General features: G+C 35.7%; 8 protein-coding genes, 2 long non-coding RNA genes and 1 pseudogene across 12 annotated transcripts; 8 read left to right on the top strand and 3 right to left on the bottom strand.

Moving 5' to 3' along the window:
* Positions 1 to 22,383: 22,383 nt before the first annotated feature.
* On the top strand, positions 22,384 to 23,064 carry LOC142616277 (polygalacturonase inhibitor-like; annotated as a pseudogene).
* Positions 23,065 to 31,442: 8,378 nt separating this feature from the next.
* Positions 31,443 to 33,246, top strand: LOC142616276 (uncharacterized). The gene is made up of 3 exons (XM_075789157.1): positions 31,443 to 31,624; positions 31,707 to 32,058; positions 32,875 to 33,246. Exons 1-3 carry the CDS (start codon positions 31,443 to 31,445, stop codon positions 33,244 to 33,246), a joined length of 906 nt encoding a protein of 301 aa, XP_075645272.1.
* A 2,296-nt stretch (positions 33,247 to 35,542) lies between these two features.
* Positions 35,543 to 44,262, top strand: LOC142614834 (glycine cleavage system H protein 2, mitochondrial-like). 2 transcript variants are annotated; one of them, XM_075787473.1, is made up of 4 exons: positions 35,556 to 35,756; positions 39,790 to 40,049; positions 41,612 to 41,740; positions 43,965 to 44,262. In XM_075787473.1, the coding sequence occupies exons 1-3, from the start codon at positions 35,663 to 35,665 to the stop codon at positions 41,738 to 41,740; spliced, it is 483 nt and encodes a 160-aa protein (XP_075643588.1). In that variant the 5' UTR covers positions 35,556 to 35,662; the 3' UTR covers positions 43,965 to 44,262. The 2 variants fall into 2 exon arrangements, with proteins under 2 accessions (XP_075643587.1, XP_075643588.1); XM_075787472.1 differs by lacking the exon at positions 43,965 to 44,262 and having other exon boundaries at positions 35,543 to 35,756; positions 41,612 to 41,892.
* Positions 44,263 to 45,291: 1,029 nt separating this feature from the next.
* LOC142614893 (putative glutathione S-transferase) lies at positions 45,292 to 46,817 on the top strand. The gene is made up of 2 exons (XM_075787534.1): positions 45,292 to 45,839; positions 46,437 to 46,817. Exons 1-2 carry the CDS (start codon positions 45,525 to 45,527, stop codon positions 46,692 to 46,694), a joined length of 573 nt encoding a protein of 190 aa, XP_075643649.1. The 5' UTR covers positions 45,292 to 45,524; the 3' UTR covers positions 46,695 to 46,817.
* Positions 46,580 to 52,527, bottom strand: LOC142614894 (uncharacterized). The gene is made up of 2 exons (XR_012840589.1): positions 52,168 to 52,527; positions 46,580 to 46,807 (listed from the first exon to the last, which is right to left on the bottom strand). It is a non-coding gene; the product is annotated as an uncharacterized LOC142614894 (long non-coding RNA).
* Positions 52,528 to 66,378: 13,851 nt separating this feature from the next.
* LOC142616275 (protein FAR1-RELATED SEQUENCE 5-like) lies at positions 66,379 to 67,457 on the top strand. The gene is made up of 2 exons (XM_075789156.1): positions 66,379 to 67,185; positions 67,401 to 67,457. Exons 1-2 carry the CDS (start codon positions 66,379 to 66,381, stop codon positions 67,455 to 67,457), a joined length of 864 nt encoding a protein of 287 aa, XP_075645271.1.
* Positions 67,458 to 73,948: 6,491 nt separating this feature from the next.
* On the bottom strand, positions 73,949 to 77,709 carry LOC142614593 (uncharacterized). The gene is made up of 3 exons (XR_012840476.1): positions 77,611 to 77,709; positions 74,795 to 76,017; positions 73,949 to 74,459 (listed from the first exon to the last, which is right to left on the bottom strand). It is a non-coding gene; the product is annotated as an uncharacterized LOC142614593 (long non-coding RNA).
* A 1,927-nt stretch (positions 77,710 to 79,636) lies between these two features.
* Positions 79,637 to 88,285, top strand: LOC142615095 (beta-galactosidase 7-like). Its single transcript, XM_075787790.1, has 2 exons — positions 79,637 to 79,658; positions 85,833 to 88,285. The coding sequence occupies exons 1-2, from the start codon at positions 79,637 to 79,639 to the stop codon at positions 88,283 to 88,285; spliced, it is 2,475 nt and encodes an 824-aa protein (XP_075643905.1).
* LOC142615097 (uncharacterized) lies at positions 79,643 to 81,801 on the top strand. 2 transcript variants are annotated; one of them, XR_012840652.1, is made up of 3 exons: positions 79,643 to 79,838; positions 79,917 to 80,977; positions 81,445 to 81,801. XR_012840652.1 is itself a non-coding variant. In XM_075787791.1 (3 exons), exons 1-2 carry the CDS (start codon positions 79,743 to 79,745, stop codon positions 80,025 to 80,027), a joined length of 207 nt encoding a protein of 68 aa, XP_075643906.1. In that variant the 5' UTR covers positions 79,644 to 79,742; the 3' UTR covers positions 80,028 to 80,057; positions 81,445 to 81,801. The 2 variants fall into 2 exon arrangements, 1 of the variants encoding a protein (XP_075643906.1); XM_075787791.1 differs by having other exon boundaries at positions 79,644 to 79,838; positions 79,917 to 80,057.
* A 22,417-nt stretch (positions 88,286 to 110,702) lies between the features above and the next one.
* Positions 110,703 to 113,021, top strand: LOC142618032 (beta-galactosidase 7-like). Its single transcript, XM_075791010.1, has one exon. The coding sequence runs from the start codon at positions 110,718 to 110,720 to the stop codon at positions 113,019 to 113,021; it is 2,304 nt and encodes a 767-aa protein (XP_075647125.1). The 5' UTR covers positions 110,703 to 110,717.
* Positions 113,022 to 122,566: 9,545 nt separating this feature from the next.
* LOC142616274 (uncharacterized) lies at positions 122,567 to 125,544 on the bottom strand. Its single transcript, XM_075789155.1, has 2 exons — positions 124,621 to 125,544; positions 122,567 to 123,727 (listed from the first exon to the last, which is right to left on the bottom strand). Exons 1-2 carry the CDS (start codon positions 125,542 to 125,544, stop codon positions 122,567 to 122,569), a joined length of 2,085 nt encoding a protein of 694 aa, XP_075645270.1.
* Between the last annotated feature and the right edge of the window lie 18,635 nt (positions 125,545 to 144,179).

Raw genomic sequence — 144,179 nt, 5'->3', positions numbered from 1 at the left:
AATTAGGACAGGGCCTAGTTGGATGGATCCAATTGTGACATTTCTCAAAGATGATGTCTTGCCTAAAGAAAAGTCCGAAGCAGATAAAGTTCGCAGGAAAGCACCTCGGTTCTGACTGTCTGAGGATCAGAAATTATATAAACGCTCTTTTTCGGGACCATATCTGTTATGTATTCACCTAGAAGCAACAAATTTACTTTTGGAAGAGTTACATGAAAGGATCTGCGGAAGCCATACTAGAGGAAGGTCTTTAGCTCATAGAGCCCTTACTTAGGGCTATTGGTGGCTCAATATGCAGAGAAAAGCACATGATTATGCGAAGAAGTGTGACCAATGTCAAAGATTTGCTCCTAACATACATCAACCAGGAGGTGTTCTTAATCCTCTGTCCAGCCCTTGACCTTTTGCTCAATGGGGCTTAGACATTGTTGGACCTTTTTCCAAAAGCAACAGGAAATAGGCGGTGGCTCCTCGTCGGAACGGATTATTTCACCAAATGGGTTGAAGCTGAGCCATTGTCAAATATCAGGGACATGGAAGCAAAAAAGTTTGTATGGAAGAACATTGTCACCAGGTTTGGAATCCCCCATACTCTCATTTCAGATAATGGTCTATAATTTGATAGTAAAGCCTTTAGGAAATACTGTGGTGATCTAGGCATCACGAATAGATATTCCACTCCCGCTTACCCTCAAGGGAATGGGCAAGCCGAGGTCATCAATAAAGTGATAGTTAATGGGCTCAAAAAAAGGTTGCGTGATGTTAAAGGAAGATGGGTAGAAGAACTGCCACATGTCTTGTGGACGTATCGAACTACACCACGAAGGTCCATAGGAGAAACACCCTTCTCCATGACTTATGGAGCCGAGGCAGTAATACCTCTAGAAACTGGGTTCCCAACACTAAGGAAGAACTCCTTCAGTCCAGACAGCAACGATAATCTATTGGAGAGAAATCTAGACTTAGTTGAAGAACGACGAGAGAATGCCATGGTTCAACTAGCTTATTATCAACACAAACTCAAGCAGGGGTATGATTCTCATGTCAAACTACGGCCTCCTGCACCTGGGGACTTGGTACTGAGGAAAGTGTTAGGTACAACAAAGAACCCAGCATGGAGAAAATTGGGGCCCAACCGGAAAGGACCTTATCGTATTACCTCAGTCGCAGGCATAGGAGCTTATAATCTTGAAAATCTAGATGAATATGCTGTACAACGTCCCTGAAATGTAAATAACCTACGAAGGTACTATTATTAAATGTAAGGCACTTCGGCCATTTTTATTGACACTATATTGTGTTCATTATATTCGTTTATCTAAATATCAAACTGAAGCTTGGTATGCCTGAATCCTCTGATCACATGCCTCGTTTAAATTAATATTTTTTATCAAGTGTTAAATAGAACTTTAGTTATGTCGGGTCCGTGGATCATCTACTTTGGAAAAATTAACATTTCAATTCTTTCACTAAGTGTCAAACTGAAACTTGGTATGCCTGTGTCCTTGGACCACATACCTCATCTAAATTGATATATTTTTCATCAAGTGTTAAACAGAACCTTAGTTATGTCTGGTCTTCAGATCACCTACTTTGGGAAAATTAACATTTCAATTATTTTTCATTAAGTGTTAAACAGAGTCTTAGTTATGTCTGGTCCTCAGATCATCTACTTTGGAAAAATTAACATTTCAATTATTTTTATCAAGTGTTAAACAGAACATTAGTTATGTCTGGTCCTCAGATCATCTACTTTGGGAAAATTAACATTTCAGTTATTTTTCATTAAGTGTTAAACAGAACCTTAGTTATGTCTAGTCCTCGGATCATCTACTTTGGGAAAATTAACATTTCAATTATTTTTATTAAGTGTTAAACAGAACCTTAGTTATGTCTAATCCTCGGATCATCTACTTTGGGAAAATTAACATTTCAATTATTTTTTACAAGTGTTAAACAGAACCTTAGTTATGTCTAGTCCTCGGATCATCTACTTTGGGAAAATTAACATTTCATTTCTTTTTACTAAGTGTTAAACAGATTCTTAGTTATGTTTGGTCCTCGGATCATCAACTTTGGAGAAATTAACATTCTTTTTCTTTTCATTAAGTTTCAAACCGAAGCTTGGTATGCTTTGATCATTGAACCATATGCCTTATTTAAGTATTTAACAAAACTTATATCTTAAAGTCTCCCTGAGATATTGATAAATGGATAAAAATCCATGAGCATCACTTAATGCATCTACAGACATATTAAACATGTCTATGGTATAAAATTCAATCCAAGTTGTTGCTTTGAATGTAGTAAATTAACAAGGGTAAAAGGATTACTATTCTAAATATATCAAAACTAGTATGAAGTGGTATGATCAAGGCAAAACAAAGGCAAAAAGCATCAAAACAAAGAAAGTAAAACTTGTGCTTTCATTAAAGTAAAAAATCTTTGGAATTACAAAAGTACTTGCAAATTATCAGAATTACACTAAGAAGAAATAAAGAAAATGATGAAGACAAGAGGAGAACAGTCACTGCTTCAACTTTATCTTTAAAGGGCCTTTAGGGTCTTGAGGAAGTTGAGGCTACACTGAAGACTCATCAGCAATTCCTTTGCCTTTTGGATCATCTTTCAAAGTTATCGGATTTGCTTGATCACCCAGCACGTCCTTGGAAGACTCATTAAGGTCACTTGAAGGCTGTGTGTCCTCTAGTGCCTTTCCTTCTATTGGATCAGCTTGCTTGGGGAGTTGACCTTCAGCAAGAGTAGAGTCTTTAGCCAGCTCACCTTCCTTATCCTCAGATGGTAGTTGGGCAGCATCATCATCAGCTTGAGGAATGTCGGAGGCTCGAATGGCTAGAGGATAGTAGACACTCTTTGCTTTCCAAAGAGTAGAAGAAGCATCAACCCCAGCTTAGGAAAGTGCCTCATTCCACACTTGGAGGCAGTAATGTCTGCATACCTCAGGAACCTGAGCCTTGAAGGTTTATGTGATCTCTTTCACTCCGATCTCATAACCTTCCTGTTCAGCTCGGTCTTTTGCATTCTCGGCCTCTTCTCTTGCCTTTTCGGCCTCTTCTTTTTCTTGAAGGGCTTTCTCTTTGCTTTTGATGGCCTCCTCTTTGACCCTCTCAGATTCCTTCAAATCTTTTTTAAGGTCCTCAATGAGCTTTCGTGCTGCAGCAAGATTCTCATCAGTTTGCCTAAGCAGCAATCGTTGGTCCTCGGTATGTTTGGCAGTTGTTTTGAGAGCAGCTTCCAAACCAGACTTCTCACTCTCTGCCTTGATCAGTTTGGCTGAAACCTCCTGCAGTTTTTTCTTCTGTAGGTCCAAGATCCTTTGGGCAGTCTCGCGCCTTGATTCCTTGGCCCTCAAAGATTTGTAGGAATTGATGGCGATCTCCTCTACCCTATGGGCAGATTGAACAACCTATGAACGAGAAGACAACAAATGCAAAAAAGACACAAAGTTATAAAGTTTTATGAAATGACAGGAATAAAAAATGGGCAAGGTTTAGAAAAGATACTTACCATGCCAAGTTCCTTCTTTAGAATCATAAAGACATTGTGGTCTCTTTTTTTTCTGACTTCATCCATGTCCTCGGGGAGCAGCAAAGCTTGCTCTAATGCATCTGCTGCGTATGCAGCAATCCCCTTATCAGAATTTCTAATGGATGCGTCAACAGTAATGGCACGGTCATCCATAGTCATATCAGGGAGCCAAAGTGGAGCATGTACGGCCACGTGAGATTCGGCCCATTTATCTGACCTCATCTGCACGATGCGGGCCTACTTTCCACCTTTTTCAATCTCAGGCTCTTTAGGAAGAGAGCCCTTTCCTACCTCCATCACCTCTTTTCCTTTTTGCTGATCCTGTTTTCTTTTAAGGTCAGCCGGATTGGTACGCTGAGGTTGGGAAGGAGGAGGAGGGAGCCTAGATTCAGGGCCTTTTTCAGCACCTTTATCTTGGACCCTAGGGCGAAGTTCCTTATGAGGATCTTGCGACCCCGCTTGAGCCTCGAGTACATCTTTTAAACTCAGCTTGGCTTTACCCTGGATACCCATATCGTCGGACTGTTGAATAAATTCTTGTAAGACTTGAAAGGATGTGCCGAGGGTAGAAATTTGATCTTCGGGAGAGTGGGGTTGATTAAAAACCTCGAACTCGTCCTCGGAATTAGATACTTCGACAATCTCTTCTTCTTCCTTTATGCTAGGCTGAGAAGAGGTTGCTTCACCAAGTATTTTTTGTGTTGAAATATGGACTAAGGGAATCCCAACCAGAACGGGTTGTGGGGGTTGTATGGGTTGGGTAAACATAGTACCTTGAGGAATAGGGACCCCCTCGGGCAGCAGGAAACCTTCAACGACAACGCTGATCCGGGAAGACGGGGGTCCTTGGCTTTGATCACACACTTCGGCGCCTGGAAAGCTTTGGAAATGGGATCGTAGCCAAGGATGAGATGAGCCACTCGGAGTTGATCGTCTGAATGCACGAAAACTTCGGCTTGTAAAATTCTGTCCAATTGCCCAAAATCGACAAGGAAAGGGTGACGATCCGCTGCGTGTGAATCTGCAAAATTGTCCGAAAGAAAACAAGGTAAGAATAAATAAAAAGATAAAAGGGGTGGTTTTTAAGGGTTTTAAATAAAATCCAAAACTTCACCTGGGGTCCCCTCCCTTGTCGGACAGGGTAAGCCGTCGTGCCAATCTCCTGATATGATCAGGAAGTCATTTTTTAGACCCTTATTGGATTCGGGCAGACACTGAATTAACCTAACTGCTGGATGTCTAGATTTTAGGTAATATTCATTTTTATTTGTTAGGTAATGGAAGTTATAAACCCAGTTCACATCGTGATGAGTGAGCCCTAGGTTCATCTTCTCATTTAAGGCATCTATAGAACCTAGGATCCTAAAGACATTTGGGGCGCACTGGGTAGGAGCTAATTTAAAGGCCCTAAGATAATCTCTAGTCACAGTCCCCATTGGGATTCTCATTCCTCCTTCGATGAATGCAATCATCGGGATTACTACCTCCCCCGTTTTTCTTTTTACAAAATACTCCTCTTCGTTACAGTACCTAATAGATACTCTCGAGCGAATTCGGTATTTAGCCTTAAATTGCTCTATTTTTTCGTTTGAATCCACCAGGGATGCAAATCTACCCATTTTTGAAAAAAAGGGGTGTAAAGAAACTAAATAGACTAAGCCGAGGACAACGGAGTACAGAGAAAAAGAAAAAGAAAGGAAGAAAAACAAAAAGAACAAGAGCTGATAAGAAATGGAGAGAGTATGGGAGAACTTACTTTAAGAAAAAGAAGAAGGCACGGTCACCTCGGACAGGGTATTTGGTAAAAAGAGAAAGCACGTGGAGATGGCAAAATATGGCAGGTACGTTATAGGAGCATTGAAGTGTGTGAGAGGATTTGAAAGAAATTAGTATTTATATATCAATAGGAATTATGAAGCGGGAGAATTCCCGCCTCAGCCCAAGAGCAATTCTCAACCGTTGGATATATGTCACATCGCTGAATGTGGGGAACATAGAGACTCCAAAATTTAATTCAGGGATGCTTCGCATGCCGAAGCATCGGGAACATGCGATGGGTAGTTCAAAGGTCATTGTCCCTATCAGCAATATTACCAGAAATCCGCAGGATAAAAGGAGATTTAAGTCGAGATCCTCTTTTCATCCCGAGTTGAAGAAATAAGAATCTCGAGGGGCTATTGTAGGGACATTGGGCCCAGTAATTTATAAAGGATGGCCCAAAAAATCTCTTGGTCTAAAAACCCAATCCGAGGACATCAAATGAGCTAGGGGTATATGAATGTACCTTGTAAAGAAAAGGCTAGGTGAAGATGTGATAATGTGTGGACAAATTATGTTCGAGGAAAGCTTTGTCCTCAGATAGTAAAGCTGAGGTCATAGGAAGAGAGGTTTAATATCCCCAGAGTATGTTATCAAAATTCCTATGGCTACGGGAAGACACGGTACACGTGGAGGACAATAGGAAGGGCAGTGGGATATCTAAGGTAAAATTGCTACCACTGCCCATACATTAAAGACTCTGCAATTGATATACTGACTACATTAATGGATAAATGAGACCTAAACATAAGGTTTGGAACTTGGTCCTTAATCCTAGAGGACTTTAGGGAAATTGGATAGGACAAGTATCTAAAACCAGCATTATAATCATGAGGTGGAAGATGAGAATATGAGGGAGAAGAAGTATAAATAAGTGAAAAGACCTTCGGAAGAAGGGGGGCTTTTCTTTGAGAAGAGAAAGAATTGTCTCAACCATTGTAATCGACCTTAAGAAGCAAGATTATAAATTATCCTCAGATTGTGTCCGAGGAGGAGCTTTCATTCATATCATTTCATATAACTCTTTATTTGTGCCATTGGGCCCAAAGCCTTTTTCTTTCTTTGTTGTTTAAACCACCTTCAAAATCTAAATATCAAGCCCACTCTCTACAAATTTATTGTAAAAAGGCCTTTTAAGTCCTTTCCCTTTGGATTGTGGATCGGGAGTTCGAACTGTGTCCTTACAGGAGATATTCCACTACAATTTGTTTATAATTTTCAAGCTAATTTAGCCATCATTTCTTAATAAAAGCAAGTCACGTTTATCCAAAAAAAAATTATAGGATTTAAAATATAATTTTATGGATATTTGAATCGTGAAGCTTCCATAGGAAAAAATTATGAAGGGTCGGTTGACTTAAATCCATTTGCAGATGAATAGGTAAACCTTAAGAGTATGTTTAGTACACTGAATATGAATTATGACAAGAATTGTAATATTTTTTACTAGTAATAAAATGTGTTGTAATGTAATAACTAAACTTATTCATTAGTTTGATTGTGAGTTATAACCTTAGAATGACACTTAACATTTATTTTAGAAAACATCTTACTCATACAATTATATCTCCTTAAAAATTGTTTTTTTTTAATTTAAGAGAGATATGTGTTATTTTTTATTATTTTTTATTTTTATAATTGTTAGATGTATATGGAAAGTTTGTTTATTTGGAAATATATTATGTTTTGAAATTATTGTATTAACTAAGAAATAACTAATACAACATTTTTAAAGAGGAATAATTATATATCATTTTAAAGAATAGTTATTCATAAGAATAACTATTATATTACAGCGTCTATTACAATATAATAAACATGCCCTAAGTTTATTTGGTACCAATACTATTTCGGAAATTGAAGACAGGAAGGAGGTTTAATTGGTCTTTTAACAAATATTACAAAAATATTTGGCTTTTTGGTCTCAAAGTGGCGGCCTCTGATGACCGACCAAACCGCCCATTCTATGTGGCCAAACATAAAGACTCTGTCTTTAGCCGATCATGACATTTCTCCTTTCTTTTTTTGGTACTAATTTTTTGGTACGACTTTCAAGAATGAATATATTTTTTTCGCATTTGCCTATCTACCTCCTGGTCCAAAAATATATACAATTGTATCCCTTGTTTAATTAAACCAAACGATGATATACTTCTATGCAGGTCTAAGAATTTGAGTACGCAAATTGGATATATGAATTGTCCAAATGTGTTACATGATGTTTGGTTACATTCTCTGTGTTTTTATTTTATATATATAATTTTTTTTAGAGTCTAATTTATAAGTAGATAAAACAATTTATTTTTATTTTTGTAAAAGTAGATAAAGAAATTTGAAAATTAACATGAAAGTAACCCTATTTTTTAGGTAATGTTTTAGTAAGAGTTAGAGTTGTATTTTTACCGGATTGTCATTTAGTTTTGTCTCCACTTAAACATAGGGGTGTAGAGGTATTTTAGAACCGTGAAAATGAGGAATCCAAATAGGAGAAACCCCTTAAATGATAGTATAGATAAATAGATATAAACATGATTAGAAATAATGACAACAGGTTAGTTTTTGGATGAAAAAACCAAAAATTTCAAATCCAACCTTCTTGATATTTTAAATACCATATACACTCACCAAATCTTATTAAAATTTTAGAAATTCTATCTCAAATCCATTCCATTTATATGTTAAAAATAAAGACTCAAATTCATCTCAAACACATTCATTTATCTTACCATGAGTCAGGCAAAATGAGTTGGATTATGGCAGATTAGTGGAGTTTTTTTTTTTTTGAATAATTCAATATTTACATTAGGGAGGAGATATTTAAATCATTGACCTTTTTGTTAGAAACACTATGAAATGCTAGTTGAGCTAAAACCCACCCTGGCTCAAGTTAACTCAAAATTGAATATTTAAAATATCGTTTGACAAAATCAAAGTATTAATAAGCACTTTTTATTCTAAATCAAACAATATTTTGAGAGAGAATGAGATGCACACTTGCTTTTACTATAGAAACTCTAGTATTTTGAGGTAAGGAAAATTAATAATCAAGACAAATTAGAGTATTTAAGCTATAAAAAGTAAAATATCTCCAAATCCTACTAAGTTTAGAAATGTGAACTTAAACTTAGCCCATATTCATTTATACTATTAAGCCATTATTTTTCTGGTCAACTCGGTGAGAATCAACTAAACACAACTCATTACCATCCTAAGCATTATGGAACACGGATGAAGTTCTTTTTTATTTTTTATTTTTGAGAATCAATATGGATGAAGTTTTCCACAACTTAGAGATCAAGATCCTCACTGTTCAAAATTTATTAATTAGTGCTAGTTCATGAGTTGGTTAAGGAATATCAGTATAAATATAGACGAGTAGATACGAATATACATCTTAACCAACAAGATCAAGTATAAAGTAAACTAAACGTACAAGGAAAAAGCAACAAAACGTGCAAGGAAAAAGAAACTTTAACAAGAGTACGAGGGAAAAAGAAAAGAAAGTTGGGTTTTACATACTGCGCATTCTTCAAAGTTTAGAAAAAATATGCTAATTTCACCTAAGCTATAATTTAGCATAGTTATTCTTCCTACCACATCACCTATTAAAATAGGAAAAATCTCTCATGCGCTAGGCGCATGAGACCAACCTCTCATAGGCAGGTGGACCTCAACTATACTTTAGCACAATTATTCTACCTACCACATCACCTATTAAAATAGGAAAAATCTCTCATGCACCAACCTCTCACAGGCAGGTAGACCTCAACTATAATTTAGCATAGTTATTCTACCTACCACATCTTGTAAGAGACTGGTTTCATACATTTAGCACATGAGATACTAGCTCATTAAAATAACTTAAAAATTTCCTAACTTTCATTTAAATACAAAAAACAAAAAACACAACCTCTCCCACAAGTAGCATCCCACCCACCCACTCACCCACAACCGCTATAACCACCCATTGAAACCCACCACCGCCTAACCCACCCACTGCCTAGCCCACCCACTGCCTAGCCCACCAATTCGAACCCATCAATCAGAACCCGCCCCACCACCAAACTCACCCATCCAAACCACCCATCAACCCACAAGAAAAAAAAAATCACCAGAAGAGAGATATCTGGAAGGCATGGCTAGGTGGAGGCATGGTGGCGAGATCGGATGTGGGCGAATATTGGCAGCTTGTGAGAGAGAGAGAGCCTTAGATAGAGAGAGAAGAGAAAGAAGGGTTGAGAGAGAGAGAGAGAGAGAGAGAGAGAGAGAGAATTAAAAAGTAATATTTTTTTACCATATGTGTCCGTACCGTTCCAAATTTGGAACATACTATTCGTTTATGCTAAATTCTTTAGCATTTAGAATATTTTATGTGAGAGATTTTTGGTGTGAAAGGATATTTAAGGAATTCTATTCGGTAAATTGCAAATTACACTTTTAAAGTTTGGAGGTATTTGAATTTTACACCCTAAAGTTTTAGAATTTAGATTTTACCCTCTAAAAGTTTAGAGTGTTTGGATTTTACAACCTAACATTTCAAAATTTGGATTTTACCCCCTAAATTTTAGGATTATTTGGATTTTACTCTTCAAAATTTGGAGATATTTGGATTTTACACCTTGAAATTTCAGAATTTGGAGGTAAAAAATCCAAACACCCTTGAACTTTAAGGGTAAAATCTAAATTCTAAAATGTCAGGATGTAAAATTCAAACACTCCCAAGCTTTAGGTGGTAAAATTCAAATTTTAAAATTTTAGAGTGTAAAATCCAAACACCCCCAAATTTTGAGGATGTAATTTGCGATTTACCCTATAGAATTCCTTAAACATCCTTTCACGCAAGTTTCCATAGTGAATGTTTTTTTTTGTGGAAGATTCTCATATTGAATCTTATTTGCTTAATTCTTAGTAGTTCCAATAAAATAAAGTATACCTTGTTTATAAGTTATGAGGAGAGAAATAACTAGGTATTGATTTCGAAAATAAGTATTCTTTAATTGTGGCAATTTTTTTTTTTTTTTTTGCAAAACAACTTTTTAGTCTCTATATTTTGACCATGTTTTTAATTTGATTTTGAATTTTTCACAGATTTCATTTTGGTACTTACATATTTAAACCTGTTGTCATTTTTAGTTCATGTTGTCATCTTACTTGTAGAAAAGACCTAATATTTTTTGAGCGAAAGACGATAGAATTTCATTAATAAATAATAGTGTACAGGTATAACTAGATAACTCTAGTGTTAGGGGACAGCAACAAGAGGCAAAACTGTGTTGTCCCATGGAATTAAAATGGCCAAATACAAAAAGCACAGTGGTAGGAAGTTATTCCAACACACGTTGCGCTGCATTTAGGCGCTAATACTCCTCTAGTAGGCCCATTGCGCTATCAAAAATATACTTCGGGTGTACCTGTGTCTGCTCAAAATAGAATCTATTCCTGGCATTCCATATCATCCAAGCGTGATTGCCCATTTCCCCAACTCAGATGAGCAAAGTTTTTGCTGTAACATTTTGAACAGAAGGAAGAAGTCACCTGCTTCGTTGCTGCACTTTTGGATTGAACCTTTAAACAGAGCCCAGACATTTCGCGCAAGTGGGCATTCCCACAACACATGACTTGTTGTCTCACTATGGTGGTAGCACAGCTCGCATCGTTCTTAGTTGCTAATCCGTTTTTTGTGGAGGTTCTCCCTTGTAGGTAAGCATTCTAAACATGCCCTCCACAGAAAGGTATGGACCTTTGGTGGCACATTCAGCTTCTATATCCTCCTCCAAGTGGACCTGTGTGCATGAGCAGATGAATGTTCAGCCTGGTTTGGATGTTTTAAACGAAGAGCAACCTGATACGCCGAGCGGACCGTAAACCCTTGTGCTTTGTTTTCCTTCCAAATCAGCTGATCTTGGGAATTCTGTTGAGTAAGAGGCAGCGCTAAAATGGTCTCACATGTTCGCCTATCAAAGGTAGCAAATAGCTTACCCCTATCCCATTGCCGAGTGTCTTTGTCAATTAAATCAACCACCTTCATATCCTCTGAGGGTGTATTCAAGAAAACTAGTGGGTAAGGTAGCCAAGAGTGAGATGCCACGGAATTGTTTCTGCCATCTCCAATTGTCCACCTGGACCCTGCCAGAATAATATCCCTTATTGCTAATAATGAACGCCACACAAATGAAGGGTTATTGCCCAACTCAGCCTCCAAGAATGAAGTATTCGGGAAGTACCTTGCTCTATATACTCTAAAAACAACGACCCATTATTATGAAAAGACCTAATATATAAAACCTAATTATTTCTAGCCATTTAGACATTTTTTGTAAGTGAGATGACATCAATGACAAATTGAAATATAACCAAAATATAGGAACCAAAAAAGGGTTTTTACATTTCTTTTTTCCCCTTTAATTTGGTTCAAGGCTGTAGCATTAGTGTGTGTTTGGCTCCAGCTTAAAAAACCAGCTTATTTTACTATTTAGCTTATTTTTGGTACTATTCATGAGTCTCACTGCATTTTTTAGTACTATTCATGGGTTCTATTGTACTATTTCAGCTAACTTTTACATTTATCTACAGTACTTTTAGCAAAAAAATTTCAATTTCAGCAAAATAAACGAATCCCAAATAGACTTTTAGTCACTCTAAAATTCCCTATTATATTACTTAATATTTTTCTTTGAAGACAACTTCAACACATTTTAATGTGTATTTACTATTTAGATTAGGTTTTTTTCTTAATTTTATTGAAATATTTGTTTATGTACAATTTTTTAAAATCTTAATATTTTTAGATACAAGTGTATTTTTGTCTACTTTCAACAAATAAACAAATAAAATTTTCGATAAAAAGGTAATGGAGAGCAGGCAGTCTATTAGAAAGAGAGGTACATAGAATAAACATTTGAGTTCCACCTTGAGAACCCTTTAAGAAAAATTTGCAACTAGTTTGATATCACTTATCAGAAGGAACATAGAAGAGAAAACTTTGATTAAAATGAAAATTTACATAAATACTAAAATTTTAGGGAATAAGTGGAAATAACCTAAAACATTGGCCTTTTTTTATTAAAAAAAAAAAATCAAAGGGCCCGGATCAGAATGTTTGGACCTTTCAACTCTCAACAAAACATCGCCGGCCAAACAACATTTGACTAGTTGTTTTACACTCTTCCTTTTTTAGTCAAAGTGGTTGATTTTATTTTATTTTTGGCTGAATGGTCCAAGTGGTTTTAGAAACAAGCACCGAAGCAAACCACCCACTCTTTCAAATAATAAATTAATTGGTTATTGCTCTAAATATTTATGTCATATTTGACACACCAACTCAAACACATATTTTTAGTTTTTAAACAATATTATACATATTTTTACCTATATATATTTTCACACATCATTCTAAAAAAACATATTTTCACACATATTTTTAAATACAGATTTTTAATTTTTAAGTATATGTACCAAACACTCTTAGAGAGACCAAAATGAAGTCCTCAAATAAATAAATAAACTTTGACTTTGTATTTCTCGTAATGATAATGGATTAAAAAGTTTTCTCATTGCTGATTTATTAGAAGTTTGAACACTGCTTCTATCTTCGTAGTGCAAAGCACAGTTATTCTGATCAGCGATCAGTACTACTTCTATTTATTTTCTTGACAAAAAAAAAAACTGGTAGGTGTTTCTTGAAAAACAAAATCCTGGCACCTGTGGCAGCGTGTATAAGATTCCTTTTGCAGAATAATGGAACCCATGACATAGGCGGTGGGACCCAATCAAGAGAGAGGCCGGGATTTTCAATTAGATGGATCAATTGGGATTGGGATTGGGATTGGGATTCCGAGCAATACCTACAATATTGCACTTGGTCCAATTTACTAACTTTGTCTCACAAAGTTTTTTTATTTTTTATTTTTTCAATTTTTACTTTTTACTGCTCATAAATTTTTTCTTAACTTTTTTTAATAAATAGTTGAAATTAAAAGTTACTTTTTAAAACTATCAATCTCAACTATTCATAATAATTGCATCAGATGCAATACTTTGAACTCAGACGGTTTATTAGTCTAATACTCCAACTCATAAATAATGCTAGCCTTGAGTTGTGGGATTTAAGTTGTGAGATTTTATTTTACGAATTTCCCTTTAATTGAAAACTTGTAAGTGAGCATGCAGAGAACATTTTGGATATTCAAAACGTAAAATCCACGACTTGTGAGCTATCCAAAACTTAGAATCCATAGCTTGGAAGCCAACTTAGAAGTCCTTCTTAGATATCCAAGACTTAGAGTTCCCAGCTTGAAAACTTAAAAAAAAAAAAAAAAAAAACTTAAATTCCACTGCTTGAAAACTATATAAATAGTGGTTTAGATTTTAGGATATCCAAAATTTAGAGTCCATGGCTTGAAATCCATCCAAAACTTAAAAGTCCACGCCTTAGAGGCCAGCTTAGAAGCTCTTCTTAGATATCCAAGATTTAGAGTTACAACTTGAAAGCCCTTTAAATAATGTTATAAATTTTAGGAAATCCAAAACTTAGAGTTCATGGCTTGAAAGCCATCCAAACCTTAGAGTCCACTACCCTTTTTATATATCCAAGACATAAAATACACATCTTGAAAGCCCCTTTAGTTGCAGCATAGATAGTGGATTATAAAATAAATAAATACATTGGTGACCAAGCATATATTGTAAGTTTCTTTAAAAAAAAACGTATCTCCTCTCTCCTTGTGTGTCATGTGTGTTACAAATACTTAGTATTTTAAAAAAATTGTTTTTTTTACTCTTAGGTTTTTTTTGTTTTTTTTTTTTTTTTTATTTTAATAAAACAAACAGTAAAATTAGAATCCATTTAGTTGGCTAGGGGAAAAAAAAGCTTAAAAGAAAAATCCCATATTTAGGGCTTATGGTAAATTATTGGTTTAACCAATGACCATTATTGGTTTAGCTTACTTTCTACCATTTTTAATGGAAATGTCTTGAATTTAAATCCCCCTACTCCATTGAAGATGACTTAAAACTTAAAAAAATAAATAAATAATTCTTCCTACTTGAAACATTAACCTTGTTTAAGAAAGGATCCAAAAACTAAAGAAGAAATTCCAAGACCATTAATTTGGACTATTATTTGTATTAATTTATGGCATAAAAAATTATTGGTCTAAGCCCGTTACCTAATTCATCGAGTAAAGTTTTTCTACAAACTAATTTAGAGAGAAACTCTTCAAACTTCTCATATATCTCTTTTTTTGGGTGTGAATTTTGAAAATCTAACCGTTAAATTTCATATTCCTTATGTTCTTAACATGCATATCAAATTTCGTTCAAATATGATGTTATTTACTATTTAATCGATAAAATATTTTTTATACACATATCAGATTTGGGTGTTTGGCATTTATGGTTGCACAGAAATGCTTACATCTTCAGGAAGGGAATTGTTGACGATGAATTCTATATGCAATGCAGACCGAAAGCAGCAGAATTTTTTTCCATAGCAGTAGAGGGTAAGGTGCTGGCCGAGAAGCATCTATAGGTAATCTCGTGGCAAAAGCCACTAGCTGGTTGGGCGAAGTTAAATACTGATGGATCAGCCTGTGGCAGCGCTGGGGGGGGGGGGGGGGAGGAATATTGAGGAACGAACATGGAAACTAGATCAACGGATTTGCTAGAAATTGTGGGAAGGTGAATAGTGTAATGGCTGAGCTATGGGCTTTTCGGGATGGGTTACACATGGCAGCAATGAAAAAAAACATAATCTTATTGTTGAACTTGATGTTGTTGCTGTTGTTCAACTGATGAAAAACTCTATTGTTAACTTATCTCTTGGACCCTTGCTTACTGATTGTAGGCTCCTCTTGAGGAAGTTCCCAAATCTGCGAGTTGAACATGCGTATAGGGAAGCAAATCAGTATGCGGATGCCTTAGCCCGTATTGGTAGTAATAGCGATGTCCCTTTCATTTTGTTTGCCCATCCATCGCTTGTGGTGGATCGGCTTTGCACCCTGGACATAGAAGGGGCCTTTTGTAATAGACTGATTTCGTTTTAATGCATTTAACCTCCTTTACAAAAAAAAAAAAAAAAAAAAAACCCTTAAATTTTACCATCTGTCCAATGACATAGTAATTGATCTTTAATTCTCCTGAAATTTTGCAGGCATGAAGAAAATAATGAGAAAATGTAATCCAATGGTTAGATTTTCAAAATTCACACTCAATATAAAAATATATTAGGAGTTTGAAGCGTTTCTCTCCAAACTAGTTTAAAGAAAAATTTTGTTTTCATCCCCCCAAAGGCCACTCACGAACAATTTCAACTAATTTGCCTTATGAAACCCTACAAACTCAAGTAGGATAGCTAGGTTATATCAAATTGGCCCCATTAGAGTTGTGACCACCTCTAGCAACAGAGAGAGAGAGAGAGAGAGAGAGAGAGAGATTTGTTTTTTTGTTGTCTAAGATTTTTTTTTTAAATATAATTTTTTCCATGTCATTATTTTAATATATGTTTTTAAATTAATTTTATTTTCTATAAGAAATTCCCTATAAAACCTCTTATATTTATACACTCGATTAGAATTTAATATAAGAGGTTTTATAAATGTAAGAGGTTTTATAGGGAATTTCTTATAGAATTTAAATTAATTAAAAAATATATATTAAAAATAATGACATGGAAAAATGTGTATTTAAAAAAAATTCTTTGACAACAATATTTTTTAAAAAATGTATATTTTTCCTCTTTGATTTTACATTAGGATTCCAGTCTTAGAAATTCCTATCTTGATATGAAACATTTAATTACTAAATGTAAAATATTAATCAAAGTTAAATTAAAATTCCAATCCCTAACCATGGTGGATCCAAGGAGGGTCAAGAGGGGTTAACTCCCCCCCCCCCCTTCGCCCCAAAAAAATTGAAGCTTTATTTTTAGAAAAAAAATTGAAACTTAAGCATATGTTATAAGAAAATGTTAGCGTCACAAATTATTTTACAAATTTTTCTACAAATTATTAATGTGATGAGTAGTTTTTGGGGAGTAAAATAGTTGTATCAGTGATGGGTCCAGATGATAACTATTAAGAATTTGCCATATTAACAATTTGTAAAAATTTTGTAAAACATTTGTGTCTGAAACATTACTCACACATGTAGATCTTCACAAAAAAAAAAAAAATTACACATATAGATTGAAATAAAAGTTTCTGCATTTCTTGGAGGCATTTTTTTATTGATATATTAATTTTCTATGATGATGATAAGGTTTAAAAAAAATGGAAATAAAAAATATTATTATTACTATTATCTTTCAAAACTAATATATAAAAAAAAAAAACTAATAGAACCTTAAATATTTTATATAATAATTTATTCTCCTTCATAAAATTTGTGCAATAAGCAATAGAAGAATTGGGATAATTACATACTAACATAAATTTACATTAGTAAGCTTGGTGTCTATCTAACTATAAAGATCTTATTCACAGGTGAAATTTTGACTTAAAAAAAAAAAAATCAAATTACAACTTTATTTATATGAATAAACCTTAATAGGGAAACAAATGTAATGAATCTGAGATTATATTTTTAGTTTTATTACATTCAAATATCACTTAATATTAACTTGGATATCATTTTGTATCAAGTACTATGTGTGTGTGTGCTTGAACCTAATAATAGGAAATAAATTGTGGCTTGTTGATTTCAATTTTTTAGGTTGGGCTACTAAAGACACCGCATTTTGTACCTGTTAATAAATTTTGGTCCCCAGCTCCAATGAAAAGCTTTACATATGTCAACCAAGGATAATTAAAAAGTTCACAATAGTTTGGAAGTAATTGCAACTCAAAAATGCTTAAACCGCTTTGAAATTGATACTGAAAAATGACCCTTGCTCACTGTTTTGACCATAAATTTTGATGTACAAAGAATATTTGAGTGAGATACGTTTCATTGGAAAGTAGACATATTGGGCCTCAATTTGAATACAAAATTTGCCTAATTTGGAATTATATTGCGTAAGTTATGACCATTTGAAATTGGGCCAACTAGGCAATCCGATTTTCTAGGTTTTAAATTTCATTTTAAGGGCCCAAAACATCATGCTTTGATGTGGGCCGGCTCATAGACCCTTGAGAACGTCCAAAGATCATTAAAAAAAACCCCCAAAACCCTAATTTTAACTTATAAATACTCATCTTATGTCTCCAGTCAAAACCTAGCTAGAGAGAGTGATTTTTTGGCCTCCATATTCTCTAAAACCTTTTTTTCTCTTTTCAAAACCCTAGGGCAGAACCTTAAAACGTTTTTTTACAAAATTAAAACATTTCTTTAGTTAGTTCTAAGGCAGAAAATTTGCTTTCAAAATTTTTTTCTAAAACCTTGTGTTCTTGAGTTGTGATTACTAATTATTGTTGTGTTCTTTGATTATTGTTGTCTTTTCCATCTAATATTTATATTGTAGGCACTGAGGTGGAAGTTATAACAATCTAAAATCTGTTATTTTAAAGTAAGGTGAGTATCTTTTCCATGGTTTTCCACCTTGCTACATATGATTCACATGAGTTCTTGATGCAGTTTCTCTAGTTATTTTATTTGATTTGCTTGTTGATTTTATTATGTTTGATATATTTTAATTTGATTTTAGGTTGTTTATAATCTATTTTAGGTTGTTCTTGTTTTATTATTTTGGTTTCATGTAAAGTTTAACATGCATATTTAGTTTATGTTAGTTTAGTATATTTGTTTTGTTTCATGTTTACTTGTCTATATTGATGTCTTTTTTTTTTTTTTTTATGTTAGTTTAGTGTTTAGGGTTCTAACATGCTTGTTTGATTTTACATGTTATATCTTTGTTTGATTAAATCTCTAAAAATGTAATTTTTCGAATCTGTGTTAAAGGATGTGAATGCATCCATCGAATATGCGTGCGCATGGTCCAACCATGCGTATCCATACTTAAGTATGCATATGCACCTCAAACCTAGATTAGGGCAAAATTCTTGTTTTTGTTTAGTTAGTTATTTGTTCACATGTAAATTGATTATGTTTGACTCTATTTTAGGTTAATTATTTATGTTTAATTATTTACCATTTTTGTTTGAATCTTTTGCCATGTTTGGTTTATTTTATAATCTTTTCTTTTGTGTGATTTAGTTGTTATCTTTTCATTTTTCGATATAATATGTTTGATTGTGTTTTATTTGTTTCCTTTTACATTGTGATTTTTAATATGTTGTGTGTATTATTTCCTTAAGTGCATGATATATGTTTAGGTTAACGATTAATACTTTATTAATAAACTCTTTAATTAAATATGGTCTAGCAACACATAATGGAGGCCATGTGAGAGACCTCGCCTGAAGCGATGCCCCTCAAAAGAGAGAGAGAGAGAGAGAGAGAGAGAGAGAGAGAGAGATTTTTGTGGTGTGCTTTTTAGAGCATCTCTCTTTTTTGGGTAAGTGGTGTGGAGTCGCCACTTATTTTTTATGTACAAAAAATAAGAAAAACTAAATAAAAATACATGACTGAATATTGTTTCGTTTCATTGGTTGAATAAAAAAAGATACAAATTTGAAAATTTGAACTTTACATGGTTTGGGTCCTAGTTACAATCTACCAAAAATACATGACTTTTTGTCTTAGTTACAATCTACCCAAAATAAAAAGTAAAGATAAGCCTAGACCTACTTAACCAAAAAATCTAAATCTGGAGGCTAGGTTACGGAATAGGAAGGTGTAAGACACTTATTCTGCCTAAACAGAGTCTGGTCTTCTAGATTTTTGTGAAAAATGTACCATTTTATGCATGTCATGAATGATATGTTAAACTTGTGAAATAAACTAAATAACACAAAACCATTATGAATGTATCCTTTTTTGTTTAAAAACTTCAGATATGTTTTAATGATTAAAAAAAAAAACTGATTTTGATTTATAAAAAATCAAATCTGTTTTATATGTGTAATAAAAAAAAAAGGTTTTTTGGAGATAAAAAATTTAGATTCTTTTTTTTAAGAGATAAAAAAAATGGTTTTGAGTTTTTGAAAAGATTAGGTATGTTTTTATATTTGAAAAAGATATATATATATATATATATATATTTTTTTTTTTTTTATGTAGAGGATTGTAGGGACACAATTTGCACCTGGACCCAACCATGTGTAGGGTGTAGGCCCAAATAACCTTATACAATGAAATTTGTAGAGCATGGGCTTGAAATCTAAGTTTTATGGATATTGGATAACAAGTATGGTAGGCTAGATCGCCAATACATGCACAATGAAATGAATTTATGACAAAAACTCTCCTCGGACATTAGCCGAGGATGTCTTGTATTGCTCTTTCTTCTCTCTACAATAAATTATAGTTGAAGGTAATGTGTACAGTGTTTTTCTGTTTCTTTTTCCTGATCCCCCACCTTGAATGCCACCCTTTTCCTTTTATATTCTCTTCCTTCGTCCCACCATCTTCCACGTATGGACCAGATCACCAATCCAGATTTTTGTCCCATTCACCGTCTTCATGAAGTCCTCAAACATTAGCTGTAACACTGCCCCCACTGTTCAGAGGTCATTTCCCCATTAATGCTGCTAAAGAGGTAGGTACATAGTCTTTAATGCGGTGGTAGCATCTTTCTCTAAGATATTTCTTATTCACTCATTCTTCCTGTACCCATGTGGAACATATTCTCCCTCATCAAACCCTCTAGAATTCCCTTACATACTCCAGGGTATATGGTACAACATTTACTTCATAGAGCCGAGGAGATCTACCTCCTCGGACCATTTCCACCAACTTCTCTTGTAATAATTTGCTTGTGGGCTTTTATATCCAGTATAGTTATTATCACCAAGACTTCCTCGGACGAGTTAATATCCTCAGACCAAGCCCGAGGCCCACAAACATACTTTGACTCTTCTACCCCCACAAGGATCTCATTCACAAAATAATTTCATGCTACATGACTTAAACAAAACAAACAACAAAACAACAATTAATGATCTCTTTCTTTATTTCAAAAATCTGCATGCATAACAAATAAGATCTGTATCTAAAAAGATACAAAATCTGTTTTTATCTTAAGAAAAATTCAGATCTACATCTAAGAGGATGTAGATCCATTTTATTTATAAAAAAAAAACTAGTTTAGTACATGCAGACTTCTAAAACTAAGAAACTAATTATAGTAACAATAAAAGAATCAAGAGCATATTTTAATAATCTAAACTAACAAATTAGAACATGAATATTTAGAAACAAGAAAGCATGCATCATCATGATTAGAGAAACATGAAGATCAAAAGAGTTAGAAAGCAACCTCTTTCATGAACACTCTTCTACTTGAGAGGATGTTTTAGGGTTCAAATAAATTTATTCAGTTCTCTTTGAAACCAAAAAACCCTAATTCTTATAAAAAATCTCAAAGAGGATCAAAGAATATAAACACTCTTTAAGTCTCAAAATATATGCCTCTTAAAGCGTAAAAAAAAAAGGTGCTAAATTATGAGGTTCAGTCTCTATTTATAGATGCCAAAAATCTCTAAAAATAAAGCACAGACGATTAGGATGTGAATCCGAACTCATCCTTTTGTGAAAAGATCAAAAATGGTGTGTCTTATTGTCACCCGAAGGTCATTGGGCCAAAGCCCAACTAGGTGCAATTCGGCACTCCAAAAGTGCTGAATTAGCTCTTGGAGGCTAAATGTGCTTTCGTGTTCGGGTGCCATTTGGCCTCATTTTCTAGGGTTTTTTTGACCGATCCTTGTATCTAGACGTGTTTTCATCCTCTGTCCATGATTTTGTTTTTATCTCTTTTCTAAAAAATTCAAGCTTTTTAAGAACAATTATCTCGTGGATAAATCCCTCAAAATAAATCTTGATAATGTTCAGATAATCCACAATTTTATTGTTATCCAATCACCCATTTTATTCCTATGCATGCATCCCTATCTTAAACCCTAATTATCAACCAATCACAAAATTATTTAATTAATTTTAATTGTTCAGCCAATCAGAATTAATTTAAATTAATCGTGTGTGGTCGACTCTTCTTAGACACAATGCATATGGACCGTGCAAACTTGATCATGCGATATTTTTTGATCCCATGGTTCGATTTAGAAACCGGACACACCGTTGCAATCGTTAAAATCTCAATATCATTTTTATGATATACAATGTATGTATTGATGCATGCAATGCAAGAACAAATTGATGCATGTGATTCAAAAGACAAATGATGCATGTAATGCAAGAATGATTTTTTTGGTACATGGATGATCACTCTAGTCATCTACCTTGATTAAATCATGGGTGCAAAATCGAGTGTCTACAGGCCGACCCACAAGTCGGGTGGTCTTGGGTGCCTAACACATTCCTAAGCTATACCTAAACTCCAGACCCATAATCTAGTATGCAGGCCCATGTATGTAAGTGATTGGCCCAAAAGGCCTAATATGGTTCCTAAACCTAATCTAGGTGGTGATTTCACTTTTCTCCGCCATGGTCCACTCAGCTAGGGTGTACTCTCCTTTGTGCCCACAACTACATTGACTTAGAGCTTAATTAATGTATGTGGGCTAGTGTGTGTTAAGGTGATGTGGTTTGGACCTGGTACTTTTTGGATTGGACCATGTATTAATCTAGGTTAAAATTGGGCTAAGTCCTTTGGAAAATTTGCTTGAGATTCTACATGAATCATTCAACTAAAACAATCATCCAACCAAAATTAAGAACATATAACCAATCTTGATAACTCCATTTCTTCTCATCATTAACACTGTGTGAAAATGCAAGAAGCAAGATGCAATCTCTTTCAATAGTTCGGCCCAGTTAGAGTAAAGAAAGAGTTAAGAGTTAGTGTTTAGTGTAGGAATGAAATTAAAGAAAAGAAAAGGAGAGGGTAAGTATGTAATTTTACTCTCTTTTTATGTCTCTCTCCTCCCAAAACAAGAAATTATACCAAAAAACAAAAGAAATAAGATCTAAAAGTTAGGGTTTTGCTGTAAAAAAATATGAACAAACATCAATTGCCTCACCATCTTTGCAGGCAACCTCTCTGGCCAAATCCCACTTGAAGTTGGTGATCTTCCATACCTCACAAACCTCAAATTACACAAACTTTCCAATGTCACTGGTCATATCCAACCTGCCATTGTCAAGCTCACACACCTCAACTTTCTTAGACTCAGCTGGCTTAATCTCACTGGCCTAATTCTTGATTTCCTCAGCAAACTCAAAAACCTCACTTTCATTGACTTCTCATTCAATCAACTCTTTGGCTCTATCCCACCCTTACTGTCATAACTTCCAAACCTCAATGGACTTCACTTGGACCGTAACAAACTTAGTGGACCAATCCCCTCCTCTCTTGGTAATTTTCCCCAGGAACCATACCTGTTCCTCTCTCATAACCAACTAACTGGTTCAACCCCATCCTCGTTTGCCCACATGGACTTTGGCTATATTGATTTGTCACGTAACAAACTCGAAGGCAATGCATCTGTGGTTTTCAGATCCAACAAGACCATACAAATTGTGGACTTGTCGAGGAACTTGTAGAAGTTTAACCTATCAAATGTGGTGTTACCCAAGAGTTTGACTTCTTTGGATTTTAAACACAACAAGATCTATGGAGGTCTTCCTGTGGAGTTGACCGGACTAAATTTGCAGTACTTGAATGTGAGTTATAATAGGCTTTGAGGTTAGAATCTAGTGGGTTTTGTGTCCTAGCCAACATTTTGACAACAAACCCTAACTTTTAGATCTTCTTTCTCTTGTTTTTTAGTATAATTTTTTGTTTTAGGAGGAGAGAGACATAAAAAGATAGCAAAATTACATACTTACCCTTATTTTTAATAGAGGTAGGTAACGGAGCCCTAACAGAGGTAATCTCCAGTGGGCAAAGTGTTAAGTTTTACACCACAAGTAGGCAAAGTGCAAATGGACCAAACCACAGGTGAGTTTACTATAATTTCCCCAAAGTTCTTAAAGGTTGAGATTAAAAGGAATATATTAGAATTGTATAAGAATGTATAACCACCATTTTTGCTAACACTTGATAAAGGTTTTGGGGAAAAGAGTGGGGGAACAAAGTGATGATGTCCAGCCTAAGTTACTTAGCAAAAGAATGCAGGTTTCAAGGGAGGATGGTAATACCTGTTTTGAAATTGTGGGGGTTGTGGATCAGCCCCGCCAGTCACAATGAGTTGTCAAGTATGGAATTATCGTGGACTTGGGAACCTATATATAGGAAAGGAGCTTGAAGAACTAGTATGGGCAAAAAATCACTCCATCGTGTTTTTAATCGAGAAATGGGCAGATGAAGCAAGGCTAAAAAATATTAAGCGAGATCTAGACTTTGACAATATGTTCTTTGTTCCAAGAATTAATAGAGGTAGTGGTTTAGATTTGTATTGGCAGAATACGATTGATGTGAATGTAGATAACTTTTCAAAAAATCATATTGATGCCATTATTAATAAGGGGAAGGATGATGATTGGAGATTTACTGGTTTTTATGGGGGAACCTATAACTCATTTGAGACACGAGTCTTGAAGTCTACTTTGTGACCTTAATAATCGGCTGTCTCTTCCATGAATGTGTTTTTTTTGGTGGTTATTCAATATGGGAAAGATTAGATAGAAGTTAACTAATAATGAATTGTTACTCAAATTTGGTGGCACAAGAGTTCACCATTTACACTCCGACAATTTTGATCACTGCCCCTTTGAATTGTGCTGACTGATTTGGAATCTTCACGTTATCAAAAGCCTTTTAGATTTGAGGAAATGTGGCTTTCTAATAAGGGATGTACAGATATAGTTGAGGCAGCATGGAATTCATAAGCTTGATCAGATGTAGCCATCCGAGTTGTTCATAAAATTGAGAAGTGTGGTTAGGAGTTAAAGAAGTGGAGTCAAAAGAATTTATGCAATATCAGAAAATAGTTGAAATTGAAGTGAGAAAAACTTATTCAAGCTGAGATAGAAGCAATGATTTTGTTACTTTTGAGACTTCGCATAGTATGCAGAAACATGATGGAAAGGATGATTTCATGGCTATCAAACTTGATATGAGCAAAAATTATGATAGTGTAGAGTGCTCTTATCTTAAGGTAGTCATGAGAAGAATAGGATTTGGTGAAAAATGGATTAAATTAATGATGGTTTGAGTGAAACTATTTCTTATTTCATTCTTGTTAATGGTAAACCAAAGGGAATGATCATCCAACCTGTGGCATTAGACAAGGGGATCCACTTTCTCCTTTCTTTTTTCTGTTGTGTACTGAAGGTTTACATGGCCTAATCTCTTAAGAGGAAGTTTTGGGTAATTTAAAGGTTTCTCTCTTTGTCGAAATAGTTCTAAACTAACTCATCTTCTCTTTGCAGATGATGTCTCCTTTTTTGTAGAACTAACCAACAGGAGTGCTAGAAAGTTCTTGACATCCTGGACAGCTATGGTAATTGCTCTAGTTAGAAAATCAATAAAAGCAAGACAACCATCTTTTTCAGCAAACCTACAACTAAAGACAAAAGACAACTTATCAAGAATGCTTTGGGGTCCCTGAAATCAGACAATATGAAAATTATTTTGGCTTGCCATCTCTAGTGGGAAGGAGGAAAAAAGTCAGCTTTGAGTGCATTAAAGAACAAATATGGCAGAAACTAAAAGGTGGGAAAAGTAACTACTATAACAAGCAGGTAGAAAGATTTTGATCAAAGCTAAATCCAAGTCATTTTAACATACACTATGAGTTGTTTCAAGTTTCCACAGGGTCTGTGTATTGAAATTGAAAGCCTCATCTTGAAATTTTGGTCGGGTCAAAGAGGTGATTGTAGGAAGTTTCACTAGGTGAAATGGTAGACGCTTTGTTAACCCAAATTTGAAGGAGGGATGAGACTAATGATCTTAGCTTATTTAATGATGCTCTTCTTGCCAAGCAGGTTTGGTGTCTTCTCCAAAACAAGCAGTCCCTATGTTATTGATTTTTCTGTTAGGAAATTTATACCCTAGTTGATAGAATTAACAAGTTTTAAACCCAAGTTGTTAATTGGATTTATTATGAATAAAATTTTTTAAAACAAATAAACATCAATATTATGTCAAAATCATGCATAGCGGAATAGTAAATAAGACAAGATATGATGACCCAGGAAAACCAATGAAACAGACTAGTTTCATAGTAAAAAACCTGGAGGGAAACCTTTTTGAAAAGTAATCCACTATAATAAAGAGAAGTTTTAGATCTAGTACAAAACCTTTGTCCATAAACTCTACAATCTTGTAGATGAACTTACAGCAGAAATCTTCTAACGCTTTAGAATCTCTGAACTCTTCCATATATGAAGGCCACATTTTTGCACGAATCCTAGTACGTGATTAACCAATGATGCACGGATCCCAGTATGTGACTATCTCTAGCAACTTGAAGAAGATGTTGTTGGCTGCAAAATTCTTCACTTCATCAACAGTGAAGATCAAGAAGTACTTGGTTACAATTCCTAAGGCGCAAAAGACGCAGCAACTTCTAACAAAGAGAATAAAGCACTCGGTCACTTTTTCATATGTTCTCTATGTGCATACCTATTATGACGACTTTTAAAGTAAGCTTTATATATGTCTAGGGTTGTGGGAAAAGAAACCTTACACAAATATTTCAGCATGGGCCAAAAATCAGATCTAGAAATTCTGATTTTGTAGATTTCAATAGATTCAGTTTCTGTCAAGCTTTCTTTATTAAGTCTCGATAGATTTTCTATCGTGGTATCTACTGAGCTTTAATGATCAGCTTTTCTTCACTTGTTTCTTGGTCCAATCTTCATGACTTTAATACTTGGCTTGAAAAACATGTTTCTTGAAGTCTTAAATCTATCATAGATTTACCCAATTACAAGTAAAATACATTTTGTCAAAGGATTAGCCAATTACATAAAATATGTCCCTAACAATCTTCCTCTTTTGCAATCCGTAACAAAACCACAATAAAACGAATAATCATGAGAGAAGTCTTAAATCACTAAACTCATAACCACTTGTTGTATTACAAAATTAATCTATCCCTACTCCAAACTCTTGAAAAACTTTGCAAGAAGAGAGTTCATGGCAAGATAGACTTTCACAACCTGTCTTTCTGAAACACTTAAACAAAACTTATCAAGGCATCATGTGTGAAACAGAAATAAAGATTACGTACATAAAGAAATATGTGTATAAAGAGAGAAAAGAAACAACACATGTAAAGATAGGTGAAAAAGACATACATCATATATATATATCAAAGATAAGCACAATGTATGTAAAAACTGTCACAAAATCGGTGTACAAAAAGCTAAAAGAAGCTCCTAAAACAACAAGGAGGTAAACACTCCTCCTAACAAGACAAAACACAATTCCTCCTTACAGAGGCATGTATTTCTTCCCCTAACATGTAGAATTTTAAAAAGTAACCACATTTCTCTCCCTTTTTGTCATGATTTACAAAGGGTATAAGAAGCTATAAAACTTTACCCGAGAAACATAAAAATGATCAAAGGGGCACAAGGAAACCATATAAATGCAAGAATGTAATGAAACAAGATGCTATGGATGACAAGATAATAGAAAGATGCAAAACATGTGAAAAACAATGCATGCAAGAGGGTCTCGACAAATCGAGAAGCTGTTAAGCTACTATTGAGCAAAAGCCAACATCGGTGGATCGAGAAACTGTCGAGGATGTGTCGAGTAGACAGAGAGTACAAGATTTTGGCTTGATGGATCGACATATCTGTCGAGAAGCTGTCGAGGTCAAACCCAGAAATCTCGTTAGATCGAGAATCTGTCGAGATTGCTGTCGAACATGTAGAATAGGAGTTTTTCAAGAAAAGAAAAACACATATGCTATAAACAACAATCAAGCATCCTTAAACAAACAGAAAAATCAACATGTTAAGCACTCAAACCGCACCTCAACCTCTAGATGCAAAGCATATAGATCCAAAATACACACACACACACACACACACACACACACACACACACAACAAGTCTAACTAAATTTATATTTCAAAAACAAATTATGATAGTTTAGTAAGCATATATTAACACATGTATCCCTTGTAATGACCAAATCACATTGTACCTGCACATGTATCAAGAGTAGCAAAGAGTATGAGTGTTGTGTATGAAAACATAACAAGTGTACAGAAGTTCCTCATATTATAACGATTTGAGATATAAGAACATCTAATACACTCACACACAATTATAACTACTTGATGGGTACTATCATCTTCGAGGTATATCATATAATTCTCATATCTCCTAGAAACACGCTTGCAACCATATTTAAAAACATTTTGATTCTTTTTGCTTTTTATATTCTTTGCATATATATTTTTTGAATATATCATGCATGAGCATATATAGAGAGAAAAGAAATATCAAATTATGTAAGCCAAAACATCACAATTTTGTTATGTCAAAGCACACAGATGTTATACATGATTAGTGGGCTGTAGTGGTGAGATGGTTATTTATGCATTTCTCTTAGGATTTTCTAGTCATTCCTTTAAAAAAGAGTGATATGAGTGTTAAGTGTAAGAGATTACTTAATCGTACTCATCACAAACATGAGCCACAAAGCTTACTTGCTTAGTTGTGCATTAAATTGCTCATCTAAACTACAAGAGATACAAAGTTTAGAAAATTTTGTTTCAAAGGCCATCCAAGGTACACAAGTACCAATATACACAAACACACATATTGTTTTTGTATTTTTATTTTAAAAAAATAATAATGATTAAACAACCAAACAAAAACAGACAAACAACATAAAAGTATGAAAGAAAGATATAGATGCATGAAAGCATGATTCCAAAAACAGATAAGAAATCAAGCAAGAAAGTCCTACTTTAGATGGAAAGAATTAAAGTAGATGACAATAGAAAAGACAATTAAGTCTTAAGCTTTTTTCTCACCCACATAACACAAGTCTTTGGCCGTGAAGATGAAAAGACACGTGTCCTAGTATGTCTACTAAAGGACATAGAAGAATTAGAATTCTCCTAAAATTGAGTTAAAAAACTCAAAACTTTTAATAACTCTCCAAACAAAGGTGTAATTCCTTGAGAGGAAACTTGTGACCGTTTGGACACTTGCTTTTGAGGATATACTTAAAACAAATAGGAAGAATGTGTCCAAAAACACCACAATGGTGGCAAACATGAGCAGTTTTAGGACTACTAGACGTCCTAGAGTGAGGTCTAACAAAGGATTTAGAATAAGACAAATCAGTTATGGATTTCATACCTTTATCACCTTTCTCAGATTGGGGCACAAAGACAATTTATGATCTAGAAGCAGTGGAAGAAGGGTCTAGAGGAAACAACATATCCTGAGCCAGTCTTATCAGAACTAAGCTTTTGAGTACTCAATACCTCATCAAACTTTGCACTAGACATCCTCTCTATTTGAGTTCTAGTTTGACTAAGCTCAACTTTGAGATTCTTGACCTTCTCTTCTAATGAAGTGTTCTCTATAACATGAGTCTCAACTAACCTTGTAGTTTTATCTAGTTTGACTAACAATTCAGTTTTTTCAATTTTTGCCTCATTAAGCTTTTTTCTAACAAAGATGAGAAGTCTTTTCAGATTTTATAAATTTAGTGCATAACTTATCATAGGCTTCTTGAAGGGTCAACTTCTTGGGTATGTCATCATTAGAAGAATCCTCACTGTCACTAGCACTCTCCACAATCACCTTATCAGTTGTGGCGGCAAAAGTCATAAAGTGACCACATTCATCCACATACTCATCAGAAGAGTCATTCTCAGTATCACTCTAGGTAGCAACCAACTCTTTACCTTTTAAATTCTTGGTCTTTTCTTTCATAAGATAGTTTAGATATTTTATTCTCATATGACCAAAACCTTTTAACTCATGGCACTAGATGGGGGGATTCTCACTCTTACCCTTCTTAGAGGATTTGGATTTCTTAGGAGGTTTTTCCTTATCCTTTTTCCTATATTGAAGAAATTTGATAATCTCATTAGCTATGAAGGTTAGATCCTCATCCTCATCACCATCTTCATTTTCGCTTTCATTTTCATCTTCAGAGTCATCAATCTCTTCCTCTATACCCTTAAGAGCCACGTTTCTACTCTTTTCACTTTTTCCCATTAAACCTAATCCCATCTCATAGGTTTGAAGGTTCACTACAAGCTCAGTCAAAAGAATTTGATTAATGTCCTTCACTTCTTCAATGATAGTGATCTTTCAGGTAGGGACTTAAGGATTTTTCTAACAATTTTGGGTTTCACAATAGATTCTCTAAGATTGAAGGTAGAATTCACAATATCATTGAGTTTAGCATAGAACTCATCAAAGGTCTCATCCTCCTCCATCCTTATTTCATTAAAACTACTAGTGAGTTTTTGAAACTTCACAGTCTTTACTGCCTTGGTACCTTTAGAGGTGGTCCCAAGAATGGTCCATGCTTCCTTGGTAACTTCCGTGGATGATGTTTTCTTGAATTCCTCATTAGTCATCCTACTGAACAAAGCATTCAATATCCTGCTGTTGAAATTTGCCACTTTGATTGTCGCTTCATCCCAATCTACCGATGCTTCTTTTGGCTTAATCTAGCCAACTTTAATAGCTTGCTATACTTTTTCACCTAGAGCTTGCAAAAAAACTTTCATACAAACTTTCTGGTATGCATAATTAGTGCCATCAAATAAAGGAGGAATCAAAAGAGATTGTCCACGATCTATGACAACAGGAGTCAATGATCACACCCAGGAAATTAATCCAATTGGAGTATACCCACTCTGATACCACTTGTTAGGAAATTTAGATCCTGGTTGATAGAATTAACAAGTTTTAAATCCAAATTGTTAATTAGATTTATTATGAATAAACCTTGTTAAAAAAAAAAAATATCAATATCATATCATGCACAACAAAATAATAAATAAGACAAGATATGATGACCTAAAGAAACTAATGAAACACACAAGTTTCACAGTAAAAAACCTGGGGGAAACCTTCTCCAAAAGTAATCCACTATAATAAAGAGAAATTTCAAATCTAGTACAAAACTTTTGTCCTTAGACTCCAGAATTCTCGTAGATGAACTTACATAAAAAACATTCTACCGCTTCAGAACCTCTAAACTTTTCAATATATGAACGCCACCCTTTTTGCACGAATTTCAATACGTGACTAACCAATAATGCACAAATTCCAGTACGTGACTAACTCCAGCAACTTGAAGAAGATGCTATTGGTTGCAAAGTTCTTCACTTCATCAACAATGAAGATCAAGAAATACTTGGTTACAAAACCCTAAGGTGCAAAAGATGCAGTAATTTCTTACAGAGAGAATAAAGCACTTGGTCACTTTTTCATATGTTCTCTATGTGCATACCCACTATGACAGCCTTTACAATAAGCCTTATATATGTCTAGGGTTGTGAGAAAAGAAACCCTACACATATATTTTAGCATAGGCCGAAAATTAGATCTGAAAATTCTAATTTCGTAGATCTTGATAGATTCAGCTTCTATCAAGCTTCCTTCATTAAGTCTCGATAGATTTTCTGTCGAGGTATTTGTCGAGTTTTAATAAACAACTTTTCTTCACTTGTTTCTTGGTCCAATCTTCATAGGTTTAATACTTGGCTTAAACAACATGTTTCTTGAAGTCTTAAATTCATCCTAAATCTATCCAATTACCTATAAAGTGCATTTTGTTAAAAGATTAGCTAATTACATAAAATATGTCCCTAGCATTTTCAAAGCCTAATTCTTTCATAATTGCTATATTATGGGGGCTAAGGATCGAGCTCTGGGTGCATGCATGGAAGAATAATTTGAAAGGTAGGGAAGTCATTAAGAGAGGGGCTCAGTGGAGAATAAGAATTGGAGATGCAATAAGTATTTGGAAAGATTCATGGTTGCCTTCCTTGGATAACCCAAAAATTTTATTTCTAGTGATAGATCGTCTGATGCCTCGGTCAAGTCTCTGATTTTACCATTCAATAGTGGCTGGAATATTGAATTGCTGGACCAATTATTTACAAGTCAGGAAGTAGATATGATTAAGCGTATTCCTCTAAGTCGAAATGCTGTTGAAGATAAATTGGTGTGGCCTTTTGTCTATTCGGGTAGCTATTCAGTCAAATCTGGTTACAACTTTTTATCTAAAGAAAGAGACATGGAAAACCAATTTTCATCAAATCCAGATCCTTATAGGGGTTTGGAAACAAATTTGGGGATGTAGTGTGCCGAATAAAGCGAAGAGTTTGATATGGAGGGCTTGCAAAAATGCTCTACCTGTCAAAACTAATTTAGTCTGCAGGAAAGTCCTAACTGTTGACGTTTGTGAGCACTGCAAACAATTTCCTGAGGATGTGATTCACGCTCTGTGGCTTTGCCCAGAAGTTTTGACTGTATGGAGTTCTAACTTGATGTGGAGTTTTCGCCAAACTAAACACTTCCCTAAGATTTTAGATTTGGTGAAACACGTGAAAGAGGAGAATAAGGATTTGGATGCCTTTGCTATGATTATCTGGACTTTCTGGTTTCAAAGAAATAGACTCCGAATAGAAGACAAACCCTTTCCCATTATTGACGTTATCCCGATGGCCAACAACATCTTAGCCGAATTCATTAAAGCCATCCTAGTGCAATCGAATGACTCCTCTGCCGTGGTTAGTGATTTTATACGTTGGTCTCCTCTTGCTATTCATCTTGTCAAAGTAAATTTTGATGAGTATTGTTGGAATAATAGTTTGAAAAATTGTCCAAATTGATTAACAAAGTTACAAAGCAATATCAATAATATATCAATAAAACAAGATATGCTCAAATTAACTTATAAGCAAAATAGACGAGTACAAAATTGTATAAAATTAAGGATTAAGTAAAACTTATAGTCAAGGTATGAAATTAAATCTGCTGTCCTTAAGAAGCGATTTCACCCCCATTGGAATGAATCCGTCGGGGCAAATGGCTCAGGCAGTCACTCTTCAGGATACAACGACAACTTTGTTAATATGCACTCACAAACAGAGTTTCGAACTCGTCACAAATGCCAAAGAGAATATTTTCAGCAAAAACAAAGTAGCTAGAGTATCAAAAGTAATATGTGTTTATTTGTTTTTTACTAATATCATATATGCAGAATTTTGATGGTCTAAGAGCTCTAAAAAGGAAGTAGCTAAAGATAATTAGAGTGAAAAGGGAAATGTAAAAACAAAGGATTTTTTTTTTCCATTGATGTCACAAGCCGCTATGTATTTTCTGCAAAACATGAGTAGGTGCGGCTGACTATTTTATAAGGAAATATGAGAAGATTGAGAGTTTTGTTTGCTGCCAAAAATTCCCACGCCAACCAAGGAAAATTCTAGAGCATGGGCTTGGGTTTTACAACAAAATATCATGGGCTTAAATTTTAAAACATACCCAACATAATCTTCAAGGAATCAGGTGAAATAGGTATTGGGGTGATTATTTGAGACTCTCAGGGATTGGTTTTGGCTTCAATGGCAGAGAATATCCTACTCCCTCATACGGTTATTGAAGTGGAAGCCTTGGCTATTGTTAAGGCTTTAAGTTTTGCTCAAGAACTTGGTTTTTTAGCTATTGTTTTAGAAGGTGATTCTGAAGTGATAATCAAAGCTCTTAGTAGGGACGATGAATCCTTCACCTCCTATGGACACCTTATTGCTGAAGCAAAACTATTTTCAGATACCTTTGTTTCGCTTAGTTTTTCTCATATTCGTAAACAAGGAAATTCTATAGCTCATAACCTTGTTAGACATGTTAATGATATATTTGTGGGGATGAAGGATATTCCTACCCATCTTAATAATGTACTCTTAGCCAATTTTCACTAATTTCCTATTAAGGGTAATGCTTGGTATTTATTCTTAAAAAAAACCATTTTAAATAAAAATAAAATTTAACCCTAATGAAGGGTGTAAAATGTAAATGATATATTTTATGGAGAATACTTATATTGGTTGTAAACATCGTAAGTTGAAACTTTCTTTAAAAAAATGAGAAATTATATTTTACCACTCAAAACTATATCCCAAATTACACTTTGCACTCTAAACTATTTGAATGCAAGTTTTGCATCTTAAATAATAATTTTTGTTACACATTGCACCCTAACCATAAATTTAATGTTATGTTGGAAGAAAATTTATAGCATGTGACTTGCACATGAGTTTTCCTTGGGTGGCAAAAAGTTAAAAAACAAAAACACCTTCTTTCCAATCAATCAATTACAAAAGACTATATCTTTCTTTATTTATTTTTTACCCAGCTATCTCTCTTGCTTTCCCCAAAGAATATGTAACCCTAATCCCCAAAACAAAATCATCCTTCAAATTTATCAAAGTAGAAGCTCCATTACATTAAACTTTAACAAACCGATAATGCCATTTTTATGTGATTAATTAAAGAGTGAGAGGAGAGTATAAAATCTATCAAAGTAGAAGCTCTAAATTCACCGAATAAAAATACCTTGTGCTTCAAATTTAAATTCAGGACAAATCCAAAAAGCAGAATATTCACAATGCCTAGCTAATCCAATCCGTAGTTGACCAATTAATTTCTCCACTCATGATCACTAGTATTAGCCTTTACCACGTTGTTTCTTTACGATGACAAAAAAGAGCATTCCTATAATCTATGTTTAGGTTTTGCCAATTGCATTTTTGTTCTAACTGAATTCTCATATGACTTATCGGTGTCCATTTGATTTTTCTGTGATTTAGTCCAACCGTGGTGGTGCCGTTGATGATTTCGCTTTGAGGATTTAGGGTTACACATTCAGCAGGATTTGGGGAGAGAAGCTACTGCTACGCAATAGAGAGAGAGATTAGTAAAAAAATAAAGAAAGACTATTTTTTTTTCTTTTCACTGTGAAGAGGGTGTTTTTGTCTTTTTAACTTTGTGCCACTTAAGCAAAACTCATCTGCAAGTCACATAACAATAAATTTAAAATGGTTAGTTTCTCATTTAAATTGGGTGCAAAGTGTAATAAAGATTACAATTTAGATGTTTCGAATAGTATCTTCTATACTATTATTTAAGGGTTTCTCCTGTTTGGATTCATATTTTTTTAGTTAAAAAATACTCATATACCCCTATGTTTAAGTAGAGATAAAATTACAGGACAATTTGGTAAAAATACAACTCTAAATCCCACTAAAACATTGCCTAAAAAATAGGAACGCTTTCCTGTTAATTTTCAAATTACTTTATCCACATATAAATTAGATTTTCAAAATAAAAATTATATATATAAAATAAAAAAAACACAGTTTTTGTGTTTTTTTTTTCTACAAAATATGACCACTAAAAAAATCTCATTGCACGTGCTTTGTGCGTGTGATGAAACTAGTTTTCAAATCGATTTATTCACTTATAAATTAGTTTTTTTAAAATAAAAACTATATATATAAATTAAAAAAAATAGAGTTCTTTTTCTACAAAATAGGACCACTAAAAAAAAAAAAACCTTATCAAGCACGTGTGATGAGACTAGTCTATATTACTATTTAAGGGGTTTTCTTTGTTTAGATTTCTCATTTTTTTAGTTCAAAAATGCATCTACAGCCCTATGTTTAAGTAGAGACAAAACTAAAGGAAAATCCGGTAAAAATGCAAATCTAATTCCCACTAAAACATTGCTTAAAAAATATGACCACTCTTCTATTAATTTTTAAATTGATTTATTCAATTATAAATTAGATTTTTAAAATAAAAATTATATATATAAAATAATTAAACATAGTCTTTTTTTTTTTACAAAATAGGACCACTAAACAAAAAAAGTCTCATCACACGCGTGAAGCGTGTGTGATGAGGCTAGTAGTATGTAAAGTGTAAACTATAAATGAAATTTCCTTTTAAAAAAGAAAATTACTGAATTATGTTAGTATAAGCTTTTTTTTTTTTTTTTGAAGTTTGTTAGTTTACAGTTTAAAACTAATTAAAGCTTAGAGCCTGTTTGGTTTGTTATATCAAATTCACATTTTTACATTTTAAACAACTTTACACACTTTTTCATACACATTTTTACCTACACAAATTTCAAAAAACTACAAAAATCTTGTCTCAATCTACACTACCAAACACCCCTTATAAGCTTTTGAATAAACAACGTAAGCAAAGCAAATTTTGATTTAACACCTCGGACTTACACTATGACACAGCGTACCACGATTCTATGACGATGCGAGATTTCCTGTTTTTTCATTCAGCAGCAAAATAGGCTTTTTAGAGAGAGAGAGTTAGATTATGGCGTGTAGTAGGATGATGTGGGCAACAAGGGCTGCTACATATCTGAGGATCTCTGTTCCATTCACACTCAGGGTCAGGGGCTTCTCTTCTGGTATAAAATTCTCAATACCCCCAACTTTTCTCTCTTCTTTATTTGTACAGTTACTTATCCAGATATCATAATAATATTTGTATATTTATGTCATCATCTGAAATGGGTACTTTAAAGAAAAGGGTTATTTTTTATTATCAGTGCAATCTTGTCTGCCAATTCAATTGGTGCAGTGAGTTTTGGATTTTGATCATTTAGTATTAAATGCTAGAAGACTGATTAAATGGTTTACGTTTACAGAATAGTGTTGCTGATGGTATTGCCTTCATCTTGTGCTAATTCATTTTATGCTTTAAAATTGTGGGGCTGTACCCACGCTTTTTTCATAAGTATATTTTCAATGTTTTGCTGAATTTCTTAGGCCTGAAGACGAAATATTGTGATGCTGATCTAGTTATGCTTATCTCATGTTAATAGTTTTTATGCCGTTTTCATTATTCAGATTCATGCAGTGCAGTGCAGTGCTGTGGTTTTTTCAGAATCTTTGCTTGTATCCATTTTATGATTGAACTTACATGGTGTACAAGTGTTGTTCCTGTCCTTTTAGAGTCCTTTGTAATGGATTATTCATTGACTAAGAAAGTGTCCATTCAACATGAAATGTTAATATCTTAATTGTTATACACTGCCAAATGAATGTCAGTAGATTAAATGTAGGATTAGTAAATGTGGCAATCTCTCAAGCCCAGAATCTGGCTTCAAGCTGGCCCTTCTTTTTCAGGGTAAGAAGGGGGTAGAGAAAATGCCTTTTGAGCAAAAATTTGAGTACCAGGCTCTACATTGCTGAAGTAACCGGTGTCCCTTCTTTTTAGTTTGAATGTTTAAATATTTTTCCAAAGGAGATTGGGATTCAGCACTTAGCTAATGCTTAAATATTATATCTGACATGATTATAAAAGACTTAGCAAGAACTACAAAACTTTAGTCCAACAATTGGTTCATTTCAATTCTAGTCAATGCCGTTATCTATCTTTTTAAAAACAAATTATGGTCAATAAATTATTATGGTCTTGTGCCAAATTTAATAATTAAATAGCTTATATGGCCTTTAAAGAAGGAAAGTTGCACAAGGGATTTTATAAAAAAATTATAGAATTCATAAATAGTAAATAGAAAGTAATAATAAATATATAAATTAAAATTAAATAAATAATAAAAAAAGAGTACCTCTTTGCTTTCGCGTGCAAGATCCTTTTTTACTTTTACTTCCACAGCCCGGCCCCCGGTTTTGGCCCATTTCATAACAATTTATGCTTTTTGGACTGATATTTCACCATCATGATATTATAGCTGGGTTTGGCTGAAAGGTCTTTGATTGGATTGTTTTCCGGTTTGCTGTTTAAGCAAGGGTTTTCTGCTTTAAGGTGAGAGCAGTGGAAGGACTTGAGTAACTTTCTACTTTACAGAAAAAAATATTGAGCTTGCTTTAGACTTAAGGACCTTGCTCAACTGTCCTAAGTTTGTTTGTTTAAAGGATGGGTACTATATTTATGCTCAATTTTGTTTAGAGTACCTTGTCTTATATTAATTGATCAAGATTGGTTACAGTTAAATTTCTGAAAAATCTAGATTCAAGGTTTGGTATGCCAAATTGTAAGGAGAAAATTTTCTAACAGTCTGGTCATAGGCATGGCTGCTTCACCTTTGGAGTTGGATGCATAACTTTGTGCTTCAAGTGTTGCCATGCTGAAAGCCATGTGTCTTCAGCAAAGTGTTGTGGTCCAGTGCATGCTTGGTGCCAACTGTAGTCTTTGTACAAAAGATGCTCAACTGATGTTGATAGATCTTACCTAGGCTGAAGTGTAGAAAAGAATTTATAGCAGAGTGGGTACATAGGTATAATCTGAACTTTGATATTGGGATTTTGGATTGCTATAGGTGGAGAGAAATAAACTTGTTTCAAGATTATGTTTTTGAGGATAAACTGGATTAACTCTAATTCTAACAGAGAAAATATCTTGCCTCTAGGGCTTCCCATGCTAATTTTTTTTTTATTGATAATCAAGAAATTTTATTGAGAACAAGCTGGGAACCCAGCAACAAGGTACAAACAACAAACAAACAACTGCAAGTCTCCTAGAGAGGCAAGCCAACAACAACAGTTACTACAAACCTGCTTGTTAGAGCAAGGCCATAACAACAAAGAAATCAATTGACAGAGCACAAATAGCACCAAAACAACCAGACTCAAACAAAACCAGCAATCCATCCACATAACAACTCCCCCAAAAAAAACCCACAAAAAATAGTTTGTATAATCCATGAGCTAAGAATTCCTCATAAGAACAGAATCTGCAAACCCCCAACGATAACAGAGTTCTTGATTTATGTTGGAAACTAGCATAAAGCTTTCCTCCCTAAATCTGAAACTTAATTTGCTTTCTGATGAAATCCACAATCTGATCCTCAGTTCTAACCAAAACTTGGAAGATAATAGCATTCTATGTTCCCAAATATGATATATAGCTGCACTAAAACCCAATTTGCTACAAACAGCCTTCATAGACTTTACGCTCCAATTCTTCTCCGCCCAATCAACAATGTTAGCCCAATCATGCCCAATATTATCTTGGCGGCACCAGTGTTTGATCCTTCTCCAAATTCTTTGAGTAAAGGAACACTCAAAGAGAATATTATCCCTGTTCTCCACAGCATTACTACACATGACACATAGTGTGTCATTCCCTATGCCTCTTGTTGCCAATCTTTCTTTAATAGACAACCTATCTCTTATTGCTAGCCAAGAGATAAAAGCACACCTAGGGATACCATTAGAGAACCAGATAAGCTTACACCAAGCCACCTCAGGTATGTGTTTTCTGATCTGATCCCAAGCACTATCAATTGAAAAGCTCCAGAACTAGAAGGGATCCACTATGCCTAATCTGTATCAACAAATTCAATTAAAGGCAGCTTGCTAAGAATAGCTACCAGGTTATAAGATCTAGCATAGCCCCAAATCTAATTTTCATCTTTTATAACACTAGCAAGTTTTGCATCAACAGAACTTGCTGAGTCATAAATCACTCTATGAACAAACTTCGGAAGCAATGGGCCCTTAGTATGCCAATTATCAGGCCATATAAAGATATTAGGCCCATCCCCCACCAAAAACTTAAGATGAGGTCTGAATAGGTCCCTGAGTTTAAGACTTTTTCTCCACCCCCATGAACAATCATGTGGAATTTTAAAACTCCAGAAGCTTTGGTCCTTCAAGAACATCGTACCTGCGGTATTCAAACTTGTTAAATTTGGTGTACAACCTTGGGTGCAGATTATGAAGTCTGCATGTGTGTGTGTGAGATTTGGGGGTAGGGGGGGTTGGTTGTGTCATGTGTGTTTCTCACACACACAAAAACTAACTTTCTGTTAAGGGAGTCAATTTATAATCTTATTATTGGTTCAATGATGATGGGTAGATTGATCCATGTCTGTAAACTATGACAAGGTCTTTGGTTTAAGCCCAAGGGATAGCTGCTGGTGTACTAGTCTGATTTAAAGCTTATTAAGTTGGTGCCTCTAATTCTGTCATGCGGATGCATATTATGTATTGTCAGTGTCTGTTACTTAAAGCTTATTAAGTTGGTGCCTCTGATTCTGTCATGCGGATGCATAATATGTATTTTCAGCATTTGTTTGGTAATAGCTTATTTAGCTTTTTGCTAAAAAAATTTTGTTAAAAGTATGCTAAAATTAAAAGTATGCTAAAATATACCTATATTTTGAAAAAGTGAGAAAAAGTAAAAAAAAAAAAAGCGAATTTATAAAAAGTTATATATAAAAGCTAAAAGCTGAGCATATAAGCTCTAGCCAAACAGACACTCAGTCTGTCTAAAAAGCTAATATCCCAGCAATTAGATATTGGACAGCCTGTGTAGGCGGTTACACATCATGATTGAGACTAACACAATTCTAAAAATAATATTTTTGGCTGTGATATGAAAAAATTGTAACTGCCCCTTTGGTGCAGTTATTATGAGTTTGAAGTATTTTGTTGGACTTATCCCGCTATATATTTTTTTTCCTCTTGCAGTTCTGAGAGATTTAAAGTATGCTGATTCTCATGAGTGGGTGAAAGTTGATGGCATTTCAGCTACCATAGGCATAACAGACCATGCTCAGGATCACTTAGGTGATGTTGTTTATGTTGAATTGCCTGAAGTTGGGGCCTCTATCTCACAAGGCAGCAGTTTTGGTGCTGTTGAGAGTGTGAAAGCAACCAGCGATGTTTACTCTCCTGTTTCAGGCAAAGTAATTGAAGTCAATGAAGAGCTCAATAGCTCTCCAGGATTGGTAAGTCACATCAACCTTGAAAACCTTCTGATATTTAAAATAGGATTTTGTGATCTATAGTCTCTATGAAATTCTATATCCATTATTTTCGGTTCTGTGAGTTAAAATTTGACAAATTGTTTTTATTTTTTTATTATTTGTACTATCAAAGTGCTGCAAGTTCGACAGAAATAGGGAACCTTTGAATATTTGGATTCCCATTCATAAAAGATGTGTAATCATTTCATTGTTTCCCAGTAGGAATCAAATGATTATGTACATTTTTTCATAAGATCTGTCCAAATGGAGGACATTATAGGTTCTGAATAAGTAACTTCCATGGTGCAATGTTTTGCACCTACAGCAAAGTTGCTGACTTATGATACGGTTCTTTGATTATTATTCACTTATGCGTGAATTAGGGAGTAGTGTAGAAAGTTCAAGTGTTTTTACTTATTCCATTGTTTTCCACATATCACTTGGAGTTAGTCCATCATTTCTAATTGATGTGTGTAGCTATTATCTCACATACCTCATGACACCATTATCTCACATACTTGTAATGATTTTTCACTTCCTTCAAAATTCTTGGCATTCCTATCCTGCCCAATGCCCCACATGAGACAATGAAAGATTATGATCCATCGCAACAGTGCTCCATTCACTAAACTCACCTTAACTTGTTACGAGCTCCACAAAACCTTTGGCATAACCTAGTGAACCCCGAAAAGAGAAAATACCATGCTCCATAGCTCTATAGCAAAAGGGCAATAGAGGAGTAAGTGATTTGTAATTTCACCATCCATCTTACACATACAACTCCAAGTTATAACAATTAGTCACCGCTTTCCTGAGATTATCAGTAGTTAGGAGTTTCCTAACGCTACTGTCCAACAGAAAAAACTGACCTTGGATGAGAATTTAGGCTTCCATATAGTCTTTCAAGGAAAAGGATAATGAGCTGTAGAATGTAACATTTTTTAATAGGATTTGACTTTAAAAACATTCCGTGAAGATGGATTCTAGCATAGTTTATCCACCCCACTTCATATTATCATACTAGAATAAATTATGTCCATTAATGATGCAACAGAATTCAGCTCCCACTAGTATGTGGAATCCACACCTTATAAGAGTGAGAATGCATATATTGGTTGCATAAGATAATTATTGAAGAGAGAAGAAAATAGAGGAGAGTATGGAAGTGGTGTACTTAGCAAGTAGCCATAAAAAAAATTGTGTTGCTGTTAGATGAAGTGTGTTTAACATCAACTTACATATTTGTCCTGTTTATTCCAAAAAAAAAAAAAAAGATCTACAATGTTAAGGGAGGATTTTTCAGGAATTATTTGGGGCAAAATATTTCTAAAGGGTATTATTTATTCTTTATTGGTAGATGTATTGTATGCATGTATGTAGGTGTGTAGGTGTTATTTATGTATCTGCGTATGCATGTATGTGTATTTACCATGGTTAAACTTTATTAGAATCTGTGTTTCTGCCTCTCTTTGGTGAATGAGTAGGTTTAAGGAAAATTATTGAAGGAGTTTTGCCTGACCTTTTGTCAATGTTTGATGGTTCAGATCAATGCGAGTCCGTATGACAAGGGATGGATAATAAAAGTAGAAATGAGTGATAAGGATGAGACTAACAAATTGATGGACTCAGATCAGTATTCCAAATTTTGTGAAGAAGAAGATGCAAAGCATTAGGTGACACTAACTTAAACTTTACTGGATAGAAGATGATTCTCTTAAGACTCTTTTAAATGCTCAATTCTCATTTCATTTTACTTTGAAAATAAAATTTTTCGGCTTTACTTTCTTGTTCTTCTCTAGTATCATGGTTTCTTGCTTTGTCCTCATCTTCCTTTACTCATTTAGTGTTGAAAGTTGAAATGTTGATTAGCTGTTTCCTCTAAGCCATATAAGTACTAATTTCTGAGTTTAGTTTGATCCGTACTCTCCAAATATTGTGGCAATGTTGGTGCAATTTGGAATTGATTAACTGAAGTGCAGCTAGAGCCATGAAGAAATGTCTAGCCTGCAAGCTGCAAAATAACCTTCAAATGTCATCTTAAACATCTGTCTGTGCAATCAAGAATTACCAAAACTACATAAATTTGATATTGTTCATATTGTGACTTGAAAATTTACTGTATCATGCCACATGCAAGGGTGTTCATGCACACACGCAATCATATTGCAAGGATACTGTGAATGGTTAACAGACAGCTTATGTGTGTAAGGCCTACGAAATAGGTAAGCAGGAGCTTCTGCAGGGTGGAGTATAAGCTCAGTTATGGAAGAAGACTTTGGGTCATCCATGTAGGTTACAATGATAAGTTGACTTCCTTGTGACTCCACGATCAAGCTTCTAATACAGAGGTTAGTATACATGGTATAATTAGGGGTGTCCATGTGTCGGGTTTGGTTTGTGGTTGTTGGTTGGTAAGGCATGTGAACCTTAGTGGTTGGATTGGTTGAACCTACTTGTCGTCCTTACTCCTTATCAATGGTAGTGCTGTGGTGGAGATCTTGAGATCTTCATCAGATCTTGTGAGATCTCCACAAATCTTGAATGGCGAAGAGGTGGAGAGCAACAAACGATGGGCACTGTGAAGAACAACAACTTCGGATGGATTAGCTGGATTCGAAGTGAACCCGCTATCAATTGATCCAGTGCTCAGATATGAAAGTTTTTGACTTGGTTGCCTCTGGCTCAGGCGATTTTGCTTGGTCCAAGTTCGGGTTGGGTGGTCCTAGCCACAATACTGGGCTGCTGTTTTAGATGGTTGATCTGTAAAACAGGTGAGGTGAAATAGTGCTTACAGAGTGTTGCATTTTGAACACTTACCCCACCCAATAATAAAAAATAAAAAATAAACCCTTCGTTACGTTGAGTTGCAATTACTAAAAGCCTATTGATGTTCATCTAAAAAACAAAGCATATTGTTGTTTCATTCCAACCCAGAAATGATCATCAGAGACTCCTAATTTTGATTTTTTTTACTGACTTATATCTAAAAAAAAAAAAAAAAGCATATTGACGTTGATGTTGCATTTCAACCCAGAAATGTACATGAAGACTCAATTTTTATTTTTATTTTTTAATGATTGATTATTCAGTTTGACCAACACCGGACCTATTAATTGTATCTTGTACTATTCATTAACCTTATGATGCCAGGAAATGCTTAACAAAAAGTATTCTCATATTAAAAAAACTAGTTAATTAATAATAATAAGCAAAAGATAGTCAAGAGTCCCATAACTCCAAAAAGGGGAAAAAAAAAAAAAAATTAATAAAAGTTAATAAGTCAAACGTCTTATAATTCAGTGGCATTTTTTGTTGTTCCTTGTACTGAGTAGCAAAAATTTGAAACTATTTCACCATTATTGTAACTTTTAAATTATTATTTTTCATAAAAAATAAACCAACTCGTCTTTTATTTTTCCTTTCTTGTGCACCAAATAGAGCATTAAATTTATACTCCAGGAAGGAATAATCAAATGGTATGGTAGTTGGGTGTATGTATATCACCCAAGGATCAACCGGTTCATTCAATTATTAATTATCTACAAATATATATATATATTTTTTTTTTTTACAAGATAAAATTCTACTCTAGCTTAATCTAAGTGTATATATGTGTGAAGTTCCCTCCTGGAAACTTGAACTTCGACCCTTATACTTATGGAGTGACCATCGCACCAAGGGTATGTGATAGTGATTATCCACAATTTTTTGATAAATTGATAATTATAATCGTGGGAAAGGAAGGATATGAATCTTATTTCTTCAGATAGAGTAATAGTCGCATTTGCATTAATTCGATTCACTTGCCTGACATAGTCGTATTTATTGCTAAACAACTGACCTGAACAGTGTCTAAAGCCTCAAAAGTCTATCTTCTTCATGAAAATGGTGGTGCAGGTGTCTGATGGGACAAGCAACACACTAGTTGTATGAAGAGTGAAGACTGCACATTCCAAAGAAGGCAAAAAGGAGGGAGTATGAAGGGAAGCTCAAGGCACAATAGAGAGATGCAGAAATAGAGACAGAAAAGTAGAAGAGATAGACTAGAGAGTGTTTGTAAGCTTATACTTGAGTAATGCGTAGTTAATGAAACAAGCACAGTGATTTTGTTGTTTTGATCTTGTGTGTGGGTTTGATTTCTCAGGCTTGTGTGTGGTTGTTTTCTAAGAAAAATAAATGGAAAAAATGTGAAGATCTTGTTGAATTTTTTAAGGAATTATTTTAATTTTGTAAACTGTTTTTCTTATTTAATTACATGGTCCATTGATTTTTTTTTTTAAATTAAATGCCGAGGTGTTATTTTTTAATGTTAATTAAAACTTTTTAATATTAATTTATTAACCACATCAGCATCAGTTTGGCCAATTGTGCACATCATTTGCCATATAATTATTTTTTGTTAGTGAGTTAAAGATAGAGACCAAATTGACTTCAAATTGAAAATAATAGGGACTAGATTAACTTATATTAAAATATAGGGATTAAATTAAATGTGACCCAGACTAAATTGATTTTTTTCCCCAAAAAAAAAAAAACCCCACTCCCTTTTAGAACAGCATATAAGAAAACAGCTGATTATTTAGAGGGAAAAAAAAAAGTCAAAAGAGACAGAGTGTTCCGTCGAAGCTGAAACTGAAGCAATCATGTGAGCTACTCCAAGCTCTTGACCAAAGTTTTAGGGCTGATTTTCATTATTTAAGTTTTATAGAAATATACGTGGGTGAAAAAGTGTTTGAAAATAAGTATTATGGTGCTTAATTGTGTGACAATAGAAAGCCACTCAAAGATTTCGGTGGATGCTCTTATATCACCAGGCAGCTCAAAAACATGAAGGATTTCTATTCTTTCAGATTTGCAACATTAATACCAAATTACAGTTATAGTTGGATTCCTAATTCCTAGAGAAGCTAATGTTGCATTCCACATTTTAGCATCACGGTCAATATGAAACAGACTAGCTATCGACTTTGGTTTAGCCATATTTTTTTGGAGCAAGCCAGTATTTTCTATTTTGTAATTACTCTGTTTCCTTCACAATAAAATTCATACGCAGTTGATAAAAAAAAAAAAAAAAAAAGTCAAGGACGCAACACCCACTCTGTAAGCAATGCTACAGTGGAAAATTATATGAGCAAAGCAATGACATCGACCGGGTTGTGGAAGGATCCAGAAACTAAAAACGAATTTGGTAATCAAAATTATTTCACAAGATAGTCTAGGGAGTACTAAAATACTTTTTAGTTATTTCACAAGATAGTGTAGGGAGTATCAGAGTCATACTTCAGCATTATTTATTTATTTGTTTATTAATGAAATACCGAATTAACCGCCGCCTTTGACTATAATAATTCCAGGCTATCTTCAAAGCGCTTTTCGCATACCATCTCTCACTTCTTCATCTCTCCTTTCTTTTCCCTGCCCTTTCTATTTTGCTTCAATATCTTCAGTTCTGTGACAATGGCGGACGAGGTAGTTCTGCTAGATTTCTGGCCCAGTATGTTTGGGATGAGGGTGAGGATTGCTCTGGCTGAGAAGGGTATCAAGTATGAGTACAAGGACGAGGACTTGAGGAACAAGAGTCCTCTGCTTTTAGAGATGAACCCCATTCACAAGAAGATCCCAGTTCTCATCCAAAACGGGAAACTGGTGTGTGAGTCCCTCATCATTGTTCAGTACATAGATGAGGTCTGGAAGGACAGGTGTCCATTGCTGCCCATTGATCCTTACCAGAGAGCTCATTCCAGGTTCTGGGCTGATTTTGTTGATAAGAAGGTACGTTTTCTGCGATTTCTTTTCACTCTCTTTCCTTTTGTACGTTCTGTTTTTGTTTTTGTATTTTTTTTTTTTTTTGGATTAATATTAAGTTAGATTCACCAGATTTCTCTGAAGAAAAAAAACTATTATGTGTTTAATGTTTAGAGTCTATTAGAGTTTAGTATTTTGCAGGTCTTATAATGGCTATGATACTTGTAAGATTCAATTAGACATGATGACTCTAGTTCTTAATTTGACATTTTGACCAAACATGATTAAAGTTTGCGAGTTCTAGCAGTTCATAGAAAGTGTTCTAATTAAAAAAAGAAAAAAAAAAGAAAAAAAAAGTGATTTTAAGTCCAATATACTGAGTGTTGTTCTTCTATCCCACCGTCAATAATGTAAGTTGATTTACTGCAGATTTAATATATTTTGAGTAAGATTAATGTCCTGCAACTAAGAGCATCTTATATGGGCCTTCCGCCTTTGCTAAGGTTTAAAGAAATAATCTCCTAGCCCAGTGGACTTGATTTGAAATTCACTATTGTCAATGTCATTGTTCATGCACGTTATATTATATGTGGGAAGTGGAAGTAAAACGTGTGGAATTTGTAGGTTATTGAAGTTTTAATGAAGATATCGACCACAAAAGGAGAAGAAAAAGAGGCAGGCAAGATGGAATTCTTTGAAATCTTCAAGATATTGGAGGGAGAGCTTGGTGACAAGCCTTACTTTGGGGGTGAAACATTTGGGTTTGTGGACCTTTCTCTTATCCCCTACTACAGTTGGTTCTATGCAATTGAGACCATAGGAGAATTGAACATAGAGGCAGAGTGCCCCAAGATTGTTGCATGGGCTAAGAAGTGCTTGTAGAAAGAGACTGTGGCCAAGATTCTTCCTGACCAGAAGAAGGTTTATGAATATGTTGAACAAATGAGGAAAAAGTTTGGCAATGGTTAAGCCCAAATCTGGAAGTACTAGCATTTCTTAATTGTTAACGTACACTCATATGTGGGCTTGGCCCATTTAGATCACTTACTTGTACTGCACACTGTACTACTTGTACTGCACACTGTACTACTTGTACTTCACACTGTACTACTTGTACTGCACTCATATTTACTTGTACAGCACTCATATGCCTCCTATATAAAGGCACTCATGTATATTATTTTACTTGAGAAATACAATACTATTCAATTCAGTATTTCTAACATGGTATCGAGCCATCACGCTCGACATTTCTTCGCAGTCTTGTCTTTATTGGTGTAACTCCATTCTTCATATTGCTTCCGTTGTCACAACAACTGCCACAGTCTTTCGTCGTTGAACCTTCGAGTCTTCCAGACATCCTCCTCAGGTTTTGGACCTGTAGCAGCCGCCGTTGGGGAGTTCGAACATTGCAAAGACCACTGCCTTTTCCGGCACTGCCGTGAATATTGCTCCGAAAAAGGTACCACGAAGATCGTCTTGCTCCGATATGCCTGTTCGTGAAAACCTTACAGTCATTAGAGTCTCCACGCGCCCTCACGCACCGACCAAAGTTTCTGCACTGCAGGTCACACACCCATGCGCCTCCACGCGCCGAATCGAGCCGCCACACGCCAGAATCATCCTGCTGACGTCAGCCCTAGCCACGTCATCTGCCACGCAGCCTACCACGTCATCGCTGACGTCACCTTCCAGCGCGTTGCTGACGTCACCTCTGATCGTTGACTGTTGACCGTTGACCGTTGACTTTGACCATTGATTTTTTTTTTTCTGGAGTTGACTTTTTCAAGCCAGGTTCTCCTTACTCAGTTTTTCGCGTAGATTTCATTTTTGCAGTTTTTTTTTACATATTGTGTCTCTAAATGGATAAAAAGGATGTTTTTCTTCCTCGCCCCATCAATACTGTATTGGAGGGGACTAGGAATTACTTATCTTGGTCTCAAGCTATGCGCAGTTTCCTTAAGGGTCGCATGCTTTGGCATTATTGCACTGGTGCAATCACTATTCCTGTGAAGGGAGCAAGTGAAGAAGATGCTGTTTTTCTCAATCGCATGATTGAATGGGATAGTCACAATCACATGATCCTCACATGGATTCGAAATACTTCCATTCCCTCCATCTCCAATTTGCTGGGTAGCTTTGATGATGCAAAATCAGCATGGGATATGTTGGCCAAAAGATACTCTACCACTTACGGATCCATGAAATATCAGTTAGTGGTTGAATTACATCAACTCAGGCAAGAACCGGGGCAGTCCATCAATGACTACTATGATCAGCTTCGCTTCATTTTGGACCAAATTGACCTTTCTGATCCAACTTGGGCATGCTGAAAAGATGCCCAACAATATGCTGCTATTAGAGATGAATTTCGTCTCTATGAGTTCCTGATGTCACTCCACAAGGACTATGAGCCCATTCGAGGTCAGTTTCTGAACCGTTGTCCTCCTCCCTCTCTTGATACTGCTGTGAATGAGTTAGTCAGAGAAGAAGCTCGCCTTGCAACTCTTCGAGCCCAGGATAAGTTTAATGTTCTGGCCCTTACTCCTTCCATAGAGCAACCTCGCACTCGAATGTGATTCTTCGGCTCCAGCAATCGTCGCGTACGGACCAATAAAAAGTTCTCGCAACTATTGCAAGCGCCCCGGCCACACTATTGAGACTTGTTACCGTCGCAACAAATCTATGGCGCTACTAACACCGAGTCTACTCCGCCAATGCCTTTCATTTCACTCGAGTCCCGCCCTTCTGGATCCACTATCAACCTCTCATCCACTGACCTACAGGAGATTATAGCTCAAGCTGTTCGTATGGCTGGTAATGCATCTCTTTCCACTGCTCTCTCAGTTTTACCTGGTAAGTCTCACACTTGGCTTTTTGATTCTGCCTGTTGCAATCACATGACACCTCACTCGTCCTTATTCTCCAAACTTGACCCTGCTCCACATCCCCTCAATATTCACATAGCTGATGGTTCCACCATGCATGGGAATAGTCTTGGTTTTGTTTCAACCTCCAACCTCTCTGTTCCTGGGGTCTACCATGTTCCTGACCTATCCTATAATTTGTGTTCTGTGGGATAATTAGCTGAACTAGGTTATCGCCTTATTTTTTACTATTCTGGGTGTATTGTGTAGGATCCGAGGACGGGGCAAAAGCTTGGGACCGGCCCAACCGGCCCTAGAGTTGGGCGTATGTTTCCAGTGGATAATCTTCATCTTCCACCTGTTGCTCCGGTGTCTATTGCTGCTGCTGCTGCTGCGGTGTCTTCCCTACCTTCTCTCTCACTTTGGCACTCTCGTCTTGGTCATGCACCCTCTTCTCGGGTACAACAGTTAGCTTCTAAGGGTCTGTTAGGTTCTGTGTCCAAAGACAATTTTGATTGTACTTCATGCCAATTAGGAAAACAGCCAGCTTTACCTTTTAATAATAGTGATTCTATTTCTAATAGTATTTTTGAGTTAATTCATTATGATATTTGGGGACCTTCTCCTGTTGCTAGTATTGGTGGATCTCGATATTTTGTTGTTTTCATCGATGATTATTCTCGTTACAGTTGGATATTTCCTATGAAATCTCGTTCTGAAATTTTGCCAATATACAGCAACTTTGCAAAAATGGTTGAAACCCAATTCTCCAAAAGAATCAAAATATTTCGTTCTGATAATGCTCTTGAATACACTCAATATGCTTTTCAAGCTCTGTTACACTCCTATGGCACTGTACATCATCTAACTTGTCCAGGTACCTCTCAGCAAAATGGTCGAGCTGAACGCAAACTTCGTCATATTCTTGATACTGTTCGTACTCTTCTTCTTTCTGCCAAGGTTCCTCCTCCATTCTGGGGTGAAGCTGCTCTTCATGCTGTTCACACCATTAACCGCATTCCAAGTACTATCATCCATAATCAAACTCCGTATGAGAGCCTCTTTGGGTCACCCCCTGACTATCATCACCTTCGCTCTTTTGGATCTGCTGTTTCGTTCTTCTTCAGTCTCATGAGCACAACAAACTTGAGCCTCGATCTAGACTTTACTTTTTCCTTGGTTATGGCAAAACACAAAAAGGGTATCGCTGTTATGATCCTGTCTCTCATCGCCTTCGTGTTTCTCGTAATGTTGTCTTCTGGGAACACCGCTTGTTTGTTGAACTCTCTCATTTTCGTTCTTCCCTCACTACCTCATCTGTACTTGAAGTTTTTCCAGAGGAGTCTCATGTTCCTTCTCCAACTCCAATTGATCCTCCTTTAGACTTTTCTATACAAACACCCGATCCTTTTAATGTCTCTTCTGGCCAGGTCGAAGATGAGCAGATTGATGACGAGCTATCCCAACTCGAGCCTGGGTCCCCCGCTCCTGCTCCGCCTAAAGATCCTCCACAAGACCTTCCACCTCCACAAGACATTCCACCTCGTCACTCAACCCGGGTAAGATCCATTCCTACACATTTACTTGATTACCATTGTTACACTGCACTTGCTACACTTCACGAGCCTCAAACCTATCGTGAGGCCTCCACTGACCCTTTATGGCAGGTTGCAATGAAAGAGGAAATTGATGCATTAACCAAAAACCATACTTGGGACTTAGTTCCTCTCCCTCCTGGACAGTCTGTGGTTGGTTGTAAGTGGATCTACAAGATTAAGACTCGTTCAGATGGGTCCATTAAGCGCTATAAGGCTCGCCTTGTTGCAAAAGGTTTTACACAGGAGTATGAGATTGATTATGAAGAGACCTTTGCACTAGTTGCCCGCATCTCATCTGTTCGTGCCTTCCTGGCTGTTGCTGCTGCTAGAAAATGGGATCTTTTTCAGATGGATGTTAAAATGCATTCCTTAATGGGGACTTGAGTGAAGAAGTTTACATGCAACCTCCTCCAGGTCTCTCTATTGACTCCAACAAGGTTTGCCGTCTTCGCCGAGCATTGTATGGTCTTAAACAAGCTCCTCGAGCCTGGTTTGCAAAATTTAGCTCTACTATTTTTCGCTTGGGTTACACTGCCAGTCCTTATGATACTGCCTTATTTCTTCGTTGTACTAATAAAGGCACCATTCTACTTCTCCTCTATGTGGATGATATGATCATAACTGGTGATGACCTTAGTGGCATATAAGAACTCAAGGATTTTCTTAGTCAGCAGTTTGAGATGAAAGATCTTGGACATCTTAGCTATTTCTTGGGGCTTGAAATCACTCGTTCCTCAGATGGTCTTTATATTACTCAAGCCAAGTATGCTTCGATCTTTTGTCTCGTGCCGGACTCACCGACAAAACCGTTGACACCCCGCCGAGCTTAATGCGCATCCGACTCCCTCGGGGGAAACCATTGTCTAATCTTTCTCTTTACGTACGATTAGTTGGCAGCCTAATTTATCTCACAGCTTACTCATCCGTACATTTCTTATGCCGTTCATCGGGTCAGCCGCATTTGTCCGCTACGCTGACTCACTATGCTGCTGTTCTGCGCATTCTTCGTTACCTGAAGGGCACTCTCTTCCATGGCCTTTTCTACTTAGCTCAATCTCCTCTTGTACTTTATGCATTCTCTGATGCTGATTGGGCAGGAGATCCCACTGATCGTAGGTCCACCACTGGCTATTGTTTTCTACTTGGCTCTTCCTTGATTTCTTGGCGAAGTAAGAAACAAACCTCAGGCCCGCTTCCCGCATCGGCGAATATCGTGCTCTTGCTGATACCACATCTGAGCTTCTTTGGTTACGATGGCTTCTTACAGACTTAGGTGTGTCTACATTCTCTGCTACACCTCTTTATTGTGATAATCAGAGTGCCATTCACATTGCTCATAATGATGTCTTCCATGAACGGACTAAACATATTGAGATTGATTGTCATTTTATCCGTTATCATCTTGTTCATGGTGCTCTCAAGCTCTTCTCTATCTCCTCCAAAGATCAACTTGCAGACATCTTCACCAAGTCCCATCCTAAGGGACGCCTTCGTGATTTGGTTGACAACCTCAAGTTGGTCTCACATCCACCTTAAGTTTGAGGGGGGCTGTTAACGTACACTCATATGTGGGCTTGGCCCATTTAAATCACTTACTTGTACTGCACACTGTACTATTTGTACTACACTCATATTTACTTGTACATCACTCATATGCCTCCTATATAAAGGCACTCATGTATATTATTTTACTTGAGAAATACAATACTATTTAATTCAGTATTTCTAACATTAATGGTTTTGGATGGTTGTGTAATCTTACTGCACACTGTACTATTTGTACTACACTCATATTTACTTGTACATCACTCATATGCCTCCTATATAAAGGCACTCATGTATATTATTTTACTTGAGAAATACAATACTATTTGATTCAGTATTTCTAACATTAATGGTTTTGGATGGTTGTGTAATCTTGTTGGTTAAATTTTGTGATGTTTTAAGTTTGAGTTTGTTTTGGCTTAAAAAAAGAAAAAAGAAAAAAAAAAAAAGGATGGCTGTGTTTCATATGGGTCCGTGGAACTTGTAAGTTGTAAGACACATCGGTGTGTCTGCTAAGCTTTGAATCTAATAGGCATGTATGGTATTGTAATAAGAAACACACTTTGTTGTGTTCAATGTTTAGATTCTATTAGAGTTTAGTATTTTGCAGGTCTTATCATGGCGATGATAATTGTAAGATTCAATTAGACATGATGACTCTAGTACTTCATTTGACCAAACATGATTAAAGTTTCCGAGTTCTAGCAGATCATAGAAAGTGCTGTGATTAAGAAAAGAAGAAGAAGAAGTGATTTTAAGTCCAATATACTGAGTCTTGTTCTTTCTATCCCACAGTCAATAATGTAAGTTGGTTTACCACGGATTTAATATATTTGAGTAAGATTAATGTCCTGCAACCCAGAGCATCTTATATGGGCCTTCCACCTTTGGTAAGGTTTCCAGTACAGTGGACTTGATTTGAAATTCACTATTGTCATTGTTCATGCACGTTATATAATACTAGCTAGTGGATGTCTCACGTGATGCGCGTATTCACTATTAGTTATTTTATAATACTTATATGTGTTATAATGTTTGAAAAATTAATTTCGATTATGTATTATATGTCACTTAAATAATGAATGAAATTTTTTTTAACACAATATATCCATAAGTAACCATAATTAATTAGACTCCAAAAATGCTACTATATGCCCTTTTTGTTTGATCAAATGTACATGTATATTTCGTTCTTAGATTTGATGTTTCCAATACAAAATATTTTAATATTAACTTTTTTTTAGAAGTATTTAAAAAAAAAAAAAAACATGTGAACTTTTGAAGGCTAAACATCTAAGATTTAAGGTTTATAATTTCTAATTCTCAAAACTAAATATATACGCCAAGAGATTAAAAATAAAACAATAATTAAATAGAGAAATATAAACTTATACTATTTCATATTTCATGTTTAACTGAGTACCTTAATCACTTACAAAGATTGAACACTTTCCAAAAATATAAATAAAGACAAAAAACACATACCTTTTAGAAACCCCATATGTTGTTAAAGCATTGTATCAAGCTTGGATAGTCTTATTAAGAAGCATAGATTATATGCACCTGAAACCAAAGCTTTGATGTCTCATGCGATGCGCGTGTTCACTATTAGTTATTTTATAATACTCATATGTGTTATAATGTTTGGAAAATTAATTTCGATTATGTATTATATGTCACTTAACTAATGAATGAAAAAAAAAATTGTAACACAATATATCCATAAATAACCATAATTAATTAGACTCTAAAAATGCCACTATATGCCCTTTTTTGTTTGATCAGGTGTAGATGTATATTTAGTTCTTACATATGATGTCTCCAATACAAAATATTTTAATATTAAATTTTTTTAGAAGTATTTTTTAAAAAAAAAAAACATGTGAACTTTTGAAGGCTAAACATCTAAGATTTAAGGTTTATAATTTCTAATTCGCAAAACTAAATATACACGCCAAGAGATTAAAAATAAAATAATAATTGAATAGAGAAATATAAACTTATACTATTTCATATTTCACGTTTAATTGAGTACCTTAATCACTTACAAACATTGAACACTTTCAAAAAATATAAATAAAGACAAAAAACACATACCTTTTAGAAACTCCATATGTTGTTAAAGCATTGTATCAAGCTTTGATAGTCTTATTAAGACGCATAGATTATATGCACTTGAAACCAAAGCCAGTTTCATACCCTTTTTTACACTAATTTTCTCACTCTGTCTCTCTATCTCTCCAGTCCTACTTTTCTTTTGGCTTTTGATATTTTGTGAAACTAGAATATATAAAAGAACATGAAAACTAACATTGAATGGAGAAAACCTTTCATTTTTAAAATGAATGAAATTAAAAGTGAAAGAGTTCAAGAAGTTGGAAAAGGGAGTCGAACCAAACCTTTTAATTTTTTGCATTTATGGCTTAAACTAATCATTGATAAGAAGATGGGAGTTGAAAGACTAAACAAAAAAAAAAAACTCGTACAAAGCATCACATGGCAGAATCTCATGCACTTCTGCATTAGGTCTCTGCTTTTATATATATATTGATTGATGGATTGATGATTGATTTCATTAGTGTGTAAGTGTTATTTTGGTTTTGTTCTGCCTGTTCAAATCTCCCATTGTGAAATCTTTGTTACCTTTTTCTACTAAATTAATTGTGACGTCATACTAGTTTTGACTCCCACATTTGCAAATTTTATCTTCAAATGTGAGGCAACTTTACACGGAACAAATAAGGGTGTATAATATTTATTATAAAATTTTTTTTATTTGACGGAACTATGAGTTCTTTTGAATCAAACTCTATACTGTATTAATTAGTCACGTAATAGATATAGAAAATAATTTGAACAATTTGAACATCCCTCAAGTGCCAATTAATAAAATATACAATTATATAAGTTTATCCAATGTCTCCTCATTATGTGATTAGACAATTAAAGTAAAACAACAGAAAAAACAACCTCCCTTCAAAATAAAAATAAAGACTACAACTATTTTCAAAAGAAGCAAATGAAAGACACCAAAAATATACATTTTTTTTTGGCATATTAAATTTGTAAAAGTGGCAATCAAACCTCTGTCAAGACAAGGACTTTATGCCTGAGGTAGGACTCATCATCACATACCTACATAACATACGTCAATACCATATTTTATCCATCTTTGATTTGCGTGTTGGCCCTCGAATATTCCAAAAATATCATTTTCTTGTCGGAGGACCGTGGAAATGTCTTGATTATGATGGTCCAACCCATTTGGGTATCAGAGCACCCAAAATGCCATTTCAAGTCAAAATGATCAAAACGCGCTTGGTTAACACAAAGTTGACTAAAGGTTAAAATTGGTCAAAATCATATCAAAATAACATTTTCCATGTTTTGATATCAAACTCGAGACTATCGGAGATTTTTGACAACTTTGACCAAGTTTGACTCGAGATTGACTCTCGACGACAAACAAAGACCTAATTTTGATTTGACAGTTGAAATGGGTTGGAATTGATGCCATTGCAAAGAATATTGAATTAATTTTCCAATGACTACTCGTGAGTTGAAATCGGATTTAAAACAGTTGAGATATCTTAAAAGCTGTGCCAAGCACGGCAGTTCGCTTCTCGAGATTGTAACTTTCGATCCAACTGTCTGATTTTCAAAACGTTGAGTGTTGTGGAAACTATACTCCAATAACTTTCTAGTGCCACCAAGATCAAGTCGATCAGTGTTCAAGAAGGCATCCAAATCAGTAGCCAAAGTCAAAAAAAGAAAAAAGAAAATGCCAAAATTGCTAACATCAGCAAAAAGGTATCTAACACACTTAGTGTGTAGATATGCCTAAAATTCATGGTTTATGCATCTATGCCATGTTCACATGTTTAGATTTGCATGTTTGGATGCTATGCTTGAGTGCCTTTTAGCTTCTATATCTTGTCTATGCCATATTTTCTCTCTTTGAGTCAAGGGTAGGATGTAGATTTAGATCTAGTGGTCTAGGCCTATGTCCAAACACCCAAGTTCAATAAATGGTTTGGATTAGATTCTTTCTTGCTAGTTTGGCTTCTCACCTGCCTTTCCTTGCTTTTACTCATAAATTCATCTCTTGTTTTGTCTTGTTCAGTTGCTCCATGTTCATCCATGTTTGCATGTTTAGATCTAGCTTCTTGCATCTTAACCATGCTTCACATGCTTTATGCTTCCCTTTAGTATGTGTTTGTTTGCACCTTGTTCTTTGCCTTTCTTGTTTGTTTGCATCCTTGCATTCATATTTGTTTATCCTTGCTCATGCATGTGTCTTTGCTTGTTTGGTTGTGTCTTCAAGCTTTGCTACACATATCCCATGTGGGTTCATACTTGTCTTTTGGGAGCCATGCTTGTTGTAGGTCGTCCATAATCCAATCTAATGGATCTATGGACATTATATTCAAACCCACATTTGTCCCCTGAGGACACTCTTCTTGCTTGCTTGTTCACATGCTTTCTCTCTCCTTGCTTGTTTGTTAGCATGTTTCATTTCCTTTGCTTGAGTGCTTGTTTGCTTGCTTCCTTTCTTTGTTCCTTTGCTTGTCAGTAGATTTTCTTTTCTTGTTTGTTGCATGTATGGACGGAGCACATGCACAACTTTGAAGACGCAAGCAAAAGGGCATAGATCAATAGAATAGAAGGCTTAACCTCTTTGTGGGGCTCCTCTCTCTTATTCTTTGCCTTTTCTTTTAGAACCATGTTTAGAGATTTCTAGGTAGGGTTCTTTTCCTGTACCTTGTTTGGGCTGCATCCATTGGGCATGGCAATGTTTGAATCTTTCCATTCCTGTACCTTGCTTAGGCCATACCCTTTAGATGTCGGCAATGTTCGATTTACTTTTTCCCTCTGTGTGATATATGTGGTGCATGATGCATGTTGTAAAGGTAGTTATGGGCTTCGTATGATGGACATACGTGTTTAGGGAGGCAACCCCTCCTTAATAATTGATGAACTTGACCTTAGAGTGTGGGTATACATTCAAGACTTGTGTTGTTGGTGCATATTCATGCTTCACTGGGTGCATGACCTACCAGGTGTGATCGCCCTTGTCCATGTCAGCTATTGACATCGGTTTCCCCATATATGTGATACGCATCGCGTATTCGATACTTTGGTGAGCCTTGGCATACCTTAGTCTGAGCACATTGATGCATGCGGTATACGTAGGCATGAGACCCCGTCGGTGCACCATAATGCACCAAACGTGAAATTCTGCCTGATTTTTGCCTTGAAAATGTGGCATCTTCTTGCCATATTCTCACTGCAAAAGTCTTGGTGAGAATAGTGTTTTGTGTGCTATAGTGCACCTAAGGCAAAATGTTGCCAGATTTTTGCCACGAAAATAAGGCGAAATGCTGGCAAATTTTCACTATGGAAATTTGGTAATAAATCACATGTGCTAGCAAAGCATTGACAGAGGACAAACCTCAAAGTCCATTTCTTTAAAGCCCTAAAAGCTAATGCTAGTAGCTTGTTTCTATTTGCCAATGACAAAAAATTAAGATTATGTTTGGTAACAGTTTTTGTTTTCTATTTTTAAAAACTTATTTTTGGGAATATAAAAAAAAATAATTTTCTTATATTTTTGAATTAAAAAACATGTTTGGTTAGTTGAAATTAAAAAAATGGTTTTTTGAAGAGAAAAATAGAAAAAACTAAAATATGTTGTTATTGGGATTTGAACTTTAATGCTAACTTATTAAATGAGATAGATTAATTAAATTAAATGCATATTTTCATTGACTTTTGAAAATTAGAAAATGAAAACAGCATTTTGCATGTTTTTAGTTTCCTTTATAAAATGAGTTTTGTGAACAGTTTTTGTTTTCAATCCATTTTGGGTTGCCAAACAAGTTTTTTAGTTTCAAAAATAGAAAATTGTTTTTGAAAATAGAAAATAAAGGGAAAAAACATTTACCAAACATACCCTAAGGTTTTATCAAAATAAAGGACTGTCTAACGATAGGCGTTGTGGGGTGCCTAACACCTTCCCCACACATAACTAGACTTTTAAGCCAAGAATCAAGAATTTTCATCATCTAATTAGATTAGGGAAAAACTAAATTTTTCTTAATCTATTCCCTAATCTAGGATTGATAATAAAATCATATAGATTCAGGTGACCAAACACACCTTAGAAAAAACCAATGATTGGTGGTGACTTCACAACTCGTGATAATTTAAAAATGACTCGTTAGTCATAGGAGGTAGATCACATCACCCGAGAGCAGCGCGACCACCCTCTGGGGTGGGGAAGCGTGCACGTCGCCATTCTTGGGTGGTTGGCTGTTGCAAGGCATCGACAACACACTTAATCAATAGCCATTCAAACTAGGGTCTCACAATCTCCTTCACGTATATCCCCAACGTCCTCGTTAGGGTCCACTTTGTGGGATATTATTTCTAAGCCTAATTAGGTTATTGGGTTGGTTTTGAACCATTTTTTACAACCTATGAAAAAGCGCTATCCACATCTATACTATACCCCAACATTACTAGTCTAGTCGCAATTGAGATTCTTGCTAGTTGTTAATAATGCCCAGATCAGTATATACTTGATGTAGGACTCATCACACACCCATACAACACACACTTAATCAATATCCAATCAAATTGGGGCATCTTACTCCCTAATCAATATGATAGAATCAATCTTATATAACGGTCCACTTTATTTTAATTGCCTTCCAAAATTTTCCTTAAAGGTACGTGATATAATTATATTGTATTTGTTAGAATTGTTGCCTTAAAATCCTATTATATGTCATTATTTATTAAATAATAAAAGTTATTTTATTTTGAGGTTACTGTAACATGAATATTTGGTAATTATCTTTTAAGTCCATGAGATGCTTAGTATGTGATTTAGGCATGGGGATATAATTTGCATGTTGAAGATCAAAGTTACACATTCTTTGTAAACTCAAAATAATAGTTCATAGTCGGTGATGAAATTAGAGTTTTAATCTACAAAGACTATAACATATCAATTAAAATTATATATCTTGATCATGGAAGTTGAGACTTTTACTTGATGTGTTGATATATCTTAAGTATATAAGATACATAAAATTGGACTGTTATGAGATTTATAATTCTAATTAACAACTGTCATCTGAATAATAGATATCACGGCTTATATTTTTCTAGACTCAAGAAGCTATTGTGGCTCTTGACATCATGAAAAGGATAAAAGCGTGGAATGACTCTCAATCTTGAGAGGACCGTTAATCTAATCATGAATTGTAGGTGGTCAAAATCTTCGTATGTTAGGCAACTGCAGGTAATGTTGAGGAAATATATATTCTTAAGATAGAATTCACAATCTCGATAAAATACACAATAATCCCCTTGAGATAAGTTTAATAAGAATTAGTTATTTAAAATGTTAGGTATGACTATTTTAGTAAAGAGTTACTAAAGCTTATATATAAAAAAATTATATTTTATAAACTATAAGAATAGCTAAAATATTAAACTAGGGACTCAAGGAGTAAAATAGTGATTTATGAAGTGGCAGTTAATTAAGACTTTGTTTTACCATGGGTATTACATGGAGAGGTTAAATGATATTCAATTAATAAAGTCTTGGGTTATAATTATATTAATAAAGTTTAGAGTGCAATTATATTTCCATAGTGGTGATAAATATAATTAATGGTAATCTTAGGCTTGTTAAGAGTTGACAAGAGGGCCAAAACCCATTGAAGCTAATGCTTTATTACACCTTTTGGTCTCATGCCACCACATACTAAAACTCAATTGGGTTGATCCAAAGGCCAACCTATTGAGAAAAGAAAAGAATGTGTGTTTATTGATTGATACTTGATAGACTACACTTTGGGCATTTGGAGAATTGAGGTGACGATTATATTTTCTTATTTATTTTTTATAGATCACGTATTGCATGAATGAATTAGGGGCTGTTTGGTTTCACCAGTTTCCATAACTTGTTACTTATTTTCCATCACCCAATACTCATTTTTGGTGGGTCCCAAGCCTAAGATGTGTGTTTGGCGATGTTTTCAGTTTTAGCTCTCATCACTCAAACAGACTAATGGCGTCAAAGTTGTAATTCCACTTAAGTTGTGGGCCCCAATTAGACATTGCATTTTGTACCCCTTATGACTTGGGCTCCCGTTCCTCAATAATGCTTGTTGATACCGTATTTTGTTCGCCCTCGATTTGCATGCCAGACCCCGAAAAATTCAAAGATAATATTTTCTCACCATGGGGTCTTAAGAACATCTAGAATGACGTGATGCAACTAGTTCGGACACCAGAGCACCCAAAGTGACTTTTCTAGCTAAAATGACCAAAATGCCCCTAGTCAACCCAAGGTTGACCAAAGGTCAAAATTCTCGCAAAACAATATTTTTCATCGTTTTATATTAAACCCGAGCTTTTCAAAGATTTTTAGCAAGTTTGACCTAGAGTGGACTCTTGGTGGACCCTAGAAACCCTAATCTTGATCTAGTTGTCAAAACGGGTTAAGACGAATTCACTGTAAAGATAATCAAATTCTCATTCCAATGACTATTCATGGGTCGAAATCGGAGTTAAAACGGTTGAGATATTGCAAAAAATGTGAAAAGCACATCGGCACACTTCCCGAGGCCATAAATTTTGATTCAACTATTTTGATTTTAATCTCTTTAGTTTTATGAAAACTAGACATCCAGAGCTTTCCAAGGACACTAAGATCACCTTAATCTGAGTCCGAGAATACCTCCAAATGCCATCTGAAGTTGGAACCAAAAAGTGCAACATGATGAATTTGCTAATGTCAAGATGACATTAGCCTGGCAGTCCTTGTAAGGCCCCCAGGCCCAACTGGTGCACATACAAGATGGGTCGTGCCTCGGAAAGTGTGCTAAGGGCTATAAATAGCCCCTGGCACCCCAAATTGGACCAAAACTGAAAATGGGGGTTTTTGGGAGCTGTTTGGGCATTTTTCGGGCATTTTTCCTCTCTTCCTAACACATTTCTCCACCAAAAACACACAAAAAAATATATCAAAGTTTCTTGATTCTTCTCTCTTCACCAAAAATACAAGGTAGTGTTCATACCCTCCATCTTCCTCTCCTTGGTTCTATACCTTGGATTTGAGGTATAAGGGTATGGATGTAGCTTTTTGGCTACAATCCATATCCCTTTTCCTATAAAGCTTCATCAAGCTTTTTATCCTTTCTTTTTGCTTGAATAACATGATTTATTACTTTCTTTGACATGTTCCTTGCTTTATCTTTTTTGTAGCATGTTCTTAGCTTAGATCCATGTCCTTCCATGTTTGTTCATGTGTTATTTGCCTCGATCTACATGTTTTATGCTTTATGCCATGTTTTCCCATGCATTGTTCTTCTTTTTGTCCTATTTGATATTGGGGTTACATGCTCACATGTTTGTATGATGTTTTTGGCTATGCCTTGTTCGGATCTATGTTATTTATGTGTACTTTGCCATGTCTATATGGTTAGATCCTTGTCTTCATATGCTTATATGCTTGGATTCATGTTCTTCCATGTTTAGGTGCTAGGATCTATATGTCTACATGCATGTTTCTATGCCTACATGTCGATCTATGTTCTCTACATGCTTTGTACTATCTTCCATGTGCTTGTGCGCTCTATGCCATGTTTGTGTGCCTAAACCTAGGTTATGTTTGTCATGCTATGTGCTACTGTAGCCTTTTTGTCGCTTTCGTCTCTCTTTCTTATGTTTTTGTCCTAATGGTTAGAACTCGATCTAGACCCTATGGTCTTTGTCATCGTCCATACACCAAGGCCCACATCAAAGAGTTTGGATCATCCTATTTGCATGTCTATGCTTGCTTGCTTCTATGCTTTATGCTTGTGCTAACCTCTCTTGTTTTAGGCTTTGCCATGTTTGGTGCCCTCCGCGAGCTTGACCTTGTGTGGTTACACCCAACACCCATGAGGCCTTGTTTGGATGTAACCATTTGGAAGGCATCTCCAGATGCTAGGTTGCTCCGTGTATACCCTTCCCTTTTCCTTTCCATGCAATGCTATGCTTACCATGCTTGTTTGTGCCACCTGTTGGTTTTCTATACATCTTTACATGCTTGCTCACATGTCCATGCATGAGTCTTTCTTGCTAGTGTGTCGTTCATGCTTTAACTCAATGAAGTTATGGACATTCGATCCAAACCAACATTTGTCCCTTGCGGACACCATCTTTTGTCTGCTTTCTTGCTTGCTTGTCTTCTTGCTTGTTTGCTTTTTCTTGTTCCCTTACTTGCCATGTCTACCATCCTTATATGCTTTATGCCACTTTTATATGCTCTTTTCATCTTTTTCTTCCTTTGCTCTTGTCTTTGCCTTTGCATGTATACACATGGAGCAAGGACACTTGGTGCTAGAGCATGGTCTCCCAAGTGCAGGCAAAAAGGGTGCGGATGCAAGCATGTAGATATGAGCCAAACAACTACATCTAGTAGGTTTAGGGGTCTAGCTTATCTCATTCAGTTATGTAATCTTTTAAAACCCCCTTCTTTCCTCCCTCCTTTCTCTCTTAGATGGTTTTTATTAGGTATATCATGCCGTGTATCATTCGTCTTCATCTTTAGAGTATGATGACCCCTGTTTACTTTCCTGCACTTATATTTTGGGCCATGCTCTAGGGATGTAGGCATTTACTTTTTTGTTCTGTGTGCTTGCATCGCACATGATGTATGTATATATATACCTGCTCCCCCCTTCTAGTGTGGTTGTCACAGTCTGTGTCACCTAAGGCAAAGCAATGCCTAATTTCTGTTGCGAAAGTTAGGTGACATGTCGCTGGATTTTTACCGTAGAAATTTGGTACTTTGCCCCAATGCCTTAGGAAAGCATAGATTAGGACCACACCCATTCAAAAGCCAAACCTCAAAGCTCCCATACATGCAAAGTCCCAAAAGCCAATGCCAAAATCATGTTTTTTACTACCAATCTCCAAAAATTAAGGTTTTATCAAAACAAATGATTGTCCTCGGATAGGCATTATGGGGTGTCTAACACCTTCCCCACATGTAACCAAACTTTCTATAACGACCCAAGAAAAAGCGCTAGCCACATTTGCACTATACCTTAAAGGGACTAGTCACAATCGAGGCTCCTTGCAGTTGTTAATAAAGCCTAGATCTACTCAGTAAATACCCGATGTGGGACTCATCACACACCTACACAGATCACACAATCAATCAAATTGGGACATCACAATCTCCCCCACTTAAATCCCTAACGTCCTCGTTAGAGCCCACTTTGTGGGGTAGTGTATCTGAGCCCACACGGGGTTACTGGGCCGGCTCTGATACCATATGTAACGACCCAAGGAAAAGCGCTAGTCACATCTGCACTATACCTCAAAAGGACTAGTCACAATCGAGACTCCTTATAGTTGTTAATAAAGCCTAGATCTACCCAGTAAATACCCGATGTAGGACTCATCACACACCTACACACATCACACAATCAATTAAATTGGGGTATCACAATAGTAACGCCCCAAAATCAGAAGCAAAAAAATTCTATTTAATCTAAAAAATCCATAAAAATATTGAATAAAAGAATCCAGCAACCTAAAAATTTCATCACAAATGTCAGAGCTCTAATCCACCAAAAATTAAAACATCCTCAAATAATTCTCCAATACAATGTTTATTACCATAAAAAAATAAAAATAAAATCTTCAGTCCACAAAATAATTTGTAACTGTTGACTTCCAAGAATCTCTACTCCAACAATCCCTCTAATGTATCTGTAAGGGGGAATAGAAGGGGGGGGGGGGTGAGATAACTCAATAAGTGGAATTTACTAATATTGGGGTGTGGGAACAACCTTTAAAAATAATTCTTACAAACAATTCATTACTCATACCTCATCAATATCTTATCATCAAATATTTCATATAAAAGAAATAATAATCTTTATATAGTGAGCTATCATAGTGTATATATATATCAATACTATCACAAACACAATTTCCTAGGCTTTACTCGTGGTCAACGGTTACGCCCCGTTGACAGGGTTGTGCTATTCCCTTTTCTGGGACTAGAACCTCCTTTTCATCCCCCTTTCTTAAGGATGGTTCCTTTGGAACCTAAATGTGCACTCCCTTGCTAAGGAGCTTCCTTTTTGGATCTTCAATAGTATACTCCCTTGCTAAGGAGCTACCAAATGTGCACTATCCCCTTTTTTGGGACCGTCCCTTGCTATGGACTAGCTGCAGTATGATAGTCCCTAGTTAAGGACTAACACAATACTGAGCTTTTTAATCAAGACTTGCCATAGGTTTTCAAAACATATTCAAGATGCTCACATAAATAATCCATTCAAGATTAGATAATAGTAAAAAGGTGATGGTTATTTGGTCAACAATGGAGGCTATGTGTGAATGCAAACCCTTTTCCCTTTCACATGGTGACCAAGTCCAAGCCTATAACTCTCTTTGGTTCAATTTCAAAGTCCTCTAACATGTTGACTATTCCTTAGCTAATATAATACAATTATAAGAGCCCCTTTTATTTAGTATACTTCGTGCATCTAGATTGCTCATTCGGCTACAAAGGACACTCATCATTTTACTATCACAAGAAAAATCCAAAACATAAACCTTTTTAAATTGGCTCTCCTAATTACAGTAGGATGCACGCTCATGATTGCTTAGCATATTCAAAGTAGAAGGCATAGGAAGTCCAACCTTTTCTGCCAACCTTTTCTATTAATATAATGCTAGTCTAGGTTCATAACAATTGCTAGCTATTGACTATTCAACTTCTTAAATCTAGAGCATGAGAAAATTATACCTGTAGACTCCAACTCAACGCCACAATGAAGAAAGCAGAGTTCAATAGTCGGCTAAAGCAAAAGGAAGCCCTAGCAGTAAATACACGTGTACTTAAGAGGAAAAATGCTAGGGTTTCAAAGCCCATATATTTATTTATGCCACCTCATTTGGGCTTCATATTATATTTAATATCTTAGGCCCAAATCGATTTAATTCATTTAATTGTAGGCCTCTTTTATAATTTACGTATAATAATTAAATTGGTATCAAAATTATGGGGTGTTACATCCTTCCCCCCTTAAAAAATTTCGTCCTCGAAATTGTACATACCTTCGTTAACAAACAACTCTGGATAATTTGATTTCATCTCATCTTCTCGCTCCCAAGATGCCTCTTCCACTATGTGATTCTTCCAAAAGACCTTAACTAATGATATGGTCTTGGTGCGTTGCACTTGATCCTTATGGTCAAGAATTTGGATTGGAACTTCCTCATAAGTCAAGTTGTCTTTGATCTTGAGTGGCTCATAGTTTAAAACATGTGAAGGATCCGGGATGTACTTCCTCAACATGGAAACATCAAACACATTATGCACTCCTGCAAGTGTAGGCGGTAAGGCCAACTCATAGGCAACTTTACCAATTTGTTTTAGGATCTCAAATGGACCAACAAATTTGGGACTCAACTTCCCTTTCTTCCCAAATCTCGTCACACTCTTCATTGGGGCGAATTTCAAAAATACCATATCTACAACTTCAAATTCCACTCCCCTCCTCGAGTTGTCATAATAACTCTTCTGTAGACTTTGTGCTGTTTGCAATCTCTTACGAATCAGATTAATCTTCTTAGATGTCATCTGAATGATTTCTGGCCCCAACAATTTTCTCTTACCAACCTCTTCCCAACATAATGGGGACCTGCATTTTCTACCATACAAAGCCTCATAGGGAGCCATCTCAATACTAGAGTTGTAGCTATTATTATAGGAAAACTCCACTAAAGACAAGTACTTTTCCCAACTTCCTTTGAAATCCAATCCACAAGCCCTTAACATATCCTCCAAAGTACGAATAGTCCTTTCTGATAGTCCATCTGTTTGCGAGTGGAAGGCTGTACTAAAGCTAAGATTAGTACCCAAAGCTTTATGTAGGCTTACCCAAAGCTTTATGTAGGCTTTCCCAAAACTTTAAGGTGAATCTTAGGTCTCGATTAGACACAATTGATGTTGGAACTCCATGAAGACTCACAATCTCATCAATATATATCTGTGCTAGCTGATCAAGTGAGTAAGTCATCTTAATCAGAATAAAATTTGTTGTTTTTGTCCTCCTATCCACAATTACCCAAATGGCCTCATGTCCCTTAGGAGATCTTGGCAAACCAGTCACAAAATCCATACATATACGCTCCCACTTCCATTCAGGAATGTGAAGTGGTTGCAGCAGTCCTGAAGGTCTCTGGGGTAGTGCCTTAATTTGTTGACAAGTCAAGCATTGCTCCACAAACTGAGCTATCTCTCTCTTCATGTTATTCCACTAGTAAGTTTCTCGAATGTCACGATACATTTTAGTGTTACCAGGGTGCATTGAATATGGGGTACAATGGGCTTCTTCCATAATCTCCTTCTTTAATGCAAAATCATTTGGCACACAAAGTCTATTTCCAAACTTCAAAACACCATCATTAGACACATTAAATTCTGGCCTCTTCCCTTCTTGTACTTCTCCTATAATCTTCTCCTATAACATGAGCCAACGTTTGCCAGTTTTGAGAGTGGAAGTGCTTTTATTGAAGAACTCAAGGGATGTTTACACACCCAAAATCTTTATCTTCTTTCAAGAAGAGTATAAGAAGTCTTTGGACATGGTTGTTAATACATGCTATGATATTTCACCATTGTTTGAGTCCAAGGTTTGCATGTATGGGCGTACTCGAGAACATAAGGTTATCTTCAATTCTACAGACCAAATAGTTGTTTGCAGTTGTAAAAAATTTGAGTTTGCTGGGTTTTTATGTAGTCGTGCATTAAAGGTGCTAAATATTCAAAATATAAAACTACTTCCTTCTCGAAATATTTTGAAGCGGTGGACTAAGCAAGCGAGAGTTGGATGTGTACTAGATAGCTATGGTTGCATTGTGAAAGAAGATCCTGAGTTGGATATAACAAATTGGTACAAAGATTTGTGCCATAATGCAGTTAACATTGCAAGTAAGGCTGCTGAAACTGAAGAAGCGTCTATGTTTTTAGCTAAGAAAATGGTTGAATTAAATCTTGATGTGGAAAGGATTTTGAAAAAAAAAAAAAAACTAGATTTACCTTCCAATAAAATTGGGATGAATCCTTCTTATAATGAACATGTAGATGTTGCATCTGTCATAACAGCTTATAAAGCAATTGGGATTAAGAAAAAAATAGGCACACCTCATGTTAAAGGTCGGCCTAAAAGTTTTATTGAAAAAGGATCAAGGAAAAGGAAGCATCCTTGTGGAGAAACTCCTGTGACAAGTACTACTGTCAACATCCCGGCTTCTTTATCTGTTGACTATACACAAGTAACACATGTAATTTTCTTGCATATATATATATATATATATATATATATATATATATATATATATATATATATTCTGTTTTAGACCTTTAAATGTTATTTTCATACTTGGATGTGTCTTATATTTTATTTTATTGAAGGAAAGAATCTAAGTGGTGCTTATATTTTGTTTTTGCTTAGTTCTTATTCTATTTCAATTTTACTTGGAAATGGTAGGCATCAAGCATTGCGTTTGATTATTCTACAAGGGATGGCGGTACTGTTAGTCATTAGATTCCGTGGATGTGTACTTAGTGTGGTGGTAGTATCTACAACTTACCATTAACAAGGTATTTTATGCATATCTATATTTTTTAGTATAAATGAAAATTTCAAGAATTAGGCTATAGAATATCTATTGATGTGATTAATAAATCATGAGTTTTTTTTTTGGCAAACCATTGTGTTCTATAGCATGGGCAAGGAGTTTAGTGTGGCTATTGTTGGGGACATATTTTTATGTAATTGGCATATCCTTTGACAAAATGCTCTTTACTTATATTTGGGTAAATCTAAGTAGGTTCAAGATGATCATTACAAGTGATTAGATTGAAGACATGAAGATTACTCAAGAACTGTTCAAGAAAAGTGCAAACTGCAGGTCTCAATACCTCCTCAACAGAAGCTCGATCTATCGAGATTTATTAAAGTTTGACAGATGTCCCGATCGATCGAGCTTATGAGTTTCAGATTATAGCCAATAACGTTTTTACTCTAAAAGGCTATTTGTTTATGGGTTTGTATAATTCTTATTGGACTAGGAAAGCCCAAGGTTTGTGTAAACCTATTTGGAATAGGAGAGCCCATTAAGCTCTTATTTAAAGGAGGTGAAAAAAGAAAAACCTAACCCTAGAGAGCTTCATAAGGTTTTCTTTTTGAAACCCTAGCCTTCTCCTATAAAAGAAAGAGTTCTTGCTGCATTTCTTGTACGCCTTTGGGTTTTGTAATCAAACAAAGTCTCTTGCACCAACATTGAAGATCTTATTGGTGTTTCTATGTGAAGTTGTTGCAAATCAACTACAACAATCAAAGGGTTGCTGTGGAGTTAGTCACGTACTGGAATTCGTGCAAAGGAGTAAGCCGCGTACTGGGATTCGCGCAATTGGTTAGTCACGTACTTGGGAGCCGTGCATTGAAAGGAGAAATTGTCACTACAGAACAAGTCCAATTGGGTATTGGGATAAGGGTTCAAGTGTAGGTTGGTAAGGTACTTGGAATTCCTTTACTTGTAACCGCTTATTGTGATAATAGTGGAATTTCGGGAGTGGTGACCTTAAAATCACCTGGTGGGGTTTTTGCCGTATAGGTTTTTTTCATTCATAAACAAATCATTGTGTCATTTAATTTTCACTGCATACTTAGTTTAATTGGTGATTTGTTTGTGCTACTACACGCTTTGCATGTTAATTTGATTAATCGATAACTTGACTAATTAAGCAACTTAATCCATCACATGGGGTCAATATATTTTTGGCCTATCAAGTGGTATTAGAGCAGGCACACTCTGATTAGGGTTTAATCATTGCTGTGTGATCCATTGACCCCTATTGTCATGGAAACTCTTGATTGTTTTGATTTGCATGATCTTGTGTTGAATGATGATGATGATTTTCAAGATGTCTATTGCAAGCTTTATAATATTTGTATGAAATCTCTTGAATGTTCTACAAAATTAAAAGCTAAATTTAAAAAGGTCAAGCTTGAATTAGATGATTTGATTGCAAAATTGGATGAAGCCAATAATTTGAATGAGAATTTTAAAAATCAAATTTCATCTCAAGTGGACAAAATTAAGAGTTTGGAAGAGTTACTAGTTGAATTTAAAACTGAAGTTGAAAAATTAACTAGTGCCAAACTTGTTGTTGAGCCTAACTCAAAAGAAAAAGATTTTTATATTCCTCCATTTAAAAGGAATAATGAAGATTTGAAGGCTAATATTGCTAGGATAGACAAAGGTAAACAATCTGATGTTGACGCTGAAATTTCTAAACCTATGTTTAAAACTCCTCCTAGGTTGAATAAAAATTCTGAATTTGTCCCCACTTGTCATCATTGTCATATTGTTGGTCATATTAGGCCAAATTGTCCTAAGTTGAGGTCTCTGTCAACCTCTAAGGTTAAACCTCCTTCTAGAAAACCGAGTAGCTCTAAAACTGCTCATGTTTGTCACCATTATGGTGCTTTCGGTCACACTCGTCCTAATTGTTTCAAGTTGTTTCCTCATAAGCAAGTGTTCAATAGGTCTCATCCTTTGTCTAAAGGCTCTATACCTATTCTTGGTGAGTTATTAAAAACTTTGAGCTTTTTGACTCAATTTAAGGGGAATTCTAATTCCTCTATGTCCTTTAGTAGTCATACTAGGACACGTGCCTTTTCATCTTCACGGCCAAAGACTCGTGCTGTGTGGGTGATAAAGGATCCTAAGACTTAATTGTCTTTTTTTTTTTGTCCTCTGCTTTAATATTTTCTATCTAAAGTAGGACTCTCTTTGCTTGATTTCTTATCTGCTTTTGGAATCATGCATCTGCATATTTTCTTTCTTGCTTTCATGTATTTGCATCTTTCTTTCATGCTTTCATGATGTTTGTCTGTTTTTGGTTGGTTGTTTTGTTTTTATTTTGTTTTGTTTTCAAAATAAAAAAGGAAAAAATCAGAAAAATACAAAAACAGTATGTGTTTGTGTACATCGGTTCTTGTGAACCTTAAAATGGCCTTTGAAACATAGTTTTCTAAACTTTGTATCTCTTGTAACTTAGATGAGCATCTCTATGCACAACTAAGCAAGTGAGCTTTGTGGCTCTTTGTTTGTGATGAGTAAGGTTAAGTGATCTTTTGTACTTAATACTCGTATCACTCTTTTTGAAGGGTAGGACTAGAAAATCCTAAAAGAAAGGCATAAATAACCATCTCACCACTATTACCCGCCAATCATGATACGACATCTGTATGCTTTGGCATAACAAAAGTGCAACGTCAAAAGCTTAACATAATTGGGTATTTATTTTCTCTCCTTTGTATACCCATGCATGGTTTGCTTAATAAAAAGAAAATATGCAAAGAAAATAAAAGCAAAAAGAACAAAATGCTTTAAATATGATTGCAAGCGTGTTTTCTAGGAGATGTGGGAGTTATAGGATGTATCTCAAAGGTGATAGTTCCCATCAAACAGTTATGATTGTGTGTGAGTTAAAGTGATTTTCTCATATTTCAAATCATAATAACATAGAGACACTTATGTAATCTTGCGATATTTTCACACATAACACACAATATTCTTTGCTATTTTTGATACATGTGCAGGTACAATGTGATTTGACCATCACAAGGTTTACATGTGTTGACGTATGCTCACTAAACCGTCTTAACTTGTTTTTGAAATATTAAAATTGGTTAGACTTGTTATGTGTGTGTGTGTGTGTGTGTGTTTTTGGGAGCTAATTGCTTAACTCTTTGTTGATTGAGAGATGTTTTGAGAGGTTAAAATGTTGGTTGGGTCATTGGCTGAGTTGCATGTTTGATTGCATTCATATCTGTGTTTTTCTCCTCTTTGAAAAATTGTTTTCAGCCATCTCGATACCTTCTCGACACCTCTCGATACCTGGCTTATCTATCGAGCTCTTCAGTTGCATCTTATCGCAATATCAACACCTCTCGATAGCTAGGTGGATCGATCGAGATATTTTCTATCTGCTCGATAGATCCTCGACACTTTCTCGATCCATCGAGGTTGGCTCGATAGCTTCTCGACACCTCTCGATCCATCGAGATTCCCTTGCATGCATTTCTTTTTCTTTATTTTGCATTTTTTTTCCTTTGTGTCCATAGAATCTTGGTTTACTTTTTTCTTATAGGTCTATGGTTCCTTGTTCTCTTCGTTCCCTCTTTATCTATTTTCTATCTATCTCCGGTCAAGTCTTTTGGCTTTTTATGCCTTTTGACAATCGTGTCAAAAGGGGGAGAAATTTGAGAATTGAATGTCATTTCTTAGAGGGAGTAATAGACTTAGGGTGAGAACTTCATGTTAAAGGGAAGAAAGTTTTTGATGTAACTAATTTAAGGGGAGAGTTAGTTTGATACACATTGATATTGATATATTTTTGTGTTGTGTATCTTTTGGTTTTGTAACCATTTTTACATACATGATGCTTATTAAGTGGTATATGTGATGATGTATGTGTTTCACTCTTTATCTCACATGTGTTGTTTATTTTCTATTTTTATACACACGTTTCTTGTTTGTTTAACTTGTCATTGTTTTCCACATGGTACCTTGATGTGTTTTGTTTAGTGCTTTTCAGGAAAGACAAGTTAAAGCCAAGTCAAGATTCCGAACCTTCTTCTTCTAGCAACTTCCAAGGTTTAGATATTTTAGACTAAGCTTATTTATTCTGTAATCTTGAGTAGAATGTATTCTAGGACATTCAATGTACTCTTGTGGTTTTGTCACGGATTGCCAAATAGGGAGATTGTTGGGGACATACTTTTATGTAATTGGCATATCCTTTGACAAAACGCACTTTACTTGTATTTGGGTAAATCTAAATAAGTTCAAGATGATCATTACAAGTGATTAGATTGAAGACATGAAGATTACTCAAGAACTTCTCAAGAAAAGTGCAAACTGTAGGTCTCGATACCTCATTGACAAAAGCTCAATCTGTCGAGATTCATTAAAGCTTGATAAATGTCCCGATCGATCGAGCTTACAAGTTTCAGATTATAGTCAGCAACGTTTTTACTCTAAAAGGCTATTTTTTTTATGGCTTTGTATAATTTTTATTGGACTAGGAAAGCCCAAGGTTTGTGTAAACCTATTTGGAATAGGAGAGTCCATTAAGCTCCTATTTAAAGGAGGTGGAAAAAGAAAAACCTAACCCTAGAGAGCTTCATAAGATTTTCTTTTTGAAACCCTAGCCTTCTCCTACAGAAGAAAGAGTTCTTGCTGCGTTTCTTGTACGCCTTTGGGTTTTGTAACCAAGCAAAGTCTCTTGCACCAACATTGAAGATCTTATTAGTGTTTCTATGTGAAGTTGTTGCAAATCAACTACAACAATCAAATGGTTGCTGTGGAGTTAGTCACGTACTAGGATTCGTGCAAAGGAGTAAGCCGCGTACTGGGATCCGCGCAATTGATTAGTCACGTACTTGGGAGCTGTGCATTGAAAGGAGAAATTGTCACTACAGAACAAATCCAATTGGGTATTAGGGTAAGGGTTTAACTGTAGGTTGGTAAGATACTTGGGATTCATTTACTTGTAACTGCTTGTTGTGATAATAGTGGAATTTTGGGAATGGTGACCTTAAAATCACCCGGTGGGTTTTTGCTGTGTAGGTTTTCTCCATTCGTAAACAAATCACCGTGTCATTTAATTTCCACTGCATACTTAGTTTAATTGGTGATTTGCTTGTGCTACCATGTGCTTTGCATGTTAATTTGATTAATTAATAACTTGGCTAATTAATCAACTTAATTCATCTCAAGGGGTCAATACATTTTTGGCCTATCAGCTATGGATGAATCAATAATTTTTTGGCATGGGCGAGGAGTTTAGTGTGGCCTATAGCATGGACAAGGAGTTTTCTTGGTAGACCACTGTGTTTAGTAGCATGTGATCAATAATTTGTTTACTAATTGTTACAAGTGACATTACTTTGTTTTGTTGTCGTGTATCATTTTATTTACTGATGAGTGTTTTGGGTACTTTTATTGTTATAACTTATCAGGTGTAACTTCTTTAATATTGGATAGTTTTTCTAGTCCAAATTCACTACTGGCCTTTTGATTATTTGAACTATTTTTGCCTTACTTTAATTATTACAATCATCTCAATCTTGAACTGTTTTTGCCTATACTTCAAGCACTACCATATTTTTCTTGATACACAGTGTCAGGTATTGCTGCTACATGCAGTGGGGTACTGCTGTTTTTTCCCTCTACATTGGTTTCTCTGCACTGCGTACTGCTAGTATTCTGTACTCTGCACTGGGTACTGCTGGATTTCTGCACTAGATAGCTGCTGCCTGCAGCACGTGGGCTGCTGTTTTCTTGATGCAATTGCATCAATTGCACTCATTGAATAGGCTTGCTTGTGTATTTGATGGTGAAAGTGGCAATAAATACATGTGTACATAATATTATAGATGGCATCATTCATTTCTTTTGAGTTGAATATTGCCAATTGTTGTAATTGAAAATCTTAGGGTCTTCTTGGTTTTGGATGAGGGCTGTACTTATTGGATCATAAATGAATGTAGCCAATTGCTTTACTAGTTATATGCTTTGCCTTCAAGATCATATATCCACTTCATGCAAGACCCACTTGGAAAAATAGTAGCTACTTTGGTATTTTGGATGTCAGAAACTTGAAAGAAAGCATTGATTTTTTCATTCATCAAGTAAATTTTGCACCGATATATTTCTCAGCTTAACAACATGTCCAACCAATACTAAACTAACAATATTATTTCGCATCACAGAAAATTATTTTCATATACACAAATATGCACTTCCACACAACTGTACTGCACATCTATACACATAGCTCTTAGCTCCCACTATTTTCTTGAAGTGCAGGCAAATGAAGGCTGGTGGAATTTTTTATAAAGGATGAGGCAACCTATGGTGAACATAGAGCCAAAACTCACAATAAATTCAAATGAAATGGCGTAATTGCTCCACTTATAACTCCAAAAAAAAAGTTTTGATAATAAAATGAAGTAAATAGTGTTTTATTAATTGTGAACTCACATTACAAATATCACATGGCATATTGCAAAAGAGAGTAGACTAAAGTAAAAACAGAATTCACTAATTAAATACAATGCTTATTGTGCAATTTTTAAATAATTTGCAATTGTACAAAATAATTTGAATGTATTCAACATCTTAAGTCCTACTGCCTATTCAATCTAACACGTCTTTCTGCCGTTTGAAATGGTTGAGCTGCAAATCACTTTATGTCTCCATGTTGTATAAATCTTTTGTCCAAACAATGCATATATTTTTGTTTCTTTCAGTTCTCCTACTGGGTTTAACACTGATGCATCTTGATACTAAGATATTCTTTCCAATTAGTGAGGAGATATAACATGATTAGTTCATGAATTCGATCAACTCATTTTGATGAATGAGAATAGATTTTTTGGGCAGGCTTTAGTAGACCAGGAATGAATGGTCAATCCTTGAGATGCATCCCTCATATATCCTGAAGTGGCAAACTTTTCCAATCTGTTTGCCTATGCACAAGTCAGAATCAAGGCAAAATGAGAAATATTAACAAAAATAGTCAGAAGATGGTAAAATTTCATTTCTAAATAATCAAACAAAGTGAAAAACTATACACACAATATTTCAAGAATAATAAGTGCCAACAAAAATTTTGAACCATGTTTTGAACTTTAGCTTCTAAATAATTAAACCTCCAGTTGGAAAAGAGCATATAATTGTGAATCTTAAGATCCATTGTCATTCTTTAATTTTTGGTCAGAGGATGAATTAGATTTATTCAGCCAACTCAAATTGGCTTCACCAATAAAATATAAAAGTTATATATGAACAAATAGGTGCATACCCTAAATCAGTAATGACAATGCTGACATTATCTTCTGATCGTTGGTCTTGCAGGGCATATGCATTTTTAGGTCATTATAACTTCCCAAGTAAAATGCCCAACCAATTTGTGTAGATTAAAAAAACGATCATTTAATTCATTACCAGAACTGCTTAAGCCAGTGCTTCACAATTCACAAGCTAGCTAAAATCAGAACAAGAGGAAAGTTAACACTGCCCATGCTTAAAATATAAATGAGAAGAAAAGAATATGCAATTTATACAAGCTTTAAGGTTGTATGGGACCAATTTACTAAGTACTAACACTACACCTGAACATCTTCATGCTGTCGAAGTTGATTTCTAACAAAAGCAACTGCATTTGAGCTGAAAAGCAATATAAAAAATGTTAAGCAATTGCAAACCAGCCAAGAAAGACTACAATTTAAAGGACTGTCAAATTCATTATCGACAATAAAGACTACAATTCAAAAATATAATCTTTTAAGTCTTGAAGACATCAATGGGATTGAGCCATCTGTGACCACTTTACTTAGAGATCAAAGACAGAATCAAAGCTATGAAAAAGATATTAGAGATTGCTATGACTTGTAGGTCATAAATATTCATAGAACTTTGACATGTTTGATCTCCCACATTCTCACGGAAATAGGGTATTTAAACAGAGCACAAGGAAACTTATGCCTTTATTTTCAACACAGATATATTTCTAGAATCATCAAGGAAACATTCTTCTCATTAAAATGGTGTTCAAGTAGCATTGAGCACCATTTTAATTATTTGAGGAGTTCTTCACATCTGATAGGGATAACTATAATTTTTATTTTTCCATTGAACATAAAATATGTAACCACTTTAAGAATCAAATCACTAAGATTTTAAAAGGAGTCAATACAAACAATTGAAATCGACAGCAAAGCTTTTGTGTTGTTCCTAAAATACATCACAACAGACATGGAATACATGATGTATTAGGAGACAATCCTAGTCCCTTAATATCAGATAGAACTTCCACAACCTTTTGCAATTGATCCCCATCACCTGCAATGAAGTTTCACCATGTGATTTCTAGAAAATCCTCACCATACAAGCAATTTGAATATCACAAACCCAGAAGCTAGAATTGAAAACCCAAATCAAAACAAACCAAAGCAAAAATAACACAGACCCAATAATAAAAATTGATACCCAAATCATAATCAACAAAGAAAAACTCAACCAAACCTTAAAATAACACAAACCCAACAACTAAAATTGAAAACCTATAATGAGATTTAGCCAATACATACCAACAAATTTTCTTAGTGCCAACCAACCAATCTGCGAAAACAGAGCAAGATAGAGAATTCAGAGAGCTAGATTCGTCTATTTTATCCAATTTGATCGAGGGAGAAGGAAAGAGAGAGAGAGAAAGAGAAGAAAACAGTTTTGGGGTTTTAGGGTTTTCAGTTTTCTCGTGGGAAGTCTTTAGTCTGAAACAAGGGAAAATAAAAGAAGGAAAAGAAATAAATGGAGAAGAAAACGACAGTTTCATTGTTAAGAAAGTGGACAAGTGTTTTAATTTCAAAAGGGGTACCTACGGTACTGTACCTAAGATATTGTATCTAAGTTTTTCCTTATGCTTTAATATGTTTATGTAGTCTAGGTTTACATAGTTGTATGTTTTAAAGCATATTTGGATGTTAGATTTAGTTTTTTGAAGTTCTTCTCTGTTTGTTGAAACTCACGTGCACATAATCTTGGTTGCGTGAGCATGCTGGATTATGCACACGCATGCTTGTTCATGTGTGCACATTATCCTACCCAGAAACCCTAATTTTATTTCATCTGTTTTTGTTTTTGTTTTTGTTTTCACATGTAATACTTTTGTTTAGACCCTTTTTATTTGACTTATGGTTTTAAGTCTCTGTTTCGCATGTTTAATTACTTGTTTGCCTTTCACATGCTAGAATTAGGGTTTATCTTATGCTTTCTTGTTTGGATAACATAAGCATGCATTCACATGTTCATACATAATGCCATAGGTGCTGAGATGCAGCAAGGTAAGTGAGGTAAGTCAAGCATTCATATGTACATGCATATGTTTGTTCTACGAGCTTTACCCTTCTTTGATGAATATGTGTATGTAAGTCTCTATGCAATGCTTTAAATGATGATATGATTTGTTTGCTACCTATTCCTGCCTTGATTCAATGATACATGCTTCTGCCTTGGATGAGATATGATGATATGATGATAGTAACATGCTAGGGTTTATGCCATACCATGCTAGAAGGATGTTAGGTTGGTTTTAACTGTGTGCTAGATGAATGTTAGGAAATGCAATGCTAGATGAATGTTAGGAAATGCAATGCTAGATAAATGTTAGGGTTTATGATGTGATGATATGCATGATGAGATGTATGCTAGGGTTTGCGATGGGTGACAAGCATGATAAATTTATGGTTAAGGATGGTCGATGCCATGTTGTGTGCTTAGCTGAATGTTGGTGTGTGTGTATATATACAATATTGGATGTGCCTATAATAGGGTTAAAACATAAGACACAAAGAGAGGAAGCCAACTTTAGGGTTGGGCGGTTTTTGGTGCCTAACACCTTCCTAAGACTGTACCTTAACTCCAAACCCATATCTCTAATAGTGAGATAAAAAAAAGGTCTTTCCTCGAGAGGACACTATATATATGGTTCATAGACTATTGCAAAACTAGGTGACGACTCTCTATTATGCCCACATCCTATGATCAATGTGTTGTTTATTCTGTAGCCAGCCCATTGAGACCCCCCCGCCAATAGCTCTCTCATCTCTCATACCAAACCTCAGATTTTTTTTTCTTTCTTCTTGGTTTTGCCTTCTTCATCTTCTCTTCCCAAGCTGTGGTTCTCCCATCTCCATGATTTGGTGTTTTTTTTTTTTTGAGAAAAAGATATAAAATTTTTATCCAAGGAGTAAGTAAATCCATATACAAAAGGTAAGAGCTTGGGCACACACACCAGACTAGCCCAAGAGCCACACAAAAGAAAACTAGGCTACCCCAAGACCAAGACGTGGGTAACTATAGCCCCACAGTCAAAAACTTCCTTAAGTAGTTGAAAGCTTCTGATATGTCTCCAACACCACCAAAGCTTCCTTCAAGATTGCCATAGGTTGTGTCTGAACTTTCTCAAAGTTAACTTTGTTTCTCCTTCCATGATCCAGTGTTGACAAAGTTGTTCTTGTAGTAGCTTGTTTGGATGTCATTTCTCTCTCTTCCTCTCCATTTTGATTTGATTTCCCCTATTTTTTTGGTTTAGATAAAACCCATTTGCATATTGTTTGATTATTTGTTGGTTGAGGCTTGGATTTTCTTGGTTGTGGGGTTCGAATTTGTGGTTGTGTTGATGGTAGTGGGTTCTAGATTTATAGCTGGCATTGCTGTGTTCTAATTTTGTTGGGATTTGCAGTGGCTTCTTCTTCCCAAATTTGGTCTTGTTGGATTTTGTTCAAAGGTTGGTATCAGTCTTCACTTCACATGCGGGTAAAGTTTTGCCGTTCTATGCAAACTGCTAAGTATTAATTTTCGTGGGTCCCACAACTTTACATAATGTTGAGTTTTCAATTGAAATACCCACCAAGAATTTTCAATGAAACATAGAAATGAGTAAAGTTATGGGAAATTTTGAGTTTGAATTATGAGAATTAGGCAATGAGTTTGAGCGATGAGATTTGAGTGTTGAGATATGAGTGACCTCCAAACCAAACATGCCCTTAGATTTTGAAATTATTCTACTGGGTGTTTCTATTTGAGATGTAAATCTCATGTTTTCCAATAGTATTCGTCTCTCTCTCTCTCTCTCTCTCTCTCTCTCTCTCTCTTCCTCAAAATAATTCGGTAGTTATAAGAATAGGGGATTGAGATTTGAATCATAAATGTTTTCGTTAGACATACCAAAAAGTGTTAATTGAGTTACAAGGCTTTTAACAACTATATTGCATATTTTGTGCAAGAATGTTATCAAAGTATGAAATTATAAATGAAGCACAAACACTAAAGGAGCAACTAATCTTGATGAAGACAATTTCAATGATTAACGCTAGGGACACACCCCTTCCCACATCTAAATCCACATCCTCTTTGTGTGTCAACTTTTGATTGAATTTCATCACTTTCACTTGAGTCCACCACATGTACTTGAAATTATTGAACTTAATCAATATATGACACACAAGCAGGATGTAGATTTGAGTAGGTGGGAATGGGTGTGCCCTAACATTACTCAATTTCAATTGGCAATTATTACACCAAAACAAACAAGATTGTTTTGCTTTTCTCCACATTAGAAAGAAATAATAGCAAAACAACACCATTTGATTGTGGTGAGGGTGAGAGAACAAATTATTTTTAGAATAGTTTTTTTTTTCAAAAAAAAAAAATGAATTGAAAATTTTAATGTGTTTTTTGAATAATTCAATAACAATAATGAGTAGTACTTGAACATTGGATGTCTTCGTTAACAACACGGTACCAATCAATTATTTTTTGAGAAAGAAGGTACCAATCAATTAAGCTGAAAGGTTTTTTGGTAAAATTTTAATATTTGTTGATTTGAATTTTTTAATATATATGTCCTATTTTAATTGGACCAATGTCCAATCATTTAAAGGGTCGGTATTAATTATCAATTTTGGAAGTAAGAGTAAGATAATTATCTAATCATTTTAGGCATGTAATTTATGGGCTTGGGTCAAATATGAATTGGCACATACATTACACATATCACAATTCACATGCTGACATAGCCCAACCATGAATTTGCCTAAGCCTAGCCCATTTGCACCTCAATAATGTCTAGAAAAAGAACTCAATGAAAAACATTATCCACATCAGTTCATCTTCATCCCACCAAGAGCTTGAACTACCATTCTAAAAGAAAAACTATCTGTAAGCATAGGAGTCAAAGGATAAGTAAAATGGATGGGATACAGCAAGTAGCCTTGCCCATCCTTGGAATTGTAGCAGCTGCTGCTGCTACCTTCTATGCTGTTAGCTTTTCTGAGCTTAGAGAGGTATAGCTTTCTCCTCCTCGGTACTCACAAAATTAATAATTGTTTGAGACACTTCACTGATTTCTTTTGGACTTGCAGAAATCATTTAATGATTTGGAGGACTCTGAGACTGAAAATGGAGGATTCAAGTATGTGAGCTCAAGGGAGAGACGTGCAAGAAAAAAAGCAGAGAAACTAGTCAAAAGTTGAACACAGACAGCAAAGTTCTGGGCTGATGCAGTATGAGTATTTTCTTCTTTTATCACTTGCGTTGTAACAGATTCTATAGTTTAGTGTGTAAAGTGCAATATGCTTTTTATTGGTGTTATAACCATTATGATTTACCGTAAAAGTTTATCGTTATGCTTTAATTATTAGACTTCGATTATCGTAATTTTTTTTAAGAAGATGATTGTCGTAATTTGCAAAGCACTTTCTTCTCATCAAATGTTGACCGGCTTTACAAGTGAAACTAGCACTCGTTTTATCCAAGAATATGTAAAATTCGTGTGAATTGAGTGGATATGATAATGTCTCAATTAAGGGAATTTTTGAAGTAAGAAAATGAAAACGCACATACACATATAAAATAAAATAAAATTTGTAACAAAAACGAATATAAAATTATAAATAGAATCGATCGTTAAGAAATTTTAGGATATTGCCATAATTATGAAGATATAAAAGTGTACTGGTCTTGGTCTTTTAGAGGTTTTAGAAATAGGGTCATTCTACGCCTCAATCTGTAAGCTTCTTCTCTCTCAACTTCTTTCTCTTCCAAACCAACCACAAGACCAGAGCCACCACCACTACTAAACAAAACCCTAAGCAAGACCCACAATAACAGAAACATAGTATTTCTACTCCAGCCGCTCTCTGCTCCGACAGACCGTTAAGGCCGTCAAAAAGGTCACTCTCTCTTTCTCTTTTTTCTCCGACCAAGTTGATTTTAGTACTAATAAACGATTATTATGGTTTTTTTGACAATCAACGGATGAGATATATGTGAATTGTCTTAACTTTTATTCCTTGTTACTAATCCGATTATTAATTGCTCTAGTTTGGGTGTTGATTGTTTTGAAGGTTGATTTGGATTACAAGAGCTCATTAAGATTCTAAGTTTCATTGAGGATGTTGGGTTGAATATTCACCACAATGAGGTTTCTGAATATCAAATTATGTTGCTATCTAACAACAATTGAGAACCAAAACATGAGATAATTATTGTCTTATTTTGTATGACTGACTTGCCTTGGTTGTTTTAATGAGTTGGCATGCTCTTTGCATGGACGACTCAATCATGGATTTAAAAAGAAGGCGGCATGCCAAGTACTTGAGGAAAGTTTTTATAGAATTTCAAATAAGGGTTTCTCTCAACCTTTTATTTTGGACCTCTGTCCTTGGAAAAGGCATGCCAAAAATGGAGTTGTTTGTTGTGTTGTTTCGAGAAGGCATCAACTTTTTAAAGCTTGCATTCGTTGTTTTGTTTTTTAATGTATTTGCTTTTAGATTGTTATCACGCCATGGCATGATTTGTTTCATTATGTATTCTTAACGTTTTGTGGACAATGGGAAAAATATTTTGAAGTTTTTGTGTGATACTGAGCTTGTTTAATTCATTTTGCAGTGGCGTTGGATTAATTAAGTTCTATTATTGCAGCTGGATGGGAATTATGTCATTTATTCTTAAACTGGGTGGAGTGATGAAGATTTTACCATCGAATGATGAAGTACTTTGTTGTCTGTAAACCACATATTAATGGGTGTTTTGAGGAAAGGGTTGCCAGTCATTTGAATCAAATCACTTAAAATGCATTTTACAAAGTTTTATACAATTTGTTTTCCTAAATGGCAACCCTCTATTCCTTTAAGGAGCTCCTTCTTCTTCTTCTTCTAAACCAAAATAACTGCATGAAAATACTTCAAAATGACCAGAGACAATGTACTTGAGGGTTATGATAGTGTGATAGCTTTGAAGGACTCATCAAGAAATACAAGAGATAGATTATATCTTAATTGCTTTTTTTTAAGTGGTCATCCACCACATCATATTATTTATGATACTAATACATGTCTTTCTCTTTACTATTGATGTTTCTCTATTTCTCAATGTCCATTCCAATAAGAGCTTATGCTCTCTCTCTCTCTCTCTCTCTCTCTCTCTCTCTCTCTCTCTCTAAAGACCGAAGCAACTAAAAGAAGACAAGGTGATAGATTATATGGCTTAGTTTCAACTACTAGTAAATGGGTATTGCTTACACTAAGGAGTTAGTGTGAGCTACTGTTAGCCACCCATGTGAATGAACAAAGTAGAGAGATGAAAATTGACCTTTTAACAGCCAATTATGTTAAAATTGGACTTACCAATATGTTCTAGGAACAAATACCTTAAGGCTTGAGAATGAAGAGCTTGTAGAAACTAAAAGAAACCTAAAAACATTTTTGTTGTGGTATTGCATGTATATAGTAGTAGGTCAGTTTGCAACTTGCACCTAACACCCTCATTAAACTGATTTGGAATTACCAATAAGTTCTTGGAAAACAAATGGAATAACAAAAGAATTAGAAATAGAATAACAAGAGGGTGCAAAGACATTATGGTCGAAATAAGAAACTATGAACAAACACAGAGAGAGAGAGAGAGAGAGAGAGAGAGAGAGATTAGTGCTTTTGTGGCACTGATATGTCTTCAACAAAGAAAACCTTTCATTGCTATTAGGGCTCTCTCAAACTTAGCTGGTGAAACTCTGGTGACTCAAATGAGACTGACACTTATCATTATGGTCAAAATGATAAATTATAAATGACAAAATTATTTTGTTTAAAATATTTAAAAGGGTCAGATTGTTCGTTTTTGGTAAAATTAGTTAATTGAGCTTAATTGTTTTCAACTTTACTATTAGTAATTTTTTTTTTGGACTAATTTTTTAGAATGTTTATTTTGTTTTAGATTTTAGATCTAAATTTTTTTTAACAACTTTTAAAAAGAGGAAATACTAGAGTTACAAATCTTTTCACAAATTGCTATTGTGATGAGCGGTTATTATTAAGTAAAAAAGTGATGTCAATGGTGGACTCAAATGTAAAAGTATTGTTAGATGTAATACTAGTGCTATCCAATGTGACGATGGAACTATCAAATGTGAGAAAAAAAAATAGGGTACCACCGAATATGATAAAAGTATGGTCAAAAGTGACATCAGTATTGGCTAATGTGATAATAGAACTGTTAAATGTGAGAAAAGAAAAATAGGATACCATTGAATGGGACAAAAGTACAATCAAATGTGATATTGGTACTCCCTAATGTGATAGTGTAACCATCAAATGTGAGGGGAAAAAAAAAGAAAAGAACTACTGAATGTGACAATAGTAAATTCACATGTGATGTTGGTGTCACACAATGTGAGGATGAAATTGTTAAATGTAAGAAAAAAAATAAGGGTATCACCAAATGTGACAAAAGAACAGTCATATGTGATATTGGAACTACACAATGTAAGGATGAAATTGTCAAATGTGAAAAAAAAAATAAAGGAACCACTGAATGTGACAAAAGTATAATCACATGTGATGTTGGTACTGCACAATGTGAGGATGAAACTGTCAAATGTGAGAAGAAAAAAAAAGGGAACTACCAAATGTGACAAAATTAAAGTATTATCAAATGTGATGTTGAAATTGCATAATGTAATGTTGGAACGGTCAAATGTGATGTTTTGGTAACTTAATATAGCAAGTTGCTTACTTATGGGTACCACACCTCCTAAAAAAAGTGGTATTGTAGAATTGCCCAAAAATTAATTGTCAAGCACTGCACTTCTTCTTGGCCTCATGTGGAGTGATGTAATTAACAACTCATTTGATGATCAAATTCAATCATTTTGCTGCGCCTAGGCAATAGGATACTATTACTATAGGAGACTTCATCACATTGAGTAGTGCAATTTCTGAGATGACGGTCTTTCTCTTTAAAAGATTCCTATAAGATAATAATTTAAACATTCAATTTTCATGTGAATTTAAATGGGTCAATACAATTTACATGAAACAACCCAAAACAGTGAAGGGGTCTGTAAAGTTGTGATTTACAACTATTTTGTGTTGGCTTTAATTTCGTGTCAAATTTAATTGTAATTTTTTTCAATCTTTTGTACCCTGTAATTTATGTTGGATTTATTTGTAAGGGTTATGTGTGAAAGAGAGTGTGAAGACTCAAGGCAACATTGAAGACTAAAGAAGTTTTTGCGGGTAGCTTGCGAGTAGCATTCCCTTGAAGTGAAATATGTGCTCAGCACATGACTAGAATGCGAAGAGTTATGACAGATAGTGACAGTTGATTTTTGCGAATGTCTCACGGGTAAGGCCTTCCCGCGAGATACCTTCGAAACAATTTGTTTTGCTATTTTGTCATATCTGCTTCATTACATCCTCACACATACTATATATACTATTATTACCCACATATTGAGAGGAGTGCTTTTAGAGATAAAACCCTAGCCACAAACCCTAGCCCAAACACTTATCACACTCATACTGAGTGTAAAGTGAGGTTTTGGTGCTGTTGGGAAGTATTGGAAGAAGCCATATGTTTGGTAGATGCAATCGGGCTAAATTGCGTGATCCGGAGAGCTAGAGAAGACAAGGCTTGACAAAGTCAGTTGGTAGCAAGAGCTTAGAGGACTCGAGTACATGGGGTACACTAGGCTTAGAGGGTCTTTTGTTATTCGTGTACTCAACTTATTCTCTAGTGGATTGATTTACCACTTGGAGGGCGGCAAAGAGGTTTTTCGTTAAATTCTTTGGTTTCCTCTTCGATAATACACTGGCGTGTTATCTTGTGTTTGCATTCTTCTTTCCTACTCTTTTAGCTTTCATTTACTGCTGTGTTTTGATGAATATGGCTTAGAGTAGTTATATTGTTTGTTTGCTCGCATTTACTCTATTCCATACTTAATTTAAGTTAGAGTAAAATCAACTGGGCCGTTTTTTTTTTATAATTTGGGGGTCTAAATAGCTCTTGTATTTTTACACATATTCAAGCTTTTAGGGTCTATAAAATAAAGAATAGAACAACAACTGCGTATCGATTGTGTATATTTTGTGGATCAAAAAATATATTGATTTTTACCTCAAAGCTCTGGCCTTTTTTCCCACCTAAATCTCTTAACTATTTTCAAGAAATGTGCAAACAAAGTATATTTGACTGTGCACGTGTGACCAACCAAAAAAGAGGTGCTGAGACTCGAGAAAGGTACAAAAAGAACACAAATTCTCTATTATACTTTTTATAATTCACTTTATGCTTTATCGGTCATAATATGTTATGTGTTCAGATTTTTGTTTCTTAATTTTAAAATTTGAGAATTTTATATAAAAAAAAAAAAGTAAAGATCAACGCGTAAGTGATAAAAAATAAATTATTAGATGTCATGCTAATAAAAGAACTATATAATGAAACTTTCAATTTTTTTAGAAATACGTGTGTGGAAATACGTGAATGTTGTTTAAAAAATGAAAACATGTGTTTAAACACATGTACCAAATATACCCTTAGAAATTGAAAACAGTTTTTTACATGTTTTTAGTTTCTTTTACAAATTGAGTTTTGAGAACAGTTTTTGTTTTCTGTTCATTTTGGGTTGCTAAATAAGTTTTTTAGTCTTAAAACTTGTTTTTGAAAACAGAAAATAAGAGGAAAAAATAGTTACCAAACATAATAATTTGGAGTCTATAAATCCTAAAAATAAGTTTTGGTAATAACAAAAAAACAATCATTACCGAGTCCTTGTCAAATTTAGAAATTTGCATATTCCTGTAAGGGTGTGATTGTTTATTTATGGATAATTTGTAACTGATAACTGTACGAAAATTTTGATATGGATAACAATAACTACCATAGAGTTTATAGTCAGGGCTAGATTCCCTATATAAATATGCTCATTAGCCATATAAGGAAAGGACAAAGTAACAAGCTTTAAGAGTTTGTGAAGATGTCTAGATATTGGACTGAAGTTCTTGTCATTGCAAGTTTGGCTTGCCTATATACATGTTCATTGGGAGCAAATATTTCATATGATTCAAATGCCATAATTATTAATGGAGAGCGGAGGATTATATTATCGGGCGCAATCCATTATCCACGCAGCACAGTGGAGATGTGGCCTGATATTATTCAGAAGGCAAAGGATGGTGGACTTGATGCAATAGAATCATACGTCTTCTGGGATCGCCATGAACCTCAGCGTCGCAAGTATGATTTCTCAGGAAATCTAGACTTTGTCAAGTTCTTCAAGTTGGTTCAAGAAGCTGGACTCTATGCCGTTCTACGCATTGGTCCTTACGTTTGTGCGGAATGGACCTATGGGGGTTTCCCTTTGTGGTTACACAATTTGCCGGGTGTTCAGTTAAGGACAGATAATGAGGTGTACAAAAATGAAATGCAAACATTCACAACCAAGATAGTGAACATGTGCAAAGAAGCAAGTTTGTTTGCTTCACAAGGGGGACCAATCATCATTGCACAGATAGAAAACGAGTATGGGAACATCATGGGTCCTTATGGAGCAGCAGGGAAATCCTACATTCAATGGTGTGCTAAAATGGCTGTATCCCAAAACATTGGCGTCCCCTGGATTATGTGCCAACAATCAGATGCCCCACAACCCATGATCAATACTTGTAATGGTTTTTATTGTGATAATTTTACACCAAAGAATCCTAAGAGTCCAAAAATGTTCACTGAGAATTGGACTGGATGGTACAAGAATTGGGGTGGCAAACACCCTTTCAGAACTGCTGAAGATGTGGCATTCTCTGTTGCACGATTTTTCCAATCCGGTGGAGTTTTCAACAACTATTATATGTACCATGGAGGAACCAACTTTGGACGCACAGCTGGAGGTCCATACATCACAACTTCTTATGATTACAATGCCCCACTTGATGAATATGGGAATTTCAATCAACCTAAATGGGGGCATCTCAAGGATCTCCATGCTGCCCTCAAATTGGGAGAAAAGATTCTTACTGCTGGCAATAGGACTTCCAAGCAATATGGCAACAACGTTTATCTGACCACATACACAAACGCTAACAATGGGAGCAGATTCTGTTTCTTGAGCAATTCAGATGGTTCGCATGATGCCAATGTTGACTTGCAACAAGATGGCAAGTACTTTGTGCCTGCTTGGTCTGTCAGCATTCTTGAAAACTGTAACAAGGAAGTGTTCAACACTGCAAAGGTTAATGCCCAAACATCAATTATGGTTAAGAAACAAGTTGGTAGCAGCCGTCATCATAAACGGCTCTCTTGGGTGTGGGCACCAGAGGCAATAAAAGACACACTAATTGGAAAAGGTAGATTCAAAGCGGATCTACTCCTTGATCAAAAGCAAACAACAGCTGATTCTAGTGACTATTTGTGGTACATGACTAGTGTTAACATGAATGGAAAATCATCTTCTTTGGAGAATGTGACTTTGCGTGTAAGCACCCAAGGTCATGTTCTTCATGCTTTTGTTAACCGAAACTTCGTTGGTTCTCAATGGGGCACAGATGGTAAATACAGTTTTGTGTTGGAGAAACCTGTATCTCTAAAGCCTGGGACTAACATTATAACTCTACTTAGTGCCACAGTTGGATTGGCAAATTATGGTTCCTTCTTTGATCTTGTGCCTGCTGGTATAGTGGGGGGTCCTATAGAATTGATTGGAGCCAATTCTACTTGGAATATATCAACCAACCAATGGTCTTACAAGGTAGGATTGAATGGTGAGGCCAATCAACTATACAATCCAAATATGGCCCATCTGAGGAGGTGGAAAGCTACTCAAAATGTTCCTGTAGGGAGACTTATGACATGGTATAAAACCACTTTCAAAAGTCCTTCTGGTACAGATCCTGTGGTGGTGGACTTGCAAGGTATGGGCAAAGGTCAGGCTTGGGTGAATGGAAAAAGCATTGGACGTTATTGGCCTTCATTCAATGCTGATACCAATGGATGCAGTGATTCATGTGATTACCGTGGAGAGTACTTTTCTGAAAAATGTGTGACAAATTGTGGCAATCCAACCCAAAGGTGGTACCATGTGCCAAGATCATTCCTCAAGAATGATGGAAACACATTGATTTTGTTTGAAGAATTCGGTGGAAATCCTCTGAATGTGTCTTTCCAAACTGTCACGACTGGAACCGTGTGTGGAAATGCGTATGAGGGCCACGAATTGGATCTTTCATGCCAAGGTGGGCAAACCATCTCAGAAATCAAATTTGCAAGTTATGGGGACCCTCAAGGAAAGTGTGGTTCATTCAAGAAAGGCTCTTGGGAGGCTAGCAGTAGTTTCTCTGTGGTGGAAAATGCATGCATTGGGAGGGAAAGTTGTTCTGTCTCTGTGTCATCTGCAACATTCGGAACATCCAACCTTGGCAGTGTCAATGGAAGATTGGCAGTGGAAGCTGTCTGCTAAGTTAATTAACTTCACCCATCTATTGTATTTCTCAAATTTTATCGGGCTATGTTTGTTTCGCACACTGTGTTTTAATAAACTGAAAACATGAGTTTAACGTTAGTTAAAGACACGTTTTTCAGTTATAAAAACACAGACACAACGAAAGAGTTTTTACCAATATTGCACTCTCAATCATCACTCTTATTCTATTTTTGTGTGAAAGAGTTTTTACCAATATTGCACTTTCAATCCTTTCTCCAATTCTGTTTCCACCTTTTTAGCATGACATGTTGCTTATAGTTATTTCTTTTTCTAAAAAGTCAACTTTTAGCTGCATTTCGGTGATTCATGGCACTTCTATAAGCTTTTGTAACAACTAGCAAAGCACTTGTGCAATGCGCAATACTTTAAAATATATATCATGGGAAAAACTTATATAGAATGTTCATAGAATGTTTAAATAATAACATAAAGTAATGTCGTGATAGCATAAAAAGTTTTTGTTGAATTAAAATAATTCGAAATTAAGGGAAAAATTAAAGAATATTTTATTTTAGTCTCAAGAGAACAAAGAATTTAGGCTATAGCATAATAGTCATAGAAATTAGACAAAGTAACAAATTGGTCGATGAAAAGAAAAAGTTTAAAATTGCACACACATATGTATTATATTTTTTCACTTAAAGTAAAGAGCCATTAAAGTATAAAAGAACAACGTAGGAATACTGTAGTTTAAACAATGACAAAATAATTTTAATCTACTCCATATATTGGTGTTTATTATACCCTGTAATAAGTTATTTGTTATAGTGGTAGGTTTAATGAAATATCATTCTAATATTTTTTTAATATGATATTTATGTATATTTCCATGAAATATGCACATTTTATTATTCATGTATATTTTGAACAATAAAACAAAAAAGAACAACGTAGGAATATTTTAGTTTAAATAATGATAAAAGCCTTTTACTCTATTCTATATATTGATGTTTATTATGCGGTGTAGTAAGTTATTTGTTCTCTTAATCATAGTTTTTGTTTCTTTAATATATTAGAGTTAGCATAAGTTATTTATGATATCATATTAATATTTAGTTTGCTTTTGGAAATATCATATAATTTTTATGATATTATATTTATGTATATTTCCATGAAATATGCATATTTTTATTGTTCATGCTTATTTTGAAATATTAAAATATTCTTATTAAAAAAATTTTACTTCTTAACTTGGGATCATATTGTGAAGTATGTTGAACAAATCCATTTTCAAAGACAATTTGAAAGAAAAGATCAATTTTTTTTTAAGTTTTTATATATATATATATATATATATATATATATATATATATATATATATATAAAGCTTTTTTGGAGAAGAGAGCAAAACAATGTGAGATGGAAGGCTAACTAAAAAATTAATGTAGCAAAGTCACATGATAGAACCTCATTGTCTCCCATGATATGTTTTTGCTTTCTTATATAAAAATATAATCAATAAACTATATATGTGTGTATGTGTGTGTGTGTGTGAGTCCAAATTTGGTAAGGGTGGGTGTAAAACCCATGTTTACACCATTCAATAAGAGATTACCATATCAGTATTTTACTTAAAATCCAATACATCTTACCATATCTAATAACATCTCAATAAACTCCTAATTTGATTGGATTTATATATGGGTATTAGAATTGATTGGGTGTGGTTATGCTTATTCTTAAATATGTAATAAAATAATGTGGCACGTTGATATTTGTAGACGCTCATTCTTTGCAAGCCCAAAAGAGAGGAAGGCCCAAAGTCATGGGCTAAAGAAAGTATTGTGGAAGTGCCATTAAACGAGTGGAAGGAACAATGAATAGTAGGTCTAACAAGCAAATAAATGGATCCTGAGGAAGTAAGTGGGCCTAAAAAGGCCCAGAAGAAAGTAACCACAAACCCATGGGCTGTATGAATGTGGAAAAGTGAGAATAGGCCATAGCTGCTACGGTAGGCCCAAAGTAGTGCAAGCAAAGAAAGTAAGGGACTGTGGAAAACCCATGAGCCCCAAGGGAAAAGTGAGAAATACTTGGGCCGAGGAAGCCCAAGAAGTTAGTAAAAGTCCATGGGAGACATAGAATTGAAAAAGGGCCGAGGACGCCCGAGAGGGTAAGTGGGCCAATAGGTGGGACAATAGGAGCCTGCAAGTAGCAAAAGGGCCTAGTGAGATCATTGGGCATTCGGAGAAAGAATGAACAGAAATTGTCCAAAGTGGCCCAGCAGGCTTGGGGTCAAGTAGGCCTCATGGTAGGCATGACAGAATTGTGTGGCAGGAAGCAAGTAACAAGGGCTAGGAATAAAGGCTTGGAACAGCCCACGAACAAGCATGGCCCAGTCCTCAGAAGATGCAAGCCACAAATGAAAGGTCAAGCGAAATAGCCCACGCCAAAAGAAGCCAAAAATGAGCAGCAGGCTGGGCAGTTTGACGTTCAGACTGCGGCAGACAGATGAGCAGCAGGTAGGATTTGAACAAGCACGGAGGTAAAGCACGCGAAAGGCCCAGGCACCATCAGCCTGTACCTAGCCAATACGGGAAATGGTGAGGTCATGGGTCAAAGGTAAGGGGGTATGGTCTGGCGGTGGGGAGGGGGAAAAAACTCATTTTTGTGTTTCCTGCTCAAGCCTTTTGGAAGCAATGTCTTGCTAGGAAGGCATGTGAACCAAAAGAGGCAAGGTTGAGTGGGAACCACCAGGTGCATGCCGTGAGGGGTAAAGGGAAGGGGAGTATTCACTCCATGGCAGGTAGGAATACCGTAAGGAGTGAGCAAAACAAAAAAGCCTTCTCTGACTGAAGCAGGGTGGCACTGGCTGGGTGACTGACCAGTCAGTGATGGTCGGCAAAGGAGCCCATGCCAGACAAAAACGGTTAGAAGCTAAAATGGTAAAAAGCCAAGCACGGCTGGCCCTATATAAGAAGCCCTATAGTGCACGGCTGAGAGGACGGAACATGGGGGGAACCTCTGTAAAATAGTGGCAAGAATCATAGAAAATAGGGGAATAAGAAAACGCAGAGGAGAAAGGAGAGAAAGGACAAAAAGAAAGAGAGTAAAAAAGAAAATGAAAGAAAAGGAAAGGATTAAAAGAAACAGAGGCAAGAAAGAAACAAAGTGAATGGAGTGATTGGCATGCACCGAATAGGTTAATCCCCCTCTCCCCTTCTAGTTCATGCTCTCGGTTAACCAAACAAAAAAAAAAAAGAAAAAAAAGAAGAAGAAATTTCATTCAACCCAAGTCACTTAGGCCCGTTCCTTCAAAGCAGCTAATTTCCCCTTAGAGAAATTAGCCGCGTTGAAGGAGTGGTTCCCTTTCCTGATGCAAGCTCTGTAAAATGGCCCATCGCGGTAGGCTACATTTGTTTCTTTAATACACTCCTAACTCTCCATCTATCATTCATTATTCTGATACTATAGTGTAAAACGGCCACCCTTCATTGAGGCCCACTGACTATATTGCTTAAATCTCTATTATTTTTCTTTTCTTCTTTATCATATCTGCCTACTGTAGCTAACGTGATAGTTCTGCCTGCAGTAAAGATCTGATCACCAAAGGGCATTGTTTGTGCACAAGCTGGACCAGAAAGGTTTGTTCTTGGACCGGTCCCAACTCCTTAACCCAGCAGAAAATCTTGGGCCTAGTGTAGCAGCGAGCGGCCCAGCCTGACACTTGCAAAAAAGGCCCACACAATATTGAAAGGGTATTACATAAATTTTATACCACGTCCTTACAAAATTTAATCTCCCTCTGTGTGTGTGTGTGTGTGTGTGTGTGTGTGTATAAAAATACTAGTGCACACTTGTTAATCATTAGTATGTGCATTTAATCCGGAACACATTCAATGAACTAATATTATATATAATTAAGTGGAAATAAATGTAATTTTTGTTGAGATAGAAGCCTAAATGAAGAATTCGTCATTTGGTAAAACCTTATGATCTCTCACATGAGGTCTCGGATTATATATATATATATATATATATTGATTGATTGATTGATTTGGTATTGAGATTGTCAAGTTGAATAAGAGAGTTTTGTTGCTATCATTTATATGTTTTAATGATTTCTCTTCTGGCATTATTTATTTACAATGCAACATATTTGAAAACACATTTTGTGTTTTGTTCTTTCTATTAGGAATGCACCTTACAATCTTTAAACACATTTTTCAGATGCTCCATGTTTACACTTTAAAATATGAAACTGGAGGACCATATTGGCCAATAGTACACAATAAAACAATATGTTCATTGTTTTTTTTTTTTTTATGGGGAATATTTCTACATAACATTAATAGGAAATTAATTGCTGGGGGTTTCCTCACCCATGCCTCAAAATCAAAAGCAGACTTAGCATGTTGAGCTGAAAGATGGGCAGACCTATTGCCCACCCTTTTTATGTGAGAAAATTCAAAAGAACAAAAATATGTTTATTGTTGATATCGCAAATTTGCAAGTACTTGCTATCGGTTATTTTGCTATTGTTGGTTTTAGACCCTTGAACAAACGATTTTTAACCTAATTTTATGGCCAAGTTATTAATCTATATATACTATAAAACTGAAACTTTTGACTTTTGGTCGACCTCTCTATATTATGCCACATCAGATTTGTTAACTCCACAATTTTACACATCAGCATTTTTTATTTATTAAGTCAATTATGCAAACCTTAGGTTAAACATAAACCAAACATATCATACAACAAAAAATCTAAATAACACAAGATATGATAACCTAAGAAAACCAATGGAATATACCTGTTTCAAGGTAAAAATCCTAGGGGAGCCAATCCCATGAAGAACAATCCACTATCAACCCTAACTACGATTATCAAACCTAACTTTGAAACCCTCAGTCTTCTTTGATATGGATCCACTCTAACATGAACTTCCAGTTCACACTTTGCTCTTCAATACACTTGATATCTGAAACTTTAAATCACAAAGACGTTCAACCTATGCTCCAAGACCACCTTTGAAGTTTTATATCTCTAACACCCTTGCTAGTAGAAGATTTGAGAAAGTTTTGGATACATAAACCCTATATCTACAATAGGTGGCACAAGAACCACACCCCTCTCTATAAAAACCCCTTCTAAGATTAGCTTATAATTTCCTTTAAATACTCAACAAACAAATCATGATTGTCGATACCGTATTCTGTTTGGCCCAGTTCACGAGTCCAAAACAAAGACTAAAAAAATCCAAAAAATTGAAAAATGCAAAATCATGAATTGCAAAGCCAAAATGGGTAAAAATAAACACAATATGATTGGATGGTGAATCAAAAGGTCACATTGTTTGAAAAATTCATTCTATAGCAATTGAGGCCAAAACCTTAACCGGGTATGGCAAAAAGTTGGCTTTTTTATCTGACCGTTGGATTGTGTTGAATTTTGGACCATCTTATAGGGAATATTTTTCCCTTCGAAATGATAGTTCACGGGCCAAATGTCACGCCCCGAACCCAAAAAATTTCAAAGCATGAGGAAAGAACCATCAGGAGAGAGGCTAGAGGAGTTTTTCTTTTCTTTTCTGTTCCACAAGATAAGAATATATAACCATACTAAAATCTCTACATTAAAAGTCAGAGCTCTATAACACAGTTACAAACGATAACTAAAAAATCATTTGCCTCCACATAATACATGAATATATTACAAAACTCCAATTGGATTACACAGAGTCACAATCTTATCAAGAATAAGGAATCTTAAAATCAATTTCCTCCAATAGAATTAATTAAGGCCTCGTTGAACATAGCAAGATCAAGTCACCAACCATTCACCAACCATTTATAGCAAAAGTCTCCAAATTTAACATAGCACTCTAATTATCATCGATGAAATAAGCTTCATACCCAAGGTATAGCTAATTAATCTGAAAATGGTTAAAGGGTGGGATGAGCTAAAGCCCAGTAAGTAGCATAATTAATGGGGATGGGGGAAATGCAAGTCTTATGATAATAAGCATTTCACAAAACATGTTATAATTTGGGAATTTCCATTTGGATCATGCAAATCCATTTTTCTTGATAAAAGGACAAGAATGATTAAAAGAGTGTAGCACCAAACTTTTGCAAAATATTTCAACATGAAACTACATGCTATATATTGTGAGCTATTAAAACATCATTTAAAAACTTGAAAGTCAAACCCAAGGCCACATGACAAGCCGCCATAAAGACGTTAGGTATGCCATGAAGACATCAGTTATGCCACAAAGACATCAAAAAATTATGCCATGAAGACATCAATTTATGCCACGAAGACATTAGTTATGCTTCAAATGCAAGTATCAAATCTGACACTCTCAACTATTTTCTTGGGCTTGAGGTTACTTCATCCTCTGGTGGATACTATCTTTCCCAAACAAAATATGCTTTTGATATTCTCTCCAAAACCAGTCTACAGAAAAAAAAAAAAAAAAAAAAAAAAAAAAAAAAAAAGGATCATCTCCACTCCTTTGGAATTCAATGCCAAGCTCATTCATTTGGAAGATGAACCTATATCTGATGCTACTCATTACCTTCAGTTTATTAGCAGATTAATCTATCTCACAGTCACCCACCCAACTATTTCACATGCCATGAGTATTGTTAATAAGTTCATGGACGCCCCTTGTTCTATTTGAATGCTACGATTCTTCAAATCCTCACTTTTAACTTTATCATGGTCTTCACTACTCCTCTTGATCTTCTCTCAAGCTTCATGCTTATTTAGATGCCGATTGGACATGCGATCCAATTAGCCGGTGCTCCATCACAGGTTTTTGCTTCTTGTCATGTACTTCTCTTGTCTCATAGCCTAGCAAGAAGTAGGATGTTGTTTCTCATTCTAGTACCGAGGTAAAGTATCATGCCCTTGCTAACACTACTATCAAGCTCATCTGACTTTGATGTCTGTTGGCTGACATGGATGATCCGCAACCCAATAGAACTCCTCTTTATTGTGATAATTACAATGCACATTGTAGACACTTAATTTTGTACCCATGATTTAATCAAGGAAGATGACTGGAGTGATCAATTGTACCCAAAAAATCATTTTTGCATTACATGTATCAATTTTTTCTTGCATCACATGCATCAATTTGTTCTTGCATTGCATGCATCAGTCTATTCATTGCATAACATAACAATGATCTTAAGATTCTAACGGTCGCAATAGTGTGTCCAGTTTCTAAATCGATCCATCAAATCGAAAGATATCGCATGATCAAGTTTGCACGGTCAGCATGCATGGTGTCTAGGTAGAGTCGACCACACATAATTGATTTAAATTAATTCTGATTGGCTGAAAAATTAAAATTAATTAAATAATTATGTAATTGGTTGATAATTCGTGTTTAAAGTAGGGTTGCATGCATAGGAATAAAAGGGATGATTGGATAACAATAAAATTGTGGATAATCTGAACTTTATCAAAATTTATTTTAAGAGATTTATTTACAAGATAATTGTTCTTAAAAAGCCTGAATTGTCCAGAAAATAGATAAAAAACAATCATAGACGGAGGATGAAAACACGTCTAGGTGCAAGGACTGGTCAAAAAACCCTAGAAGAGGAGTCCAAATGACACTCGAACACGAAAGAACATTTGGTGTCCAAGAGCCAATTCGGCACTTTTAGAGAGCTGAACGGCACTTTAAAAGTGTTGAATGGGCATCTTTTGGGATTTGGCCCAACGGCCTTCGGGTGACGATAGGGCATACCATTTTTAACCTTTTTGCAGATGGATACGTCCTAATTCGCATTTTAAGCGTCATTGCTTATTTTTTAAGCACTCTAGTCTCTATAAATAGAGGCTGGGTCTCATAATTCAGCACCTCTTTTTAACACTCTAAGAGGCATATGTTTTAGGCTCTCAAATTGCTCATATTTTCAGATTCCCTCTCTGATTTTAAGTTGAAGCTAGGGTTTTTAGGTTTCAAAGATAATTACATGAATTTCTTTGAACCCTAAAACATTCTCTCAAGGAGAAGATTGCTCATGCAAGAGGTTACTTTCTAACCCTTTTTGTTTTTATGTTTCTCTTATCATGCAAGTCTAATTGTTTCAAGTATTCATATTCTGCCTTCTTAATTTAGTTTATGATGTTATGTTCTTGAAACTTTCAATGTTGTTATAATTTGTTTCTTACTTTTAAAGATCTGCATGTAATTAATTCTTTTTCTTATAAGTAAAATAGATCTGCATCTTCCTTAGATGTAGATTGAATTTTTCTTCTCAATGAAACAGATCTGTATCTTCCTTAGATGTTGATCTGAATTTTTTCTGAACAAAACTGATTTGTATCTTCCTTAGATACAGATCTGATTTTTCTTTAACATATACATATTTTTGAAATAAAGAAAAAGATAAAACATGATTGTGTTTGTTTTATTTGATTCATGTTGCATAAATTTAAATTATGAGTGAAACTCTCTTCTTACAAAATCTTTTTCATTCTTTTACCAAAAAAAAAAAAACATATCTGATTTTTTTGTTATCAAAAAATCATTTTTTATCATCACAAACAAATTTGATTTTTTTACAAAGCTAAAACCACTTTTTTCTACATACCATAAAACAGATCTGGTATTTTGACAAATCAAAATCATTTTTTTTTCCAACTAAAACAGATCTGATTCTTTTCAAAAGAAGAGACTACATTCATAATAAATTTGTGTGATTTAATTTTTATTTCACATGTTCAACATATCATTCATGACATGCATAAATTGGTACATTGGTCACAAGAGTCTAGAAGACCAGACTCTGTTTGGGCGGAATGGGTGCGTAACACCTTCCCATTCCGTAACCTAGCTTCCAAATTTAGTTTTGTTGGATGGGTAGATCTAGGCTTTATCTTTATTTTTATTTTTGGTACATTATAACTAAGACAAAATGCCATGTATTTTTGGTAGTTTGTAACTAGGACCCAAAGACATGTAATCTTCAATTTATCACACTTGTATCTTTTTTTTTATCCAATCAATAACAATGAGGCATTTTAGTCAAGTAAATTTGTATTTTATTTTATTTTTGTATAAAAAAAACTAAGTAGCGACTCCACATCACTTATCCAAAAAGAGAGGTGCCCTAAAAAGCACATCACATAAATATCTCTTTTTTGAGAGGCAACTCAATGCTGAGGTCTCTCACACACATCTTAAGTGAGAACTTGAAAAAAAAAAAATGGGATAGGAGTTGGTCTTGGGTTTGGGCTGGGTTAGGATGAATCGAGCTATATGTTTATAAGTCGTTGCACATCTTAAGTGATAACTTGGAAATAATGGGATAGGTGTTGGTCTTGGGTTTGGGCTTGCCTTTGTTCACATCTTTATTGGGCTTTATCTTTTTTCCTTTCTTTCTCTCTAGCCCAATTTCTGTTCAGCACATTTGGCACCCAAGCAGCCCGTTAGGGCATTTATTGAATACACAGTGATCGTTTCTTTATGCCCGTTGGAGATCACTTTTTTCCTAACTCTTTGGCTTATATAAAACCCTTGTTCCACTCTTTTCTCTTCAGTTTTTTCTTAGCTCTTCACAAATGCCTCTCTTCCTCTATTTTGCTCTAATTTTTCTACTAATCTCCACAAAAATTTTAGCTTCTAATTTTTGGTTTTAAGGAAAGGAAAATAAGGTTGTTCTTGGTACTTCTTGTTTGGGTGTGCGTCCAACTTGAAGAAATTAATAGACTAATCTTAGGGGGTTGTTCGACCAAGAGAGCCGTTCACACCGAGTTTTACTTTGGGTGGCATGAATTAACCTTTAAGGACAATGCTATTTGCATAATCCTATAGTTTGTGAGATCTTTCTAACTCTTTCTCTTTGATTTTTTCATTGCTAATTTTTAGGGTTTATATTGTTGAATCATAACTTTTTTTTTCATAGCTATATTTTCCAACAATCTTCAACGTTGAGTTTTGTGTTTCAAAATGAGGAAACATGTTGTTGACTCTATTAAGATCATTTTAGAAATTACAAAGCTTGAGGCTTTTGATGGAAATAATTTTAAATGTTTGAAAGAAAGGGTTTTGCCCATCTTGGAATTTACCGCAATTGACTGGGTTATTTATGAGCCTAAACCCGATGATGATCTTAAAAATAAAGAAAAGTGGGAAAGAACAAATAAATTATGTTTTCATGCTATTAGATGTGATTTTTCTAATAAGTTGTTTGATGATTATTGTCATTTTACTTGTGCTAAAGATTTAAGGGATGAACTTAATGGTTGTTATGGATTTGAGGGTGCTAAAAAGTTTTCTGCAACTAAATTTATGTATTTTCAAATGGTTGAGAAAAATAGTGTTTCTAGACAAATTGAAGATTTTCAATAATTAGTATCTGACCTAGCTAAAAAGGGTGATTTTTACCCGAGAGGTATGTAGGTCATGGCCTTGTATTTAAATTGCTAGACTCTTGGAAAGAGTATAAACATTGGTATAGCCACCATAGAACCTATCTGAATATTCAACAAACTATCGTCGATGTTCAAATTGAAGAAACAAATAGGATGACTAAAAAAGTTTATAAAGCTAAGGAATTTACTTCCAAGGCTAATGTTGTAGAAGGAGGATCCTCTAGACCTCAGCAACATAATAAGAAACATTACTTCAAGGAAAAAGGAAAATTTCATCATAAAAATTGCCCAAATCCTCAAGTCCAAAAGAAAATGGGTAATTGTTTATTTATGGCAACGTATGTCATTATGTAGCAACATGTAGGGCAAGAGGCAACTTCAACAACAATACGAACAATGACAAAGGCTCAACATCAAATAAGGCAAATGTGGTGCAAACCTAAGAGATCATTATAGCAGTGGTGTGTAAGGCACACTTGGTGACAAAAGTGAAAGGATGGGTAGTTTCTTCAGCTTCCACAAGACACATTGGTGCATTCAAAGAGGAGTTTAATTCCTACATTCCTATGGCAGAAGGCACCAAATGCGTCTATGTTAGGGACAATTAGGGCTGTCCAGATTCATCCGCCAACCCGACCCACCCGAAGATTCGACCGTATTCGACCTGAAACTTGCCGACCCGACTACTCCGGCGGGTCTTCACTAGCAAAAACCAATTCCGGCGGGTTGGGTTTCAGTTTTCCTCCCCTAAAACCCGGAAAACCTAAACCGATCGAAATATTTCCAGAATCCGGCCAAAAATTCCAGATCTCAGCCAAAATTTCCAGATTCCGGCCAAAATTTTCCAGAATCTGGCAAAAAAACCCAGAATCCGGTGACTTTTTTTCCAGATTCCAGCACTATTTCCCTTAGATCCTGCGAGTTTTTGACCGGATCTGGCGAAATCTCATCGAATCCGGTGAGATTTTTGCCAGATCCTGTGAAAATCTCGCTAGATCTAAGGGAAATGGCGCTGAAATCTGGAAAACAATCACTGAATTCTGGGTTTTTATGCCAGATCTATGTTTTTTCCGCCATTTTCTCGCCGTCTTGAATTCGACCGACCCGCCCTCCACCCGTTGATGGTCTCAACCGCCCGACCCAATTACTACGGTGGGTCGGCGGCAGGTGCCTTTTTTTCCCACCCGATTCCAACGGGTCAGTTCCAGGTTGGGCACAAACCCGACCCGGACCGACCCGTGGATAGCCCTAGGGACAATAGGTCTGTGCCAGTGAGTGGTAAAGAGAAGGTACTTTTGACGCTAACTTTCGGTAAAAGTCTTTCACTCAATAATGTCTTTTATGTACCTCACTTCTAACACAACCTTATTTCAGTACATTCACTTGGTAAGGCCGGTATTAAAGTTTTATTTGATGGTGGGATAGTCACTTTAACTAAGAATGAGGTCTTTGTTGGTAAGGTCTATGATGATGAAGGTCTCTTTCTACTTAATATTGATCAAGTTATTAATGAAAATATTCATCTTCTTGTGTTTACTTAGTTGATACCATTGATATTTGGCATGGTAGACTTGGACATGTTAATCTTGGGTATATAAAGAAAATTAAAGAATGTGGAATTATTAATTCACTAAGTGAAGCTAATATGGACAAATGTGAAATTTGTGCCAAAAGTAAAATCACCAAGAAACCTCGTAAATCCATAACAAGAGAAACCGAGCTTCTTGGATTAGTACATAGTGACTTAGGTGATTTAAAACACACCGTGACTAGAGATGGTAAAAGATTTAATGTTATCTTTGTTGATGACCACTCTAAATTCGCTAAAATTTATTTACTAAGAACAAAAGATTAAGCTTTAGAAATGTTTATAAAGTATAAAATTGAAATTGAGTACCAAAAGAATAAAATGATTAAAAGACTTAGAACCAATAGAAGTGGTGAATATGAGTCTAATCCTTTATTGAATGCACAATGACTGTTTATTTAGGCCCATTGGAGACCAATTTGTTCCTAACTCTATGGCTTATATAGAATCCTTGTTCCACTATTTTCTCTTCAGTTTTCCCAGCTCCTCACAGTTGCCTCTCTTTCTCTGTTCTACTCTAATTTTTCTGCTCATCTCCACAAAAATTTTAGCTTCTAATTTTTGGTGTTAAGGAAAGGCAAATAAGGTTGTTCTTAGTTCTTCTTGTTCAGGTGTGTGCCCAACTTGAAGAAATTACTATAGTCTAATCCTAGGGGGTTGTTTGGCCAAAAGCCATTTGCACTGAATTCTCCTCCAGGTGGCACGAATCAACTTTTAAGGATAACGCTATTTGCATGATTCTATAGTTTGTGAGATCTTTCTAACTTTATCTATTTACTTTTTTTCATTGCTAATTTTTAGGGTTTATATTGGTGAATCAAAACTTGTTTTTCAAAGCTATATTTTATAACATTCTGGACATGGCATATTGTTCTACATCAATGTAAATTCATCAAATTATTAGCTTAGGCCAAATTAAGGAAGTTAATTTCATACGGTACTAGCTGGTAACGCCGGAATTTGCCGTACTAGTGCTTAGACCGGTACAGAAATGCTCTTGTTTCGTTTCGGTTTAAATACCAGCTGTACCAAAGCCGTTTCGGACATACCGGGATAAATACCGGGTTTCAGCCAAAAAATAGATACTTGGCGAAACAAAAAACAAAAACAAAAAAAAACAAAAACAAAAACAAAAAAACTCAGAAAATCCCCCAAATTTCAAGATCCACCTCCTCACTCTTACCTCGGTTTTTCCTCCTCTTCTTCGTATTTGTCTCTACTACGCATTTCTTCTTCTTTTCCTTTGTTTCCCCGGCCTTTGTTTCTATAGCCCCTTCATTTATTTCTTAGCGTGTGTCTGTCTCTCTCTTTTGTTTTGGTACACTCACTTGAAAGTAGAAACTAAGTAGTCAATCAAGAAGCAAGTGACAAGACTTCAAAGCAAAATGAGTGGAGGTGAAAAAAAGAATGAAAAAAAAAAAAAACTTATAATGAAAGACTAATGGGCTACAACTGTAAGAAAGATGTGTGGAAGTGAAAAAAAAAATGAGATCCTAATGAGTTAGGACTTCCAGTAGTTGACTGGGTGGGTTTAGGACTTGGAAACTCTACGCATTTCAAAAAAAAATTATCGATTAAAGTAAATCATTGCAATTTTTCTAAAGGTTCAATTTTTTATTTTTTTTTGTTGAAAATTATTTTTATCTATCAATTATATCCATTAGTCTTTAAATATTTATGAGCTTTTAATATATCAATTATTAAGGGAGAGAGAGTAGTGAGTTAAGGAGAATAAAAGAGGGCTACAGAAAAGATATTGACAAGGAAGGAGAGATATGAGTAAAAAAATATATTAATATTTGTTTTAGTAACTTATTATCTATACTACTATTTAAGGGGTTGTCCTTGTTTGGACCGAATTTTTTTTGTTCCAAAATACCTCTACACCCCTGGGTTTAAGTAGAGATAAAACCATAGGATAGTTTGATAAAAATACATGTCTAACTTGCACTAAGATATTGTCTACAAAATAAGAATACTCTTCCACTAATCCACTTCTTCAAAGTAACTATACGTTTATTATTATTTTTTTAAATATAAAAATAAGTTAAAAAATCCATGTTTGCTGCTATTTTTTTCCTTTAAAAAAAAAACACATTTTTTTTCTATGACCACTAAAAAAAAAGCCTCATCGCACGCGCAAAACGCATGTGATGAGGCTAGTAATTTTTAAAATATATATGTAGCGGTAACTTCGAAACGGTATACCGGTATTAACCGGTACCGAAATATTTTGTTTCTCTGACCAAACCAGTACGACCTTTGGTACGAAATTGACTCCCTTAAGCCAAATATTGAAACCAAGAAAATGCTGGTTGAGTCATGATACATTTTTTTTAATGGGTTTTGATTAATTAAATGAACAACCCTGGGTCTTGTTTTAAAAACATAACAATAATTATTGTTTAGCTTAATTGTGCCAATGACCTTCAAGTCAAATGGTATCTCCTAGTTATTCCAATAGAGACATCTAATATTCTAATCCCCCCATCCACTGAAAAACCTGTTTGGTTGGGTGGTTTGGGTAGGCAAACGCATTTTTATTTATTTATATATTTATTTATGAAAACGCCAATTATAAGTTGTTTGGCTAGGCGACTTATAAGGAAAAAAAGTAAACTTAGTGTTATGTTCAAATTTGAACTAATAACAATTAACCACCTATGATTTGTTGTAAAAATGTTGTAGACATAGTATCTCTCTTTTATAAAACACCAAAAAAGCATGTTATCAATTCACAGTATCAGGCAACTTTTTTTAAAGCGCAAATTTAGATTGATATCACGCTCTACTATTTCACTTGTTTTGGGTTCAAAATACCAAATAGACCCTCAATAGATACCTTCACTTCCCATTAAACTCCTCTATTCTCTATCATCACTGCCTCGTTCAGCAGTGCACCTATAAAGATGATTCGAGTTATGAACCTATCCTTCCTTATTTGAGGCAGGGTTCATCTTTTTAGTTTTTCATTTCTATCATTTTTGTTTTGGTTTTGGTTCAAATTTAAATGAGGTGGCACTCTAATTTAACACCATGTCAACAAATCCATGTTATATTGGAATTCGAGTTGGCATGTGGATAACATGGAGGAATACTGGTAAATGTTAAGAGCTCCTTTTTATTATTTTATGAATAGCCTGTCAAACTCTCAATAAAAGATTAACAACCATTACATTGAAACGGTGGGGCTTATGCTACAGCCGTAGAAAGAGGCTAATAGGCTGCAATTCACGATAAGCCCATTAAAGTAATTGCACCTATTATATAAATGTTTTTTTGTTTTTGTTTTTGAGGAAGACGTATTATCTAAATGTTCAACTAATAGAAACAACACTTCTTTTTACATATTTTACCAACCATTTAATTGTGATTTTAAAATTTGTGTTTTAAAAACACACTTTTTAAAACCGTTATAGTTTAAAAATGCACCTTTTCAAATAGCTTAACCAAATAGACCCTTGGAATGTATTGAAAACACAAATTACACCCGGTGTAACTTTTCCTCGTGACTTGTCATGTTGTGATTCACTTATCAAAGAGAAATGCTATTTTTTTAGCTTAGCCGAATATATGATGAAGGCTTTATTTCAAAATTCTATTAAAATTTACTTTGGTTGTGTTGATGTGTAAAAATTTAATTAATGTTTGGGATCAAGGTAATGGTGAAAAGGCATGGAGAACATGTTCTTTGGTTGATGTTAAGGGCACCGGGAGGAAAACGTTAGATTAGGTGCTTGTTGCCAATGTTTTTGGATAGAGAACTTAAGAGTCGTTTTCTGACTGTGTTGTGAGCTTGACATTGAAACAGCTTATGAAAATTTTAGTTAGGATTGTTTAATCTACTTGATAGATAGAATGGGGTTGAGGTTTGGGTGATGCAGCCAAGATTAATTTCTTACTACTTCGTAATTATCTATTCAAGACTTATGTTATGCTAAAGTAGTAATTATCTATTCGAGAATAAAAGCACTCTAAAGTAGTAATTTTATACTTATTTTAATTCTTTCCATGTGATCCAATATAACACAAATAGGGGGAAATAGGCATTTGCCCCTAATTTATAAACTATGCAGCAAAATGTTCCTATTTTGAAACTGTTTAGCAAAATTTCCCTATTTTTTAAACTTGATTGTAACAAAATTGAGTTACATGCAGAATTTGACATTAGTAATGTAGAGTTCTATGCATATTTTGTCACATAAAGGTTTTTGAAAATTTAAGTGAAACTCGACATTGCTAATGTCGAGTTCCACATAGTTTGTTGGAGAACAAACTTACAGCAGAATAAACATCCAAAATAAAGGTCCAATATGTATTCTAGGCATGATTTTGAAACTCAGACCGTTTATTGAACCGTATAAGGGAGAGGTTCAAGGTTTTTGAGGTCGAACTGAAGTTGAACCGGGGTCGAACCGTGATAATGTTATAATTAATTTAATAATTAATTAAAGCCTAAATATAGATATTAAATTTATAAAACTAGCAAAATTGACTAATACATCTATATATGTGAGGGAAATTTAATGATTTTCAAGTATATATTTAATAATTAAATAAGAAAGTTAATAAAATAAAATAATAACTATGAAAACATTAAAATTTATGATTAATTTTTGAAGTAAAGTTGAATATTTTTGAAGGATTTTAATTATAATTTTTTTTATTCCTTGTAAGAGATGAATAATTTAATTAAGTAGAATAAAATTGAGTTAAGTTGTTTTTATTAAAAAATAAAAAAAAAAACCGGTTTTCATCCTAGTTCTCAATTTTCACGGTTCGACCTCCCGATCTAGTCTGGGTCTAAAAACAGTGATTCTAGGACCACCTATGTGTAGGAAAAACTAAGCATTAGAACTCTAGGGTCAAAATCATCCAATGCTCACCCAAAATGACATGAAATCTGGACTAACACCTAGGTTGGGTGAAATAAACTTATGTAAAAATAAATGAGCGGGGAAAGAACACACCCTAGCTTGACTAGTATTGGCGGCAAAGTCTCTAATTATCCCTAAACAGTGTGAGATTGATGTTAACACTGAAGGCTATTACAAAATCACAAATTTAGCCCATTTGCATACTTTTCCGTAAACACTCTATTTGTCTAGGTAATAATATTTTCTAGAAAATGAGTTATTTTTCAAAAAGTAATCTCTATAAAACAATCTTATTTTCTAATGTTTGGTAGCAATTTTAAAATGAGTTGAAAAACAATCTCCAACTTTCCTTATTTAGCTTATTGTGAAATAGATTTGTTTTCCAAAAAAATTTACTAGAAAACAATCTTTAAAAATAAGTCATACTTTTTATGTTGATCAAACCTAGTTTTCGTCGTACTCATTTACCAAACACTAGAAAATACAGAAAACTATCTTTACACAAGGTTTTCCACTGAAACAAACAGAGCTGATAATGTTGAGACTAGTTCTAACATAGCAAGAGATACTTCTATCTTACACAAGGTTTTCTATCAAAAAATAAATGTTTAACTTGTATGTGATCATGTTACAAGTGTAGGGGTTTGAACATGTGCTACTGCTACAAGAAGAAAAAGTACATATGGTGGGAGCAAGGTTGGTAAACTAGTTGAAGGACAAGGTGTTGAGACTAGTTCTAACATAGCAAGAGATACTTCTACATTGTTGGGTCAAAGAAGGGGATGAGTCAAATAAAAGTAGTAGTCAAGTCCATTTTGAATTTACTTTTATTGGAAATAGAACTGCAATATATATTTAAAACTATTAGGCTGAAAGCTCAAATAGTGTGTAAAACACTAATGAATGTTTAGACCCCAAATTTCAAAATAACCAAAGCAAGCTTATATTCAAACAATGTATGTGCGGAATATAAAAATAAGCAAAACCCAAATTGGCAAACTACTTTAACACATAATTAATCACAAACACAACAACAATTAATGGTTAAAGAGTAAAGGAAGAGAGATGCAAACACAAGGATAACACCGGCAAGTGTTATTGAAGAGGAAACTGAAGAACTCGGCGAAAAACCTCTCTACCGCATTCCAAGCGATAAAATGATCCACTAGAGAATAAAGTTCGAGTACATGAATAACAAAAGATCCTCCAAGTCTAGTCTACCCAATGTACTTGAACCTTCTAAGCTCCTGCTACCAATGGACTTCACGGAGTCATGTCTTCTCTAACTTTCTAGATCCCGCAATACGCCCAATTGCATCCGCCAAGCCTCATCGGCTTCTTTTGGTAAATTCCCAAAGCTTCCCAAGTTCCAAAACACTCTCTACACTCTGAATACGTGTAGGTTGTGTTTGAGTACAAATCTCCTTTTAATGGGTATAACAATAGGAGAGGGAAGGAGTAGAGACTACAAAGATTTCTCTCTAAGAATGAGTAGCTCTGTCTCTAATGAGATGGATGTGTTGTAAAAACCTCTCTTAGAGTTTTTCTCTCGATAGCCACACTTTACATTTCATGGGTATAAGGGTATTTATAGTGGATTCAGATCCTCTAGAGTTCCTAGGGTACTCTACCAAGTAGAGTTCATTAAATCCTAACCACTCTTTAATGATTTAATGGTCTAGATTCTGCCATGTCAGCGTTTCATTAACAATTATCTTAATTGTTTTGTTTACAACATTATTTTATTATTTTAAGAATATTATTAATGAAATGCTGACATGGCAGAATCTAGACCATTAAATCATTAAAGAGTGGTTAGGATTTAATGAACTCTACTTGGTAGAGTACCCTAGGAACTCTAGAGGATCTGAATCCATTTATAGTAGGGTATGAGATGGAATGTGAAAAGTGATTTTTCTACAAAACAGGGCATTCTGGCAACTTGACTCGCGACTAGGATTAATCGCAAGTTTCCATTGCGAAATAACTGACTGGCCAAACTGTACTTTTTGTCCTGTAGTACTCCAATTATCATGATCCTTCAGCTTCCTGCAAGCTTTACATGTGTGCTTGATTCTGGCGGGTAGCCAATTGTGAGCTCCAATCGCAAGTTGCCTCTTTGATACACACTCTTGATCAATTCTTCACACTCTCACACACACAACCCTTACATAATTCCCACATAAAAACAGAGTTTTTAAATGCTCAATTACAAGCAAATTTGTCACGGAATAAAACTAACACATGGTTGAATAAATTCAACCTTACACAGGCTATTTGGTGGATTTGGGGAACACTTGGCTTTCTATCTTCTTGAACAAACAGATGCAAAGCATTATTTTTAGGTTCTGGTATATCCATATCTATAAGAAAAAATTTGAACCCAAATGTAGCTTGGGTTATAACTTTTAAAGTATTCATATTGGTCTCTTTAAAAAATTTCGTCTATTTTAGAATAGAAACTTACATTTATTTTTATTCTTACACATATACTTTGCAAAAAAAAAAACTCACACCATATTTTCTATTATACATTATTTTCTTAAAATAATCATTTTTTTATTATATCTTTGAAGTCCTACCTTAATCAAAACATTCTCTCTCTCTCTCTCTCTCTCTCTCTCTCTCTCTCTCAAATAAAAAGTTTCTCCCCTCTCCACCGCTTCTCCTACCCATTTCCAAACTCTTTCTCTTTCTCTTTCTCTTCTCAAAACTTCTTCTCTCAACTTTCTCTCAATCTTCTTCTTCTTCTTCTTTTTGGGATTGCAGTACTAGGTTATGGTGATGGGTTAATTAAGGAGTCTTTTACTAAAGAAGTCTTATTAAATGAATCTTTTGAAGAACTTATTAATAAAGGAGTTTTCTAGATTGAACGGTTATTGTAGTAAAAATGTAAATTTACTGTATTTTAGATGGATTGATGTGTGGTGTTTTTGAAGAAAATATGTAATTTTGACGACTTTTTCTATTATACACTAACTAATGTGAGTGTTTTGAGAAGCAAGAAATTCTATAGATTCTTAAAATACGACACACAAAGACAAGGGGCTCAAACCTTAAGAGCATCCACAACAATGAAGCCAAATTTTTAGCTTTTTAGCACCACAAAAAGTCACTTTATTTATTTTACCTTCTCACATCCAACAGCAGTGGTTTTATTTTTACGTTTAACACAATAAAATAATATAAACACTACAATAAAATAAAACACAACCTCAACCAAAAGTACTGTGAACGCATGGTGGACATGGGAGAGACACGGATAGGTAGTGAGCAGAGAGACAAAAGTAGTGTGAACAAAAAAAAAAAAAAAATACCTTTCCGCTACAGTGCACAGCCAAAAATAGTTGTGCGCTGTAGCTATGGAGCCAAAAAGCCAAAAAATATATATTTAGCTCTACTATTGCAGGGTACATTTTGATATTTAGCTCTACTATTGTAGGGTACATTTTGATATTTAGTGATGCTAAAAATAACTATATAACTATTTAACACCACTATTGCTAGTGGTCTAAAAAATATAATATATGCTAGAGTACACAACTGTCAACCATTGACCTGCCAACATACCCAAAACGAAAAAGCTGTAGACTTTTTACGCTAAAACTTTTCAATGGCAATGCAATATTATATTTAGCATAAAAGAGCAAACATAGCCTTGATTTCAATCGATCTAGTTGATAACAACAATTTCAGTGTGGAATTGTTCCATTTTGCTGCGCAAAGGATACTATAACTATAGAATTTTTCATCACATTGAGTGGTGGCATTTCTGGGATGCCGGTCTTTCTCGTTAAAAGACTCCTTGAAGAAAATGATTTAAACGTTCACTTTAAAAGACCCCTTTAAGAAAATGATTAAAACTTTCAATTTTCATGTGAATTTAAATGGATCAATACAATTTACATGAAACAACCCAAAACAGTGAAGAGGGTCTCTAAGATAAATAGTAGAAGAACAACAGAGTAACGATTGTGTATTGTTTTGTGGGTCAAAAAATATATTGTTTTTTACCTCACAGCTCCAAAGTCCAACCCTCTTTCCCTAAATCTCTTAACTAGTTTCAAGAAATTATGCTTGATTGGGCAAGCGCAACTAACCAAATCAGTGTTGTCGAGACTTGAGAAAGGTACGAAAAGAATACAAATTCGCTACTACTCATTTTATATTTTACTTTATACTCTATCCATTATAATTTTTATTTTTAAACTTTGAATATTGTATAAAAAAAGTAAAAGGTCAAAGCCTAAGTCAAAAGAATTATTAGCTGTCATGCTAATAAAAGAATAAAATGGAAATATTCTTGAAGATCCATATCATTGGATAACAAATTATTAATTGTCATGATAATATTTTATCTGTTCATTCTTCCATAACCGCTTAAAAGAGCCATAAAATAGTACTAGTCTCATCACATGCGTTTCACGTGTGCGATGAGACTTTTTATTTTTTATTTTTTTTTTGGGTTTAGACATCATACTTATGGTAATTTTATTTTATTTTTTATTTTAAGAATAAGTTATATTAGTACTTGACTACTAATATGAGAAAGAAATGTGTAGGTGGGGAAAAAAAAAAAAAAAGATTAGTGATGAAAAAAAATGGTATGTTTTCGGAAAAAAACATGTTTTTTTTTTTCAAAAAGAAAAAGTGGTCTTAGTACTTGACAACTAACATGAGAGAGAAATGAGGAGGTGGGAGAAAAACTGTTTTTTTTTTTTTAAGCTAAAAATTAGGAGTTTTTAAATTACTAATTTTGCATGTCTAACCTTATGATTTAAGCCTTAAAAACGGATGAATTTGAAAGTATTCATGTGCATCTAAATTGAGGATCCCAAATAGGGGAAGCTCTTTAAATAGTAGTATTGAAACCGCTCTACTCCCCTCTCTTAGGCCTAAAAGAAGTGATTAAGCCCCCTCCAATTTGTATCCCTATCTGAATCTATTTGAGCAATTCACCAAAAGGAAAATGCTAAAACCATAAACATTTTTACAAACTGCTAGTATAGTGGGTAATTATTGATAAGTAAAAGTGTGAAGTTAGTGATAACGCCAAATGAAAACTATTAAGAATTTGTCATGTTAATAGTTTGTAAAAATATTATATCGTGTGCATTACTACAATTAGTTAAATAAATCTTAAAGCTGTGACATTATTGGTTTTTAACAAACCTACAATCCCTAATAATTTGGAGTTTGCAAAGCCTAAAAATAAGATTTGATAAAAATCGACCAGTACCGAGTCCTTGTCAAAATTTAGAAATTTACATAGTTATGTGAGTGTTTATTTATGGATAATTTGTAGCTGATAAGTGTAGGAAAATCTGGACATGGATAAAAATAACAACCATAGAGATTAAAGGCAGGGCAATAATTCCTATATAAACATGCTTATCAGCCACAAGGAAAAACATAAGTGTTTTAAGAGTTTTTTAAGATGTCAATATATTGGACACAGGTTCTTGCCATTGCAAGTTTAGCTTGCCTATATACAAGCTCATTAGGAGCAAATATTTCCTATGATTCACATGCCATAATTATTGATGGAGAGCGGAGGGTTATATTATCGGGCGCAATTCATTATCCACGCAGCACACTGCACATGTGGCCAGATCTTATTCAAAAGGCAAAGGATGGTGGGCTAGACGCAATAGAATCATACATCTTTTGGGCTCGCAACGAGCCTCAGCGTCGCAAGTATGATTTCTCAGGAAATCTAGACTTCGTCAAATTCTTCAAGCTGGTTCATGAAGCTGGACTCTATGTCATTCTACGCATTGGTCCTTACATTACAGCCGAATGGAACTATGGGGGTGTCCCTGTGTGGGTGCACAATTTGCCAGGTGTTCAGATAAGGACAGATAATGAGGTGTGGAAGAATGAAATGCAAACATTCACAACCAAGATAGTAAACATGTGCAAAGAAGCAGGCTTGTTTGCTTCACAAGGGGGACCAATCATCATTTCACAGATTGAAAACGAGTATGGGAACGTCAATGGACCTTACGGAGCAGCAGGGAAATCCTACATTCAATGGGTTGCTAACATGGCTGTATCCCAAAACACTGGCGTCCCCTGGATTATGTGCCAACAACCAGATGCTCCACAACCCATGATCAATACTTGCAATGGTTATTATTGTGATAATTTTACACCAAACAATCCTAAGAGTCCAAAAATGTTCACTGAGAATTGGACTGGATGGTTCAAGAATTGGGGCGGTAGAGACCCTTTCAGGACTGCTGAAGATGTGGCATTCTCAGTTGCACGGTTTTTTCAATCCGGCGGTGTTTTCAACAACTATTATATGTACTATGGAGGAACCAACTTTGGACGCAATGCTGGAGGTCCATACATCACAACTTCTTATGATTACAATGCCCCACTTGATGAATATGGGAATTTCAATCAACCTAAATGGGGGCATCTCAAGGATCTCCACGCTGCAATCAAATTGGGAGAAAAGATTCTTACTGCTGGCAATAGGACTTCCAAGCAATATGGCAACAACGTTTATCTGACCACATATGCTAACGCTAAGAATGGGAGCAGGTTCTGTTTCTTGAGCAATTCAGATGTTTCAAACGATGCCAATGTTGACTTGCAACAAGATGGTAAATACTTTGTGCCTGCTTGGTCTGTCAGCATTCTTGAAAATTGTAATAAGGAAGTGTACAACACTGCAAAGGTTAATGCCCAAACATCAATCATGGTTAAGAAACAAGTTGGTAGCAGCCGTCAACATAAACGGCTCTCTTGGGTGTGGGCACCAGAGGCAATAAAAGACACACTAGGTGGAAAAGGTACATTAAAAGCAGATCTACTCCTTGAACAAAAGCAAGCAACAGATGATTCTAGTGACTATCTGTGGTACATGACTAGTGTTAACACGAATGGAATATCGTCTTTGGAGAATGTGACTTTGCGTGTAAGCACCCAAGGTCATGTTCTTCATGCTTTTGTTAACCAAAAGTACGTTGGTTCTCAATGGGGCACAAATGGCAAATACGATTTTGTGTTTGAGAAACCTGTATCTCTAAAGCGTGGGACTAACATTATAACTTTACTTAGTACCACAGTTGGATTGGCGGGTTATGGTTCTTTTTATGATCTTATTCCTGTTGGTATAGCAGGAGGCCCTGTAGAATTGATTGGATCCAATTCTACTTGGAATATATCAACCAACCTATGGTCTTACAAGGTAGGATTGAATGGTGAGATCAACCAACTATACAATCCAAATAGAGCCAATCAGAGGAGGTGGAGAACTACGCTGGATGTTCCTGTAGGGAGACGTTTGACATGGTATAAAACCACTTTCAAAACTCCTTCTGGTACAGACCCAGTGGTGGTGGACTTGCTAGGTTTGGGCAAAGGTCGAGCTTGGGTGAATGGGAGAAGCATTGGACGCTATTGGCCTTCATTCTACGCTAATAGCAGTGGATGCAGTGATTCATGTGATTACCGTGGAGGGTACTTTGCTGAAAAATGTGTGACAAATTGTGGCAATCCAACCCAAAGGTGGTACCATGTGCCAAGATCATTCCTCAAGAATGGCGGAAACACATTGATTTTGTTTGAAGAATTCGGTGGAAATCCTCTGAATGTGTCTTTCCAAACAGTCACGATTGGAACTGTGTGTGGAAATGCATACGAGGGCCACGAATTGGATCTTTCATGCCAAGGTGGGAAAACCATCTCAGAAATCAAATTTGCAAGCTATGGGGACCCTCAAGGAAAGTGCGGTTCATTCAAGAAAGGTTCTTTTGAGGCTACCAGTAGTTTCTCTGTGGTGGAAAATGCATGCATTGGGAGGGAAAGTTGTTCCATCTCTGTGTCATCTAAAACCTTTGGAATATCCCCCGGCATTGGCGTTGGAAGATTGGCAGTGGAAGCTCTCTGTTAATTTAATTAACTTCACCTCTCTATTGTATTTCTCTAATTTTAAAGTGCAGTGATTCTTTCACACTGTGTTTTAATAAACTGAAAATATGAGTTTAATGTGAGTTAAATTCACGTTTTTCAATTATAAAAACACAGACTCACCGTGTGAAATAGTTTTTACCTTTCAACCATTTCTCCTATTCTTTGTACGCCTTTTTAGCATGTCAATAACCCATTCTAATGAAACATATTTATTCAATTTTGTGTTTGAAAAACCTGTATCTCAAATGCGTTGGGCAACATTATATCTTTACTCAGTGCCACAGTTGGTTTGGCAAATGGGTTTCGCCATAGATTTTTTGAGTTCTTCTATGGCCACAAGAAAATTACATAATATTTTTTTAACTTGAGGTATCAACCCTCCATGAGTCAGATTAAAATAAAATAAAATTATATCTGGACCAACCACAATTTAAAATAAGGTTACTGTAAAAATATTGTGAGATTTTGTTGTGCTTATAGACTTCTGAATATAATTAGTAAATTCACTATTAGGTGAGAGGATGAGAAGAAGACGCAATATCAAAATCCCAAATGATTAATCTTCAAATCATACTCATTTATTTTGAAGAATTTGAACATTACATAAACGCTCTATAAGCATAAGTGTTAAATGATTTTACCCATTCCAAGATCCTTCCCTGAAAGATATAGCCTAAAAGAAATTAATTTTCTACCTTTAATTTTACTAGATATATCTAGTTTGACATACCTCTAGTACATTTTAGATTCGACATGTTCTTTTATTTTAAATATACAATGAAAAGTGGTAGTGGGTTTTAATTCACACTTTTTATAGTTAGTGAGTGATGTAACAGTCTTTCATTAAAACAAAAAGAATTTCAATTTGAAAAAGTACTGGAGGTAAGTCAAACTCACATATCATTTCACATAGTATACATTATAAAATTCTCTTAAGATAAAAACTCAATTAATTTTTCCTAATTTATAAAATTACAAACGTTTCTAAGAAAAATACTTGCAATTATACTATATATATATAGTAGTACATTCTTGATTTGCTTGACTCAAGCAATGGCATAGTCATGGTAAATTTCTTAGTGCCTCATGGCTCATGATTAGAGCTGTTCAACTCATTCACTAGACCAACCCACCAGTCCAGATAGATCAGGCTGACCTGAAAATTGCCCAATCCGAGGCTTGTGATAGTCAGCATCCAAAAACCAATTCTAGCTGGTCGGTTTGTGGGTCTTTACTTCAAAATCCAATTCCAACTGACTCAATCGATCTCCCCCCCCCCCCCCCCCCTCCAATAGCCACCTTTCCCCACCGTATGAAGAAATTGACAGATCCAACGAGATCTCGTCAAGATCCGACAAGAGTTGGCGAGATCTTGTAGCGGATCACATGAAAAAAGAGGAAAAATTAATAAAAATAAATAAATTTTGTTGCAATTACGTTTAGGACTCCACTAATATTATATAGTATATGATATAACATGAGCTTATATAATAATAATAATAATAATAATAATAATAATAATAATAATAATAATAATAGGTCATACCCTATGAAAAAAAATACACCAACTTTTGTAGGGTTTTAGAGAGGTAATTGTTAGGTAGTCGTATCTCCTCTCATCACCACCCCTCCGCACCCCCCTCCCCACCAAACACTTTTCTTTTTGGAAAGATTGATTTTTAGACTTGAATCCACCACCTATTCTTTTAGGTGAAAAACACTTGTTATCACACCAAGGCTTAACTCCTACACGAGCTTATATAATATGCAATTTTAATGTAAATGATTTTGTGAAAATGATTGAATAACTTATAATCATGAAATTTTAATATAGCGTATTAGAGGTATTATAGTTTCACATGTAAGAATTTTTTAGTTGAGAAATGTTTTAGTCATAAATAATGAGAAAATTATTAGAGACATATTTGAAATGGGTTAAAATTTTCTTTTTTTAATTAATAACTTTGTAAAAGTTAAAGTTTTAGTTTCAATAAGCAGCATGAGTAATTATAAGAATTTCTTTTACTTTTAGTTAAAAGATACTTACTGAGGCTGTGAATTGAAATCAATTTAAAAAGTTTACTGTTTCTATTATTTTTAATGGATTTATCTGAAAACATCTTAAATTATAGGAAAATTATATAATTTATTCAAGCCTTTTTATACCCGGTTACAATTTTTATTTTTTTAGAAAAGGAATGAAAAGAAAGAAAGAAATTTTTTTTTTAATATTATTATCTAAGGGGAACTTAATAATTTAGACATGGGGGTTAGGAATATATTTACTCTGAGTTAGAAACCCTAGTGTAATATCCATTTCACTTATGTATAAATCTTGGATATATAAATATAATGAGTTTAAAATTATATATATATATGGTCTCTAGTCTTTTGCTACTATGTCAAAATGGTCCCTTCCACTAAGTGATAATTAGAAAATACTTATAAGAGTGGGTTCCAGTTAGCTCAACTGGTAAAATCTTTTATGGTTGAATAAGAGATCTAAGATTCAATTTTTGCCTACACCAAAAACTGATTGATGTCTTAGTCTGATGATAAAAGACTATCGATCATCAGGAGCGGACGCCATAAGTTGAAACTCTCTCTTAAAAAATAAAATACTTATGTAGGTAACGGCCCAAATAAAATATTATTTGTATGCTACATAAACGGACACATATACAACAGGTCAGCATTAAATTAAAAAACAAAGAACCTGATAACTCAAAACTCACTCACGCGCAAGCGAGGGAGATTTGGGATCCAAATCCTAATTACTCAATTCCCATTCATTTAAAGGCACCTCCTCAAATTCCTCCAAAGATAACGGTGACAGACGAGACTCAGATGAGTGAAGACCAGCGGTGAGGACTAGCGAGTGTATGGGATTTGATGTAGGGATTAAAAGATTAAGGAGTGGAGGTGTATTCAAAACGTTTGGAGTTGGCGTAGGATCAGATAGCATTGGGGAAGTTGCGTTATGCAGGAGGCTGATGAAGGATAAATTTGGCTTTAATGTACATTGCAGACTTTCTAGGTTTAAAAGGTTTTACTTTTTTATCACAAAATTTTCTTGGTGATTAATCACTGGTTGATAATATAATAAGTAACTGAGTTTTGGGTTTTATATATCTTTAAAGTTGAATTTAATAGATTAGTTTTTTAAAAATAGTTTGAAATATGATAGTTTGTTCGAATTGTTTGGATATAGTTTGCCCAATGCATTTTTGATCCCAAAGATGGTTGTCTTTGCTTTCATACATTGGCTAGACTCATTGAATTCTTATGGGACAAATTACAACTTACCCACCTATAATTTTGCCGAAATTTAAGATGCCTGACTGTAGTTTTAAATTTGACACTTTATCCACCTAAAATTAGCTCATTTAGAGTTCTGTAACTCACTTTGGTTTAAAACATAATTAAATATGTAATTTTACTCCACTTTTATATATGTCTCTCCCCTCCAAAAAAAAAAAAAACATAAAAATACAAGATCAAATTAAATCAAAAATAATTCAGCGGAACACTTGCAATGTGGGATTTCAAACTACAAGTAGACAACTTAAATTTTAGTCAAACCTCAAGTGGGTAGAGTGTCAATTTTCAAACCATAGGTAGGCAACTTAAATTTCAACCAAATCACAAGTAGATAAGTTGTAATTTACTCATTCATATGTTTGTCTAATGACCACGTCATGTTTAACGACTGGACAAGTAAAAGGTGCATTGACTTCATGAATAGAATCATGAAGGTCATTGCCAGCAAACTTTGGGGCTCACCCTTTCTCTCTCAACTAAAACATGAAGTTGGTTTATGGCCTGTGGGTCCTAAATAGACCGATCGGGATTTTGGTGATTTAGGGATTTTGATTTGATCCCAACAACTTGAGGTCTTCATTCAGTAGGTGAGTTCTTTTCCTTTTTGTTTTTTCGTTTTCTCTTTTTTGTTTTTTGTTTTTTGAGTTTAATCCTAGTCAGCATTACACGTGCCATCTATGTTGGCAATAAATTGTTTTTTATTTGGAGCATTAACCACCTGCAAATACCTCTTTTTTCCTTTTACGACTTGAGCCCCGTTCCCCAATGACGATATTACTAGAAGGTCCACGACTAGTCTAGGGCCCAATTATAGAAAGTTTTTAACTTAGAAAATGTTTTGGTGAAGGAAAAACCTGCAGGAACCTAAGTTTGTGAGCGCGTGTTTAAAGCACGTATACACATACTTTGGCCATGTGCTCGCACCTTCAAGTATGGACGTATATGTAGGAATACAGATGCCCTATAAGGAAAGTTTTTATTATAAAAATCATGCAAAGCTAATCTTACATTGGCTGGGAAGAGCCCTGCACCCCTCTTGGATCACTATAAAAAGCCTCAGATACTCTTTTTCCAAAACACCAAATTCACTAGAAAATAGTGAATTAAGTAGGAGTTTTTAGAGCAAAGTTTAGCTACGAAATTAGTTACTCAATATCATTAACATTACTACATATTTGAAAATCTAACTATTGCATAACATGTTCTTTACGCTTTTAATATACTTATCAAATTTTATGCCAATTGAATATTATTTACTATATTGATGAAGCAGAATCTCGTCGGTTGCTTTGGGGTTCGTCCAGATGGTGCCGGTTGTACTCTGACGAACCTATGGAAACAAGAAATTACTTGAATGGTCACCGGTGTGGTGCCTGCCACAACGCCTCCGATGCCCGAGTCAGTGTGAAAGAAGGTAGCAGTCAAAATATCAAAAATAACTCAGTATATGTTGTGATGTTGTGTGTACCTTGTATTGGTGTTGTGAGGGCTTTATAGATCCATGTGGACTATAGTCGTTGGGGTGTTAATGTCTCCCCTAATAACATCTCTGGCGGAGTAATGGGTTTTAATGCGTTTCCACCGGTTTGTCCAGCTGGTCCGGGACATTATTGGCAGCATTGAATGGCCTTAATGTTCTCGTCAATGACACGGATGATCGGTCAGGTTCGTCTGTGGAGGTGGGCTCGTCTATGTTCAACTTCGTCAGTCCCATCAGCTACCCCCCGGGTTCCATGGTCGTTAGTGAGTTTCCTGACGGCCATAGGAGACGAAAAGTTTTTCCTCTCCCCTTTTTTTTTCGACCTTTGGGATTTCGTGCCGCATTGAATGCGTAGTGGCGGCGTTACGTGGGTCGTGGCGACGTGGCATGATGTGGTTGGAGAAGGCCTATGTCCTCATGACCCTTGGGTTTCCCGCCGATTTTCGGTTTTTCTTCATTTTGGTTCTTAAACTCCTCTACTCCTACTTTACCTTTCATTTCCTTCAAAATTTCAGTTTATCCCTTTGGGCATCTTCTTCATCTATTTCTTCATTTTTCTCTGAGTTGGTGCGTGTTTGGTTGCTGGGCTTCTTGCTTCTCTTCCTTGAGGTATGCTTTCTCTTCTTCTTTCTTTTTTCCTTTTCTCTTTGCAAATATCTGATTTCTTTTCGGTTTCTGCTTCTTGGTTTTCTCTGTGTTTTTGTTTGTTTCTTTTTTGTGGGAATTTTAGCACTTTCCTGTTTGCCTGCACTTTGCCTGGGAGTCCATGGTCAATAATTTAGAGGTTAGAGAAGCTTGTCCTTCGATTTCCTTTCTCTTTGCTCGCTTAGGGGGGTCCTTAGGTGTTTTTCCCAATTTGGGGGGTTTTGTTTTTGAGGGTAGTAGCTTAGGCATTGTTTTAGGCGACTTGTTCCCATTGCTCCGAACGTCAGTCGATTGGTTCGAAGGTTTGGTGATGTCTGAGGTTAGGTCCAGTGACCTCGAGACTGGGTTGTCGTCTAGTGGCGACCCTATGGAGGGGGACACAGCCGTGTCGACCTTTAGAGAGGTTAGGGCTTTTCATGCCCTCGTGGAGGCGTGTGGGTTAGATTTTGACGCCGTGGGTAGGTTTAGGGATAGGTTCCAGTTTCCAGAACGGGTTCGAGTTCATCGGCCTACTGACGAGGATAGGGCTTGTCAGTTTTTCCCAAGTGAAGTGTGCTTCTATAAGGCCGCTTTTACTTGTGGACTTAGGCTTCCCGTCCATCCATTTGTGATGGAGTTCTTAGCCTATTTGGGGATCGCTCCTGGGCAGCTTATGCCCAATTCATGGAGAATAGTGGTCAATTGTATGGAAATATGGTTGGCTGCTAACGGGGACATGATCAAGGTAAACGAGCTTGTCTACTTATATCATTTAAAAGAGTCCAAAGAGTACGGGTATTATGAGCTAGTACCTTGGGAGAGAAGAACCAGGATCGTCAAGGGCTTACCCTCGTCCTTTAGGTACTAGAAGTCCAGATTTGTGTTTGTGTTTGGGGACGATTTTGAGACCCCCTCTAGCCAGGACTGGGGTGAGATCCCCAGGTTGCTTCGTCGGTGGGGAACCCCGACCTTAGGTGCGTCAGTCTCCTTTCTCGTTTTTTTTTTTTTGAACCCGATGTTACCGTCACTAACTTCTTTCATTCATGTGCAGTTAAAAGGAGGCCAAAGCTGAAAAGCAGGTACAAGGAGCATGTTGAGACGGCCATTCCGTATTCCCAGACCATCAAAAACTGGGACGACTTAGTAGATTCGCGGACACTTTCCTTCTACAATCTCGGCCCCGATCCGTCCCCCTACGTCCTGCGGAGTCTTGATATTGAGGGAAAGAAGAGTAAGCACCTGAATTCGTCAGGCTCGATTCTGTAGCCGTATTTATTTGACTGGCTCCTTTATAAAATTTTCCTCTTTCGCAGAGATGATGACTAAATTCAACAAGGGCATGTACGAGAAGATGCGATCTAAGAAGGACGAACCTCTGTCCAACCTCGGGAAGAAGGTGGTCCGTGTCAAAGGGAAAGTCTCTTCTGTCACCCCGACTGCTTTGGCTACTCCTGCGATCTCCGGCGCCGAGACGACGAGGATGGCTTCTCCGGCCACCTCGGTTGAAGAGATCCCAACACCCGCTTCGAAAAGGCCTCGTACATCAGACAAAGGGAAGGAGGCTGCTTGCTCGTTCACCATTTGGGACGACGAGAAGTTGGCAACGGATCAGGCTCATGGGGTCGTGACCGCAAATGAGTTGATGAGTCGTCATCTCCATAAGCTCGTCCAGGTACCCTGCTCGTTTTAGGTGACGTATATATCTATATATTTTTTTTTCTTTTTTTAGGTGTTGGGGGAGACTGTTCACCTTTCAATTGAGTATCTGGCTCAGGAAGCCAAGGTCGAGTCCTCGCTTTCTCGGATCAAGGTCCTGGAGATGGAGAACTCAAAGCTGAAGAGGGATCTGATCGCTGCGATGGAGGACGCTCACCACTCCAAGGAGGAGGTCAAGAGGCTGAGTGACGACCTTAAGGTTGAGCAACAGTTGGTTCTGGATAAGGACGAGCAGCTTGCAGCCGTGAAGGAAAAGATTAAGGTTGTCGCTTCCAGGGCTATCGAGGGCTTCCAGCAGACTGAGGAGTACAACTATGTGCTCTTCAGCTGGTATTTTAAAGGGTTTGAGCTCTTGAGGAGGTACTGCATCAAGCACCCTTCCGGGGTAGATTTTAAGACGCTGGACATGGAGGAAGTGGACAGGGAGATCTCTGCTGACGAAGCTGCCCAAGCCGCGGTAGCTGATGCTCCTAGAGACCTTCCTGCTGTTGATGTCCCTGTCGTCGAAGCTCCTGCCCTTGATGCCCCTGCCGAGGACGATGCTATTCCAGATGTTTGACCCTATCACTTGTTCAGAATTTTTTTTTTTTTTTTTAAAGGCGCCTGACATGTTTGAGGCTCCACTTCCAGAACATCTTTAAATTTTTTGTTAAGCATATTTTTAGCCCAGTGTTTATGGTTTTTTAAATGTAAAAACAATGGTGATTGCCTTTGGTTTCTAGGCTTTTATAATATCGTATTTACTTACACACGTTGTTCTTCTGTATATCCATATAAGCTCGTCAATTTCTTCCTATCTGTCAATAATGTACGCCCATCTGGGCGGAACGTTATTACTTTGGCATTTTTCTTTCTGTTTTTGCCTTCATCAGTAATGTACATCCGTCTACGCGGAATCTTATTACTTAGGCATTTTTCTTTATGTTTTTGCCTTCGTCAGTAATGTACATCCGTCTACGCGGAATCTTATTACTTAGGCATTTTTCTTTATGTTTTTGCCTTCGTCAGTAATGTACATCCGTCTACGCGGAATCTTATTACTTAGGCATTTTTCTTTATGTTTTTGCCTTTGTCAGTAATGTACATCCGTCCACGCAGAATCTTATTACTTAGGCATTTTTCTTTATGTTTTTGCCTCCGTCAGTAATGTACATCCGTCTACGCGGAATCTTATTACTTAGGCATTTTTCTTTATATTTTTTCCTCCGTCAGTAATGTACATCCGTCTACGCGGAATCTTATTACTTAGGCATTTTTCTTTATGTTTTGCCTTCGTCAGTAATGTACATCCGTCTACGCGAAATCTTATTACTTTGGCATTTCTCTTTATGTTTTTGCCTCTGTCAGTAATGTATATCCGTCTATACGGAATCTTATTACTTAGGCATTTTTCTTGATTTTTTTTCTTCGTCAGTAATGTACATCCGTCTAGGCCGTAGTGGGTTTCCGAAATTTTCTACTGACGATACCTGTATGAACACATTATTTGAATCGTTATTTCATTAATTTTAAGGAATGGGTACATTCTTGAGCTACATCTGTTGATGGTACTTCTTCAAGTGTTCAATGTTCCAGGGTCGCGGGAGCTTCTGCCCGTCTAGGGTCTCCAAATGATAGCTGCCTTGCCGGGAGTAGTGCACGACTCTGTAAGGTCCCTCCCATGTGGGATCGAGCTTCCCGTGGGCGGAGTTTTTAGTTGCAGTAGTCACCTTGCGTAGGACGAGGTCGCCAATTTCAAGTCTTCTGAGCTTGACTCTTTTGTTATAGTATTCAATCATCTTCCGTTGGTACTTCATCGTCATGCTCGAGGCCTTGTCTCTTACTTCGTCTAAGCAGTCCAGATTGATTCGAAGTTGGTCGTCGTTGCTCTCCTCGCGGAATACTTTTCGCCTGGTGCTGGCCACACCCACCTCGACTGGGATTACCGCTTCAGTGCCATAAGTGAGCCTGAAAGGCGTCTCTCCCGTTGGGGTTCTTGTTGTTGTTCTGTAGGCCCACAAAACATTGGGCAATTCTTCGGGCCACGCGCCTTTTGCCTCGTCTAGCCAGGCTTTGATGATTCTGAGCAGTGTTCGATTAGTTACTTCTGTTTGCCCGTTTGCCTGTGGGTGTCCAGGTGACGAGAACTTGTGCCTGATACCTAGTCCTGAGCAAAAGTCTCTAAATCCCTGGCTGTCGAACTGTCGACCATTATCAGAAATAATCGTTCTTGGAATCCCGAACCTACAAATTATATTTCTCCATACGAAGCTATGGATTCTCGCCTCTGTGATCGTCCCTATCGCTTCTGCTTCGACCCATTTTGTGAAATAGTCGATAGCGACGAGCAAGAACCTTACCTGCCCTCTTCCTGGGGGCAATGGACCGACGATATCAATCCTCCATTATGCGAATGGCCACGGGGAGGTAATCGTCGTCAACTTTTCTGCTAGCAGTCTATGGACATTCTCGAACCTTTGGCACTTATCGCACCTCTTAACGAGCTCCGTAGCGTCTACCTGCATGGTCGGCCAGAAATATCCTGTTCTAACAACTTTACTTACCAGAGATCTAGGCCCGGCGTGGTCTCTGCAAATCCCTTCGTGGATTTTACGAAGGACGTACTTGGCTTCTTCCTCGTCGACACACTTCAAATAGGGCAGGGAGAAGCCTCTTTTGTATAAGGTATCATTCAAAATCGTAAATCTGGCCGCTCTTGCTTTAATCTTCCTGGCTTCCATTGAATCACGAGGGAGATGCCCGTCTTGAAGGAATGAGACGATCGGTGCCATCCAACCACCTACGCTCTGAATGGAGAATATTGGAACTTCTTCGATGCTAGGGTGTTTCTGAATCTCCATGAGAAGTTCACTGTTCGTTGGTTCTTCTTCAGACGAGGCCATTTTGGCAACCTCATCTGCTGCCACATTCTGGTTTCTCGGGATCCGAACGAAGTCCAACTTATCGAACCCACGGGCTAAATGTTTCGTTAGCTTGAGGTACTTCTGCATTCTCTCTTCTTTTGCCTCATACTCTTCCCTAATCTGCCCTATTGCCAGCTTGGAGTCACTCTGAATAAGCAGGTTCTTAATCCCAAGGGCTTTGCCGAGTCTTAGTCCCGTCAGTATCCCTTCGTACTCGACCTCGTTGTTGGTCGCCGGGAATTTTAATTGGACTCCATATTTAAGTTTTTCTCCATTGGGGGTGTTTATGATGACCCCTACTCCCCCCCTCTTTTGGGCTAACGAGCCGTCAGTCTGAATTCTCCATTGTTCTACCTCATCTTTGCCGTCGTCATCTTCTGGAAGGGTGAACTCGGCGATGAAGTCTACTAGAGCTTGTGCCTTGATGGCCGTTCTGGGATGGTATTCGATGTCGAACTGGCTGAGTTCGATTGCCCACTGGACCATTCTCCCTGTTGCTTCAGGTTTGTTCATGGATTTTCTGATAGGTTGGTCCGTCATTACAAGGATAGGGTGTGCTTCGAAGTATGGTCGTAACTTTCGTGAAGCCACTATTAAGGCGAATGCGATCTTCTCAATCCTGGGATACCTGGCTTCTGCTCCCTGGAAGGCTTGACTAATGTAGTAAACTGGAAGTTGCTTCTTATCCTCCTCTCAAATTAAGACCGCGCTGACGGTCGTGGCTGTTGCTGCCAGGTATAAATAAAGGTTTTCCCCTGCTTTTGAGGGACTCAAGCGGGCGGACTGCCGAGGTAACGCTTGAGCTCTTGGAACGCTGCCTCGCATTCGTCAGTCCAAGAGAAAGCTTGCTTCAATGTCTTGAAAAAGGGGAGGCATTTGTCTGTTGCTTTAGAGACGAACCTATTGAATGCAGCGATCCTCCCTGTGAGCTTTTGGACGTCCTTGACGGTCTTTGGTGACGCCATGTTGAGTATTGCTTGTACCTTCTCCGAATTTGCTTCTATTCCCCTTTGAGACACCATGAACCCCAAAAACTTCCCTGAGGCTACCCCGAACACGCACTTACTGGGATTCAACTTCATCTAATATTTTCGAAGGGTATCAAACGTCTCTCTCAGATCGTCCAGGTGTGTTAATTCCTTTTTGCTCTTGACGAGCATATCATCTACATACACCTCCATGTTTCTACCAATTTGCTCACTGAACATCTTGTTTACTAGTCTTTGGTATGTTGCTCCTGCGTTCTTCAATCCGAAGGGCATCACCTTGTAGCAGTAGAGCCCTCGACTTCTGATGAAAGCAGTTTTTTCCTGATCTTCCTCAGCCATTTTTATCTGGTTGTATCCTGAAAAAGCATCCATGAATGTTAGTAACTTATGTCCAGCCGTAGAATCTACCAGTTGATCTATCCTCGGCAGGGGAAAACTATCCTCCGGGCAGGCCTTGTTCAGGTCCGTAAAGTCCACGCACATTCTCCACTTCCCATTTGCTTTTTTCACAAGCACGACGTTGGCCAGCCACTCGGGATAATAAACCTCTCGAATAAAGTCTGCCTGCAACAACCTGTTAACTTCGTCTGTGATTGCTCGGTTTCGTTCGGGGGCAAAGACCCGTCGTCTCTGTTGGACGGGCTTTTTCTCGGGGTCTGTTTTCAACTCGTGCTGGATTAATTGGCGTGGTATACAGGGCATATCCTCGTGGCTCCATGCAAATACGTCCAAGTTTCCCTTAAGGAAGTGGACAAGTTTATTTCTCATTTCAGGGCTTAAGGTCGTTCCTATCCTCGTCACCTTTGCAGTTTCCCCCTCGACGAGTTCTACTGTTTCCAGGGCTTCCATGTTGTCTTTTTTTTCTCCCTTGATCATCCATGTGTGGTTTTCCCCTGCAGCCAGCACTGCCTGGTAGCATTCTCTGGCTAAAACTTGGTCTCCTTTTACCTCGCCGACTCCGTCTTCGATTGGGAATTTTATCTTTAGGCAGTAGGTGGACGTGGCTGCTTTCCACCTGTTGAGCGTGGGTCTCCCAATGATCACATTATATGAGGAGGGGCAATCTACCACCAAGAAGTCCAACTGACGGGTCTGCTGCTTCGGGTAGGCGCCTATTGTGACTTTTAGCATCACAATGCCCTTGGGGTATATTCTGTCTTCGCTAAAGTTGACGAGGGGGGAATCGAATGGGCGCAATCTACCAGGATTTAGTTTCAACTGTTGGAAAGCCGGTAAGTACATGATGTCTGCGGAGCTGCCGTTGTCGACGAGGATCCTCTTAGTGTTAAACCCTTCGATTGTGAGTGTTATGACCAAGGGGTCGTTATGGGGCTGCCTTACTCCCCGAGCATCCTCTTCGCTGAAGAATATATCCTGGTTTGTCCGTCTTTGCTTCAATAGAGGTTCCATATGGACACTGTTTACTTGCCTCTGGCATGCTTTCTTGAGTGACTTGTATGATCCCCCCATGAATGGCCCTCCTGCGATTGTGCTTATCTCCCCGATCACGTCCTATTGTGGTTGGGACGGGCGAATCTCATTTTTGGACGAGGATTCGCGTTGGCTCTTGTCGACCACTCTGAACCTACCGGATTCCCCCTTTTTTACATACTTCTGAAGCTTTCCTTTTTGTATCAACTCTTCTATTTGTCCTTTCAGGTCTCGGCAATCCTCCGTGTAATGGCCGTGATCCTTGTGGAACCAGCAATATTTGTTTTTGTCGCGCACGTTTGGTGACGAATGCAAGGGTCTCGGCCATTGTAGGTAGTGTTGGTCCTGGATCTGCGTCAAAATCTTGTCAATAGGCATAATTAGAGGTGTGAATTTTACCGGTCGTGGAGCTTTCTCGTCCCTCCGTTTGTCAATGTCACCTCCTCGACGGCTTGGGCGTTCCCTCATTTGTCCCCTGCGTTTGTCTTCCTTCCTTCCTTCCTTCCTTCTTCGGCCTTTCCTCGTCTACGATGGCTGTCAGTGCGTCTTCAGCATTCATGTACTTTTGGGCTTTCAGTAGCATCTCCGCCATTATCCGGGGCGAATTTTTTGCCAGTGAGACGACGAATTCTCTGGACTTAAGCCCTGCTTTAAATGTTGTCAGCTGGACCTTGTCACCCCCGTCGTCCACCTCTAGGGTCTCTCGAGTGAAGCGTTTCACGTACGACCGCAAGGTCTCCCTCTTTCCTTGCTTAATAGTGAGTAGGTGATCCGCTGGTCTCTTGGGACGTTGCCCCCTGACAAAATGGCACAGGAAGGCACTACTTAACTGCTCGAAATTGTCGATGGACGAAGTGGGCAGTCTCGTGAACCACTCTCTTCCAGCTCCCTTCAACGTAGTAGGGAAGGAACGACACATGATCTCATCAGGGGGCTGTTGAAGGCCTAGGGTCGTCTTGAAAGTATTAAGGTGATCTTGGGGATCCTTGAGCCCATCAAAAGGCTCGAGCTGAGGCAGCCGAAATTTTGCTGGTACTGGTCGTTCTAAGACCGCCATGGTAAAAGGGGAGTCTGTCGCCCTGACCATTCTATCTAGGCTTTGATCCGTCTTCTCTTTGATGGCATTTCTTAATTCGTCCATCTCCTTTCTCATTTCTTGGAGGATGTCGGAATGTTGTTCCTCTGGAGTAACGGTCCTCCGTTGGTCACTCCTTTCGTGGCTGTCCCCCTCGTCCTCTTGGACAGCTCTTGACCGGTTCTCTTCCTGCTGTAGCCTTTGTCTCATTTCCTGATTATGTCTGGTGAGTTCTTCGACGGTGGCTGCGAGAGTTCGAACTTGCTGTGCCAAGGCTGCTGAGTCCTGGTTGGATTCCATCTGGAGCTGGTAGGAACCGCGTTCTCGTTGTATGAGAAATCATTTCCCACAGACGGCGCCAAACTGATGAAGCAGAATCTCGTCGGTTGCTTTGGGGTTCATCCAGATGGTACCGGTTGTACTCTAACGAACCTATGGAAACAAGAACTTACTTGAATGGTCACCGGTGTGGTGCCTGCCACAACGCCTCCGATGCCCAAGTCAGTGTAAAAGAAGGTAGCAGTCAAAATATCAAAAATAACTTAGTATATGTTGTGATGTTGTGTGTACCTTGTATTGGTGTTGTGAGGGCTTTATATATCCATGTGGACTATAGCCGTTGGGGTGTTAATGTCTCCCCTGATAACGTCTCTGGCAGAGTAATGGGTTTCAATGCGTTTCCACTGGTTCGTTCAGCTGGTCCTGTAACGGTCCGGGACATTATTGGCAGCATTGAATGGCCTTAATGTTCTCGTCAATGACACGGATGATCAGTCAGGTTCGTCTGTAGAGGCGAGCTCGTCTGTGTTCAACTTCGTCAGTCCCATCATATATGATTTATAAAATTATATTTTATGCATACAATTCATTAATAACATAGTTATTAATCTTTATTTTTTTTAGAAATTCTGCAATTATAAAAGATATAAGAAAAATATATATAGTTGTCTTTGACCATTAAACATGGTTGACTTTTATCTAACCATACCTATCCTACTCTCTTTTTTGCGTTGATTTTAATTTTAAGGTCAATTTTCCCATATAAGTCTCCTAAGTCATTGAAATTGGCTCATTTCTCATTCATTTTAGGTCCAATCTACATAAAATTCGCCAATTCACTCACAAGTACTTCATTATAACGTCGCCTTCATTGATATTCCTCAGGCCATTGGTGTAGCTATTCTTAAGCCCTATTAGTTCTCCTTGGTCGCTGATGCACCTATTCTCAGGACCTTATAGCTAGCCATCTTCTGACATTTATTTGTAATCTTCATCCAGTTAGCATGGTTCTTTCTCCATTGTGTCCAGTCCAATCGTCTAAGGCATCTTTGAAGGATCCTCACCGTACCAGCTTATATTCCAAACGTAAAGGCATCATTAAACTTCTACACTGATTTTAAGGGGAAGTATTAAAGATATTGTTTTTTATGTGATTATGTAAAATGGTATAAGAGACACAAATATATTGTGAGTCCATATGTAGAGCTGGCTAGCCCCTATCTATACTCTTCCTAAGTTCTTTGTAATAAACAATGCTTAGAGTAGAGATATAGCTTCTAAGAGCTTTCTCTGTGATCATAGGTTGTTAATTCGAACCATCCTTGTATTCTTATTTTCTATTGCTTCTGCTCATTTTCCATCTCTACAATTGTCTCTTTGTTTTACAAAATTTAACAATATTCACAACGTTATAATTTATGAAATACAATCTCTTTTTTAATATTCATAGGCGATTATTTTAATCTTAATTTTGAGGTGTTCAATTATTTTTGTGATAAGTAGCATATTGAATTATTAAACTCATCTGATTATTTTTGATGATGTTGGTTCGTTTGCTAAAAATTTAATTTTTTCCACAAGTTATCATTCCATGAATATCTAGTTGCTCGTGTTTCATACTTACATTGCGCAAAAAACAAAGATATAAACTATAAAGGCATACTAGAATATAATTTGAAACTTAGGACAACAATTAAGTGTAATATTTTATGTTTAAATATGAATTCAAAAATATTTATTTGATTTTCTAAATTATCATTTTAGTTATTTAAGTTTCTTATCTTCTGATTATTTTGAATTGTAGACAAGAAAAAAAAATCACTATCTATAACAAGGTTTCTCTTCAAACTAGTTTCGAAAGAAACTCTTCAAACTCATTCTATATCTATTTATTGGATGTGAATTTTGAAAATCTAACTATTAGACCAATAAACTTATTTTTTATAGATAATTTTAAATCACAAAAACGTGAAAATTAAACATTTGATTAATGACATAGTTACTAATCTTTGATTTCTAGAATTTTATAAGTATGGAGGAAGTAATAAGGACATACAATTCAACGGTTAGTGTAGGTGCCCAGAAAATAAAGGCCCAAGCTCACTAAGAACAATGGTACCTTATCCCTCAAACCAAGCCCAAACAATAGAATTTCTTTAGAGAGTGAGAAAACACTTCAAGTGCAATTCTAAACTAAGTCCCGGTGTATGGCCAAAGAGATTAGAGTGATAGAGAAGAGAAATTCAAGTGGTAATTGAGAATAATGCTCTCCTCGGGTAGATCTGAGGATTAGTTTCTTATATATGAATATTACAAGTTCTAAACCAAGGAATACACTGTTCACTTCCTTGTTTTTCTATTTCTTAGAGAAAAATTGTCCCCCTCTATTTCTAGGAGGTTCCCTTCCTTTTATATCCTCCTTCGTTGCATCCTAACCCTCTACCTGTATGCCTCAAGACATATCTTAGGATACTTGTCCCATCAAAACTCTGCTGAAAATGGTAGAAGGGGCTTTTAGCTATGAAATTACTGTTCAAGTGTCATTTCCACATTAATGGAACTGATAGGATTGTTGGAGTTTATGCCCTAAAATTCAATTTATTGGCATGTCATAAATAATTAAATTGTTTAATTATATGAGACTATCTATAAATGAACTAATGGGACATTATCTTAATCCATGAGATACATAATATGTGATATATGTGAAAAGTCACAGAAGATATAAATCACAAGTTCTTTGTAAACTCAGAATTTTAGTTCGTAATCGGTGATGAAATTAGGCATTTCATCTGCGAAGATTATAACATATCAACTAAGATGATTTATCTTGATCATGGAAATGAAGACTTCTAGTTGGTATGTTGACATGTTTTAAGAGTTAAGACATATTGAACTAGACCGCTGTGAGATTTATTATTCTCCTAACGACTGTCAAATGAATAATAAATCTCACGACTTTTATTTACATCAACTCTAAATCCTGAGAGAATAATGGACCTAATCATGAGATATAAGTTGCTTTGATATATCAGGAGTAAAATCAATGAGTCACGATCAAAACCTCAGTATCACTACAACAAAATGTAACTACAGTGACGAATTTTAGTGAGGAAAATTTTTTCGTCGCAAAAAAGTACCATATAGGGCCGAAATTTATATTTCATCGCTATTTATAAAAAAATGGGTGACCTTTAGTGACAAAATATTGATTTCGTCGCTATAGGGATGCTGAATTAGTGGCGCGGATCAAGTGGGCTGGTGCGAAACCAAAATGGATCTACAGCGACGACTTTGTTCGTCGCTAAAAGTTCTAGGCTTTTGCGACGAAAAAGTTTCGTAGCTAAAGGTGCTGAAAATTATGCTTTTAGTGACGAAACATCTTTCATCGCTGAAGGTGACAATTAGCGACGAAATATTTTCGTCGCTAAAAAGGAAAACATAAGATTTGTGCGGAGCAATAGCGACGAAACTAAATTCGTCACTAAAGGCTATGAATAGCGACGAAACATAGATTTCGTCGCTATAGAGGTTGCTGAATTAGGGGCGCCAATTGAAAGGGTAGGCGCGAAATCAAGTGGAGCTACAACGACAAATATATTTCGTCGCTAAAAGTTCTAGTTTTTGCGACAAAAAAGTTTCGTCGCTAAAGGTGCTGAAAATTATGCTTTTAGTGACAAAACATCTTTCATCGCTGAAGGTGACAATTAGCGACGAAATATTTTCATCGCTAAAAAGAAAAACATAAGATTTGTGTAGAGCAATAGCGACGAAACTAAATTCGTCACTAAAGGCTATGAATAGCGACGAAACATAGATGTCGTCACTATAGAGGTTGCTGAATTAGGGGCGCCAATTGAAAGGGTAGGCGCGAAATCAAGTGGAGCTACAGCGACGAATATATTTCGTCGCTAAAAGTTCTAGTTTTTGCGACGAAATTTAGGTGCAGCTGTCATGCTTTTAGTGACGAAACCATTTTCGTCGCTAAAGAAGACAATTAGCGACGAAAAGCGATCGTCGCTAAAAAAAAACACATGATTTAGCGACGTAAATCTGCGAGGAAATTAAAATCGTCGCTAAAGCTAATATATAGTGACGAAATGGAATTCGTCGCTATAGCTATCCTATATATACTTGTTTAACTCTCTTTTTTTTCCTCACTCATTCAGCAATACCCAACTCCTTTCACTGATACCTACTCCCTCACACATTACCCACTCCCTCACACATTACCCACTCCCTCACACACCCAAATCGGACCTTCGGCGACACCCAAATCGCACCTTCAGCGACGCTTCGGCACCGGCGACCTTCGGCGACGCTCTTGCACCGGCGACCTTCGCATCCTGACGGTTTGCATCGCGTCGCGAAGGTTCGCATCGCGCCACTACGGTTCGCCGTGACGGTTCGTATCGCGCCGCGATGCTTCTCATCGCGCCGCGACGATTCGCGTCACGACAATTCGCAACGATCCAACGACTCGCCGCGACGCTTCAGCGACTCACCGGCGACGCTCAGTAACTCATCGGCAACGCTCAGCAACTCATCGGTGACACTCTGGCGACGCTCCAGCGACCCTTCGGCTTCCGTCTCCATAGGTAATATCCTTTTCTTTTTTATTTTCTTTTTTGGATTTTTGTCATTTATTTTTTATTTTCTTTTCTGGGTTTCTTTTTTATTTTCTTTTCTAATTTTTTTTTTTCTTGAACCCCATTTTAGCTGTAGTGCTCAAATTTTATGGCAAAAGGTTTAGGGGAACTTAGATGTGAAGGTTCTCTCTTTTTAGAGAAGGGGAGTTTGGTAAAGGTTTGGATGATAAGTAGTTTTGAATTGTTGAAAATTATTTGCAGATGGTCATGAACAGTCTAAGATCCAATTTGTTGTCATTGAAGCTTATTGTTGTTATTTTAATTTGTAAGACAATTGAATGCTTTGTTTATAACTTCGGTGAAGGCTTTGAGAGAAGACTAAGTTTGATAGTATTTTTGAGGTTTTTGTACCATATGTGTTGTTATGAATCTTATGGTTACATGTGGGTAGAGAAATTCGTGGCTGCTCTTTTACTGGTGGGTGTGGCTTTGTTTTATTGTCACTTGCTATGGTTGTATGTGGGATGAGCAACAGAGCTAGTTTCAAAGATTCTTTCTTGTGTCATTGAAAATTACTTTTGGTTTTAATAAATCATTACATTTTCCAAAAATTGTTAAAAGATAGTTCTATATGTGGTTCTATGTAATGCTGGAAACTAAATTCATCTTTGGAGCTTATATTTATGTTTTGTACTGACCTACTTCATGTAATTTTGGTCACTTGACAACAACTGCATGTGATAAACTAATGTCTACTGATCTATGATTCAGTGAGAATTTCTTCTTTTTTCTTCGCTATAGAGGAGAACATATACAAATTTGCCGGAAGGGTTTTTCACTAGAAGCAAGATCCTCCGTGTTCTCAAGGCTCACGGTGCGTTTTTTTCCTTCTATTTTTGGTGTAATATTTGAGTTGTCCTGAGAAAATTTCATTTGGTTTAGGTGAGAAATTTGATTGAGAAATGATAGATAGGCAGTTGTCATTGTGAATAAGAGGAGAAATTATATGGGTTCTGAGAAAAAAATTGTTTGCTATGATGCTTGTGTTAGAATTGGGATAAAATTTTGTTTGGTTTAGAAGAGAAAATGTAGTGTGACACCATTGTTGAAATGAGAATATTTTTCATGACTTGTTGAAATTTGTAACTTAGTTTTATGTCACCTTATTTCATCTTTGTACAATGCTTCATCTTTGACTGAAATTTTGATTAATTGAGTTGGATGGAAATAGAGATGTTTTGGAAGTGCCTATGTTGTTAGGGGAATTATTGCGTCAAAATGTTTTGTCTTATAGGTTGAGTTTTAAGTAGTTTAGCTTATTTAATTACTTTTTGCACCTATGGTTTCAATCAACTGAACTACTTCTCATTCTTTTCCTTCAATCTTACTATTCAACTCTAAATTCTAATGGAAATGAAATTGGGCTAAATGTTCCATTGTCTAAACTCAATGACACGCCACCTGTATGTGATTCAGAGAAGCTACAACTGGTATGTTGACCAGTTTAATAATGAGTCAAAACTTTGGTGGAAATATGTTTTATTTTGACCTTTCATGGTACCATGAAGATTTTGCATAAATGTGAAGAGATTTGTTAAGTTTGGGTTCTAATCATTGTAAAAGACGTGTTATGCATCATGAGTTCAATTTATTGTTTTCACCAAAGAGAAGTTATCATTAGGGACTCAATTTTGTTATGTCTTCTAGTTATAACGTTATTTTTTTATTTTTTTATTTTTTATTTCTCCTTTGCAGGCTAAATATACATTGTTTGCAATAATTTTGGATTTTTTCTGAAAGTTGTAAGCTTAGCTTGAGCAAAGTAAGTAAATTTTAGTTAAAAACTTATAAAACTCTATACTTATGATGTTGAAAATTGAATTTGTGGTGGGTTGTTGTGTTGGAGCAACGGGTGGCTTGCATGGTGTTATAAGGTAGTTTAAATACATATTGGGAGTGTTTTTTCAATTCTTGCAAATATGAATGAGCATTGTTAATTAGATGTGATGAAAAAGAAATTTATTAGATTTCAATACTTGTAAACTCTATACTTGTGATGTTAGAAATTGGATTTGTAGTGGGTTTTTGTGTTGGAGCAAGCGGGTGGCTTGCATGGTGTTATAAGGTGGTTTAAATACATATTGGGAGTGTTTTTTCAATTCTTGCAAATGTGAATGAGTATTCTTAATTAGATGTGATGAATATTACTTTATTAGATTTCAATACTTGTAAACTCTATACTTGTGATGTTGGAAATTGGATTTGTGGTGGGTTTTTGTGTTGGAGCAAGCGGGTGGCTTGCATGGTGTTATAAGGTGGTTTAAATACATATTGGGAGTGTTTTTTCAATTCTTGCAAATGTGAATGAGTATTGTTAATTAGATGTGATGAATATTACTTTATTAGATTTCAATACTTGTAAACTATATACTTGTGATGTTGGAAATTGGATTTGTGGTGGGTTGTTATGTTGGAACAAGCGGGTCGCTTGCATGGTGTGATAAGGTAGTTTAAATACATATTGGGAGTGTTTTTTCAATCCTTGCAAATGTTAATGAGCATTGTTAATTAGATGTGATGAAAGAGAAATTTATTAGATTTCAATACTTGTAAACTCTATATTTGTGATGTTGGAAACTGGATTTGTGGTGGGTTTTTGTGTTGGAGCAAGCGGGTGGCTTGCATGGTGTTATAAGGTGGTTTAAATACATATTGGGAGTGTTTTTTCAATTCTTACAAATGTGAATGAGTATTGTTAATTAGATGTGATGAATATTACTTTATTAGATTTCAATACTTGTAAACTTTATACTTGTGATGTTGGAAATTGGATTTGTGGTGGTTTGTTGTGTTGGAGCAAGCGGGTGGCTTGCATGGTGTGATAAGATAGTTTAACTACATATTGGGAGTGTTTTTTCAATCCTTGCAAATGTTAATGAGCATTGTTGATTAGATGTGATGAAAGAGAAATTTATTAGATTTCAATACTTGTAAACTCTATATTTGTGATGTTGGAAACTGGATTTGTGGTGGGTTTTTGTGTTGGAGCAAGCGGGTGGCTTGCATGGTGTTATAAGGTGGTTTAAATACATATTGTGAGTGTTTTTTCAATTCTTGCAAATGTGAATGAGTATTGTTAATTAGATGTGATGAATATTACTTTATTAGATTTCAATACTTGTAAACTCTATACTTGTGATGTTGGAAATTGGATTTGTGGTGGTTTGTTGTGTTGGAGCAAGCGGGTGGCTTGCATGGTGTGATAAGATAGTTTAACTACATATTGGGAGTGTTTTTTCAATTCTTGCAAATGTTAATAAGCATTGTTAATTAGATGTGATGAAAGAGAAATTTATTAGATTTCAATACTTGTAAACTCTATACTTGTGATGTTGGAAATTGGATTTGTGGTGGGTTTTTGTGTTGGAGCAAGCGGGTGGCTTGCATGGTGTTATAAGGTGGTTTAAATTCATATTGGGAGTGTTTTTTCAATTCTTGCAAATGTGAATGAGTATTGTTAATTAGATGTGATGAATATTACTTTATTAGATTTCAATACTTGTAAACTCTATACTTGTGATGTTGGAAATTGAATTTCTGGTGGGTTTTTGTGTTGGAGCAAGCGGGTGGCTTGCATGGTATGATAAGGTGGTTTAAATTCACATTGGGAGTGTTTTTAGTTTCTTGCAAATGTGAATGGAATTTGTTGATTAGATGTGATGAATAATACTTTAATTGATTTCAATACTTGTAAACACTCTATACTTGTGATATTTGTGATTGGTTTTGTGGTGTGTTGTTGTGTTGGAGCAAGCGGGTGGCTTGCATGGTGTTATAAGGTGATTTAAACTAATATTGGGAGTGTTTTAGTATTAATATAAATTTATGCATTCATGAATGAGATAGAATTTTATCTAAGTAGCTTATAGACTTAGATGTTAGAATACATTATGAATGAGTTGTCCTTATTTTACTAAATAGCATTCACTTTGCAATTGTAGTCGAACATGGATAAAAGTTGGATGACAATTGGTAAGACACCGGATGGCAGATTAAGTCGTCCATATATTGAAGGGGTCAATGCATTTCTTAATTTTGCAAGAGCGGTTGTGGACTGTAGTGGTAATATTCCGTGCCCGTGTATTCACTGTGTGAATTGCTATCGACAATCTCTTCAAACTGTGCATATACATTTACTTCATCGTGGGATTATGCAATCTTATATTAATTGGTATAATCATGGAGAACCACGTGTATTAAACGAGAACATTCATGATAATGAAATGTCGGATGGTGATCATATGGATGGTATCGATGCCTTGGTAGGTGACCGAATTAGAGGGGAACCAAGAAATGCAACCGAAGATGAGGAAGTGCGTAATTTTGACAAACTTAAGGAAGATGCAAAGCGTGAGTTGTATCCGGGTTGCACTGATTATAGTATCTTGAAGTTTGTTATTGAAATGTTGAATGTAAAGGTAATGACCAACTTGAGTAATAAGGGACTTGATATGATGCTAGAATTGCTGACAAAAGTTTTACCGAAAGCTAACTTGGTTCCAAGGTCAACTTATGAAGCAAAGAAGATATTACGTGACTTGGGCATGTCATACGAGCATATAGATGCATGCAAAAATGATTGTGCACTATTTTGGAAGGAAAATGTAAACCTTGATAAATGTCCGGTGTGTGAGGCGCCTAGGTACAAGGATACACGTGCCCAAGGTAAGAAGATTCCTCATAAGGTATTGCGTTACTTCCCGTTGACCCCGAGACTGAGGAAGTTGTACATGTCAGGCCAAAGAGCTAAGGACATGAGATGGTATATAGACAAACGCGTGGACGATGGGATAATGAGGCATCCGGCTGATAGTGAGGAGTGGAAGGAGTTTGATTTGCAACATCCTGATTTTGCCCTCGAACCTCGCAATGTAAGGTTAGGGTTGGCTACAGATGGATTTAACCCTTTTGGGAATATGAACAACAACTATAGTATGTGGCCTGTCATACTTATCCCCTATAACCTACCGCCTTGGTTGGTTATGAAGGAGCCATATTTTATGTTGTCATTGCTTATTCCTGGTCCTCATCAACCGGGAAATGAGATTGATATTTATTTGAAACCATTGGTTGATGAGTTAAAGGAGTTATGGGAAGAAGGTGTAGAAACTTATGATGCTTATAGAAAAGAGCATTTTCAGATGCGTGGAACTTTGTTGTGGACAATACATGACTATCCTGGATTTGGTAATGTGTCTGGGTGGAGGACAAAGGGTTATCATTCTTGTTACACTTGTAACGATGAACCATATTCAGAAGCTTTGGAAAGTAAAATTGGATTCATTAACCATCAAGCTTATTTGCCTATGGAACATCATTGGAGACATAGTCGGTTGCATAATGGTTTATCGGAGAAACGGAAAAGATCTTTAGAGTTACAAGTGGGAAAGATACAAGAACAGCTAGATAGAATGCCAAATATAATTTTAGGAAAACATCCAAGTAACAAGAAGAGACAACTCATTAGGGAGCCAAATTGGTTAAAGGTAAGTATTTTGTACAAGCTTCCATACTGGAAAAATAGAAGCTTAAGCACAACATTGATGTCATGCATGTGGAGAAGAACATTAGTGAGAGTACTTATGGTACTTTGTTGGGCATTGAGGGGAAAAGCAAGGACACCGACAAGGCACGAATAGACTTGCAAAATATGAACTTTAGGCACACGTTGCATTTGAAACAACGTCCTGATGGATCATATGACAAGCCTCGGGCTTTCTTTTCATTAAGCCCAAATGAAATGGATGGTTTTTATGACTTTTTGAAATCAGTCAAGTATCTGGATGGTTATGCAGCCAACATATCAAGGTCAGTGAATGCAAAAAATGGTAGATTATCTGGTTTGAAAAGCCACGATTGTCATGTGCTACTACAACGAATTATTCCAATTGGGTTGCGAGGATTTGCACATAAAGACATTAGTCTTGTATTATTTGAGTTAGGTAGCTTCTTCCAAGACTTATGCTCAAGGACCCTAAAGCGAAGTGAATTGGAGAAACTAGAAGAACGTATAGTTCTTATACTATGCAAGCTTGAGAGGTTCTTTCCTCCAGCATTCTTTGATGTTATGGTCCACCTTGCTGTTCACTTGCCTCGAGAAGTAATTCTAGGAGGTCCGGTACAATATCGGTGGATGTATCCAATTGAAAGGTAATTAGATCATTTGATACATCCATCAATTACATCTTTCCCATGTGGTATAAAATCACATAATGTGCGTATTTTTTCCTCGTAGGTATCTTGGAAAATTGAAAAGATATGTTTCCAACCGAGCTCGACCAGAAGGTTCGATTGCAGAGGCTTACATTCTCAAAGAATGTATTAACAATTGGTCTTTGTATATTGATGGGATCGAAACTGTGCATAATCGAAGAGAAAGAAATGAAGATTTTGGTGAATCTAGTGAAGGATTGATAGTTTTTTCACAAACTGCCCGACCTACAGGTGGTAGGCGAAATGATGGCAACTTGTCTCGTGCATTGCTTGATACTGCTCATTGATACTTGTTGTACAATAGTCCTGAGTTAGAGCCTTATTTAAAGTATGTGATTTCATATGCATGTATTGTTTGATTAAGTTTTGAATATTATCTGCAATGCTTAGCTGAAAATAAATCACCTTATTTTTAATAGTGAACACAAAAGCACATTGCATAATCCTACTGGTGAAGCCATAACTCAAATCCAACGACAAGAGTTTCCCAAGTGGTTCAGAGAACATGTAAGACATTTGAAACTTCATCACACAAATAGAAATTAAATATTTAAATAGTTTCATCATTACTTATTACTAATTAATATCACTTGTTGTATATCATTATAGATGAATAGATTGAAAGTTAGCGAGTCACCAGAAGCAACTAAACAGTTATGGTCATTAGCAAATGGTCCTAAGCCGCATGTGAAGGAGTACACAGTTTGTATGGTCAATGGTGTAAAGTTTCATACAAGGGACCTAGACAATCGTCGTGTAACCCAAAACAGTGGTGTATGTACTGAAGGGGACCATGAAGGAGAAATGCATGACTTCTATGGTCATGTGTGCAAAATTTGGGAATTGGAGTATGTGTTTCGCCATAAAGTTGTTTTGTTCCAGTGTGAATGGTACAATACCGGTACCAATGGTCGAAGGAGAACGATAAGAACTGATGCACACTACACAAGCATTGATGTTACAAGTCGGTGGTATGAAAATGACCCTTTTATACTTCCTAATCAAGCGAGACAAGTTTTCTACCTTCAAGATACCAAATTGGGTGAACCTTGGAAAATTGTGCAATCCATCCAACATAGGGGAGTGTTTGATGTCCCGGAAGTCGGGGGTGGAGAATCCAATTATAATACAGAAGATAGTGACGCATTTCAACAAGAAGCGATTGTTGATGTTGTCTCTGTCAATGTTGAGGACAATATTATTGAGTATTATATGAGTGATGTTGAAACTGAGGTTGTTCTTAAAGGTGGAACTTCAGGAGATGCTAATCAAAATGAAGTGCATGACATACCTGATGTTGATCTTGATATGGATTATGATATGTAGAGTTCATAATAATTGTCTTAAATGTTGTATGTTTGTCTTAAAGTTTTATGCTTGTCTAAGTAGCAATTGTTTTAAAGTTTTGTACTTATCTTGAACTTGATATGGATATTGATGTGGTCATTTTTTGTGTTGAGGTTTTAGCAATTGTGTTCAAACTTAGCACTTGTGAATTGCTTGATATGGATAATGGTGTAGACTATGATGTTAAGTTAGTAGCAATTGTACTTATCTTTCAAGTCAATACATAGTTTCAAAAAATGCCCAAAAAGGCCAAATACGCTCATAATATACCAAGGTATGAGATGGCAAGATTGGATAGAATGAGGCAAAACCAAGAGAGAATTGATGCTTTGGGATTGAAGCACATCTCAACTTCTCTAAAGGATTCTGCTCAGTCCAATTGTGCAAAAGGGAAAAGAAGTAGAGCTAGTGTTATGGTAGATGATGATTATGTACCACCTATTGGTGACGATGACAATGATGATGAGTCATCTAATTCTATAATCCATAAGGTACAATAGATATTTCATAGGGTACAATAGATGATAATAATTTTGTTCTATTATTTGTAATGACTTTCTTGTTTCATTAAATGTATGTTTGTTAGTTACAGATGGCACCAGGACGGCTTACACGCTCGCGAGGTGAGGCATCTAGTCCGGTGGTCCAATCTACAGTCCAATCTATGGAAATACCTCCTGAGGCAAATCCTCTTGCCCAAAGTTCTTCTAGTGCAAAGGCACAGGCTACCGATGCATTAACTAGCACGACTGGTAATTACATAGAGATTATACTTCACTTAATTTACTATTGAGATTATACTTCACTTAATTTAACATTGATAATGTTTAAATAGGATCGGCTAGCAGAAATACCCGTGGAACAACACGAGGTATAGTAGTACGGGCACTTGTTGAAAAAAGTGGTAAGCTGCCAGTACGTATAGCTGCAGAGTACGATGCTCCTGTTAGGAAGAATGCATGCAAGCTGGTCAATCAAATTGGCGTACAAGTGCGAAGTAATTTGTCTAATTACAATGTGAAAAATTGGAAAAGTATTGATGTTGCTACTAAAGATGTGGTGCTTCAAAATATAGCGGTAAATTTACATTGATAACGTTTAATTTGTCTTTGTTTTCATTAAGCATATTAAATTTTTATAAAATATTTTTATAATACATATACACTTCATTTTACAGGATCAGTTTGAGCTACACGGAGATTCCAACTTGGTAACAAAAGCATTAAATACAAAATGTGGAAGATTATTGAGTTGCAACTCCAATAAGTTGCATCAAACTTATAAAAAGCTTGTAGAATCTCATGGTGCTGACTATGCAAGAAGCCACCCGCCAAAGAAAGCCACACTTGAGCAGTGGACTGGACTCATTGATGGGAAATGGACTAATAAGGATTGGTTGGTAAATTATTTATGCGTATATTTTTATTATCCAATGTTTACTATATTATGTTATCAAATGATTAACTTAATACTTAGATGAAGTAAATGTATACTTTTTTATTCATGATTTAATAAGTATCTTGAATGTTCTATATTAGGAAAAATCAAGAAAGAACTCTGAAAATAGGAAGAAAACTTCAGGCAAACATAGATGCGGGACAAAGGCACTTGCTGTTAGGGTTGATGAGGAGGTGAATGTTTTTTTCATTTTCTTAAACCTCAATATATTACATGTTGTGATTAATTAACTATATCTATCTAACCCTCGAATGTTAATTAATCAGACAAATAATAATGGCGGTCAAGTTCCTGAATTGGCAAAAATCTTCAAAGCTGTTCATTTCAATCCAAATACAAATATGTGGATACACCATGAGGATGAAGTGACATATGTATGTGTAGCATTCCATCCCTATCATTCCATTTATATCATGTTTGTAAAGCTATAACATATGTAGTATTAATGTTGTGATTGTTTGCTTCTTTCTCTCTTTCAAATGATAGGAAACTATTCTCAAAGTGTAAGAGGATCATTGTCAAGATCCTAATGCAATTACCCTTACACAAGAGGAGATTTCAAACTTGGTTTTTAAGAAGAAGTCCGGTATTGTAAAAGGACTTGGCATGAGACCATCTTCTTCTCTAGTAACTACCGCTTCATCTAGTTCCTCGGTAGAGTATATCCAACGGCTAGAAAATGAGATAATTGAGCTCAAAGAGGCAAGAGCTAGGGACCAAGAGGAGCGAGTTAGGAAGTGAGATAAGGAGCAAGAGGCACGAGCTAAGGAGCAAGAGGCACGAGCTAAGCAAGAAGAGGTCCAACAGAATATTCTTAACTTTTTGAGGAGCAAGGGTTATGATGATGCTCTTACCTATGGGGGTGGTTCATCTTCAAGTTAAAACACTTATTGGTTAGTACTTTATATTACATTTGAAAATCTATATTTGCTTTCTACAACTTATAAATTAGGAGTTGTGATTTTAATTCATTAGTGTGGCTACTCTTAATGCATTGTTAGAAATGTTTCTTATAACATAGTTTATGTTTTTCCTTTATGATTTTAATGTAGTATTGTTTTTATATTTGTGCAAATTTCTTATTGTGGCTTTTAGGAGATTTACTTTTGGCATTACTTGAAGACATATGAGGACATCTTTCATTAGTTCTAATTATATTATGCTACACTTTTTGTATTATTATAAAACATCTTGAGTTATTGTATGTGTTGCAAACTTTTATTGTATGGAAGTTGTTTAAATTGGATGCTTCTTTTATTTTTTACTTGTGAAATGTATAGATCTTTTTTTATAAATGTGTTGTTTAAATTTGAGATTTTAATAATGTAATGACAGGTTACAGGTTAATATCAAAGCTAGGAAAAAAATAAAAACAGAAAATAAGTTTTAGCGAGGAATTTTTTCGTCACAATTATTGCAACAAAAAATTGTTTTAGTGACGAAATATTTCGTCGCTAAATGTAGCAAAATTTTGTAAGAAATGGTTTTAGTGACGAAAATTTTCGTCACTATATGTGCTTGAATTTTCTTAAAAATAGTTTTAATGACGAATTTTTTCGTCGCTATATGTACCCGAAAATAGTTTTAGTGACGAAATTATTCGTCACTAAATATGATTTAATAAACTGAAGTATTTTTAGTGACGAAATCTTTTCGTCACTGAATAGTGTTTTTAGCGAGGAAAACATTTAGCGACGAAATATTTTCGTCGCTAAAAGTTTTTTCTTTTTAAAACAAATCGGACTTTTAGTGACGAAAATTTTCGTCGCTAGGACTTTTAGCGACGGGATTTCAGCGACGAAATGAGTTTCGTCACTAAAAGTCCGATTTCGTCGCTAAAGGTTCTTAGTGACGAAAAACTGGACTTTTAGTGACGAATTTTTTCCTCACTAAAAATACATTTTGTTGTAGTGTATATTGGGCAGCAGCATTTAATGTTGATAGAACATATATTCTCAAGATGAAATTCATAATCTCTTAACGAAAATATAAAATATAAAATATGTTTGGTTATTCAGAGTGTTGGGCCTAACTACTTTAGTAAGGAGTTACTAAAGTAGATATTTATGAAATTGGATTTCATAAATATATGATGAATAATATAAAGGATTAAACCGGGTACTCAAGGATTAAAATGTAGTAATCTTCAAAGTGGTAGTCAACATTCATGACTTTGTATTACTACGAATATTTTAATGAAGGGGTTGTATGTATAATAAAGTCTTGGGATATAATTTATTAATAAGGCCTATAGTGCAATTATATTCATATAGTGGTATTGAATATAATTAATGATAACTTTGGACTTGTCAAGAGTTGACAGAAAAGCCCAAAACTCATTGGAGCTAGAGGCTTATTTGTTCCATTTTGGTCCCACTCTAAGCCACATACTAGAGCCCAATTGGAATGGCCCAAAAGGCTAGCCCAATTAGATAATCAGTTATATATAAGGAGAGAAACATATAAAATTTTATAAGTCTTTTCATAAGTGTTTTCATTAAGAATATACTATGAATGAAATGGTTTGTATGTGAGTATTGGACACTCTCTTAGTCTCTCCTTGGAAACTGATTGAGAGACCACACTTCTTGGGCATTAAGTGGAATTGGAGTGAAGATTAAAAGTGTTCCCAAGTACTTCTATTTTTTTTTTTTTTTGAATTTCACCGCACCAAGGTACACTTCCTTATTCTTAAATTCTGAAACTTACATAGTACATGTTATCAATTGGGAATAAAGTAGATCCGTTAATTTTCCACTGCGTATGTTTTGTATGCAATACAAACATGATTTTTTGTCAACAATGGTTGGTGTAGGGAATTCAATGCGAAGGTCAGAACATAGTTTTGAAATCCGTACCGAACCGTACGGTCGAACCGGATTAACTGGATTAATTGGAAACTGGTGAACACTCTGATTTTTTTAACTTACAAAACCAGAAATTCCACTTTTGCAGCGAACCCCTTGAACCGCAGTCAAATCGTGCGGTTTTCAAAACTAGACATGGGTTTTCCGTTTACTTCTCTGGAAAATTTCACAGCAAAAGTGGTGATAGATAGTGTCGGTCTTCATATAAAACAGCTTCCCATTCGCTAGATCTGTTCTTTAAATAAGAAAGAGTGAGGCAAAGAGAGAAAGAGGTAAAGTGAATGAAAGACCAAACCTGTTAAAGAGAGACTTTGTTGTTAAAGATTTTTTGAGGAACTGGGGAAAACACAGACAGGGAAGTGGGGAAAGGAAGAGACAAAAATCGAGAAGTGGATTGGGAAGACAAAGTAAAGGACTAGAATGGAGTTTATTAGATTGCTTGGAAGACTGTATCAGATTGTTTAGAAATCGTGATTTTAGTGGGAAATGAGTTGGCCTCTTTCATTATTTATTTAAATTACCTTTAATTTAAAAAAGCCAATGTTGAGACTTGAACTAGATGACATAACAGTGAGTAGACTTTTGATTTTATTGAGTTGAGAATTTTATATATTATATTTTTGTTGATTCAAATTTTAGAGTAGATACTTTTCTATATAATTTCTTGAAGAGTATTCTTTATTTACTTTTTTTTCTCAAGAAAAAAAAAAACTCTTTTTATTTATTCTAAAGTATTAAATAAAACATTAAACATACCAATAAAATAATCATTATAACTAAATGTTT

Source organism: Castanea sativa, chromosome 11, assembly GCF_040712315.1.
Source record: "Castanea sativa cultivar Marrone di Chiusa Pesio chromosome 11, ASM4071231v1".
Taxonomy (NCBI): domain Eukaryota; kingdom Viridiplantae; phylum Streptophyta; class Magnoliopsida; order Fagales; family Fagaceae; genus Castanea; species Castanea sativa.
Note: the sequence above shows the minus strand (reverse complement) of the source record. Positions and strands in the feature narration are given on the sequence as shown.

Coding starts and splice junctions, on each gene's coding strand:
- LOC142618032 (XM_075791010.1), top strand. CDS start 110,718: ATGTGGCCAGATCTTATTCAAAAGGCAAAGGATGGTGGGCTAGACGCA.
- LOC142614834 (XM_075787473.1), top strand. CDS start 35,663: ATGGCGTGTAGTAGGATGATGTGGGCAACAAGGGCTGCTACATATCTG. Junction 35,757..39,789: donor GGTCAGGGGCTTCTCTTCTG/GTATAAAATTCT, acceptor TTCCTCTTGCAG/TTCTGAGAGATTTAAAGTAT. Junction 40,050..41,611: donor TCAATAGCTCTCCAGGATTG/GTAAGTCACATC, acceptor TTGATGGTTCAG/ATCAATGCGAGTCCGTATGA.
- LOC142614893 (XM_075787534.1), top strand. CDS start 45,525: ATGGCGGACGAGGTAGTTCTGCTAGATTTCTGGCCCAGTATGTTTGGG. Junction 45,840..46,436: donor CTGATTTTGTTGATAAGAAG/GTACGTTTTCTG, acceptor TGGAATTTGTAG/GTTATTGAAGTTTTAATGAA.
- LOC142615097 (XM_075787791.1), top strand. CDS start 79,743: ATGGATGGGATACAGCAAGTAGCCTTGCCCATCCTTGGAATTGTAGCA. Junction 79,839..79,916: donor GCTTTTCTGAGCTTAGAGAG/GTATAGCTTTCT, acceptor TTGGACTTGCAG/AAATCATTTAATGATTTGGA.
- LOC142616274 (XM_075789155.1), bottom strand. CDS start 125,544: ATGGGGGGATCATACAAGTCACTCAAGAAAGCATGCCAGAGGCAAGTA. Junction 123,728..124,620: donor AGGCAGACTTTATTCGAGAG/GTTTATTATCCC, acceptor CAAGCCTTCCAG/GGAGCAGAAGCCAGGTATCC.
- LOC142616275 (XM_075789156.1), top strand. CDS start 66,379: ATGAGCCAACGTTTGCCAGTTTTGAGAGTGGAAGTGCTTTTATTGAAG. Junction 67,186..67,400: donor TATCTGTTGACTATACACAA/GTAACACATGTA, acceptor TGGAAATGGTAG/GCATCAAGCATTGCGTTTGA.
- LOC142616276 (XM_075789157.1), top strand. CDS start 31,443: ATGATTAAGCGTATTCCTCTAAGTCGAAATGCTGTTGAAGATAAATTG. Junction 31,625..31,706: donor TTGGAAACAAATTTGGGGAT/GTAGTGTGCCGA, acceptor TTTAGTCTGCAG/GAAAGTCCTAACTGTTGACG. Junction 32,059..32,874: donor CGAATGACTCCTCTGCCGTG/GTTAGTGATTTT, acceptor TGAGACTCTCAG/GGATTGGTTTTGGCTTCAAT.
- LOC142615095 (XM_075787790.1), top strand. CDS start 79,637: ATGAAAAACATTATCCACATCA. Junction 79,659..85,832: donor GAAAAACATTATCCACATCA/GTTCATCTTCAT, acceptor ATTGGACTGAAG/TTCTTGTCATTGCAAGTTTG.